Raw genomic sequence first — 144,179 nt, 5'->3', positions numbered from 1 at the left:
CTGGTACATACATACAATAGAGTATTACGCATCCCTAAAAAGCAATGATGAACGCATGAAACACATCACCACATGGGAAGAACTGGAGGAAAGATGCTAAGTGAAGTAAGCCAAGCGCAAAAGGACAAGTACTACATGAGTCCACTGAGGTAAGCTTAAAAAAAAATTCCAAAAGGGCATAGGGAAGAAGATGCTGTATACAGACGTCCCTGGGGTGAGGCCCAGGTAATAATGGCAGGGGCTAGACTAAATTCAGGGATACATATGGAATACATATGTTAGCCCATTAAAAGGGAGGATGGAAAAAAGTATGGGTAGTCGGGGGAACAGGGCACTAACCCACACAGGGTGAGGGTGTTGACTGTGTTTCCACAGGGAAAGAGAGACAAGACTTCAACTCGGAACCCCAAGACAAGAATGCAACACACTGACATGAAGCAGGGAACCAATAGAGAGGCTTGAGGGGCCGGCCCCATTACCAACTAAATGTACAGCACCACCCTCCCCCTAAGAAGAATTCACTTCAGAAGACAGCACTGATGCTACAGCTCAAGAAGATGGGAAGAGGGACTGGTCTGGTCAGAGCACACAGGAGCCAACGAGGGAAAAAAAAAAAAAAAGAAAAGAAAAGAGTGAAGCACATCCTGGTGCACCAAGCCCTGAGGAAAATGTTCCTGCTCAGAAAAGCAATGCACAGAGAGGACCACAGGGCTGGCCCCACCATGGGACACAGGGTTTCTCATTGACCCATAGCACCATTGGGGACAACACTAGAGACACAGTGGGAATTGTGCCTGCCATGAGCCCACCACACCGAAGCCAGCCTCTGGGGGGCATACAACAGAGCAGCGGGAGAAGCAGAGCAATGAATTCCCCAGGGATAGAGGCGGTCCCAGAATATGGCACCCTATCAGACTTGACTGAAAAGCACCCGTGAAGGAAAACAAACAGACCCTGAACTATTCATACTTTATGTGTGTATGTGTGTGTGTGTGTGTTGTTGTTGTTATTGTTGTAGCTATTGTTTTACTTACTGTTGTTGCTTCGTGGTACTCAATCTTGTGATAGTACATAGCATGTCTACCTGGAAGGGATAGGCGGAATAAACAAGCCAGAAGAGAAAACAACAAGATGACAGTTCTGGGGGGACACAGGGGTAGGAGTGGCGAGGGAAAGGAAGAGGGTATTAACAAGCCCAGGGACAAGGGGATAACAAGTGATCCAAAATCAGTCTCAAGGTGGGTGTGGGAGGTCTGGCAGGGCTGGATCAAGGGTAATGTAACCGAGAGGAATTCCTAAAACCCAAATGAAGGCAGAACATGATAGTGGGCAAGAGGAAAGTAAAAGAAATAGAGGAAAGAACTAGGAGGCAAAGAGTAGTCATAGAGATTTAAATACATATAAAGATTAAATATATTTATATATGATGAGGGGGGAATAGATCTATGTACATATATTTATAGGTTTAGTATTAAGGAAACAGATGGACAATGGGCCCCTACTCAAGTACTCCCTCAACACAAGAACACTTTGTTCTAACAATTCAGCAGTCTGAGATGCCTGGCACGATCGCTGACGACAATGGGTGCACAAGCAAATGTGGTGAAGAAAGCTGATAGTGCCCAGCTACCAAAAGATATAGCACCTGAAGTCTTAAAGACCTGAAGGTCACCAAGCAGTCATCTAGCTGAGAGTCAACAAAACCCATATGGAAGAAGCACACTGGCCTGTCCCGACTAGATCGCTGAGGACAAAGTGGGTGCATAAGCAATAGTTGCGAACAAAGCTGATGGTGCCCGGCTATCAAATGATATAGCATCAGGGGTCTTAAAGGCTTGAAGACAATCAGGCGGCCATCTAGCTAAGAAACAACAAAGCCCACAAGGAAGAAGAAAACCTGCCTACCCCGAAGTGAACACTGAAGACAAAGCGGGTGCATGGGCAAGTGCGGTGAAGAAAGCTGATGGTGCCCAGTTGTCAAAATATATAGAATCTGGGGTCCCATAGGCTGGAAGATTAACAAGGGGCCATCTAACTGAAAAATGACAAAGTCCACATGGAAAATGCACACCAGCCTGTGAGATGACAAGGCATTGAAGGGATCAGGTATCAGGCATCAAAGACAAAAAATAAATCAATCATAGCATTGTGAATGAGGGGGAGTGCAGAGTGGGGACCCAGGGCCCATCTGGGGGAAATTGGACATCTCCTTGCAAAAGGGCTGTGGGGAAGTGACAAAACGGTCAGATTTCAGTGTAGCAACAATGAAACATACAATTTTCCTCTAGTTTTTGAATGCTTCCTCCCCCCACTGTCATAATCCCAATTCTACATTAAATAACTGGCTGGACCGGAAGATGTACACTGGCATGGATGGAAACTGGAAATATGGGGAATGAAGGACAGATGAGCCCCTCAGGAACAGTGGTGAGAGTGGCGATATCAGGAAGGTGGAGGGAGGGTGAGGGAGAAAGGGGAAACAGATTAAAAGGTCTACATGTAACCTACCCCCTGGAGGATGGACAGCGGGGAACTGGGTGAGGAAGACGTCGGATGGTGTAAGATATGGTAAAATAATAATTATTTATAAATTATCAAGGGTGAGCGGGAGGGGGAGCAGGGAGGGAGGGGAAAAATGAGGAGCTGATACCAAGGTCTCAAGTCGAAAACAGGTGTTTCGAGAATGATGATGGTAACATATGTACAAATGTGCTGGACACAAATGATGTATGTAGGGATTGTAAAAGTTTTATAAAGCCCTAATAAAATGATTTTTTTAATTAGTAAATAATTTTATGATTGGGGGGTCATCACAACATGAGGAACTGTATTAAAGGGTCACAGCATTAGGGAGGTTGAGAACCACTGCACTAGGGTATAATCTTCATTACTTATTGATCTAGAAACTTAGAACAAATAACATTAAGCAGTTAAAATAGTCACCTTGAAGAAAGCTGATGGTGCCCGGCTATCAAAAGAGATAGTGTCTGGGGTCTTAAAGGCTTGAAGGTGAACAAGCGACCATCTAGTTCAGAAGCAACAAAGCCCACATGGAAGAAGCACACCAGCCTGTGAGATCACGAGGTGTCGAAGTGTCGAAGAGATCAGGTATAAGGCATCATCAGAAAAAATAAATCTTACCATAGGGAATGAAGGGGGAAGTGAATAGTGGAGACCCAAAGCCCATTTGTCAGCCCCTGGAGACACCCTCACAGAGGGATCTAGGGGAGGAGATGAGTCAGTCAGGGTGCAATGTAGCACCGATGAAGAACAGAGCTTTCCTCCAGTTTCTAAATGCTTCCCCACCCCCACCCCCAACTACCATCATCCGAATTCCAACTTGCAAGTCTGGATACAGCAGAAGATGTACACTGGTGCAGATAGGAGCTGGAGGCACAGGGAATCCAGGGCGGATGATACCTTCAGGACCAGAGGTGTGAGGGGTGATTTGGGAGGGTAGAGGGTGAGTGAGTTGGAAAGAAGGAACCGATTACAAGGATCTACATGTGACCTCCTCCCTGGGGGATGGACAACAGAAAATGGGGTGAAGGGAGATGCAGGACAGGGCAAGATAAGAGAAAATAATTGATAAATTATCAAGGGCTCATGAGGGAGTGGGGAGTGGGGAGTGGGGAGAGAGGGGAAAAAAAGAGGACTTGATGCAATGGGTTTAAGTGGAGAGCAAATGCTTTGAAAATGATTAGGGCAAAGAATGTACAGATGTGCTTTATACAATTGATATATGTATGGATTGTGATAAGAGTTGTATGAATCCCTAATAAAATGTTTTTAAAAATGTAGATAAATAAAAAAATTGTTTTAGAATGACGAGGGCAACGGATGTATAAGTGTGCTTTACTCAATTGATGTATGTATGGATTGTGATAAGAGTTGTATGAGCCCCAATAAAATGATGTATTAAAAAATAATTTTTTAAAAGACAAAAATAAATAAATAAAATAGCCACCATAATTGTTAATTAATTCAACAAATATTTGTTGATGCCAAGTTCATGCAAGGTACTATTTTAAGTATTGAGGGATGCGAAAGGACAGAGGAAAAAAAGACAAACATCCATGCCAGAATTGTTTTTATTCCTACTAAGATGTTTACATGTAGCAGGTACAGTGCTTAATACATTGTCGTTGTTGTTGTGATCCATAGGAAGCATTTAGCATCATAGTAACAGGTAAGCCTCCCACTGATAGACAGGCAGTGGCTGCACGTTAAAGTGCATTAGCCAGGACTTGAACCCGTCTCCTGCATAGAAGGCAAGAATTCTACCAGTTAGGCTAGAAAACAAGCCATCTAATTCCAAAGTTATTGCAATTCCACTGTGTCCATCATTCATGGTAAATCAAAGTCGTATCCCCTGTCCTTGTGAAGCTCAAACTCTAAGCCTATAAGGATACACATGGAGCAATGTGAAGGAATTTTACAATAGTTAGAATGAGGAGTGGAAAGTGGGCACAGGCTAGACACTGCTGCTGTCAAAAACACAATTGTTTCGCATTGAGTTTATTTTTAGGTCTTCAGATTTTTCTTCATTTGGGGATTGGAAAAACAGGGATTAGTGAGAGAGGAAAAGAACCGCTTTTAAAAATGGGCAGATGAAAGGCTACCTGGGGAAATGGAAAGAAGTCATAAAGCTGGCAATGTCCTAGATCTGTTTTATTTTCACATTTATTTTGTATATATCAAGTATTACATGATAAAAATGGACACAGGGGAACGGATTTTTTTTTAAATCATTTTGTTGGGGGCTTACAACTCTTTTAACATTCCATACATCAATTTTATCAAGCATAGTTGTACATAGGTTGCCATTATCATTTTCTAAACATTTACTTTCTTTTTGAGTCCTTGGTAGCAGCTCCTCACTCAGGACCCCTGGATAAATTATAAATAATTGTTATTTTCATATCTTAAACTGTCCTGTCTCCCTTCGCCGATGTTTCTGTTGTTCATCCTTGGGGGTGGGGGTAGGTGGTTATGTGTCAATCATTGTGATTGGTTCCCACTTCCTCCTCCCACCTTCCACTTACCCTCCTGGTATTGCTACTCCCATTTCTGTTCCAGAGGGATTTATCTGACCTGGATTCCATGTGTCCTGAGCTCTTATCTATACCAGTGTACACGCTCCGGTCTAGCCGGAACTGAAAGGCAGGACTGGGGTCATGATAGTGGGGGGGTGAGAAAACCTCAAAGAACCAGAGGAATATTGTGTGTTTAATCAGTGCTGTACTGTGCCCTTAGTTTACTCATCCCTTCCTTATGACCCTTCTGTGAGAGGATGTCCAATTATCTACAAATGGGTTTTGGCTCTCTGCTCCAATCCCCCTCATTCTCAACATTGTGAGGGAAACTGATTCTGTTATAAGTAGATGCAACAATGGGAAGACAGAAAATTTAGTGCATTAATGAATGAAAAACTTAGTTGATGTTAATGAAAGTGATTTAATGAAGATATGACCCAAAGGAGATCACCAGTCTTTGACAGAAAAACTAGTTAAACTTGAAATAATACGCTATTTACCTTATCCCTACCTCACATACTTGAGCTCAAAAGGGTCGGAAAATGAATAGCATGAACAGTGCTGCTCCCTGAAAAAACTATGATCTGGAGCATGTCTGATCTGGGTGCTTTGGGGAGGGGCAGGTAGTGGAGCAGTTATTTCTCTGCACTCTATTCTCCCACCTCAATTGTCATTTTGGGGGGCTCCACTGGGTGGGGGGAAGTGTGTGTGTAGAGGGTGAGGGAAGCTGAGGGTGCGGCAGGCCAAGCTTTATTGCTTTACATTAGCTGATAGATTTCACTTTTTGGTTTCTCCATGCAGGTTACCCACTCATTCAACCTGCCTATTGTGGTGAGGATAGAGGCCCTGGTGACCTAGTGGGCTGCGTGGTAGTCAGATATCTTGTGTCAACTGGACACTCCTGGTTAGGAGTGGAGTCAAACCTATCAATCAGGTCATAGCCTAATGGTGCTTCCTGAGGGATGTGGTCTTCTCATAAAGATGGCCCTGGGAGAGAAAAGGGCCCCCTTCCTGTCTCTCCTCCTTCACTTTCCTGCTTGCCGGCCACCCTGAGAGCTGCCAAGCCCCATCACGTTCCCACCCACACTGTATCCACATGGCTCTGCATCCACCAACCTGTGATATTCTTGCATTATGAACCATTGATTGCATGGGTGAGTGTGGAGAGGGACTTGTGGACTAGTATCAGACTTAAAAGATTTGAGTTGGACTGGGCTAGAATGCTTTCTTGATCTATAATTACTTCTTGATAAACAGCTCTTTATTATACACGAGTGTCACCGGCTTTGTTTTGCTAGTCAACCCCACCTAACACAGGCTGCTAACCACAAGGTCAGTAGTTTGAAACCACTAGCTGCTCCACAGAAGAAAGACAAGACTTTCTACCCTACCCTGCCCTATGGCGGGTGGGGTTTGCTGAGTCAGAATTGACTTCAAGGACTACGAATTATTAGGGGGAGAACGAGGTATGCAAACAACAGGATCTGACATAAACAGTAGCCCAATGCCAATCACTTCTCCCCATTGCCATGCATATTTCCTCACCAATGTCTATACCTGTACCAGAAATCAAAGCTGTGCCTTAAATACTGTGAGCCAGTGAGAGTTGTTTCTGTCTAATCACCACTTAAACTATTAAAATTTAATTCCCCCCAGGAACCAGCCTGAAGCAAACCCTTCCCTAGGGCACCCATGAGTGGGCAGTAAGGAAGTGTTTTGGATGACTCAGTCACCTGTTTCCAAATACTAGCTAACTAGCTTCTCCCCCTTGCCTCCCAGTCGGCTGCAGTGACTGGAGGGCCCTGAGACCTTCGTGTGGGCCCATTTGCCAAATGGCATTTGGGCCTACACACTCGGGCAACCCACTAATTTCGTCCTTTGCGCGGGGCACACTGCGTCAAAAGGAACACAGTCCAGAAAGGTGGGCAAAGGGAGGGAGGAGGTAAAGGAAGGGGCAGAGCTCGGGCCCGGAGGACAAAGCCGCTTAAGTGGAGCTCAGAGATCCCGCGTCTGGCCCCAGGTTCTTCCCGATCTTGAAAGCGGATCTTCGTCCTGCGAAGGACACCACATCTCGGCACCGGCGCACACCGAGGGGAACAGGTCTGGCCAAGTTCCCTCGTCGCACTTCTGCTAACCCACAAGACTAAAAGCATTATGAGCCCAAGTAGCGAGCGCCGCGCGACCAAAGCCAGCCCGGACGGCGCGATGGTCCGGAAGCGGACGGAGAGGGGCGGGGCCAGCAGCGCCTGACCCCGCCCTCTCCTGCCTGAGCCCGGCGCAGCCGACCGGGACTTCCGGGCGAGGCCGCGCCTCTCCTCCTCTCGGCCGCCGTAGTAGAAAACCAAACAAAAGTAACGGTTACCCAGCAACGAGAAAAAACAACCGGAACCAGCGGCACCAGCTCGGAGAGAAACCCGAGGTGAGGCGGCTTCCGCAGTGTCTCCCAAACCAAGGCCTCTCCTTTGCCCCTTCGCACCCCGTCGCGTGTCAGGGTCCCTTCGTGCTGTGCGAAGGAAGCCCGTCCGCGGGCAGAGGTTCCGAGGGGTGGGCCGCGTCCGCCCTCTCAGGCCTCCCCGAACCGCCCAGGCCCCACCCGTCCTTCTGTTCACAAACCGAGGCGGACTCAGCACCTGAGTGCTTCCCTTCGAAAAGGAAAAGCCCCACCTTGGGCTTCCACTTCTTTTCCTCATTGACATTCTCAAAATCAGACGAGTTCTGTACTTAGTCAGGGGCCTCCCCGGGGCTTCTCAGTTCCCTTGAATCTAGTCTGTAGATTGCGAGAAAGACAGAAGGCTTGTTGAGGACGAGATAGAAGGAGATGAGGCTTTCCAAATTAGACCTTGCCACCTGCTGCCTTTCTGAGTAAATTATGTCACGCTTCAGGAATGAATTTAAGGAACAGATTCAACAAATTGAGAGAAAGTTCTAGAGCCAGGATTAGTTACTGGGTTTTAAAATGCTGTTTGTCTCTTTTAGACGTAACCATTAGCCTAATTTTCTAAACAAGGCTTGCTTTCTTAGCAATTTATGATTAATTATAATGTAGGGTTTTATTTTCTTTTTTTCAGTATTTATCTCTGTTGTTTTTAATTCTTGCAATCCTTCCAGTTTTTCTTTAAATCATTTTACTGTGGGCTCGTCGTATAACTCGTCACAATCCATACATACATCTATTGTGTCATAAAATAGGTTTTTAATCATTCTTTCTAAATGTCTTTGAGATAGCAAAAATTACCCTCACCTCTAATAGAATAGTGACCAGAAGAGTCTCATAATGAAAAATCTATGAGTTTTCTACTTTTAAAAGTATTTTAGCCTGTTTATAGTGCTCTAATTAATAACAGATAATTTTTAATAAATGGATGAAATTGTGTTCGAAAAGTTGAACTGTAAAAAAAATTGAGTTTCTCAACTAATAGTTGTAATTATAAAAGTAAAACCATACGTAATTAAAGACAGCACTCTTTAATGAATCCTAGGTACAATAGGCAGTTCCTTCCAAGGAGATGTCGATTCCATTCTCCAACACCCACTACCGAATTCCACAAGGATTTGGAAATCTTCTTGAAGGACTGACACGAGAGATTCTGAGAGAGCAACCAGACAATATACCAGCTTTTGCAGCAGCATACTTTGAGAACCTCCTAGAGAAAAGAGAGAGTAAGCTTTTTTAATCTAGGCATCTTTTAAAAATAGTTGAGTAAGCATTTGGTTATGGTACAAGACGATCATCCTTCTACAAAAAATCATTTTTCTAGCAGTTGACTTCAAATAACAGTATTTGGTGGGGTGGGGGGGGGCACAAAATAGCATGTGTCTTGTTGACAGGTTCTCTTGAATACTTTTCACATTATTGAAATTACTCAGACATTATTCACTTTTTTTCTCATAAGCACAGTGAGTGGAAGCAGACAGCAAGAAAACAAAGTCTACTCATCCAGGTTTTAGCAGACCATTGCCTACACCTTCCAGGGAGTTGACTGACAATTCTTCCCCAAAGGAGACTGGTTTTCTTTAAATGATGTGCAATAAAGGCACATAGACAAACTGAGAATTGAACTTCCTTGTTTGTGAAGGTACTTCACATTCTTTTTCTATGCCCTAGGTTCCCAAACTTGACTAATTGTTGGAATCATCTGGGGAAATTACAGATCCCTGGAGATTCAGATTCATTGGGTGGCAAATGGGACCCAGGATCTGTAGTTTCACCAGATCCCTGGGTAATTCTGATGATCAGCCAAGTTTTGGAACCTAGGCTCTATACTGTCAAAATTCTATCCTGCTTAAAGTCTAAGACACATGCTGAACTGACTCTTTAGTTAAAAGAAAGTTAACTTCAGTCCATGAATAACATTTCAAAATCTCCCACCTTAAAGGTTCATGGATAGCAAGACGTGCCCCATTTCTTAGGATGGGAATTATAAGAGCTATAAATGTACACAGAGAAATGATTCTTGGTTTAAACCAGTGGTTTTCAGCCTTCCTAGTGCCGCGGCCCTTTAATACAGTTCCTCATGTTGTGGTGATCCCCAACCATAAAATTATTTTTGTTGCTACTTTTATAACTATAATTGTACTACTGTTATGAATCAGGTGACCCCTGTGAAAGGGTCACTTGACCCCCAAAGGGGTTGGGACCCACAGATTGAGAACCGCTGGTTTAAATGATTGTGGGGTTTTTTTGTCATTTATTCTAGTCAGGAATATACTGCCAGTATGAATAATTTTTATCATAGTATTCCAGCATAGTGGTCAAGGTGGTTGAACATGTCCACAAGCAGATAAACATTCCATTTAGAATTGTTGCACAAGGGGAACCACCCACATGGGGCTCTAATCCACACAGCTCTCATGTGTACTGCACAGCTCCCTCCTCTATTCCTTGCCTCTCTGTTACCAGCATTCAATTTCCTAAATGTTGGTGGCCTTTTTTATCTCAGTATGAATATATATTGTATAATTTGAAGCTTAAATACCTGCCACTGCAGATATTTTGATATATTATCTCCAGGTGGAAAAAAAATTTTAGAGAAATCCTTTGGGGTAAGGCATAAAATATAATGAGCATTAATTTTATCATAACACCGATTTTATAGAGTCTTGCAATGAAAAGTATTTAATTTTGGAACTCAGAAATATCCTATTACAACAATATTTAGAAACACTACCGTTTCTGCCCATGTCAACTAAATACAACTTACCTAACTAATATAGTGTTGATTTATTCTCTACAAAAAAAATCTTCAAGGTTCTTTAACCCACACAATGTAAGAATTCTCATGCCAGTATTCCTCTGCATTCTGCGTAAGCAGTTACTAGTCTTAACTTTGATTTTTGTGACAGGAAACATGTTAATATCTGGTATAAGTAATATCTCAATGGGGTAGCCAGGAACTTTTTAGCAAATGATGTTGAAATAAAGGTCGAACCAGATCAATTCTATCAATTATTTGAATCATTTCTTGTTGTTGTTAGCTGCCATTTAATCTATTCCAATTCAAAACTAGCATAGTTAAGTTTATAACATAAGGGCACACCAAGGAATTTTTTCAAGTGATTTTATAACAGTAATTTGAATATGCTAAATCTCACTGCCATCCAGTCAATTCCAACGAATAGTGATGGCAGAACTACCTCTGTGGGTTTCTGAGTATGTAACAGTTTACAGGATTAGAAAGCCTCATCTTTCTCCCTTAATTATACAAGGTAAGTAAAAAAAATGTCTAAAAAATCATAGAAACTTTTATTAAACAAAGATATCAAAATAGGAAGCTGTTGTTTGTTAACCCTCTAGGTTTACATGTTTCTAAAGGAAGTGTTCTCATCTCTCTAATTCTGTGCTCTTCTACTTAAACCACAGTGAAGTGATAGGTTTGACATTCTTCAAATTGTGTTCCTTTTAAAAGTTCTTTGAGTCTTGAGAAAAAGTCTGAAAGATAAAGGTAAGAGATGTAGAGTTGGATTGGAGAAAGTTTCCTCTATGCTGCCTTTGTAGAATGAACATATGCAGTGTCATGATGGAGCAGTTTCTTCAGCTTGACTGTACTAGAATTTTCTTAAACTTTTTCATAATAAACCTTTTGATAATCCTCTGTTCTATGAGAAATCTGTTAAAAATAACCCCTTCTAAATTAAACATGCATACATAAACCCTGCAGCACAGGGGTTGAAAAAGATGCAGCCCATATACAGGATTACTGTCAGACAGGAATTATTTAATTGACCATGGGCCCTGTTCTGGCATTGAGCTCCAGCAAAGATGACTCTGTGGGGCCAGCAGAGTCTTATGGATATTGTTTCTTTATAAAACATCTTCCACCTTTGTAAAAATTGTTTAGATCATTAGCCCATACTTCCTGGCAACCACAGAGACCAAACTCGATTGTGACCTTGATGGAGATTCTGATCAATTTTTAACTGTCATCAATCTGTGTTCAAAATAAGCTTTTGACTCATGACCCAGCAACCCTTGAACTTACAACATCTATAACTAGTGCACAGAGAATATTACTCATTCCAATGCCATATGACCAACAAACAAGTATAAAGACAACATCGTGTCTCAGAAAAAACAGGCAATTTCAGTGCACAGAAAAAATAAGGTGTAGCACAAATGAGTGGCCTATGCACAGAACATGTCAATTTTCCTGGTGAAAATAAGACACTAGCTCTTCTCATGAGGGAGTTCAGAAGAATGATGTTCCGCTGCTTTAAACAAATGGAGGAAAGAAGAAAGAAGAACCTAGGAAAGCACCTCACGAACAATATGAAAAAACAAAGGAAACATTAGGAATATTTCAAAAACCAATAGAAATCTGGAAGACAAACTGTAAGGAATAGAAATGGTTAACACTGAAAGAAAGACCTGGAGGATCAAAGTGATAGAAGCAAAAATCAGTTAACACCAAGATAAATCTCTTAAGTCCAAACAATATTTTTTTAAAAGTGAATGAAAAAAAAACCTAGGGATACTGTCCAAAGGAATAATTTGTGTTTTATAAACACATCAGAACAGAAGAAATGAAAAAAATAAACAAAATAGCCCAAGAAATACTGGAAGAAAAATTTCCTGACATGACAGAACAGAAAATAACTAAGACTCCAAAAAAAAACTAAATAAAATTGATACCAGAAGAAAATCACCAAGATATATAGTCAAACTTTCTAACCTCAAAGAATAGGAAAGAATTCTGAGAGTATCTCCCAGAGGGAGGGGCAGGAGTTGAGGAAAATCATCTATAAAGGTGAACCAGTAAGAATAAACTCTGACTTTTCCATAGAAAGCAATATAGGCAAGAAAGCAATAGAACAATATATACAAAATCTTGAAAGAAAACAATTGCTAACCAAGAAGTCTGTAGCAAGCAAAATATCCCTCAAATAGAGAGAAATAAGGACATTTTGAAACAAAGAAAAAAATTAAGGAATTTATAAAACAACATCAACCTTGCAGAAAATGCTAAAGGGAGTTCTTTGGACAAAAAAAATCAACAGGAGCAAATAGCAACCTATAATTAATAAACAAGACATCATTGAAAAACCAACCCTGCTAAGAATTGTACAAATTAAACAAAACTTTAAGATTCAAAATAGGAAACAAGAGATAGCATTCCACAATGAGGACAAAAATTAAGTAATAGAGGCAATAGAAATGTATATAAAAGTTGAACAGAGAAGAAACTGGGTAGTTCATGTAAGTGGACAAATTGCTTTAAACTTGCAAAGAAAATAATAAGAGGAAATTAAATCCTCATAATTTGTTCCTCATTAAAGAAGAGCAAAACTGCAAATATCTACTAAACAGAATAACAAAAAACGATAAAACCCATAAAATGAAACAATAGGTACAAAGGAAACAAACATTTTTAAAAGTACAGCAAAATAGTACAATAAAATCACACCTATCAATTGAGTATAATTGGAATAAACTCACCAGTTAAGAGACTATCAGAGTTTATAAAAAAAACATGAGCCATCAATATGTTGCTTACAGGAAACACACTAAAGACACAAAGACAAAAGCAGACTAATGATCAAAGGATTGGTGGAAGGGGAGTGACGGTGTGTGAAGCTAACAGTAGTTGTAAAACAAAAATAGGAATATTAATTTCTGATAAAATAATACAGCAAAGTAAAAGCCATCAGTCAACTGGACATCCCCTTACAGAAGGGTCACGGGGAGGAGATGAGCCAGTCAGAGTACATACAGTATAGCACCGATGAAACATACAGTTTTTCTCTAGTTCTTTAATGCTTCCTCCCATCAACCTTCACTATCATGAATCCAATTCTGCTTTATGAATCCAGCTAGACTAGAGGATGTACACTGGTACAGATAAGAGCTGAAAACAGGGAATTCAGGACAGATAAACTCAGGATCAATAATGAGAGTAGCGAAGGGGAAGGTGGGGGAGAGAGAAGGAACCAATTACAATGATCTACATATAATCCCCGCCCTAGGGAATGGACAACAGAAAAGAAGTGAGTGAAGGGAGACTTCGGACAATGTAAGACATAAACAAATAAGTTATAAATTATCAAGGATTTGTGAGGGAAGGAGTGGGGAAATGAGCTGATACCAAGGGCTCAAGTCGAAAGCAAATGTTTTGAGAATGATGATGTGCTTGACAAAATGCATATATGCATGGGTTGTGATAAGAGTTGTACAAGCCCCCAATAAAATGTTTTTTCAAAAAGAAGGAGAAAGAAAGGTTTTCCTAACCAGGAATAAAACCTGGACTGTGGTGGTTAGAGCACTGAATCCTAACCACTACACTCCCAGGGTCAGCTATAGGGATAGTAACTGAATTTAATGGTTCTTTGAGGACATGGCAGAGAACATTAGAGTGGCGGGGGGCGGCTGGGGGGTGGATGCGGAATGGGGAGCTAATAATGAGTACAAGAAGGAAGAAAATGTTCTAAAATTGATTTGTAGTGATGATTGTGTAATATTTCTTAAAATGACTGAACTATTTGAATTGCATTATGTCAACTATATGCCAGTAAAGCTTAATGTTTGAGAAAAGAGATAGAAGGCCATTATATAATGATTAAGGCCACAATTGGACAAGATGCCATGACGATAATAAACATTTATGCTCTATTTTGAGGTTCTTTTATAGACTTTCAAAATACATCAATTAAACTCTGTTTATAGCGACAAATAGACAATACCACAATAGTAGGAGACTCCAATACACCTCTCTTGAGTAAAACAGATCAATAGGGAAAAAATGAAAAAGATATAGAAGAACTAAGCAACATAATCAAATTGATTTTTTTAGAGATATACCGAATACTTCACTCCACACCAACCAGTACAGTTACATTCTTCTCTAGTGTGCATGGGAAATACTCCAGAACAGATCATAGGTTAGGCTTAAATGGAAGCATAAATAAAATTTAAAATATACAGCTACTATAAATTATCTTTTCAGATCACAGTGCTATAAAATTATAAATAAATAGTAAGATCCAAAATAAGTTCACTGCCATCAATTGACTCAGATTCATAATGACCCTATAGGAGACGCAAGAACTGCTCCTGTGTGCTTCCAAGACTGTAATTCTTTATGGGATTAGAAAGTCTCATCTTTTTTCACAGAGCAGCTGGTGGTTTAAAACTACTGACCTTTGAGTTAGCAGCATATAATGTAACCCAGTACACAACTAGGGATGCAATAATAGGAAGATCAAGCAAAAAATTAAAAGTAATTACATGGAAAGTAAATACTTAAAAATCATTGGGTAATTGAAAAAATTAAAATGTCCTTTCAACAAATTACAATGGAAATACAGCATACCCAAATATTTTGGAAATAGCAAAAACAGTGCTTAGAGGGGTATTTATAGCAATAAGTGCTTACATCAAAAAAGTAAAAAATAAAGTTAGCATCTTAATAGTAACAATAAGAACATAAGAACAGAAAAATAAACCCTTAGCCAACAGAAGAAAAGAAAAAATAACTATGAGAGCAAATAAAAATCAGATATAAATGAATGAGAAAATTTAAAAAGTCAGCAAGGCATAAGAAATTGGTTCTTTGAAATGATAAAATTGATAAGCCAGTGACAAAGTTAACAAAAGAAAAGAAGAAACAGACATAAAGTTCACAAGGTGCCCGAGGTGCCCAAGGGACCAGATATAAGGCATCATGCAAAAAAAAAAGATATAAGTGTGTGTATGTATGTGTATATATGTGTATATGTATATATGTATGTGTATATATATATTATATTAAATGAAGGGGGAAGTGCAGAGTGGAGACCCAAGGCCCAAGTGTCGGCCAATGGAGATCCCCTCATAGAGGGGCTTAGGAGAGGAGATGGGTTAATTAGGGTGTGAGGTAGTATCGATGAAGAACACAGCTTTCCCCCAGATCCTGGATGCTTCCTCCCCCCAACTACCATGATCCGAATTCTACCTTGCAGGGCTGGATAGGACAGAGGCTGTACACTGGTACATATGAGGGTTGGAGGTACAGGGAATCCAGGGTGGATGATACCTTCAGGACCAAGGGCGTGAGGGACAATGCTGGGAGAGTGGAGGGTGAGTGGGTTGGAAAGGGGGAACTGATTACAAGGAGCCACATGTGACCTCTTCCCTGGGAGAGGGACAGCAGAGAAGGGGGGAAGGGAGACCCCGAATAGGGCAAGATATGACAAAATAACGAGGTATAAATTACCAAGGGCATATGAGGGAGGGGGGAAAGGGGAGGGAGGGGGGGGAAAAAAGAGGACCTGATGCAAGGGGCTTAAGTGGAGAGCAAATGCCTTGAGAATGATTGGGGCAGGGAATGTATGGATGTGCTTTATACAATTGATGTATGTATATGCATGGATTGTGGTAAGAGTTGTTGGAGTCCCTAATAAAATGTAAAAGAAGAAAAGAGAAAAAAATAATTAGGGCAAAGACTGTACAGATGTGCTTTATACAATTGATGTATGTATATGTATGAACTGTGAAAAGAATTGTATCAGCCCCAATAAATTGTTAAAAAAAAAAAAAGAAGAAATGAAAAGGGTGACATCGCAACAGAACCAGCCAAAATTTTAAAAGATAATTGCACAATATAATGAAAAACTGCAACAAATCAAAAGCCTTGAAGTGGACAAATTTCTTTAATTATCTACGTATATTATGTACCTAAATTAACAGTAATTGATACAGAAAAACTTAACAGACCTAAAATTCAACAAGAAATAGATGCAGTCATTAAATTTCCAGCAATGAAAAGCCCATAACGAGATGGTTTTACTAGGGAATTGTCCCAAGCATTTAGAGAACTGTTAAAAAATCTACATTATTCCAGAGCATAGAGAATGATAATGCATTACTAAACTGATTTTATGAATCTTAGTATATCCCTAATGCCCAAACCAAATAAAGACATTACCAGAAGAGAAAACTACAGTTCAGTATCCTTTAGGAACATAGAATCTCCCAACAAAATTCTAGCTAATAGAATTCAACAGAACATTTAAAGATACATTGAGGTCAAGTGGGACCATATACAAGGTATGCAAGGATAATTCAATATTAGAAAAAAAAGCGATCAATGTAATATTCCAAATAAATTAAAGAGAATCATATAATTGTATAACTTGCACAGAAAAGGCACTTATAGAATCCATCTATTTTCTATACACACAATAATATATGAATGGAAAGGAAATTCCTCAACATAATAAAGGCAATATATACTTAACTAACAGCCAGGATTTTACTCAGTGGCGATAAACAAAGCGTACTCTCTACTAATACGAATAGATAGGATTGCCCTTCATCATCAGGCTTATTTAATTTAGTCCTAGAAATATTAGCCAGAGCTACTAGACATCAAAAAGAAACAATTAAAATAGTAAATATATGGTAGTCCTGGGCCATCTTCATTGGGCATCCTCAAAGCAAGAGATGTGAACCAAAGTTGAATGACCTACAATATCATAATCTTGGAATAGCAGTCATCTACTTCTTCTCATAATAAGACATTTTCCCTTAAGTGCAAGGGAGTGTGTAAGTTCCTTAAATTTACTACAGGGGAGTTTGAAGGTCAAGCCAAGCTCACTTAGTTTTCCACATCAAGTTCTTCTGGTGGGACTTAGCAAAGGATGTTGTGTGCCTTTAAAGGACAAAGTCTAAAGTTCCAGTAGTCTATAGCACACGGCCTGGGTCACCAAAGGCTGGATAGAAACTAGGTAAAAAGTGTCCAATGAGGAATATAGTACTGGGGGTATTCTTTCTTTGGGTTCTATATAAGTTGTGTATGTGTATGTCCTGATGGAAGATTGCTCCACCAAGTTACCCACCAATAAAGTGTAATCACCTCTGAGACATACATCTCCTTTCCTTCCATCTTGACTTGAATTTCCAGTAAGGTTCACTTAACACTCTGGTAGGAGTGTCTTTTGATTTGGGATGACTTTAGCACAATATTGTATGGCAGCAACTGAATGGTCTTCTTCCTCTCCTCCCATCTTGAGAAACTGACATTAACTGAGGTGAGATCGCATTTGTCAAAGTAGTTTTTAAGATGTACATATAAAGGGGTTAGTATATGGTTCGTGACATTGTTAAGTCCATCATGGCAGATGTAGTTAGGTAAAAATGTAATACTTTATCATTTAATATATCTTTTAACCCACTTTAAAAGTTGTTCAGTTTTTAATATTTTCTTTTTTTTTAATTTTATCATTTTATTGTGGGGTTGTACAATTCTTATCACAATCCATGCATACATCCATTGTGTCAAGAACATATGTACATTTGTTGCCATCATCATTCTCAAAACATTTGCCCTCTACTTGAGCCCTTAATATCTGCTGCTCATTTCCCCCCGCCCTTCCCACTGCCCCTATCTCATGTACCCTTCATAATTCATAAATTATTATTTTGTCATATATTACACTGTCCAATGTCTCCCCTCACCACCTCCGCTGTCCCTCCCCCAGGGAGGAGGCTATACCTAGATTCTTGTAATCAGTTTCCCCTTTCTACCCCACATTCTTTCCACCCTCCAGGCATCGCCACTCTCACCACTGGTCCTGAAGGAGTCATCTGTCCTGGATTCCCTGTGTTTCCAGTTGTTCTCTGTACCAATGTACATCCTCTGGTCTAGCCAGATTTGTAAGGTAGAATTGGGGTCATGATAGTGGGGGGGGAGCATTTAAGAACTAGAGGAGAGTTATATGTTTCATCATTGCTACCCTGCACCCTGACTGGTTCATCTCCTCCCCACAACCCTTCAGTAAGGGGTGTCCGTTTGGCTACCAATGGGCTTTGAGTCTCCACTCTGCACTATAGAGACAGTGACTGGATTTATAATTGCCTAGGACATGGTAGGGGGCAGAATGGGGGGAAAATGAGGGCAAGCAAACAATGAATACAAAGAGAAAATGTTCTAAAATTGTGGTGATGATTGCAAAACTTCATAATGTGATTGAATAATTAATTTGTATATGTGAACTATACACCCATAAAATTATTTTTAAAAAGAAATCAAAGGCATCCAAATTGGCAGAGAAATAAAACTCACTCTGTTTGCAGCTGATATGTTTTATATATAGAAAACCCTAACGATTCAATTAAAAATCGTTAGAACTAATTGGAAATTCTGGCAGTGTGACAGGCTATAAAATCAACATACAGGAATCAATAGGATTCTTGTATATTAAGAGAACTCTGAAAAGTAAATTTAAAAACAATATAATTTATGATAACCACCTAAAAGGTAAGTACTTAGGAATAAACCTAACCAAATAAAAGATTTATTTAAAGAAAACTATAAAACACTAATAAAAGACTTCAAAAGAGACTTTCATAAATGGAAGAACATTCCATGCCTATAGATAGGAAGGGTTTATATAGTAAAAATTTAAGTATTACTGGAAGAAGTAATATTTAAATACAATACAATTCCAATCTAAATACCAACATAATTCTAAAAGATGAAAAAATTAAATCACCAACTTTATATGAAAAGGAAAGAAACCCAGGATGAACTAAACACTACTTAAAAATCTAATCAAAATGGAAGGCCTCTCACTCCTTGATTTTAAAGCCTATTATACAGCCACAGCAATCAAAACTGCTTGGTATTGGTACAAAAATAGAGATTATAGATCAATGAATCAGAACAGAGAACCTAGAAATAAAACCAAGACCAATAGACACCTGATTTTTTAAATAAAAGACTAAAACATTAAATGGGGGAAAGATGGTCTTTTCAACAAATCGTGTTGGAAAAAAATGGATCTCCATCTGTAAAAGAATGAAACAGTACCCATACTTCATATCATATACAAAAACAAAAAATGAATTCAAGATAAAAACTTAAATATAAACCCTAAGTATAAAGACCATCAATGAAAAAAATAGGGACAGATTTAAGGACCATAATACCAGGTATTACCAAACAAAATGAAAAATATTCACAATACAGAAGACAAAAGAGGGGATTGGGACCTCCTAAAAATATAACATTTACATAATTACATACAAAGTCTTGAAAAAAAAGTTGTAGGGGAGGTTGGTATATTGGTTAAAGGGCTAATCTCAATAATCTATAGAAAACTTCACTACCTCAATAAGAAAAGCACATATAATCTTATTTTAAAATAAGCAAAGACAATTCACCAAAAATGATATTTTGTGGTAGTTAAAGTCTATGTAAAAAAAAAAGTCTATGTCAACTAGACACTCCTGGATGAAGGTAGAGGTGGAAACCCACCTGTCACTCAGATCAAAGCTGATGACACCTCCTTATGGGTGTGTCATTTTGTATAAAAGAGAAATCCTAAGCAGAACCAAGTTCTCTTTGGCTAGATCGTGTGTCTGGTTCATTGAATTCCTGTTGTGCTGCCTGTCAATCCCAAGAGCCATCAGCAGACTATTGACGGATTCATTTGGCCAATTTCAGATTCATTTACCTCTGCATCCACCAGCCTCCCACCCACCCCACTTGCTTGTCAACCTGCTTCGTGTTCTTCTGCTTCCACAGCTACATGAATCAGAAGGCTGCCTTGAAATGGAGTGGACAGAACTGCTACAACTGTGTAGCTATTTCTTGATAAAAATTTATTTATATTTACAAACACATGCAAACATCACTGACTTTGCTTCTCTCGAAAACCGATTCTAACCCATTTGGTACCAGGAATGATTCTAGAGGAACAAAATTGTACAGATGAATGTCAGAATTGATTCTCAGATCTAAATAGGACTGAAGGCACTGATAACTCCTGTCTCTGTAAGTATGGATCAATCTGTCACTATTAATTTTTCTAAAGATGGAGTACCAATTGAAATGTTTCACCAAGCTAATGAAGTACTGAAAGCACTCATTCATCTATGCCAGGAATTTTGGAAACAGTTACTTGGCCAAATGACTGGAAGAGATCTATATTTGTACCCATTCCAAATAAAGGTGACCCAACAGAATGTTCAAACTATAGATAAATATCATTGCTCTTGCATGCAAGTAAGATTTTGCTGTAGATCATCCAACAACGGTTAGGGCAAATTCAGAAGAGGACTTGGATCAAAGAACATCATTGTTGATGTCAGATGGATCTTAGTTCAAAGTGGTGAAAGATGTTTATTTGTGTTTTATTGACATGACAAGGCATTCAACTCTGTGTACCATAATAAACTATGTATATCCTTGAGAAGAATGGGAATTCCAGAACACTTTATTGTATTCATGCAAAACTTGTACACAGATCAAGAGGCAGATGTGTGAACAGAACAAGGGAATACTGTAGGGCTTAAAATCAGGAAAGGTATGTGTCAAAATTGTATCCTCTCACCATACTTATTCAGTCTGTATGCTGAGATAATCAGCAGAGAAACTGGCTTATATGAAGAAGAATATGGCACCAGATTTATAGGAAGGCTTATTAACATGGAGGAAAGCTTATTAACCTGTGATATGCAAATGACACAACCTTGTTTGCTGAAAGTGAGGAAGACTTGAGGCATTTGATGCAAATCAAAGACTACATATAGCCTTCAGTGTGGATTGCAACTCAATGTAAAGAAGAGAAGATTGCTCACAATGGAACCCTTACGTAACATCATGATAAGTAGAGATAAGGTTGAAGTCAAGGATTTTGTCTTCCTTCGATCCACAAATCAAAACTCATGGAAGCAACAGTCAAGATATCAAAAGATGTGTTATGTTTGGTAAATATGATGCACAAGGCCTCTTTAGAGTGTTGAAAAGTAAGGATGTTACATTAAGGATTAAGGTGCACCTGACTGAAGCCCTGGTATGGTATTTTACATTGCCTCATATGCATGTGAAAGCTGGACACTGAATACGAAAGACTGAAGAATAAATTTATGCATTTGGATTGTAGTGCTAGAGGAAATTATTGAAATTGCCATGGACTGTTAAAAGGACAAATGAATCTTTCTTGGAAGAAGTACAGCTAGAGTACTCTGTAGAAGCAAGGATGGCAAGACTTCATTCTACATACTTTGGACATGTAGTCAGGAGAGACCAGTCCCTGGAAAGGTACATCATGCTTGGTAAAGTGTAGGGGTATCAAAAAAGAGGACGGCCTTTAGTGAGATGAATGAACACAATGCCTGTAAGAGTGGGCCCAGCCATGGGATCAATTAGGTATTAGCCGCACAGGAGAGTACCATGTATTATTTTCATTCTGTTGTGTATATGATCCCTTTGGATCATAAATAACTTGATAGCACCTAAGAGCAACAACAATAACATTAATAAAGAAGGCATTGTTAATCAATGGGGTGAAGTGACAAAGTAATATTTAAAATAACACCACTGGTAGATGAAGTTTTAGCTCTGGGTGAGAAGAATTTGTACTTAGTGGGTCTATATAAATAAACTCAGACTGATCCAAGCATGTTTCCTGAACCATTATCCCGTACCCTTAATAACCATTCCTACACATATTCTCCATTTTTATGTCTATACATATTAGAAACCTCTGAGTTCTTTAGAAGTATAGCATACTTCTACTTGGGTCATCATCTGGACCTTTGGGGACCCACTGTGACTTAAGTATTTATACATCTCGAGGCAATGAGAACCTGCAGCAGTATCTTGTAAGATATCTGCCTCAAACTATGCTCCAGATACAACCCTAGGTGCCATATCAGCATGCATTAAATGATTAATATCATTATACTTCTGAGTGTGTAATACATAGAAATCAAATTGACTACATTTGTGGGAAGACACAACAGAGAAGCTCAATATCAGCAGCTAAATCCAGGCCAGGGACTGGCAGTGGAACAGACCATCAGTTGCACGTATGCAAGTTCAGATTGAAGCTGAAGAAAATTGAAACAATCCCACAAGAGCCAAAATATAAGCTTAAGTCTATCCCACCTGAAACTGGAGAACATCTCAAGAACAGTTTTGATGCATTGTACACTAATTACAGATCTAGTGAACTGTGGGAGGACATCAAGAACATCATTTATGAAGAAACAAAAGGTCATTAAGAAGACATGAAAGGAAGAAAAGATCAAAGTGAATGTTAAAAGAAATTCTGAAACTTGCTCTTAATAATAGTAGAGTAGCTAAGGCATGGGAAAAGGATGAAGTCAAAGAGCTGCACAGAAAGGGCAGTTTAAGAAGACAAAGTAAAATAGTATAATGATACATTATATCAGCACAGCTCTCGTGTTTGAAAACCACACATGAAGGAAGAACATGCTTACCTTACAAACTTTGAACATGGAAGACGTCAATGAGAGATTGATCACAGTAGCTGCAACAATGGGCTCAAGTATAAGAACAATTGTGAAGATGGTTCAGGACCTGGAAGTGTTTCATCCTGTTGTGCAGAGAGTTACTGTGAGTTGAAATTGGCTTGATGGTGCCTAACAACAACAGCAACATGACTGTGTAAGACATTTTAAAATATAAATCTCTTTATGCAAACACAAATGCATATAAGTGATCACCAGTGGTTTTGCTTCTCTAGAAAATCCAAGATAACACAACATCCCAGTGGCCAGTAGTCATATGAAGAAATTCTTATGATTATCAGTGATAGTTGAAATCAAAATCAAAATAATGATGCAACATTAATGATTATAATCAATGGCACTGAATTATACATGTAGCAGTTCAATTGGAAAAGGTTTTGTGTATATTTTTGTCACAAAAATAATCACACACAGGTATCAAGCATCAAGGAACAAAAATGCATATCATTTGAAAATGTGGGTGAGTGCAGAGTGGAGACTCAAAGCCCATTGATAGCCAAATGGACACCCCTTATTGAAGGGTCGTGGGGAGGAGATGAGCTAGTGAGGGTGCAGGGTAGCAACGATGAAACATAAAACTTTCCTCTTTCTTAAATGCTGCCCCCCCCACTATTATGATCCAAATTCTACCTTACAAATCTGGCTAGACCAGAGGATGTTCATTGGTACAGAGAACAACTGGAAACACAGGGAATCCAGGACAGATGACTTCTTCAAGACCAGTGGTGAGAGTGGCGATGCCTGGAGGGTGGAAAGAATGTGGGGTAGAAAGGGGGAACTGATTACAAGAATCTAGGTATAGCCTCCTCCCTGAGGGAGGAACAGCAGAGAAGAAGGCGGGGAGAGATGTTGGACAGTGTAATATATGACAAAATAATAATTTATGAATGATGAAGGGTTTATGAGGGAGGGAGCAGTGGGGAGGGCAGGGCAAAATGAGCAGCAGATATGAAGGGCTTAAGTAGAAGGCATATGTTTTGAGAATGATGATGGTAACAAATATACATATGTTCTTGACACAGTAGATGTATGTATGGATTGTGATAAGAATTGTACAACCCCCCAATAAAATGATTCAAACTAATGATAACCACACAAATAACAATGAATATAAGGAATAAAATGTTCAAAAATTGATTTTGGTAATGATTGTCCAACTCTTCTTGTTATAATAGAATTATGGAATTGTATGACATGTGGATGAAATGCCAATAAAACTTTAAAAATAAATAAATTTAAATGGCGAAACAAAACAAAGGATTTAATACCTCATGCACTAGCACTAATAGTAAAATTCAAGTAAACAGAAAATAACAAATCCTTTAGAGGATGTGGAGAGATTGGTACAATCATACACTGTCGGTGAGATTTCAGAATTGTGCAACCACATGGAAAACAGTATGCTGCTTCCTTAAACAAATGCGAATAGAAATACCTTATTACCCAGCAATTTCTCTACTTGGTATATAACCCAAAGAAATAAAGAATAAAACATAATAATAAGTAAGACTACTCATGCTAGCTTTAAAAAATTTATACCCATGTTATGCACAATAGCTTAAAGAAACCAACAAAATGCTCATCTGTAGAGGAATATATACTACTCTGGTATAAATATACAATGGACTATTATACATCCCTAAAAAACAATTATGAAGGTATAAAACCTCTCATGACATGAGCAAATTTGGAAGACTTTATGCTCAAGTAAGTAAATCATAAAGACACATGCGCTGTGACATCACTTTATAAAATATTAAAATACAAATGTTTTTTACACCAACAAAAAATAAAAACAGACTTTGAAGGCTTCATGGATATCTGGGGTAGGGGAGAAGGAAATGGGTGAAAAAGGGGAAAAGGAAAATATGTTTTCATTTCAAAATCATCAATTAAAAAGAAGTAAATACTAGAGAAGAGTAAATACATGAGGGTAGGTGGTTTGAATTTGTTAGAAACAGAAGCCTGAATCCCTCATAACCAACAAGTGTTGAGAGCAAATTTAACCCTGTCATTGATTGGCCAGTCTATATCAGCTTAGCTCTCACTATTCATCTGTTTCTCCCCATCCATGGAAGTGAACTCCCTGGTCTGGAGAAAGGTTGATTGTTGAACACGATCTGAGAAACCCAACCCCTGCTCACTAAGAATAGGAACATTTGGCCCACCTCTCATATTTCCCTTCTCTCTTTCACACTCCATTCACATTTTGGCTAGAGGCACTGACCTGCTGTATGTGACAGTTCAACATCTTTTTTTTTTTTTACCCTCATGCCCAGGAATAGGTTCCTCATTAGGTGATTGTGTCCTGAAAGAACTAGCTCTTTCTTAGATTTGCCATTCCTCAAACTCTCACCATCCTGTCCCATGAAAACTCCCTAAAACCATTGTTGATAGAACGGGACATAAGCATTGGGACTTTTTGGCAGGAAGTTCAGTCACACAGTGTGTGTGCAATTTTTGGCCTATGGTAGGGCTAAGGTAAATCAGTGTTGTTTTAGTCTTGGGAGAAATGGATACTGGGTCCTTGTGTTAGACAGGTTTCTCTAGAGAAATAAAACAAGAATGCTAATAATTTTATATATATTTATACAGCTATATAGATAACATAAGAAATAAAAAGTTAATTATAAAGCAGTACAAATGACTCAGTGCAACTCACTCACGTAAGACAACTGTGAGACACTGGAAGTTCTTCAAGTCTTGAGGGTCTCCACGTAGTACTCTGTAGAGCAATTCAGGCTACCTGGGCACAGGCAGCTAACAGCAAGGCAGGTCACCAACAGTCCGCCTGATGAGGGTCCCTCAGTCACTAGCTCAAGAGATGTAAATTCCAATTGTGTGGCGAAACAGGTCTTGAAGAAACCTCAAATTACAGCAACACAGTCCACTGGTTAGGTGTCCCACTGGTGTGTAGCTTGCAAATTGAGGCAAAGAACAAGCAAGGCAGCAGCACACTGGTCCAATGATCAAAGAGCAAGAGACAAAAAAGGAAAGGTTTGCAAAGCCATTTATCCACCATTCAATTAATCCCACATGTGTTTACCGGTCAGGTTGGCACAATAAACTACCTCAGTCGTTGAGGGGAACACCTGACTCTCTTCTTGCAGCACCCAACCAAATCTGAACAAATAACAGAATGTGGACTAGAGCCCCAGCTCAGGTAAACCGATATTTCTGCTTTTTTGTAAGGCCCCTGTAGTAAAACCAGAGCTCCACTCCATGAAATCATATAAGTATAGTGTAATTCCTCAGGAATATCTGCTGCTGAATCCTTGATTCTTATTAAATAACCTAGTTAAACCTATATATATAATAACAGTAAAGAGACAATGCACAGACTAGGAAAAAGTCTTTGGGAACAATATAATTGGTGAATCTAATATCCAAAAAGCAATGAAGCCTACAAAAGTTGAAAACTGTAAGGCAAAAATCTTTCGGAGAAGTAAAACTAAAATATTTTCCACTAGTATAAAGAAAAAAAAGAGTGGTAAGAGTGTACCTTAACATAGGCTTTCATAGGCTGATCCTGCTCCCCGTACAAAAAAGGCAGTCTCAACAAGTCCCAGCACTATGTATAGAAAAATATTCTATAACTTAAATAGACGACAACTCAGTAAAAAAACTGGACAAAGAAAGTAGACAAACACTTCACCCAAGAGGATAGTCAAATAGCCAATCAAGCAAAAACAAACCAAACTCAATGCCATCGAGTTGACTCCAACTGAGAGCAACCCTATAGAACAGGGTAAAAACTGCTCATGGGTTTCCTGGTCTGTAACTCATTATGCTAGTAGAAAATTACTACTTTCTCTCAAATTAGCCAACAGACACATAAAAAGATAATGTATTAGCCATCAGAGAAATGCAGATTGAAATCACAATGAGATATTTCACTCTGACTAGGATGGCCAAGATTTTTTAAATGGAGAATAACAAATATGGAAGGGGATATGGAGAACTTGGAACCCTCATTCATTGTTGGTGGGAATACAAAATGGAGTGTCATGGAAAGTAGTCTGGCAGTTTTTCAAAAAACAAGAGGTAAAACTGTCTCATAACTCAGCAATATTTTATTGAGTTATAATTCACCTCATAGAACTCGATAGTTTGATCATATCAAGAAGGGTTGTGAAATCATTACCACAATCAACTTTGGAAACTTTTCTTCCTTCTTGTACCCATGGAGGTTGACTCCCCCATTTCCCCCACACTCCTCTTCCATGTCCCCAGTCAATCATTAATGCTGGTATTGTCTTCATACATCCACTCTTCCCAGTTTCCCTGGACAGATAAACATACACAACAAGGGCAATCAACCAGCAAAGACCTAGCAACAAATGACCATATAGAACAAAGAAAGGCCTCAATCTGAAAGAAAGCAGAGAATTTTAAATTTTTAGATTAAATTTACAATGGTCCAGAGAGAGAATGATGAGATGCAATATTCCAGCCTAAGTACAGTTGCTAAAATTCACTTTACAATGTTCTTTGCCTGACATTAGGCCTGTTAACAGTCCTAGTCTCTGTGTATTAGGGGATTCAGTGAGGACTCACTCCATGTAGGGATCCTGCAAATGGATTTGGGGCCACCACTATAATTTATAGCTTTCCACAAACCAATAGCTAGCAATTCTATTATGTATGATACCCTAGGAATCTTATAGAAATAATACAAACAATTCACTTATGTTTATTGCAGCACTATTTACAATAGCAAAAATAAGGAAACAGCCTGAGTGTCAGTAAACAGATACATGAATAAGTAAAATGTGATACATATGTACAGTGGAATTCTACTCAGTGATTACAAAAAACATGAGTGGACTTAAGGAAAATTCATTGAGATAAATCATGAAATTACATGAACAACTAAATATATAGAAAATAAAAGGGTTTAAGGTTGGGGTTAGAGGGTATTCACTCTCTAAATAGTAGATGCTTGTTATTTTTGGTAATGGGAAATGTAGCAATAAACAATTGAAGTATGTACAACTTAATAAAGTAAATGATGTCACTAAGAATTATACAGGTAAAAAGCTCAGAGGTAATTGCTCTGGCATATGTAATTTTGAAATAATAGCAAAAGCACCATATATATGTATGTGTATATGTATATATGCAGTATATATGTGAGATAGTTAAAGTTTATTGTGCCAACCTGGCTGATAAACACGTGTAGGGTTAATTGGAGGCTGGAGGGATAAATGGCTCAGTGAGCCTCGCCTGTCTAGTTCTTCGGTTTCTTGCATTCTGATGGTACAACCAGGGTGCAGCTGCCTTATCCAGTTCCCTGCTTCAGCTGGCAAGGCTCATTTCCTGCAAGAGATCCCTGAGGAGAAGCCTCATGGACCTACCCCAGTACAGCCCTGTGTGTGGACACTCTTGCCCGCGCTGAGATGCTTACACGTTCACTGATTCAGCTTTCCTTCTACAGTTGGCATCACATGTGTTTTGTGAGATGGAGGAGAACTTTGTGGATTGGTGTTGCTTTTCTGAGCTAATGTTAGACTTGTGGGCTTGGGAAGCACTGGGTTGGGATGTTTTCTTGATGTGCACTTACCCTTTATAAAACTGTCTCTTATACACATGAGTTTCTGTTGATTTCTTTCTCTAATGTACCCAGATTAACACAATATGTATATATTTAAGTATATGAAGGGAACTAAATTTTTTTCTTTATATATTTCTGAAAACCTATTTCAGAAACCCACATGAGTCAGCATTGACCTAATGGCAGTGACTTTGAAGTTTGGATGTCTATATGCCGCCATTCTTCTCGTGGTGGATTGTATGTTATTTTGATACTGAAAGCTATGCTACCACTGTTTCAGATCCCTGAAGAATCACTCATGATGGACAGGTTTAAGTAGAGCTTCCAGACTAAGACAGACTGGGGGGAAAGACCTGGCCATCTATGTCTAAACACACTAGCCAGTGAAAACTTTATTTGGTTGATATAGTGCCATGAGATGAGAGTCTAAGGTTGAAAGTTATTCAAAATACGAGAGTAACAACAATAACAAAGCATTCCTACAAATCATAGAAATCTTTCTTAAACACAAATATCAAAATGGGAAGCTGTTTCTTTACACATCTGCCAAGTATATTTTCCTAAAGATAGTGGTATTTCCATCTCTAACCTTTCCCCAAGGAGCCCTGGTAGTGTAGAGGTTATGTGTTGAGCTGCTAACCACAAGGTCAGCAGTTTGAAACCAATATCTGTTCTAGTGGGGAAAGATGAGGCTTTCTACTCCCCTAAAGGGTTACCAAAAAAGGTTACAACCGTCTCAAAAACCTACAGGAGCAGTTTTTACTGTGCTGTGGGGTCATTATGAGTTAGAATCAACCCAATGGCAGTATGTTTTGTTTGGTTTTTTAGAACCTTTCCCTGCAGAATTCTCTTTTCTGTTTACATCAATGAAATTGACTGTTTTTGATATCCTCAAGGGACTCAAGTCGTGTTTCTTTTAAACATTCTTTGAGTTTAGGGAATGAGAAAAATATGTCTGATAGGCTAAGATCAGAGGGTGAATGAAGAGATTCCCAAGGAAAGTCTTGTGGGATAGCAAGGAAAGTTTTGTGGGATAAGCCTTGCTACCCTAAATAATGAGCAGGTGCATTGTGCCGCCCATCCCAAACAAAAACAGAACAGCAAGTTTTCAGCTCATCCTTTCTGGCCTTTCTCTCACAAATGCAATTTTATCTTTTCTTAGAACATCTTCATGACAAACTCTTTTGATCGTCTATGTCCTTTAAGTCAATATATCAAGATTATCACTTGAGAACCATAAAAGGCAGTCACCGTGACCTGCTCTGACCTTTCTGCCTTGGATTTAACTGATCCAGCAGTCCCCTTAGAAGTCAATGGTTTAATTGGATGGTTGGGGTTTTTTTTGAAGTCATTTGTGTTAGTTTGGATAGGCTATAGAAACAAATTAATAGACTCATATGTATGTAAGAGAGAACTTAATTTTTTTAGATTGTTTTATTGGAGGTTTATATAATTCTTATTACATTCCATACTTGCATCCATTGTGTCAAGCACATATGTACATTTGTTGCCATCATCATTCTCAAAACATTCGCCTTCTACTTGAACCCTTAATATCGGCTCCTCATTTTCCCCTCTTCCTTCCCCCTCCCCCCTCCCTCATGAACTTTTCATCATTCATAAATTATTATTTTGTCATATGTTACACTGTCCGATGTCTCCCCCCAACCCTCTTCTCTGCTTTCCATCCCCCATGGAGGAGGCAATACATAGATTCTTGTAATCAGTTTCCCCTTTCTACCCCACATTCCCTCCACCCTTCAGGCATCGCCATTCTCTCCACTGGTCCCGAAGGAGTCATGTGTTCTGGATTCCCTGTGTTTCCAGTTGCTATCTGTACCAATGTACATCCTCTGGTCTAGCCAGATTTGTAAGGTAGAATTGGGATCATGACTGGCTCATCTCCTCCCGACAACCCTTCAGTAAGGGGGTGTCCATTTGCCTACCAATGGGATTTGAGTCTCCACTCTGCACTCACCCACATTTACAGTGATATGATTTTTTGTTCTTTGATTCCTGCTATCTGATCCCTGTGACAGCTCGTAGTCACACAGGCTTGTGTGCTTCTTCCATGTGGGCTTTTGTTACTTCTGAGCTAGATGGTTACTTGTTTATCTTCAAGCCTTTAAGACCCCAGATGCTATATCTTTTGATAGCCAGGCACCATCAGCTTTCTTCACCACATTTTCTTATGCGCACGTTTGTCTTCAGTCATCGTATTGGGAAGATGGGTACCTACTGATATGATTTTTTTATTCTTTGATATCTGATAACAGGTCCCTTCTACACCTCGTGGTCAGACAGGCTGGTGTGCTTCTTCCATGTGGGCTTTGATGCTTCTCAGCTAGATGGCTGCTTGTTTATTTTCAAGCCTTTAAGACCCCAGATGCTATATCTTTTGATAGCCGGCTACCATCAGCTTTCTTCACCACATTTGCTTATGCACACATTTTTCTTCAGCAATCGTGTCAGGAAGGTGTGCATCATGGAATGCCAATTTAATAGAACAAAGTGTTCTTGTATTAAGTACTTAAGGGGAGCCCCAATGTCCATCTGCTGCCTTAATATTAAACCTATAAATAAATGCACATAGATCTATTTCCCTACCCTCTTATATAAATATATTTACATATGTACATTCCAGTTTTTAGACATCTATAAATACCCTCTGTCTCCTAGTTCTTTCCTCTATTTCCTTTTACTTTCCTCTTGTCCCACTATCATGCTCAGCCTTCATTTGGGTTTCAGTAATTTCTCAGTTACATTGCCCTTGCTGAATCCCTACCAGGCCTCTCACAGCCTCCTTGCCACTAATTTTGGATCACTTGATGCTCCCCTGTCCCTGGGTTGGTCAGCACCACCTCCTTACCCCCAGCTACCACTCTCCCATGTCCCCCTGGAATCATTGGTCCCGTTGTTTTCTCCTCCAGACTATTCATCCAGCCTATCTTACCTAGCTAGATCTGTAGAGATAATAATCACCAAAACTCAAGCCATAACAAGATAGTTGATGAATGGAAACACAGTGATGACAACAAAAAAGAAAACCAATGACCCATAAAAGAATAAATTAATTAAAAGAAGAAAAATTTTAAAAAGAAAGAAAAACCTGTAAATAGATCAAGTTCTGATTTTTTATCTCTAGGCGTGTCCTTCAGTCAGGTCCAATGGGGTGTCATGTTCTGGCCCCAGAGTCTTTCCTTTGTACTCCCTGATCTATTCCCATGGTTGCTCTGCCACACACCTTTAGTGGTTTGCCTCTGTGTCACAGGGTCAGTCCGGGCCAGTCCCAACACTGAGTCTCCAGTATTGTCTTCCTTAGGGCCTTAGTCCAGCAAGGGATCGTGTATCTTCTAGAGAACTTTATATCAAAGAGTAATTCTATCTTAAGAAAACATCCCAGTACAATCCAGATGAAATCCATAGGTTCAATATTAGCCCATATGTCTGATACTATTCTATGAATTCCTCTTCAGACTCATGCAGCACATGCAACAATGGCCAGTGTAGGAAGATCACAGGCCAGTTAATGGAAAGTCTTGTGGATGCAGTGGCAGGGGAAGCATCTCAGCACTGGCGTGGGTCTCCGTGTGGCTCCTCCAGCTCCAGGGCTCTGGTTACATCAGGAGTCTCCACGTGGCTTGTCAGCAGGAAGACAAGTAGAGTGTATAAAATTCGCTATTACACACATATGAATGCCTATGAATTTGTTTCTCTAGTCTACCCAAACTAACATAGCATTCTAACAATTCTAAGACAAATGTACTTCTGAAAAGACATGTCTGCAACCATCTGTTGATCACAGAGACATATTTAAGCATGTTTTGTTTGGAATAAACTCATGTATATCTGAACTAGAACCCTAGCAACAGTATTTTTTTTTTACTTTGTACAATTGAGGAAAAGCAGCCTTCCCAGTCAGCCTTACTAACTTGGACAGACTAAAGCAACAAGATGCTGATGTGGCATGATTCAAAATGAGAAGAAAGCACTCATTAATAATTGGAACAATGAATTATGAAGTATATCTAGGAAAATTGAAAATCATCAAAAATGAAATAGAATGCAATAAGATTGATATCCTAGACATTAGTGAGATATGGACTGGCATTGGGCAGTTTGCCTTGAGCAGTCATACAGTCTACTTTGCCATGGGTGACAAATTGAAGAGAATTGGCATAAAATAATCAAAAGGACATTTCAGAATCACATTAAGTACAACACTCTCCATAATAGGATAATATCAAATGACTACAAGGAAGATCAGTTAATACAACATTACTCAAATTTACATAACAGCCACTACTCCCAAAGATGAATAAATTGACAAGTTGTACCAACTTTTGCAGTCAGAAATTGATCAAATATGCCCTCGAGATTCATTGATAATCCCCAGTGATTAGAAACTAAAATCAAGGATCCATAGCTGGAAAATATGACCTTGGTGACAGAAATGACTCCACATACCACATGATAGAAATTTACAAGACTAATGACTTATTTATTGCAAATGCCTTCATATTAGGTCAGGTTGATAAGAGAAACAAATTCAGGGACATTCATATATGAATAAGAAAGAGCTTTATATAAAAGAGTAATTGTATATTGACAAAACATCCCAGCCCAGTCCAGATCAAGTCCATAAGTCAGATAGTAGTTTGATAATAGTCTATGAATTCCTGTTCATACTCATGTAGCACATGCAACAATAGTCAATGCAGGAAGATCACAAGTCAGTGGGTGAAAAGTCTTGTGGATGCAGTGGCAGTGGAAGCATCTCAGCACTGGCATGGTTCTCCACGTGGCTCCTCCAGCTCTCTACGTGTTTCAATAGCAGGAAAATGAATCAGAGAGAGGGGAGCCTCTCTGATGGCAGAATTAAGACAGAGGAAGTTCCTGAAATCCTCATGAGAATGCCACGCCCACAAGGAGGTATCATCAGACTGTGACCTGATTGACAGGCTAGATTCCACCCTTAGACTTAATTATCAAGTTGATATGAAATTATGTAGCTACCACACCTTTTTTCAGCAACATAAATGACTGTATACTTAGATCTCACCAGATGTAATACACAAGAATCAAAGTGTGTGTAGAAAAAAAGGAAATCAATAATTACCAGTCAGACAAGACTGGGGTCAAGTACAGAACACACCCTCAATTGCTCATATTTGAATTGAAGTTGAAGCTGAATAAAATTTTAAAAGTCTGTGAGACCCAAAGTACAAACTTGAGTAATTCCCACTCATGTTAAAAGACCATTGTAGACATAGCTTTAATGTCACCAGGACCCCTGCAAAAAACATAAAAGGTTCCAAGAACTGATAGAATACCAAATAAATTGTTTCAACAGATGAGGGCAATGCTGGAAGCATCTCTGACAAGAAATTTGAAAGACAGCTACCAGCTGAAAGAGGTCCATATTTGTGTCCAACCCAAAGAAAGGTGAATCAGCACAATGTGGAGCTTAACCAAAATATCATTAATATCACCTGCAGATTAAATTTTGCTGAAGATATTTTTTGAAAAGCTTGTCAAATAATAGACAAATACATATGCCAGAAAATTCAAGCCAGATTTAAGGTATGAAATTGCTATTAGATGGGTCTTGACTTAAAGCAAAGAATACCATAAGATGTTTACTTGTATTTTATTGACTCCAAAGGCAATTGCCTGTATGGATGACAACAAATTTTGATTATTATTGCAAAGAATGGGAATTCCAGAACACTTAATGATGCTCCCGTGAAGCCTGTACATAGGACAAGAAGCATTTACTTGAGCAGAATAAGGACACATTACATTGTTTAAAATGTGGAAAGATGTGCATCAAATTTATATCTCTTCACCATTCTTATATGTACTGTGTACTGCGTAAATAATCATATAGCTTAACTACATAAGAAGAACATAGAATCCGGAATGAAAGATGACTCAATAACAACCTGCAAAATACAAATGACACAATCTTGCTTGCTACGACGAAGACTGAAGCACTTACAGATGAAGATCAGAAAGCACAGCCTCCAATATGGATTCCATCTCAGTGTAAGCAAGCCAATTCCTCTAGACTAGTAGTAGGAAGCATAATTATAAATGGAAAATATTGAATTCATCAAGAATTTAATTTTCAACACTCATCGAAGCAGAAGTCAAGAAATCAAGCAGCATATTTCTTTGGACAGATCTGCTCCACAAGACTTCTTTAAAGTGTTAGAGAAAAGATGTCACTTTGAAGAGCTAAGGAGTGACAGACCTAAGCCTTGGGTGTTTTTTCCCCCCAGTCTCATCATATAAAAGCTGGACAATAAAGAAGATCAAAAAAGAATTGATGCATTTGAATTATATTGTTGGCAAAGGATATTAAATTGACTGTGAACTTCCAGAAAAACAAGCCTGTCTTGCAAAAAGTACAGTGTGTTAGTCCAGGTTGACTAGAAAAACAAATCCTGTGACATAAGTGTAAGAAAGAGCATTATTTCTTACAAGAAGTAATTATATATCAAGAACACATCACAGACAGCTTCATTTTTCTCCTTGGAAGCAGCAGTATAGGTTTGAACTGTCAATCTTGCAGTTGACTGCCCAATACCTAATCAACCATGCCACTAGGGCTCCTCGGGTATACTTTGTAGTCCTAGCTGAACACTTTTCGAGATTGGATTTCTTTGTCTAAAGAATTAGGGCAGCCTGATCAAAATAATTAATGAAGTTATATTTTACACCCTATTGTGGTAAAAAAAACTGTGTAGGGTAATAAAGCTTATGAATGGCCTTCTAAGATGTTGGTCAGTAAGTACTCTGAACCAAAAGAGAAAGAAGGAAACCAAAGACACAAAAGATTTTAGACAGCAAGACAAATAGTCTACTTGAACCATGCCTCATCTACCCTGAGCAGAAGAACTAAATGGTATTACTACTGACCATTCTAATTTGCTCCATAATAGATGGACCCTAATAGAATGAGAAAAAATATATGGAACAGAACCCAAAATTCCTAAAGGCAAAAACAAGCCGGGTAGATTGGTTGAGATTGGACAACTTCGGAGACTATTGCCCTCAGATATTCTCCAAAATTTTAATGGAAATTATCTCCTGAGGTCACTATGTACCTAAGTAATTAATTCCTGGTATATATGTATCAGTCACAATACTGTGCTTCTTTTTAAAATCCTCTATATGAGATCAAATGGTCAACAATTATTTTAAAACAAAACAAGGATATAAGCAACCAGGGAAGCCAGTTCAATGGAAATCAAACAACTAAAATGGAAATAATGAGAGTGTTCATAGATTGTGAAGTATTTAATGTCACTGATAACTAATATAGTATTTATTGATGGGGAATATAAACTGCTAGGTAAACTTTCACTGAAAATACATTAAAATGATATTTATTAAATGATTTATCTTAGTGATGTATACTGAAATAAATATTTGTGGATAAAATAATATGATGCCTGGAGTTTGAACATAATGAGAGGAAAGGGTAGGAAAGTGAGCAGGGTTACATATAAAACAGATACATCATATGTTGATAATTATTTAATCTAGGTAATATGCACTATATACTATTTTTTTTACTTTGTAAGTTTGAGATTTTCCATAATGGAAAGTAGTTTAAAATTTTTCTGCTTAGCTATCTATACCTTTTCCTTTGTTTATAGATGCATGTGTTCAGATTACATCCTTCTATTGGTGTTTTGTTTCTTCCCACATTTTTATAAATTCTGTAAAGACACAAATTATGGCTTTTACCACTGTTCTAAAATGTTCCAAGGGCTTATTGAATATTTAATTAATTATGATTTCTTTTAAATGAAATGATTGTTAGTTATATCTTCAGTATGAAGCTATGTCAATAAAATTTAATACTGACAGTAAAGAGCTTATTATTTGGAATAGAAAACTGTGTCATTTCTCTATTTATATTTTTTAAAACTCTAAGTCTGAAATTATTATATCTTTTTATTATTTAGAAACGAATTTTGATCCAGCAGAATGGGGAGCTAAGGTAGATGACCGCTTCTATAACAACCATGCATTCAAGGTATTGTGAAGCTATTGTATTTGACATTTCTTCTCCATAATATAAAATAATGAAAATTTTGAGAAACATTACAAATTTTTATTAATTTATTTTAATTGCTGGATTTTTTCTCTTTTTTTAAAACATTTTATTAGGGGCGCATACAACTCTTATCACAATCCATACATATACATACATCAATTGTATAAAGCACATCTGTAAATTCTTTGCCCTAATCATTTTCTTTTTTTTTTCCTTTTCTTTTTTTACATTTTATTAGGGGCTCATACAACTCTTATCACAATCCATTCATATACATACATCAATTGTATAAAGCACATCTGCACCTTCCCGCTGGATTTTTTTCTAATAAGAAATTCTTTCATAAAGTATTTGACTCATGTGCAGATTCTTAGCTCCAAGTTTAAATATGATCAACAAAAAAAAAGGTATAGAATCTTGACTCGGTGATTTATTCATCAAAATATTTATTGAGTACATAGCAGATAGTACATGAATATTTTGGTTAACAAATGATAATTCATTAAATATATTATACAAGACTGACTAGAATTAAAGATGGTCATTGCACCAAGTTTTATCTGTAAAGCTAGTCTCTTCAGGGACTAAACCAATCTTTATTTTTGCTAGCATTCTCTGAGCTAATCGTTCTCAGCCAGAGTTCCTCAAAATAATTAAGCCTTCAGCCACAGGTACGCATTGCTTGCAAGGAATCAAATCCTCTCCTTTGTCAAGGGTGCTAATTACATACTCTCTTTGATATACTTGAGGAAACAGTGACTCAAGCACCTTTTGTGTTCTAGAACTGAGATAAGGAACCCTGGTAAAGAATGGCTATGTGAGATCAGCATCACTGCCATCTCCTGGGATCTTGATAAAAGTGCAAAATCCTAGGCTCTATTTAGGTTAGTGAAAACAAAATGGATTGATGCTATTTACCAGAAGACTTTGGAAAATTCCTGGAGAAGTAGTTGCTACTTTTGGAAGTTGTTATATGTTCATTCTTTTGTGTCTCCCAAATATTGTTATTTCCATTTAACTGGGTTCCCTATGTTTATGCTTTATTTATGTTCACATTTTAACAAAATCAGTTATGTTGGAAACATTCAAGTCCTTATTTCACATAGCAGTTCAGGTTTCTCCACTCTTGAATTTTAACAGTTGTATTAGATAAGATTAAATGTCCTTAAATTTCTGTTGGATGGGTTAAAGAAGCTCTTCTAATTGGTAGTGACAGCATTGCCTCTAATTTGGGCTTCAATAACCATATCAAAATAGAGGTTTTTCCATTAAAATTATTCCCCACAACAAATTTTACTTTTTTGACTGAGTTTTTACTCCTCAAACATTAAAAGTGAGTTTACCTCATATTAAGGACTCCAATGGTATTTATGTTTGTCTTATTTTAGAAACTATTATGCTACTTTTTGATATTTTGTTCAGGATTCATTATAGCATCATGCCAACTTTTAGCGTAAAACAGTAGTTTAGTGATTTCTAGTTAGTGTAAAGGAGAAGAAAATTGTTCCTTGATGGAACAAAGCACACACATCCCCAAAGCAAAATATCAAACCTTTTTACTAGTTTCTTTGGTCTTTAATATTTATTTACTCGTATTTCCTGAAGAGTTTTCATTTTTTCTTCTTCTTTCAGCTTACATTCCTTGTTAAAGATCAATATGTATTTCTGCTTACTTCTCAAAAACTTTAAGTACGATTTGCCTTAAGTATTTATGTTTTATTATTGAGAGGTGGAAAACAGAGATGCAGAACAGAGATAGAATTCAGCCAGGAATGTGAAGTTGAGAAAGGCTTTATTGAGGCAGGGAAAGAACTCCCGGGAGGAAGGGGAGAACAGAGAAAGGGACAGGAGCATCTTGAACTCCTGAGAAGGTTCCTCGACCCAACAAATTAGGTCAGGGAAGTCGCACCTGGCAGTGAGGCAGTGGAACATATTCAGGGCTTGAGCCAAGGCCATATGTACTAATAAGGGTAAGGAAGGTCTTCTGGTGCTGCAGTTGCAGAGTCTGAGTCACGATGTGGTCTGTGAGTAAATCATGTTGTTTTTCACAGACCCACTTCCTGGAACACTGAGGGAAGGGACTGTACAGTCCAGATCTGGCCTTGTGAGGTGTGGGGAAGGGGCCACACAGTCCAGCAGGATTACCTTTCAGGAGAGTTGGAGGAAGTAGTTGCATGATCCGGAACGGACTCAAACAATTATAATTTGGGTCAAAGTTTACAGAGTAGACCATCGGTTTTACATTTAACAATTCATATACATCATATTTCATCTCATTGATTGCAATCCTAGCTGTGTACCATCACTTATCCCACTTCCTCCTTATTCCTTCTTCTTTTCTTTCTTTTTTAAAAATTCTTTTATTGGGAGCTCTTACAGACATCATAACATTCCTTAGTTTAATCACATCAAGCAATAAGGTACAATTGCTACCACAATCAGTTTCAGAATATTTTCTTTCTTCTTGAACTCCTTGATATCAGTTCCCCTGTATCCCTCCCTCTTTCCTTCTTTTCTACCCCTTTTAAGCTTTGTCATAAATACTGCCTTTTGATCTTGAATGGTTGCTTACTTGAAAATGTTTGTATCTCAAAAAAAAGAAAATGTTTATATCTCAGTAGTGTTATTGTTCCTCTTACAGGCCTGTCTATTGTTAATTGCCTTTAAGTATTTTATCTAAGACTTTGCTATTTTGAAACCATGTCTTATTTGGCTGTCTCTTTTCACTCTAGGAGCAAGAACCACCTGAGAAAGATGTGCCTGAAAAAGAAAAATCTCAGGAATCTGTGAATGAAGAAGAGACACCAGTCACAGTCTTAGTAAGTAATATTTTCCCATGATTGTGCTCAACTTAAAAGTTTTGTTTCAGATATGAGTCCAGCCTGTATTTTATTATTGTGATTTTTGCTTTATGCATACTTAATATCAGTGATGAACTGGTAGATCATGTCAGCCATGCCACTTGTAAAGGAAAGTTCATCCTTTCCCTTAAAAACAGGTCTTATTTTCCAAGATTGTTAATGGAGGGAAAATCTTTCCACAAGGAAGGGCTTACAAAACTTACATCCAGTCATGTTTTACCAAGCAATGCTGTCACCACCACACAATGGTAAATGTTTAGAGATAACAACAAAAATAAATAAGATAAAATGTCTTTACACACTGTACCTTATTCAACTTCCATGCATGTTTCTCTACAAAAATTATTTCCTGTCCAAGAGTACATCCAACTTGAGAAGCGTCTACCTTCAAAGTACTTAGAGTTAGTGTTATGCTAGAGTTAGCCTCCAAGTAATGATTGTACATGGCTTTACCCAATTTTATGTGCAGTGATATCATTTTCATAACTTGAAGTAAGGAATAGGACTAATAGGGAGTATCACACCATGGAAAACACTACAAAAAAGTGCTTTGATTCCATAGGCAGAGTTACATACTGAACAATAACATCAAAAAAGAGAACTCAGATAAATTACTACTTGCAAAAGTAATTTCAGAATCTTATGATTAGCAAATATCTCATTTTCAAAAATGAAAGCATATGTATATATATAAGATAAAATGTCTTTACACACTGTACCTTACTCAACTACCATGCATGTTTCTCTACAAAAATTTTATATATAAATATATATATATAAATTATATATATATATACACACACACACAAGGAGGCTTCAAAAAGTTCAGGGGAAAGCAACTGTGGCATTTAACATACTCTCCTGTTCACTTGAGCGAAGGGGTGGAGTCTACTAGCCAGTCAATCCGGTCATAGCCAAAGATAACTGTATGTGGACATAGCCTTCTGAGGATTCTGGTAACCTCCTGTCTTCCTCCCTGGAGGTGGGACACACACTCTTTCTGCTTGACCTTCCTGTTGACAAGCTACATGGAGCCACACTGATGCCAGCCAGAGCTCTAGAGATGCTTCCACCTCCAGTAGATCCACAGGACTTTCCGCCCACAGGCCTATGATCCTCCTGCATTCAGCATCATCACTTGTGTTGCATGGGTCTGCAGAGGAATTTATAGACTGGTATCAGACATATGGGCTAATAGACTTATGGACTTGATCTGGGCTGGACCTGGATGTTTTCTTAATATACAATTACTCTTTAATATAAAACTCTCTTTCACACATATAAAGGTCTCTGGATTTCTTTCTCTAGTCAACCTAGACTAACCGGTTTCCATTATAGTTTATTTTATTTTTTCAGGATGTAATTTTCTTTTTTTTATCCTGTTTTAGGGGCTCATACAACTCTTATCACAATCCATACGTACTGTAAGGTTTATTTGGGCGCAAAACAGAACCAGAGATCCAATTAACGAAGTTTTAGAAGCAGGCTTTATTGAGAAGCTTGCGGGCGGGTTCAGCAACTCAGGGTATTGAGCTATTTAAGCCGCGTCATGGGAAATTTTTGCTGTGGTTTTTATACCCCCTGTTGGTAGGCACAGCTGAGGGTAGGGGGGCATGCTTACAGAAGGGTTCTAAAAAGGGGAAACAGTCGTTAAACTTTTTCTGGGAATTGGGTAGGAGTTGCGCAAACAAGCTGAGTAAGCATCTTTTCAGTGAGAATATGCACTTTTGGACATTTGTGGTTTACCAAAGGGAGGGGGAAGCAGAAGGGAGGGGGAGGCCAGTGAGGGGTAAGTTTCAAGAACTAAAATGGAAGCACCTGATTCAAAATGGAGTTTCTTGTGCCAAGGCCAGACATTCTAGACTCCACCTTACAGGGAAAAGGGATGACAATAAGTCTTTTCTGTAACTGCTTCCTGCTGGTAGTAGGTGAAGAGCAGGGGAGTGGGGGTTTTCAGGCAGAGTACTGGGAGTCTGGGCCCGGCACGGGACGGTGGGATTCATATCGAGGTTCCCGGAGAGATTCATATTGAGGGTCCCAGAAAAATTCATGTTGAGGTTCATATAATTGTAACATCATTTGGTGAACTACAGCTTGGGTGATGTCGCGGAGCCGGCTTTGCAGGAGCTGGATAAGACAAGGGGCGATTAAAAGCAAAATTATAACTAAAATTATGGGTCCACGTATGGGGGCTAAGAAGGAGTACAGGAAAGTGTTCCACCAGGAAGAGGTCCCATCTGTTTGGGGTCTGGTGCTTTGTAGCTCACAGCTTAGTTTATTGAGGGTCTGGATATTGGTTTCCACAACTCCTGACTCATTGATGTAGTAATAGCATTCCTCCTGGAGGAAGAGGCAGTTCCTCTCTTCTCTGCTGTGATGAGGTCTAGAGCACGGCGGTTCTGTAAGGCAACTTGAGCAATAGAGGTTATTTGTCTTTGCAAAGAGGCTAAGGATTCTGCAGAGGTATCAAGTGCCAATTGAAAGCGTTCGGCTAACTGATTGGTTGTGGTAACGAAGTGTCCCAGGGTGCCACCACTCATTCCCACCGCAACTGCGGACGAAGCTAGGGAAAGGCCTACCATGACTGGGAGAAAAACTGCTCCTTTGTTATGGTGACTATGTGTCTGGGTGTATTTGGTCCGGAATTCAGCTGGGGTGTAGACAGTAAGCTGCGGAACTAAGGTGACGGGTAAGCTCAGGAGGGTAGAAGTGGAACTGATGTTTGGTGAGTGTATAATTGCACCAGAAGAAAAACCCTGTTGGTGCTGTTACTGGCTGGGAAGGTGGCATTGTGGTGTTGCATAGCTGAGTGGATGCATTAAGTAACAAACTGGCACCTGTGCATACCCTGGTGTGAAGTACACAGCGACATTGGGAATAGTTACGGGTTGCGTGGTGGAGACCGTAAGTGAAGATGACCAGGTGGGAACTGGGACTGCTGCTAGAGGAGGGCGTTCCAGGGCTGCACACATGAAGCAAGTGGAAAGGTTGCCTAATCCACCAAGGTTGGCGATGGCCAGTCCCTGCTGTAGCAGGGTGAGCCTGGAGAAGGGAGACTCAAAAGGTTTAGAAATTTTGTTAGTAAGTTGATGTTCTTGGATCTAAATATTACAGTAGATGGTGAATTGGACCTGGACTAGCGACCTCCATATGAACAGTCTAGCATTAGGGTATGTGCTGTGGGAGTTAAAATACCAGATCCCTTGACTGGTTAAGGTGAATTGTGTTCCTGACCAATAGAACCGGTGGGATTTGGTTGTAGGGTAGGGGTGATCATGGTGAATATTACAGGACTTCCAGGGGCATCCTGTGTTTTCTTCTACCCATTTTTGTGCACAAGCGGGGTTAGAGGTTTGGTCATATAAAAAACAAACAATGGGGAAAGTTGGTTTGGGGAGAACGTGCGCATTTGGGGAGTTGGAACTGTGTTTGAATGAGGTGTAATTAAGGTAGACTTGACCGGAACAATTGGTGACCGGGCAATCGGCCATGGCTAGGAGATAACTTTCTCCTGTGAATAGGTGATGCTGGCGATATTGGGGGTTAGTTACATTGTCAGTGAGAAAAAATCTCCAGGTGAAAGGGGAAGTTATGCTAGGCTTAGCTGGCTGGCTTGGTGAGGCGAGTGAGGCAGAGACATAGGGCCAGTAGACTGAACAGACCACTTGGGGTCATGGTTAGTTTTGGTTGCTGGTTTGACTCTGGACAGGTGTATCCAAGAGTGTAGGCCCACTACCTTGACGGCCGAGGGAGTGGTGAGGATGACAGTGTACAGACCTTCCCACCGGGGTGCCCAAGGTTTGGGTGTTAAAGATTAAATTGACACAGCGTCTCCAGGGTGTACTGACCTTGGGAGGTTGGGAGAGGCTGGAGAAGGTTCAGGGATAGTGGAGTTAGTGTGTTGTCTAAGGAGGTTGCAGAGTAAAGACAGGTAGGGTATATATGAGGCTAATGGAGGGTTGTTGCCGGGAGGGAGAGGGGAGAAGAGGAAGGGTCGCCCATAGAGTATTTCAAATGGACTGAGGCCAGACGGCTCCCGGTGGGCCGCGTGCAAATGGGTAAGAACAAAGGGTAATAGCTGAGGCCAAGAAAGTCGCAGCTCTAGAGAGTTTGGTAAGCTGCTGCTTTATGAGACCATTGGCTCGCTTGACCTTACCCGAAGATTGGGGGTGATATGCTGTGTGGAGCTTCCAGCAGATGCCCAGTAAAGTGTTTACTGCCTGTTGTACCTTAGATATAAAGGCCGAGCCGTTGTCTGACTGGATTGAAGCAGGCCGGCCAAAGCAAGGAATTATGTCTTGAAGAAGGTGAGCGGCGACTATGTCTGCACTCTCAGAGGAGATGGGAAAGGCTTCAATCCATCCTGAAAATGTGTCAACCATAGTGAGGAGATATTTAAACTGCTTATGATTTGTCATGTGAGTGAAGTCTATCTGCCAGTCTTGTCCTGGCAGGTGCCCTTGCATCTGATGGAGCTGTTTACGAGGGTGTTGAGGTCCTTGGCTGTTGGAAAGAGCACAAACATTGCATTTTGCGTGGACTGTGTTGATGGTGCCCCATAACCCAGTGGGGTGAAAGATGGGGCTTAAAAATTTATATAAAGCTTTAGGCCCAATGTGTAAGGAATTATGTATGTCAGTGATTATAGTCTCTCACTGTAACTTTGGGAGGATGAGTAGGTGGTTTTTGTGTACCCACCCTTCCCATTGAGGAAGTTCACAATACTGTACATTTTCTTGGTCTGTGTAGGTCGGGGAGTAAGTGGAGGACAGAAAGCATGCTGGACTAGGGGCGGGAGAAGGAGCCTGTGTTAATGAGTGAACAGTACAGTCAGCGAAGGCATTACCTTTAGCTACAGAGTCACTAGAAGTTTGGTGTCCTCAGCAGTGGATAATGGCTAATTTGGGGGGTAAAAGGATGGCCTTTAATAGCTTAGCAATTAGCTGCCCGTTTATAATTGGGGTTCCTTTGGTGGTAAGAAAGCCTCGTTCCTTCCATACATGCAATGGGTGTGTGCGATCAAAAATGCATACCTGGAATCAGTGAATATGTTGCAACCTGTCCCTTGGTTAGCGTGAGGGCCCTGGTGAGGGTGACCAGTTCTGCCTGCTGGGAGGTGGTGCCTGTGGGAAGCGGGGCTGCCTCCATTATCTTTGAAGACGTTACCACCGCATAAGCTGCCTGTCGGCTTCCAGAGTCATTCAGTAGCGAACTTCCATCTACAAACAGGGTGAGCTCGGCATCTGACAGAGGCTAATCTGTGAGATCAGGTCTTGGAGATTGGAAAGTGTGAATAACTTCTACACATGAATGAGTTTGTATGGGGACCTGTTCTGGAGCAGGGAGGAGGGTAACTGGATTAAGCAATCCACAATGTGATAGAGTTATTGAGGGGTATTCTATAAAGAGTAAATGGTACAGTTGAATGCGGGAGGGTCCCAAGTGGGGAAGAGTTTGCTGAGACAAAAAGTCAGTGAGATGGTGGGTGGAAAATACAGTGAGGGGTTATAATAAATTAATTTTTCTAGCTTCAATGGTTAGTTCAGCAGCGGCTACGAGAGCTTGAAGGCATGGTGGCCACGTGCAGACAGTAGGGTCCAATTGTTTGGAGAGGTATGCAACTGGGATGGGAGAAGAACCCATAGGCTGCACTAGGACTCCCAGTGCTAGTTGCTGTTTATCATTTGTGTACAAAAGGAAAGGCCTAGAGGGGTTTGGTAAAGCAAGGGCTGGAGCAGAGCGGTGCAGATAGCTCTTTGTAGCAGAAGGAATGAACGATGTACAATTTGGGGGGAGGTAAGGGGGATTCTTTGGCTGCGTGGTACAAAGGTTTGGCTAAAAGTGAAAAGCTAGGGATCCACTGCCTGAAAAATCCCGCTAGACCCAAAAAGGATGAGATTTCTGACGCAGACTGGGGAGCAGGGAGAGCTTGTACAGCTTTGATCCAGACATATGTGATTGCCAGGTGGGTAGGGGTGATGGACAGGCCAAGGTACGTGACTTCAGTGAGCGCTATTTGAGCCTTCGAAGGAGACACCTTATACCCTTTGGAGTTTAGAAAGTTTAGCAGAGTAGTGGCAGCAGACACATTAGCAGATTCAGAGGGAGAACACAGCAACAAATCATCTACATACTGTCATACAACCTACAGAGGCAGGGGACATTGTATTAAATCTTTGGCGAGAGCTAGTCCAAAGAGATGGGGAGAATCTTGGAAACCTTGTGGGAGAATGGCCCAGGAAAGCTGTTGGGCTAAGTCAGTAACAGGATCATGCCCCGTGAATGCAAACAGAAACTGAGAATCTGAGTGAATAGGAATAGGTTTTATAAAAGCATCTTTGAGATCTAGGACAGTGAAATGAGTAGTGCCCGCTGGAATTTGTGAAAGGAGAGTTTAAGGGTTAGGGACTACAGGGGTGATGGGGACTACTGCAGCATTGATTAAGCAGAGGTCCTGCACAAGGCGGTATTGTCCATTGGGTTTCTTTACTGGTAAAATAGGAGTGTTGCAGGGTGAATTTACAGGGGTGAGCAAACCTTGCTCTAGTAACCTGTCTATTATGGGCTTGAGACCTAATCGGTGGGTTTTGGAAATAGGAAACTATGGTCAGTTGGGGTAAACTTCAGGATTTTTTAGTTTAATTAATACTGGGGTGTGGTGGGAAGCAATGGAGGGGGTACTTGTGTCCCATACCTCCGGTGACACTTCAGGCAAACGGGAGATATCACAGGGTAGTGGAGTGCAAGTGATGGGGTCCTGGCTGGTAAGCATGACCATCAGGAGGCTAAAGGAGGTTGAGGGGTTAGAAAAGGAAATAGTAGCCTTTAATTTAGACAAAATTTCTCTGCCTAGTAGGGGGACCAGGCAAGAGGGAATAACTAAAAAGGAGTGTGAAAATGGAGTGTTGTCAAATGTGCAAAACAGGGGGTGGGTTTGTCTGGGGGTTGAGGGGGACCTGTCAATTCCCACCACAGAGATCTGGGAAGGAAAGGTAGGGTCTGAGTGAGAGGGGATCACAGAATAGATAGCCCCCATATCCACCAAGAAAGAGATGGACTCACCCGCTACCTGGAGCATGACCCTGGGCTCGGCGAGGGTTACCAGAGTCGAGGAGCCAGGGACTCTTCAGTCCATGAACCCCAGCAACTCCATACCTTGCAGCTCTGTGTCTAGAGTTTCCGGGATCTTGGCGTCTTGGCTTTGTGGAACCAGGGGCAGAGGCAGGGTCGGGCAGTCCAACTTCCGGTGGCCCGGCTGTTTGCACAGCAGGCAGGGCTTGGTAGGAAGGAAGCTTGGGGTTGGGGCAAGCTTTTGCCCAGTGGCCGTCGTGGCCACATTTGAAGCAGGCTCCTGGTGGTAAGCGCTGGCTCCCCTGGGGAGCGTGGTGATGGACAGGATTACCTGCCGGCTTCAGGGCTGCTACCAGGGCTTGGGAATGGAGACTAAACATCTGTTGGACCCTCGCCTGGCGAGTGGCCTCAGCCGTCTCCTCCCGGGTGTTGAAAACTTTAAGCGCTACTTTTACCAGATCCTGTATAGGGGTTTCAGGGCCCTCCTCAGCCTTTTTCAGCTTCTTTCTGATGTCAGAGGCTGACTGAGAGATGAAGTGAGAGGCTAAGATAGAAGCCCCGCTCTTATACCCTGGGTCTAAATGAATATATTTTGTGAGTACCTCCTGGAGGCAGTTAAGAAAGAGAGCAGGGTTTTCATCTGCCTTTTGGGTGACTTCCCTTATTTATGTCATAGTTGACAACCTTGCAGGAAACTGTTTCTAAGCCCCCAATGAGACACCTGAGCATTAGGTTTCTGTGGGGAAGGTCGGACCCCCGGCCAGGCTGGTAATCCCAACCAGAGTCTTCTGCGGGAATGATGTTTGCTCCTAAGGGGACATTTGGGTTGATGGCGTGGTCCTTGTCTGCTAGCTGGCAACCTGCATCAGAGACTCGTGCATGCTCCTTAGCGGTAAGGGTAGAAGCAAGGATTACTTGCATGTCATGTCAGGTTAAATCATACGTTCTAGTAATGTAAGTAAATTCCTTAATAAACTTAGAGGGGTCTGCCGAGAAAGAGCCCAGGCGGGTTTCTATCTGTGACAGGTCCTGTAAGAAAAAAGGGACGTGGGCCTGAACAAGCCCCTCTGCTCCTGAAACCTCTCTTAGCGGACAAAGGGCAGCGGGAGGGATGTGGGAACGGGTATGAGAGGCAACTGGTGAGGACAGGGGAGAGCTATTGGGTGGGTGATCGGCCAGAGCAGTGGGCGGAGAGGACTGATAGGGCGGTGGGAGCGGCACGCTGAGGATCTCGGCTGGCTCTTCAGGAATTTGGATAACGGGGGGGGGGGGGTTTGCTGAGGGGACCGGGCTAATAATATTTGGCGGGTGGAACAATGGCTACAGAGGTCAGGCAGAAACGCAAGTCCCCAAAAGCCTGCAAATAGGGGACTTCAGAATTCTTATCAGTCCTCTTGCAGAAATTGTCCAGGTCCTGTAGAACGTTGAAATCGAAAGTGCCAGTCGGAGGCCAATATGACTGGTTGTCAAGGTGGTACTGGGGCCAGGCAACTTGGTAGAGAAAAACAAGTTTTTTTCTTTCACAAGGTCTGAGTGTACCCCAGGCCAGAAAAAAATTTTAAGAGACAACCCAGTGGAGTCGTGAAGTAAATTTTGGATTGTCCCGCACCCATGGTGAGAGTAAGGGAGGAGGAGATAAAGAGATTCAGCTTACAGACACTGCAGAAGTGTGAATAGGAAACACACAGTCAGGTGAAACATCCCTAGGCTAACCCTCTGAGGGTTAGTCCAGTCTGGGGGGACAGCTGCGACTAGACCTACTGCCAACAGTCCCGTTAGGGGTAGGAATGCCAGAAAATAACTGTCAAGGCAGGAGGTGACAGGTCACATAAGAAGGGAGACAAATATGGGAGAGATAGAGAGGGAGAGAGAGCAAAGACAAGGTTTTAGTTTCCGGGTGAGTGAGACCAGACAGGAGGCACCCGGGCGTCCCCAAGTGAGTCCTTCATGGGATGGCGGTGAAGGAAGGAGGGACAGATTGGCAAGACGTCTCAAGGACGATCACTCCCCCAAGACCCTTGGAGTCGGCAGAAGGAGAATTCCCGGCACGGCGGCGTCTTGAACGGGAAGACTCCAGCGGAGCTCAAGAAACCGAAACCAAGCTTGGAGAGGGAGAAAAGAAAAAAAAAGAAACTCACCAGGGCAGCTGCAGACTGTTTTTTTTTTTTTTTTTGAACGCGCCCGAGCACTGAAGGTAAGCGCCACGCCTAAAGGTCCTTGAGATTTAGGGGAGAGAGGGGGGCTCTCAGGAGACCCTTAAAAGAGGGGGGAGCCACACGCCTCTTCCGGTTTTCGGAACCAAATTATAAGGTTTATTTGGGCGCGAAACAGAACCAGAGATACAATTAACGAAGTTTTAGAATCAGGCTTTATTGCGAAGTTTGCAGGCGGGTTCAGCAACTAAGGGTATTGAGCTATTGAAGCCGCGTCGTGGGAAATTTTTGCTGTGGTTTTTATACCCCCTGTTGGTAGGCACAGCTGGGGGGGGGGGGCGCGTGCTTACAGAAGGGTTCTAAAAAGGAGAAACAGTCGTTAAACTTTTTCTGGGAATTGGGTAGGAGTTGAACAAACAAGCTGAGCAAGCATCCTTTGAGTGAAAACATGCACTTTTGGACATTTGTGGCTTACCAAAGAGAAGGGGAGGCCGAAGGGAGTGAGAGGCCAGTTAGGGGTAAGTTTCAAGAACTAAAATGGAAGCGCCTGATTCAAAATGGAGTTTCTTGTGCCAAGGCCAGACACATACATCAATTGTGCAAAGCACATTTGTACATTCATTACCCTCATCATTCTCCAAACATTTGCCCTCCACCTAAGTCCCTGGCATAAATTCCTCATTCCCCCTCCCTCCCTGAAGAACTCTTGATAATTCAAAAAATATTTTGTCATATCTTGCCCTGTCAGACATCTCCCTTCACCCACTCTTCTGTTGTCCGTCCACCAGGGAGGAGATCACATGTAGATCATTGTATTTGGTCCCCCCTTTCAAACCCACCCTCCCTCCACCCTCCCAGTATCACTAATTCCACTGGTCCTGAAGGGAGCATCCACTCTGGATTGCCTGTGTTTCCAGTTCCTATCTGAACCAGTTTCCAGTTCCTATCTGTACCAGTGTACATCCTCTGGTTTAGCCATATCCTTAAGGCAGAATTGGGATCATGATAGTGGGGGAGGAGGAAGCATTTAGGAACTAGAGGACGGTTGTATGTTTCATCGTTGCTACATCGCACCCTGATTGGCTCATCTCCTCCTCGAGATCCTTCTGTAAAGGGTTGTTCAGTGGCCTACAAATGGGCCCCCACTCTGCACTCCCCACCTCATTCACTATGGTTTTTAGTTCTGATGATCCCTTAGACATCTCATGATTGCACAGGTTGGTGTGTTTCTTCCATGTGGGTTTTGTTGCTTCTGAGCTAGATGGCCGCTTGTTTACCTTCAAGCTTTTAAGACCCCAGATGCTATATGTTTTGATAGCCAGGCACCATCAGCTTTCTTCACCACATTTACTTATTCACCTGCATTGTCTTCAGCAGTTGTGTAGGGAAGGTGAGCATAATAGAATGCCTATTTAATAGAAGAAAGTATTCTTCATTGAGGGAGTACTTGAGTGGAGGCCCAATGTCCATCTGCTACCTTAATACTAAAACTAAATATATGCACATAGATCTATTTCTCCATCCTCATACATAAATACATTTGCACATTTACATGCCTTTATTTAGACCTCTATAAATGCTCTTTGCCTCCTAGCTCTTTCCTCTATTTCCTTTGACTTTCCTCTAGTCCCACTATCATGCTCAGTCTTCACTTGAGTTTCAGTAATTCCTCTTGGTTACATTACCCCTGATCACGCCCTGCCAGGCCTCCTAAACCTACCTCACTCCCGATTTTGATCACTTGTTGTTCCCCTGTCCCTAGGTTTGTTGATACCACTACCTTTCCCCCAACCTCCTCCTCTCCCATGTCCCCCCGGAACTGTCGGTCCCATTGTTTTCTCCTCCAGGTTGTTCATCCACCCTATTTTAGACAGAGCTGTGGAGATAATAACATGCACAAAAACAAGAAAGAGCAAAAATAAGCAACAATCTACGACAAAACAACTACAACAACAAACTAATGACCAAAACAAAACACAATAAGAAAGAAAAACTTGTAGTTAGTTCAAGGACTGTTTGTTGGCCTTTAGGAGTGTTTTTCAGTCCTGTCTGTTGGGGCACCATGCCCTAGCCCAAAAGTCTACCTTCAGCATTCTCTGAAGACCTCACCGCTCCATTCCCTTTCTGTTCTGTTGCACCCCCTTAGTGTTATTCCTCGGTGTGGCGGGATCAGATTGGGTGTGATTCCCACACTGTGTCTCCAGTGTTGTCTCCTGTAGGGCTATGGGACAATGAGGGACATCATGTCACATAGTGGGGCCGGCCATGTGGTCCTCTCTGTGGACTGGCTGCTCTGATTAGGAATATTGTCCACAAGGCCTGGTGGGCCAGGATGTGCTCCACTCTCTTCTCGTCCCCCTTCATCTCCTCCTGTGTGCTCTGATCAGGTATGTTCCTCTCCCAGAGCCGCAGTTTCAATATCGTCCTTTGAAATAAATTCTTCTAGAGGGAGGGGCATGTATCCATGTAGTAGTTTGGATTGGGACTAGCCCCTCAGACCTCTCCACTGGTTCCCTACTCCATGCCGGCATGTTGCATTCACATCTTAGAGCACTGAGGTGAAGTTGTTTTCCTCTGGAAAACAATACCCTCTCCTTGGGTGGGTTAGTACCCTGTGCCTCTGCTACCCATTTCTTATTATATTTTTCCTTTCCCCGCCTCCTTTTTAGTTGTCTACCATATGTATCCCTTTATTTGGTCTGGTCCTTGCCATACTACCTAGCCCTCACTCCAGGACTGTTTTTATACAGTAGCTTTTCCCCTATTCCCTATTCGTATTTTTTTAAAAGCTTACCTCAGCGGACTCATGTTGTACTTGTCCTTTTGTGCTTGCCTTACTTCGCTTAGCATGATTTCTTCCAGTTCTTCCCGGCATCAATGTGCTTCAGACGTTCATCACTGCTTTTTAGCAATGTGTAGTTCTCTATTGTATGTCTATACTACAGCTTTTTAATCCACTCATCAGTTGATGAAATTTGGGTTGTTTCCAACTCCTTGCAATTGTGAGCTGTGCCTCAAAGAACACTGGAGCACAAATGAATGGCCTTGATTTGTTTCTTGCCTCTTCTGGGTATATGCCCAGTAGGGGGATTGCTGACCTTTAGGAGTTGTATGGTAACTCAATTTCCATCTGTTTTAGATATCGCCAGATTGATTTCCCTAGTGGCTGTACATACTTACAGGTACACCAGTAGTGAATGAGAGTTCCTGTCTCCCCACAGCCCCTCCAACACTTGTTGCTTTCTGATTTTTGAATTGGGCTATCTTTGAGGGTGTTTGGTGATACCTAATTGTTGTTTTAATTTTCATTTATTTTATGGCTAAAGATCAAAAACATTTTCTCATATGTTTGTTGGCCATTCCGATTTCTACCCCTGTGAACATTCTGTTCAGGTCCATTGCTCACCTCCTTAATGGAAAATAGGTTTTTTTTCTTTTTGGAAGCTAGCAGATAATTGTAGATTTTAGTAATAAGGCCTTTGTCTGATGTATCCTTGCTAAAGATGTTTTCCCAGTCAGTGGACTCTCTTATTACTCTCTTGGTGAATTCTTTGTATGTACACTGATATTTTATCTTCAGTATATCCCATTTGTCAATTTATGCCTCCTCTGTGTTTGTGTCCTTCCCTATTTCTGATAGCAAACTTCTCAATTTGGTCCCAATTCCCTCACTGATGGCCCTAATAATGTGGGGTTTAACTTCAAGGTCTGTACTCTACCTTGAGTTTAGTCTTGTGCATAGAGTAAGATAAAGGTCTTGCTTCATTTTTCTGCAGGTAAATAACCATTTTTCCCAGCACCACTTGTTAAAGAGGGCATCTGCTTCCCATTGGATATTTTTGAGGCCTTTATCAAAGATCAATTGTCTGTATGTTGATGACTTTACTTATGGGTTTTCAGTTCTTTTCCATTGATATGAATATCTGTCATTGTACCAATACCATGTGGTTTTGACAACTGGGGCTGTATAGTATGTGCTAAAGTCAGGTAAAGCAAGCCCTCTGACTGTGTCCTTCTTCTTGAGGAGTTCTCTGCTAATTCTGGGCTTCTTCCCTCTCCGTATGAAGTTGGTCATCAGTTTTTCCCTTTCTTTGAAGAAAGATTAGGGTAATTATATCGGGGTTACATTAAACTAATATAGTGCCTTAGGCAGAACTGATATCTTAACTATACTGAGTCTTCCAATCGACGAGCATGGGATAATCTTCCATTTGTTGAGGTCACTCTTGTTTTCTTGTAATAATGTTCTGAAGTTTTGGATTCTTTTAGTCAGGTATATCCCTAGATATTTCAGTTTGTGTTTGGTTACTGTAAAGAGTATCGCCTTTTTGATCTCCTCTTCTGTGGTTTTATCCAATGTGGACTGATGGACTTCTGTTTGTTGATCTTGTATCCTGCCACTCTGCCAAACTCCTCTATTGCTTCCAGTATGCCCCTTGTGGAGCTTTTGGGATTTTCCACATATAAAATCATATCATCTGCGAATAACGATAGTTTCACCTCTTCCTTCCCCAGATGAGTACTTTTGATGTCTTTTCTTTGCCTTATGCTATTAGCTAAAACCTCCAGCACGATATTAAATAACAGTGGGGACAAGGGCATCCTTCTCTGGTCCCCTTTTCAGTGGGATTGTGTTAGTCTTTTCTCCATTGACTACAACATTGGCTGTTGGTTTTTCATATATAGCTTGTATTGTCTTGAGGAATTTTCCTTCCATTCCTATCTTCTCAAGTGTCTTAAATAGGAACTGGTTTTGGATGTTGTCGAATGCTTTTTCTACATCTATTGATATTATCATGTGGTTCTTAACATTTTTCACATCAATGTGATGAATAATACTAATGATCTTTCGTATGTTCGACCATCCCTGTATACCTGGTATGAATCCCACTCGGTCATGGATTATTTTTTATATATACTTTTGTATACTCTTGACTAGTATTTTGTTCAGGATTTTTGCATCAGTGTTCATTAAGCAGATTGGTCTTTAGTTCTCAATTCTTTTGGACCCTTGCCTAGTATTGGTATCAGAGTCATACTAGATTTATAGAAGGAGTTGGGAGTTTTCCGTCTTTTTCTATGTTCTGGAAGAGTTTGTGTAGGATTGCTATTAGTTCTTTCCTAAATGCTTTGTAGAATTTTCCAGTGAAGCCATCTGATCCAGGGGACTTTTTTGTTGGCAATCCCTTGATAACCTTGTCTATTCTATTGCTGTGTGTCTGTTGAGATTCTTGAATTCCATTGGGGATAGTCTAGGAAGGGATTGTTTTTCCAAAAATGTCTTCCAACTTGTTGAATTCGTTAGCGTACAATCTTTTTTTTATACTGTGTAATTATTCTTTTGATTTCATTAAGGTCTGTTGTAATGACCCCTCTTTCATCCCTTATTCTTGCTATTGAAATTTGTTCACTCCTTTCTTTGGTTAGGTTTGCCAGCCATCTTTTGATTCTGTTTGTCTTTTCAAAGAACCAACTTTAACATGAATAATTTTTTCTATAGTTTTCCCTCTCCTGAATCTCAGCGCAGACTTTTATTATTCATTTTCTCTTGCTATTAGGATTGTCCTGCTTACTCTGCTCTAGTTGTTGTAAATTTTGTACCAACATATGAATCATAAGCCTCTCTTCTTTTCTCAGGTGTGCATGTATTGCTATGAAATTTCCTCTGATAATTGCCTTTGCTGTGTCCCATGAGTTTTGGTATATCATGTGCTCGTTCTCATTGGTTTCTAGAAATTTCCTAATTTCATATCTGATCTGTGCCACTATGAATTCCTTCTGCAGTAGAGAGTTATTCAACCTCCTATTGTTTGATCTTGTTTTCTTTGTTTTTCTTTTGTTGATTTCCAGCCTTATGGCACAGTGGTCAGAGAGTGAGGTCAGTATAATATCAATGTGCTTAAATTTATGTAGATTCACCTTCTGCCCCAGCATGTGGTCTTTCTTCGAACATCTGCCAGGCTGATTTGAAAAGAATATGAATTTTTTTGTATTTGGATGAAAAACTCATAAATGTCTATCAGGTCAAATTATATCATTGTAGTGTTTACATCTCTAGCCACCTTGTTGAATTTCTTTTCCAGTGATCTGTCTTTCTCAAAGAGCGTTATATTTAAGTCACCCATTATAATTTTTGAGGCTATGATTTCTTTTTTCATCTTTGGAATGTTTGGTTGCTGTATTCAGAGTGTCTCCTAATTGGGGAATATATGGTTGCAATGCTTAGTGATTCTTTGCCTACCATTCCCTTGAGCATTATATAGTGTCCCTCCTTATACCTCATTTTATGATTTGCACTTTGAGGTCAATGTTATCTGAGATTAGGATTGCAACCCTGCTTTTTTTTTTAATGGCTGTTTGCTTGGTATGCCTTTCACCAGCCTTTGATTTTCAGCTTATTTTTGTCTGTAGCCTTGAGAAGTATTTTCTGTGGGCAGCAGATTTATGGGTTGTGTTTAATAAGCCAGTCTGCTAGTCTCCGTCTTTTAATGCCCAAATTCAGGCTATTGATATTCAGGGTTATTATCTCCAACTGCAGACTCTGTGATGTCATCTTATACCTTTTGTTTTGGGTGTTTTCCTACCTTCCTTTCTCATTAGTGTGTTGTGCATGCAGGTGTGTATATCATTCTTGCCTTCTTTCCATCCTTAAGCCAATGCTATATTGGGGTCTGTTTTCTCTTTGTTTCCCTCTGAGTAAGATTGTTCTATTTGACGGTCTCTTATTTATGCTTGGTGATATGTTATTCTTCTGCCAATACTGGGTCAACAAGAATCTTTTGTAGGGCTGGATTCCTTCTAACGTATTCGTTGAGGTTTTCCTTTTCTGAGAAGACTAATTTTTCCATTTATCTTGATCAATAATTTGGCTGGGTAGAGTATTTTTGAGTTTGCATTGTTTTCCTTCAATATTTAGAATGTGTTGCTCCACTGTCTCCTCTTCTTCATAGTTTCTGCTGATGGGTCTTAGCATATTCTTATTTGGGAACCTTTATGTTATTGCTTATTTTTCCCTAGCTGCTCTTATGATTTTCTCCTTTCCTTCAAAGTTGGATAGTTTAACTATTATGTGACTTGGTGACTTCTTGAGATTCAGTCTAACTGGTGTTCTTTCAGCCTCATGAATGATTGCCTGGTTTTCAGTTATTAAGCTGGGGAAGTTTTCCTCCAAGAATTCTCTCACTATTGTTGCAGATGACTTCTTTGTTGTGTATTTTTCCGTTAATCCAATAATTCTAAACTTATTCCTATTCATAGTGTCAGACATAGCTCTTAGGTTTTCTTCAGATTCTCTGATGATATTATTAGACTTTTGTTCACGTTTTTTGAAGTCTGTATGGCTGTCCTCCAAGTAACTGATGCGGTTCTCTGCTTCCTCCAGTTGATTCTTGAAGTCCGTGTTTCTGCTACTGGTTTTTGTTATCTCCTCCCTAAGCTCCTGCATTTCCCTTTGGTGTGTGGCCTTTATCTCCTCTATCATTTCATCCTTTTTCTGTATTGTTTCCCTCATATCCTGTATGAATCCTAACAGCATTTTAAAAATTTCTTTCTTTGGCACCTCAGTGTCTGATTCTTCTCTGCATGTCGTTATGTTCAGGACATCTTCTGCCATTGCCTTTTTTCCTCCTGTTTTTTTATGTTGGGGCTGATGGCTGTTTGCATTGCACTGTTTTAGAGGAGCCAGGTGCCATTTTCCAGGGAGTCGAAGAGCACTGGCTCTCTCTGGGAGACCCTTATGAATGCTTCTTCGAACTGGCTACAGCTAAATTCACTATGGAATTACCCTACCACTTTATCATTCTGTGACTTCCCTCTCAGGGGAGTGACCCAGAGGCTGATGGGTTTCCTGCTTTGGTGTTGCAGAGGTTGGGCAGAGGTCCCTGCAGCAGCTTGGAACATTGAGGAATGTTGGCCGAGCTGTTTCAGTCCCCAGGTATGCATGCAGAAATTCCCCGGTAAGAATTTGGACAGAGTATCCCTTGGTGGATGTCAGTAGGGCTTTCCCCAGCCTCAGGCTAGCTGCCCAGTGTTGAGCTCACCTAGCTGAGTGTGGTGCAGGCATAATTTCCCTAGGCTAAGGAGAGTGTTCTGGAGGTCTTCAGTGGAGTGTGTAAGAACAGGAAAGAGACAATGAGGAGGGGGAAAAAATTAAAAGTAAGCCCACTGAGACTGTGGCGGTTATAGAGAAGAGAGGGAAACAAAAGTAGCAATTTAGCTGAGTCCCAGTCCCTGCCCGTGGAGCTGCAAGGGTGTAGTCCCCGCCCCGAGGGGCCACAAACTGTGGCTGTGTAGAAATTAAGCCCCCACCCGTGCAAACTCTAAATGGTCCCGGATCCGGCAGAGACAATGGTGGCGATAAGGTCAAGCTCTAGCTGGCCTCTACTGTGGTAAGCCAAAAGCCCCCACACCTCAAAACCATCTGGGTCTGTGGTTACATATCTTTATGATGCTCCTCTGGTGGTCCAGCAATGTTGAATTTCCCTCTGAGCAACTCCCCTGGACTGAATTCTGTGAAATCCCTCTGGTATATATTAATCCATTACTATCTTCCCAAAAGTCCTCCATATCTTTTAATTCCATGTCTTCATTAACTTTTTGAAACCCTGTGCTATTCGTAAATAGAAACCATCTGGAAGTATATATGTATGTGTATATGTATATATATGCACTAATAAACTTAACACACACATATATAGGAGGGGGTATCCAAAAAAACTGGAATTGTGTTGGGTGGAGTGGAGCTTTCATACTATGCGTTTTCCCTGCTTTCGTAATATACATTATCCCTGCTAGGTGAGCATCAAGCAACTTGCTCTGACTTAGTGCATCCAGTGACATCACCTGAGAAGGTTCTCTCTAGTCACAGTGAATATTTTCATGAGTAGTTTTGCTTGAACCTCATTTTTTTGATGGCTGATTTAAGAAAACAATGTGTGGCTGTGAAATTCTGTTTCCTGCTTTGGAAATATGCTGCAGAAATTATTGTGATGTTGAACACAGCTTACGAGGTCAGTGCTATGGTAAAAACTCAAGTGTACGAGTAGTTTTCTCATTTCAAAAAAGGTGAAATGTTCATTGATGAGAAAGCTCATTATGGACATCCATTAACTTCCTGAACAAAAATGTCAACTTGTAGTACATTTGGAGTTCATTCCATTAGGTCATCCTGTTAATCAAGCTTCCTATTGAGAGGCTCTGAAAGATAGTGTAATAGTGTGTGACAAAAATGTCCTTATTTGTGGCAGATGGGGGGATTGGTTTTGGCACCATGATAATGCACCAGCTCATGTAACCATCTCAGTGTGCCACTTTTTTGGTAAAAAACAGCATGCCTCTCATGCCACACACTCCATAATCACCTGACCTCACTCCATGCAACTTCTTTTTGTTTCCACTTATGAAGAGGGACATGAAAAGACAGAGATTTAATGATATAGAAAAGGTGAAGGAGGTGCTGTCAGCCATCCAAACAGATAAATTTGAAACATATTTCCAAGAATGGAATCAGAGATTTGACAAATGTATTAAGTGTAACGGAGAGTATTTTGAAGATGATAAGGTTGTTTTGTAAAAAAAAAATGAAATGCATAGCTTTGTAACAAAATATTCCGTGTGTGTGTTTATATATTCAATCCATAATAATCGTTACTTCTGAGAAGTATAAGTTTCTCAGTGATATTTAGGATTTTTACATTACCAGTATCACTTTTATAATTTAAAAACTTATACAGTAGTTCTCATTTTTCTGAGGTTTCATTTTCTGAAGTTTCAATTACTGGGCAATCAATGTCAGTCCAAAAATAGTAGCTGAGCAGGAAGTCACAATACCTAGTCATTCATCTCACATAACTTTTATTAGAGAACACTGTTATACTTATTCTACTTTATTGTTTCTTTTAAATCATTTTATTAGAATCTAATACAACTCTTGTCACAATCCATAAATACATCAATTGTGGAAAGCACATCCATATATTCATTGCCCTCATCATTCTCAAAACATTTGCTCTCCATTTAAGCCCCTGGCATCAGGTCCTCATTTTTCCCCTCCCTCCCCACTCCCCACTTCCTCATGAGCCCTTGACAATTTATAAATTATTATTTTGTCATATCTTGCCCTGTCCGATGTCTTCCTTCACCCATTTTTCTGTTATCCATTCCCCAAGGGAGGAGGTCACATGTAGATCCTTGTAATCAGTTCCTTCTTTACAACCCACTCTCCCTCTATGCTCCCAGTATCTCCATTCACACCACTGGTCCTGAAGGGATCATCCACCCTTGATTCCCTGTGCTTCCAGTACCTATCTGTACCAATGCACATCCTCTGGTCTAGCCAGACTTTCAAGGTAGAATTTGCATCATTATAGTGGGGGGGAGGGGGGGAACGCATTTAAGAACTAGAGGAAAGTTGTATTTTTCATCGTTGCTACATTGCACCTTGACTGGCTCATCTCCTTCCTGAGACTACTCCGCCAGGGGATCTCCAGTGGCCGACAAGTGGACTTTGGGTCTCCACTCTGCACTCCCCCCATTCACTATGGTAAGATTTTTTTTTTTTTTGCTCTGATGATGCCTAATACCTGATCCCTTCGACACCTCATGATCTCACAGGCTGGTGTGCTTCTTCCATGTGGGCTTTGTTGCTTCTGAGCTAGATGGCCACTTGTTTACCTTCAAGCCTTTAAGATCCCAGACACCATACCTTTTGATAGCTGTACACCATCAGCTTTCTTCGCCATATTTGCTTATGCACCCATTTGTCCTCAGCGATTATATCATGGAGGTGTGCACCCAATGATATGAATTTTTTGTTCTTTGATGCCTGATAACTGATCCCTTCGGCACCTCATGATCATGCAGGCTGGTGTGTACTTCCGTGTGGGCTTTGTTGCTTCTGAGCTAGGTGGCCGCTTGTTTACCCTCAAGCTTTTAAGACCCCAGGTGCTATATCTTTTGATAGCCGGGCACCATCAGCTTTCTTCATCACCACATTTGCTTATTCACCTGCTGTGTCTTCAGCGGTTATGTCGAGAAGGTGAGCATCATAGAATGTCTATTTAATAGAAGAAAGTATTCTTGCATTGAAGGAGAACTTGAGTGGAGGCCCAATGTCCGTCTGCCACCTTAATACTAAGCCCATAAATATAGGCACATAGATCTATTTCCCCATCATCATATATAAATATATTTGCATATGTACATGTTTTTATCTAGACCTCTATAAATGCCCTTTGCCACCCAGCTCTTTCCTCTATTTCCCTTGAATTTCCTCCTGTCCCACTATCATGTTCAGTCCTCACCTGGGTTTCATCAATTCCTCTTGGTTACATTACCCTTGATCATGCCCTACCAGGTTTCCCACACCCACTTCACCTCCAATTTGGATCACTTGTTGTTCCCTTGTCCCTGGGTTTGTTAACACCACTTCCTTTCCCCCCACCACTCCCTATCCCATGTCCCCCGGAACTGTTGGTCCTGTTGTTTTCTCCTCCACATTGTTCATCCAGCCTATCTTATTTAGACAGACCTGCGGAGATAATAGTATGCACAAAAACAAGACAGAGCAAAACCAAGCAACAATATACAACAACAACAAATCACTGACAAAGAACAAAACAAAATACAACAAGAAAGAAAAGCTTGTAGTTAGTTCAAGGATCATTTGTTGGCCTTTAGGAGTGTTTTCTAGTCCAGTCTGTTAGGGCACCACGCCCTGGCTCCAAAGTCTACCTTCAGCGTTCCCTGGGGACCTTGCTGCTCCATTCCCTTGCTGTTCCGCTGCACTCCCCCAGCGCTTTGCCTTGGTGTGGCGGAATCAGATTGGCTGCAATTCCTACACTGTGTCTCCGGTGTTGTCCTCCGTAGGGCCAAGCGTCAGTGAGGGGCGTCATGTTTATTCTACTTTATTGTTGTTGTTAATCTCTTATTGTGCCTAATTTAAACCTTAAACTTTTCATAAGTATCAATGTATGCAATCTGCAAGGTCAGTAGTTGGAAACCACCAGCCACTCCTTGGGAGAACGACTATGTGGTAGATATAAAATAGTTTGTCAGTTTCAGGATTAAGAGTATAGGGATGGAGTCTAGCTTGTCAATTAGATCATAGCCAATGAGGCTACTGTGTTGGCATGGCCTTCTGATATTTCTGGGAAATCTGGCATTTCCTCCTTGAAAGGGGGAGACTCTCTGCTCACACCCTGGGAGACATAGCAGCTTACAAGACACATGGACCCACCCTGATGCAGAGACCCCTGCCAGTGCTGAGATGTTTCCAATGACACTGGATCCAAAGACTTTCTACCCACTTGCCTGCGTTCTTCTATATTTGGCATCATTACATGTGTTCATGAGTTTATAGAGGACTTTATAGATTGGTATCGGACATATGGGTTAATATTGGGCTGATGGACTTGATCTGGACTGGGCTTGAATGTTTCCTCAATATACAATTGCTCTTGTATATAAATCTCTTTCTTATACACATATGTGTGTCCATGGATTTTTTTCTCTGGTCTACCCAGACTAACACATTATGGTACCAGGATTGGGGTACTAGAGAGACAAATCATAAAGATGTAGAATAGATATGTGTTTAACATCTGCCTCATTGTAGTAGTAGTTCTTTGGCTAGCCAGAAGTCAGATATATCCTTGCAGCTTACTGAGTTGTTTTCTAGAAAGAATATGGGAAGTTAAGGCTTTGATTATTTGGTTTGGTTGTAGTCTTTGGTTATTCCTGTGTGAAATGGTAAAAATAAATGTTAATAGTTACAGTCTCAAAAACTCACAGTAGTTCTACCCTGTGTGGTCGGGTCACTATGAGTTGACATCAACTCAATGCCAGTGAATTTTCATTTTTTACAAGGCTTAGTATTATCCATGGTTCCAGGTATCCACTGAGGACCTTATGGGTCACCTAAGACGACTATTAGAAACTATGTATGTGTTGAATTCTGCAGTTAAGACCCATGAATTTCACTGCTTGTAAATTATACCTACATTTTTCAAAAATGAAAAAAGCTATATACCAAAGAACAACCAATCATGTTACAACTGACATCATTAGACTGAGAAAATGAAATTTTATTTTATATGTATGATTTTGATTAGCTATTTATTGAAAAAGTGTCCTGGCAGTGCAGTGGGTATAAGCTTTCTAGCCAAAAGTTTGGCAGTTTCGAACCACCAAATGGTCTGTTACAGAACACTTAGGCAATTTGTTTCCATAAAAAAATGTACAGCCTTGGAAACCTTGGAAAAATTCTACTTCGTCCTATAGGCTCACTGTGAATCAGAATAGAGTTGATTGCATTGGTTTGGTTTGGTTAATCATTGAGAAATTATGAATTTGACCTCCTAATCTTCTTATGCAATTATGAATATTTTAAGACAGCACATTTACTATTCTGCTTGACATTTTTACCAGTTTCAAGGATTCTTTCATATTTCTCCCCAAAATGTTATTGCTCAGGAAACTGTTAAATAGGAGCTATTTTGACAAAAAGGAAAAAAAGAGCTGGCAGTGATGTTTTATTGCAGAGAAATATTAAAAAGTGACAAAACAAAATGCCTGCTATTTTGGCATTCACCATTTGGTTCATATACAATGTGACAGTATATAAAACTCCTTTAGGAAGTCACAGATCTCAGATTGCTTAATCCCTAAATTGACAAAATGTATGCATTTATTATGGGATCAAAAATAGGAGCATTTAACGATCTTGTAATTTTTCTTTTTTCAAAGGAATCCTCAGAGGAAGAAAAGGAAAAAGAGGAGCTTGCTGCCCTCAAAATTCAATCAGTCTATCGGGGACATTTAGCCAAAGAAAAAGTGAAGAAGATGAAATCAGGTGAAGGGGAAAAAGAGGAAGAAGAGGAAGAAGAGGAAAAGGCAGAAGAGGAAACAGCTTGAAGAGACTGCTTTCATTCCAGGAAACATGAAAAAAAAATCATCAACCTGTGTGAGATTGTCATTTTTTTTTTTTTGCCTTAGTAAGGGAGATTAGATGTAGTCAGAAAACATTTGTTGCTGTTGTGAAAATCTGTCGTGAGCATTTGTCTAATAAATATGCCACTTGAAGATTTTTCTGAGATTATAAATATCATTACTCTTTCTCCCAAACTTAACATATAGAGGTCCATTGATTAATAGAAGACTTCAAAAAATTATGTTTCGATTCAAAATCCATGAACATTTTGGAGGTCCCTTATAGAATTGAGTGCCTGAATTTTACGGATCACAAAGATTATATAGCACTTACCATTATCCAGTGAATAAATACTTTCCATAACATCCTGGAAAATATGATTCGGTAGCTATTTGACTCCAAGCAATAGACAATCTTTTAAGAGTAGTCCACTTAAATTTTTGATATCTTAAATTAATAGAAAGATAAGCCCAGTCTAAAATTTACCTCCCTTAAAGTTTCAACCATTGTTTTTTGCGTGTCATTCATGCATTCACTTATTTATTTAAAGCATGTTAGATACTGTTCATATGCTTGAATATAGTACTGAATAGTTGTTCTTATATGCATGCAGCTTAGTCTTCCATTTTTCTTGCTCTTCAGAGCGCCATACAACAAGACTTAATATATAATCATTGAATAAAAACAAAATCTATCATAACTCCCAAGGGAAAAAGTTGAGGCTTTCTACTCTCATAAAGATGAACAGATTCAGAAACCCACAAGAAGAAATTCTAACCTGCCCTATAGGGTTGCTATGGGTCTGTATGAATTTGATGGCAGTAAGTTTAGTTCCCAATATTTTTAAAATCATAACTCTAGTACTCTCAATGTCAGCTAAAACATTGCAAGTTTCTTTAATGCCTAAATAGTATGCCTGTTTCACAAACTCGGAACATTCCAGCCCCAGTGCCTATTTTTAGAAAATACAAACCCTCTTTCATGAAGCTTTTACATCCTTTATTAAATAACAAACTAGGAGTTCACATCTTAGACCAAACAGCCCAGTCCCTTCCCAATACAAAACGGAGAGAATGAGCCGAGCCAGGTAGTTTCAAAATGTTTAGGTGATGTGCTGGCTTGTTCTGATTCCTGCCTGCATCTTTGATTTCTGTGGTAGAGCTCACAATCATACACTAACCACTGTTCCCCAAAGCTCAGCTACATCCCTCAATGACTAAGACATGAGAAGCTTCTAAAACCAGGCATATGCTTTATCTTTACAAGTGTTCTCCTTATGAACACTTAGGCCCTTTCCTTGGACTAGGATGTATACTTTCTGCAAAGTGTTTTATTTCAGATACATTATTGCCCTTCCTTGTCTCTGAGCCTTTATTAGGCTTTACAACAGAGATGTTCCCAAAAGATCTTTTCCACTCAATGATAGATGGTTATGTCAATATTTACAAGGTCATGGCATTCATTTTCTAATTTGGGCAGTTATCCCAGACTATTGCTCTATGTCTTTCTCTCTCACTTTAAGTCCATTACAGGAAAGAGAAGAATTAGAACCAATATTTCAGTATATTAAAACCACCCTAAATGATCTATATTCTACTGTTTCCCCATTTCAACATAGCAACCAGATTATACTTTAAGTCATATCATGTCAACCCTCTTCATAAGACCCGCAACCCCCAACAACTTCTCATTTCACTCAGAATATAAGCTAAAGTCTTCCTATAACTTTGCAAACCTTTATGCAGATCTTAACTCCTATTACCTCTATGACCTGATCTCACCCATCCAGCTCCAACCACCCTGGCCACAAAGTTCTTCCACATATAGTTAGGCATTTCCCACCCCAAGAATTTCGCAGATATTTTTCTCTCTGCCTCTAACAGTTTTCCACTTATATGTCCACATGTTTCCTCATCTCCTTCATATCTTTGTTGTTGTTGTTTTTAACTTTAAAAAATATTTTATTAGTAGAAAGGACCAAATTATAATGAAAACAAACAATAGCAATATAAAAAGCAAGATTACTTTTTAAGAAATAAATTTTATAATTTCTTTCTTCTCTCTGTGTATCACCAATGGTGTCCATTCGGAATCTTTATTCACTAATGCCGTTGGGAACTAATGAAATCACTTTTTTTTAAGAGTTCAAGTAGATTTTATTTTTGTATTATTTTTTAAAAATAATTTTACTGGGGGTTTGTATAACTCTTAGCAGAATCCATACATGCATCCATTGTGTCAAGCACATTTTGACATTTGTTGCCCTCATCATTCTCAAAATATTTGCTCTCTATTTGAGCCCTCATCTCCTTCATGTCTTTATTCAATGAGTAAGTCAATGATTCCAATCCTATGCCCTCCTACCTAAATAGACTTTAAAAATACACCCCGGTCTCTGCTGCTCTGCATGTGATAGGTAGCTGCGTCTTCTCATTTCCATGTAGCCCGTCACATCCCAGAAACATGATGGTGAAAGTCAGAGTAAATGGATTTGGCCACGTTGGGCACCAGGGCTGCTTTCAACTCTGTCAAAGTGGATATTGTTGCCATCAATCACTCCTTCATAAACCTGAACTACATGGTCTATATTCCACCCACAGCAAGTTCATTTCCTGGTATGACAATTAATTTGGCTACAGCAACAGAGTAGTGTACCTTATGGTCCACATGGCCTCCAAGGAGTAAGAGCACCCCTGGACCACCAGCCCCAGAAACAGTATTAGAGGAATAGAGAGACCCTCAGATGCTAGAGAATCTTTGTCTCAACTCAGTCACCCCAAACTCTGAGAATATCTTTTTTTTTTTTTGAGAATATCTTATCTCAAGTTTCCATCCACAGCCCCTGAAGGAAGCATGTGAGGGGCTTAGAGCCCAACCTTATTATGTGCCATCAATAAAATATACTGTACCCAGCTTCCCCTCCAAAGTACACTCCTTTTTCTCTTCTTCATATTTCTCCTTAGTGCTGAAGCCATCTAATAGATCTTATTTTTCCCTACTAGAATGTATGCTGTAGACAGGTGAAGATTTGTTCTTTTGTTCACTCCTTAGGATCCTTTTTACATGCAGTAGGAAAGTGGCTCACACAAAAGTACAGACTACAAAGGAGGAATCAGCTATCCACTTCTGAGGAAGCAGCCACTGAAAGCCTTCTGCATAGCTTACAAACACTTTCAGATACTGAAGGCCTAATGAATGGAAGTAGTACATTGCTGGAGATAGTTTTGGAAGATGGGCCCCTCAGGTCTGAAGGCACTTGAAATGTGATTTAGGATGAGCTGCTTTCTCAAAACAGAGTCAACCATGATGATGCGAATGTAGGAAAGCCTGTAGGAATAAAGTCTTCAGGATCTCCATTTGTTGATGGAAATGAAAAGCAACAGTTGTAAAAATATCTGAATAATCAAGTTGGAATGTATAAAGTATTAATGTAGGAAAATTCAAAGTAGTCAAAATGAAATGGAACACATAAAGATCCATAAATAAGCTGCAATGGGCTGGTATTGGCCATTTTAATAAGAAAATAATATGGCTTATTATGCTTGGAATCAAGCAATCAAGAGTAGTGGCATTATGATGAATTCATCATCAGTAAGGACATTTTGTGATCTGTCTTGAAGTACAATGCTGTCTGTTATAGGATTGTATCTATTCACATTCAAGGAAACCCAATCAATGCAAGTTATTCAGATTATTCAGTTTTATGCTGAGCTATGAGATGACATTAAGAACACCATAGAAGAAGAAAGCAGAAGGTCATCAAAGACAAGGAGAGGGGGGGGGGGAAGCAGGTAAGTAAGGAAGGAAGGAAAAAGACAAGTTCAAAGTGGATTTCAGAAGAGACTCTGAAACTTTCCCTTAATTGTAGGGTAGCTAAGGCCCATGGAAGAAATGGTGAAGAATTGAACAGAAAAATTCAAAGGACAGCTGCAGAAGACAAATATTATTATGAAACACACATAACCCTAGAGTTAGAAAACCAAAAAGGAAGAACACATACCTCATATCCTATACTGAAAGGACTCAAGAAAAAATTCAAGTCTTGAGTTGCAATATTGATATTTTCTATGGACAAAATATAGAATGATGCAGAAAGCATCCAAAGACGTTAGAAAGAATACACGGAGTCACTGTAACCCCTCCACCCCACAAAAAGCCCACCTCCCACCATTTCAGGAGGTAGCATATGGGCAAGGACCAATGGTGCTGAAGGAAGGTGTCCAACCTGCACTGGAAGCATTAGCCAAAACCAGGACTCCAGGAATTGATGGAACACCAGCTGAGATGGTTCAACAAGCTGATGAAGCCATGGAAGCACTCTCATCTATGCCAGGACATTTGGCAAACAGCTACTTTACAACTGATTGGAAGAGATTCATACTTGTACCCATTTGAAAGAAAGGGGACCCAACAGAGCTTAAATTATAGAATAATATCATTGATATCACATGCAAGTAGAATGTTTCTGAAGATTATCCAACAATAATTATAGCAGTACATTGCCAGTGAGCTGCCAGATTTTCAGGCCAGATTCAGAAGAGAACTTAGAACAATGATACCATTACTGATATCAGATGAATATTGTCTGAAAGCAGAGAATACCAGAAAGATGTTTGTGTTTTATTGACTGTGCTAAAATATTTGACTCTGTAGATCAAAGCAAACTATGGATAGCCTTGAATGGGAATCCCAGAACACTTCATTGTGCTCATGGATCAAGAGGAAGCAGTGAGAAAATGCGTGGTTTAAAATTAGAAAAATGTGTGTATTAGAGTTGTATCCTTTTACCATATTTATTCAGTCTGCATGCTCTCACTGGAGCAAATAATCATAGAAAATGAATTATATGAAGAAGAATGGGATATCATGATTGCAGGAAAGTTTATTAAAACCTGATATGCAGTTGATACAACCTGGCTTGCTGAAAATGAGAACTCAAAACACTTGCTGATGAAGTTCAATGATTGCAGCTTTTAGTATGAATTTCAACTTAATGTAAAGAAAACCAAAATCCTCACTACTGGATCTATAGGTAACATCTTGGTAAATGGAGAAAAGATTGAAGTCAAGTATTTCATTTCGCTTGGATTCACAATCAATGTTCCTGGAAGCTGTTATTCAAGAGATCAAACAACCCAGTGCATTGGGGAAACCTGTTGCATAAGACCTCTTTAGAGTGTTGAAAAGTAAGGATGTCACTTTCAGGACTAATTTGTGCCTTACACATGTCATGCTATTTTCAATATCCTCATATGCATATGAAAGTTGGACATTGAATAAGGAAGACTGAAGAAGAATTGAAGTATTTGAATCATGATGGTAGAAAAAGAATACTGAAAGTTCCATGGACTGCCAACAGAACAAATAAATCTGTCTTGTAATAAGTACAGCCAGAGTGCTTCTTGAAGGCAAGTATGGCGAGACTTCATCTCACATACTTTCAACACGTTTTTAGCACAGACCAGCCCCTGGAGAATGACAGCATGCCTGTTAAACTAGAAGGGCAACATAAAAAGATGGCTTTTAACAAGATGGATTCACACAGTAAATGCAACACAGTGCTCAAGCATATGTACAGTTGGAAGGATGGTGCAGAATCAGGTTGCTCTGTTGTACACAGAGTGGCTATGGATTGGAACGAACTATATGACACCTAACAGCATCAACAGTGTCACATGGTCATGAGTCATTCCCTACCTGCCTTAATCAGAGGGCTCTGAACCAATCTCCTAAGTTTTTGCATTTAAAGTAGCATATGTGTCTCTCTCATGGTCTCTTTCCCAATTCTGTAGTCCCACTTGCAGTTGTGATGAATTGATATGCTGCCATTCATTATTTCGTGATGGTTTCCTTTGTATTCCAGGTCCTATTTAAGAGGCCAAGTTTCTGCAAAACATTGGGCAGCATTTGGCTTCATTCTAATGGTCTCCTTCACCTAGGTGAATTGTCTTTGTCCTGTTTAAGACTTAGTAAATGCGCCTTTTTAATGTACATTTGAATTTAGGGCCTCTTTTGTTTCCTTGAGCTCCTACAGTTTTCACAGCTGGATCAAAGTGTCTCTGGCCTTGGACACATTAGGAGGTAGTTCCACTCTAGTATTCAGGCACACTATGAGTCAGTGCATCAGCTCCACAACATGTTTGATTTGGGTTTAAACAAAGAGTTTTTTCTTAATATTCTTCTAAACCAGTGGTTCTCAACCTTCCTAATGCCACATGACCCTTTAATATAGTTCCTCATGTTGTAATGACACCCCCAACCATAAAATTATTTTCGGTGCTACTTCATAACTGTAATTTTGCTACTGTTATGAATTGGGCGACCCCTGTGAAAGGATCATTCAACCCCCAAAGGGGCTGCAATCCACAGGTTGAGTGAGAACCGCTGTTTTAAACCCATAGTTCTGAATCAAACGAATAGAAGATATGTAGGTATGAACAAAAAGAAAGCGGAAAGATCATAAGATGGTTATTAAGGGAACAAGAGCTAGAGTTGGCTATGCAACGAAAAATAATCTGCTCTTGATCAACTTTGTCTTTTCAATGTACCAGCTAGGAGTCACTGGCATGACTTGCTGAAGATGAAGGAGATATGTAAATCATGGTTCTTTCCTTAAGGGAACAAAGACATTCACCACGAATATAAGACAGAAATTCATAAAAGGTATACAGGAAATACAGAAAACTGATTTTAAAAGTAGCAGAGAATCATAAAAGAAAAACATGATAAAAATGATCACATTAAAATGTAAAACATTCATATAGCAAAAAACACCCACCATCAGTAAAGTGAAAAACAGCACAGAATGAGAGAAGCTATCTGCAATTCAAATTGCATAAAACTAACAAAAGATTAATATACAATTCTGTATGTAAATTTCTACTCAGAAAAAAAATTGCATGGGAATGGTGAACATTAAATTCAAAACAATGGTTATTTTTGGGAAGGAAGGGAGAATAAGATTAGGGAAAGGAGCTCAAATGATCTCAGATATGTTTTCTTTTTTTAACAGTTTTATTAGCACTTCATCCACAAGTCATACAATTCAATAGTTCAATCATATCAAGAAGAGTTGTACAGTCATCACCACAATTTTGGGACATTTTCTTCTTTCTGGTACCCATTGTTATTTATGTAATTTTTAAAATTGTGACAAAAATATACAAAACAAAATATTCTCCAATCCATCGACTTCTACATGCATAATTCAGTGCCACTGATTAGAATTTTCATGTTGTACAACCAATATTGATATCCCTCTCCAAATTGTTCCACTACCACTAAAATAAACTCAATGCTCCTAAGCAAAACCTCTTCTTCCTTCACCCATGGTAACCATAGGTCAAGTTTGATTTCTTTTTTAAAGAATTTTCTTGATATTATATTCCCCTATCATTCACTTCTATAGTTAAATCGTTATTCCCACCCTCGTTGCTTGAGTTATTGTCTCTATGCATCCACTCCTCCTGTGCTTCATAAACTGGAAGACTTACCGAAAACATTTTTTAAATGGCAAGAATAAAATAATAAAAAGATAAAAATAACAAGAAAGAAAAGACCATCATCAATATTTTTAAAAGCCAGAGAAAAAATTTCTGTCATGGAACAAGTGAGAAATACTTGAGCCTAGAGCAGCAGTTCTCAACCTGTAGGTCGCGACCCCTTTAGGGGGTGGAACAATCCTTTCACCAGGGTCGCCCAATTCATACAAGTAGCAAAATTAAAATTATGAAGTAGCAATGAAAAATTTTTTAAACATTTTATTAGGGGCTCATACAACTCTTATCACAATCCATACATATACATACATCAATTGTATAAAGCACATATGTACATTCTTTGCCCTAATCATTTTCTTTTTTTTTTCCTCCCCTTTTGCAATGAAAATTTTATGGGTGGGGGTCACCACAACATGAGAAACTGTATTAAAGGGTTGCAGCATTAGGAAGGTTGAGAACCACTGGCCTAGAGCAAATTCAGGGTGGGTCAAGAGGGAGGTTAACTGACCAAGTATATTATACCATGGCTTGATCCATCATAATCAAGTTTACAATAATCTGTCTGATAGTGAAGTTGTTGGAGTCCTTCACCAGGAGCTAGAGGGGATCTGCCAGAGGCTTGATCTGACTAGATACTCAGCTTATAGATTTTGGTTTCCCACTGCCTTGCATAGCCTTCTACAAATTGGGTGTTCAGAATTCAAACTATGATACCTTTCCCTTCATCATATTTGGATTTTATTATTTTCATCTTTGGAGTATATAGGCTGGTGTGCTTCTTCTGTGTGGATTTAGTTGGTGCCTCACTTAGATAGCTGCTTGTTTGAATACAAGCCTTTAAGACCCCAGACACTATTCCTATATTCAGATTGCTGGGAACCATCTGCTTTTTCACCACATTTTACTGCAGCACTCTTATCTTCAGTGATCTCTTCATGAAGGAGAATATTGAGCCAGGCCATGTTATAAGAACTGACTTCTTAGATTGAAGCTAGAATTTAGTGGGAAGCCAGAATTCATCTGCTTGTTCCTGAGTTATGGAAGACTGTAGCTTACTTTGGTGGTCACAGTATGACAAAAGTCAAAACCAACAAGAACAGCAACAACCAAAATAAACAAAAGAGAAAAACGTCATTTTATTTCTTTTAAAAAAAGATCTGAAGCAAATAAATAATATGTTTAGGGGATTTAATGAAAGTGGGTGATTGGACTATAAATATAAATGTTTTTATATTCTCTAGTCTATAAATTTTGAATATTTCACAAAAACAATTTTACTAATTCATGTAAATCAAAAAAGGGAAAAAATATATAGAACTGTGAGCAGAAGAGGAAATTAAGTTCAATAAGAAAATGCAACTATTTAATTTATTCAATGCTCCAGTAATAAGGAAAATATGTTAAACAATGTTGTTAAACAATATTCTCATTAAGGTATTACTGAGTCTGTTCCAACCCATTTTGTTCATGAAATGTGAGTCTTGATTAAGCCAACTCATGAGACAAAGACAAAAGGGATATCAAGAATACTTATTGAATACCAGTACCCAAGGAGACTGAGTGGACCTTGTTCAACAAAATCTACGTCCCCAAGCAATAGATTAAGGGCTACTTGATTGGCAAAGCATCTGGGAGATGATCTTCTAGAATCTAGAGCAATCTGGCTTGAGATAGACCCAAGGCCATCTGGTTCTTAGATTGTTCTCTTTGGAAGGGCACATCCACATTCCAACTTCTGGTGTTCTTAGGGAGTTTAGTCCTTCACACCAAGGTGGGTTAATTTCTACTTATTAAAGAGAAATAGTAATGGTTTGTTAATTTATCATAAATTGTAATAGAATTGCAAGATGGAAACAAAGGACAGCAAAGTACATGAGGTGAGACACCCGAGGTCTGTGCAGCATCAGCATAAACCCGGTGTACCACAGAATGAAAAGAGTCCTGTGCCTCCTCACAATTAATAATGAGATATAATATTCCATTCAAAGATTGGCAACTTTTTAAAAATCCAACAGTATTAAATGGATAAGAATATCAAACAACTGGAACTCATTTAGTCTGCTCCAGGGAATATAGGTTATCACACATGTAATCATTGGTGCCATTTACCCTTTTGGTGACTGATGGGACATCTATCACCTACCAATATTTTCAGTTTGTTAGATTTCTCAGGACGCTTCTATTCCACTTGTAATACATGCTCCCATTGGTGGTGACCTTTATAACTGCATGACTATAAATAAGCATCACTCTACCAAAATACCACCAAAGTCATTTGGAATATATGGAGCTTTAAAAAGTTCATGAAGCATCTATGATAGGTTTATTGGTTTCGCCCTGTCTGGAGGAAAGAAAGATGATGAAAATTGAAAGACATATGAAAACAATTAGTCTAATGGACTAATGAACCACATAAGCATCAGTCTTTTCAACTTTGAGACCAGAAGAATTAGATGGTGCCCAGCTACAACTCCTAACTAATCTGAATGGGATCCCATGAGCAAGTCTTTGATAGAGTGGTAGAAAAAAAGGAGATCAAAGCTCAAAAGTATACATCAGGCTTACTGGTCATATAGAAACTAATAGGGCCCCAGAGACCATGCCCCGTACGCATGGTTCAGTCCTAGAAATCAACTCACCCCCATGGCTCAATTTTTCACCAAAAAATAGATAGATCTATAAGGAGAATAATAACACTAATGAGATATGCACACCTTAGAATAATGAACCATTTAATATCAAAAGGGCAGCATTACCTCAAGGACAGACTTCAGAAGGGATAGGGGGAAAAGGCAGAAGGGAAACAAACAGGAAGGAAGTAGGATAAACAATGTTACATTGATGGATTTCAATGAATGAGATTAAACCAAATATTTATGAATTGTTGAATATAAAACTGGTGATCTGCTTTGTAATCTTTCACCTAATTTGTAATTAAATGTTCATGGATATGGAATTAAAAGACAATCGAATGTTGCCACATATCTTTTGAGGCCCTCTTCTGAGGCATCCCACATAACAGTATCAAAATCCATATTACCTACAGAATTTTTTTGTTTGTTTCCTTAACTTCAGCATTCCTTCCATTACTGAAAAGGGCCTCTCATTCTGTTATCAGGTCAGTTCCCATCCTGATCCTATAAAGAGTAGAACTGCCCCTGTGGGTTTCCAAGACTGTATATCCTGACAACAGTGGAAAGACTCATTCTTGTGGTATGGAGTGAGACAGGATTTCTGTAGTTCCTCTAAAAACACACAGTCTCAACGACAATTCAAAGCAGAAAGTAACTAGGCCATGAAAGGTTTAAAGCTAATCCTAGATATGGTAACTTTCCTGGAGCCAACAGTGCAACCCCTGGAAACTGTTTTGTGCAGATAATATTCTAACAATTTCTTTTATTCCCCACTCACTTCTATCACCAAATATAATCAGAAGCAATTTGACTTTACATGACAGGGACAATAGCATACTTTCAGTTTTACTTCAAGCCATGTCAGTACTACTGCTCTTTGTCATACTCCAGAGAGAGAATGTTTTTATATCTTACAGAGCAACATATGGGCTCATAACATTACACTAATTGTACCTGGTAAGCAAGAATAGTCATAGATCCATAGAATGACATATGTATACTAAAGAATAGGAGATAAATCCCTTAGACATTCAAGGACCTACACCATTAGTCAAGTTCCAAGGGTCTAAGGAGCCCTAGTGACACCGTGGGCTAGGCATTGGGCTACTAACGACAAGGTTGGTGGTTCAAACCCACCATGCGTTCCATGGGATAAAGATGAGGCTAGCTGTGCCTCTGAAGATTTGTAAGCTCATAAATTCTGTATAGGGTGTCTGTGAGTTGGTATCACCTCAATGACAATAGGTCAATGATGTGGTTCTTGTAAATATAGCTTTTCTAAAGTGAAAGGCAATGATTGTGTTTGTATCTCCTCTCCAATGATGACTTTGTAACTTTTAGTTCCTGCTCTAACTATATAAAAATGTGTTTTTTCTCCTTGTCCAGCAGAGCAGTCATTTTCACCCTTTGAATTTCCATCCCTTCTCTGTCCAAACCATCTCTCTCCATTAATAAGCCTCTATTGCCTTTCCTTTCAGACTCTGTAATGTTGCTCAACGACATGGCCACACAGTCAAAGGAATGACTCCTTCCTGGCACAAGCTGTGTCTACCCAAGGGTGGCTACTCTCTGGAACTCTTTCCTAATGACCCCAAGTTGGCATAGTGGGAAGACTAGGAAACAGTTCCCTCTTGCTTCTGCCTTATTTTTCTCCTGCCCACACCGCAACAAAATGTTACCATGAACCATCTTTTTGACAGGCACGAAAAGTCAGGAGTCAGGGAAGTTGTGAGAGAATGCTCAGACCATCAGAAAGAAATGCTAAGATTGTGGTCCATCCAAAAACACCTCTCCATTTCTTCCATCTCTGATGGTGAGAAATTGCTTCCAAAGTAAGTATTTCTCACCCAGAGACTGTGATGGCTGAAGAGGCTGTGCAAAGAGCATAGTAAATATTTGGTGAAGTGTGTTGCCAGGAATGGGTGTGGAGAAGGGAATATGCAGAAAGCAAGATAGAGGCCTGGGAAGCTGGAGCATTCTATTTGTTGAATTACTTGTGCCAAAGGAGCAAGCTGTCAAATAGCTGCCCGTGGAAAACACGGTTATGTTGGTCCCATTGTGAGGGTTCCAGGTTCCCCTGGAGAAGTCAGCACACTTGGGGAGCAAGGAGGGAGGGTGGCTGCAGCATGTCAGCAGTCAGCACTAGGGGAGGGGAGGTGACAGCGCCTGCCCACACGTGTGGCGGTGCCCTTTATGTGGGGAGCTGTTCTGGGACAGAGATGTTGCAGTGGGTTGTCAGAGGCAGCATAATGATTGGTAGCTCCTTAACCACACAGTTATCAGTGTTGTTGTTATTGTGGTTTAGAACTTGGCAGTTCTCCCCTCCCTCCACTGTGCTGCTCCCTGGTTGCTGGCTCCAGACAGCTCTCCTGCTAGTCCTTCTACTGAAGCTTCCCCCAGGACCAAACCCCTTCCGGCACGCCTCCTTCACTGTCTCCCTGCCCCCCTCCATGTCTCAGGGAAGGTGCACTAGGGAGAGAGCAGGGGACATTCTAAGCTACTAATTGTATTAATGAAAACAGCAAACACATCCTTTCCATCTGGCAGCACAAAAGGAGAGGTTGTTGGGGATGCAATTGCCCACTACAGGAGAAAGTAACATTTGTTGGGCTTAGCAATAAAATATCACAAACGACAAGAACCTCACAACTGAGACGAATTTGCCTGTCCTGGTGTCAAGAAGGAGAGCCTGTCACATAAAACCCAAAGTAACAGTTTGTTTACCACAGAAACCTCTGCCACTTTGGTGTTTTTCCTGCCTAAAGATTCAGGGAAATGATGCTGGATATGCTGTCCTGATTCTTGGAGATGTGCACACACTAACATTGAATGCTGGGGCTGTGTGTGTGGGGAATGTCCATCTGCTTTACTGGCAGGATTCTAGAGAGCTCTGGACAGTTCTCATATGTAAAAGATCTAGTCCCTTCTCCCATTCCATGAGACCAGCCTTCCAGGCCACTAGAAGCGGTTATACCCCACTTACAGACTGGTGTTTCTGCAGATTCTGACATTTCATTCCTTCATGAAATTTGTATATAGCAAAAGCTTGGTTTGCTTTAAGCACAGCATATGCTTCATATTTATTGGACTAAGTTTTTCATTTCCTTAACATTCTGTTCACTGATCCATAGGTTAAAAATAGCTCTGCTTTCCTCCCTGATACTCGGTAGTAGGCAGCCACACTTCTCCTCTGTAGTTTTTCTGGGTGGAAATCAGTGCATGTTTTCCACAGCCTGGGGGAGTATGTTATATCTTTTGAGACAATGACCTGATTACCCACTTGTAGTGCAGTAAATCATGTGATGTCGCCCTAACAGTTATTATCTTTGAAAATCCTGCCCCACCATGAATCCATCAGTTTGTGTACTATAGTGACACATGTGTTGTGATGTTGGAAGCTAGGTCAATGGTATCTTAAATGCCAGTAGGGTCACCGAAAGTGAACAGGTTCCAGCAGAGCTTACAGATAAAGAACAGACTACAAGGAAGGAATCAGCTGTCCAATTTGTAGAAAATAAATCTTATGCATAGAATCGAAACATTATCAAATACTGAAGGTCTAATGAACAGAAGAAGAACATTGTCAGAGATAGTGCCAGAAGATGAACCCCTCAGGTCAGAAGGCACTCAAAATATGACTGAGGAAGAGCTGCCTTCTCAAAGTAAACTTAACCATAATGACATGAATGGAGTGAAGCTTGTGGAGGTAAAGCCTTTGAAAGCCTTCATTTATCAATGGGACATGACTCAAACTGAGAAGAAACCACTAGGAAGAAATAATCCCACGAAATACTGGAACATGGAATGCACAAAGTAAAAATTTAGGAAAATTATAAGCCATCAAAAATGAAATGGAGCTCATAAAGATTGACATTCGAGCGGGGCGGCTGGCAGGCGGGCGGGAAAAAAAAAAAAGATTGACATTCGAGGTATTATAAGCTGAAACGAACTGGTATTGGCTATTTTGAATTAGAAAATCATAAGGTTTACTATGCTGGGAATGAAACAATAAAAAAGAGTAGCCTTACATTCATATTCCAAAATGACATTTCAAGATCTATCTTTAAGGACAATGCTGTTTGTGATAGAAAGATATCGATCCCCCTTCAAGGAAATCCAATCAGTACAACTATTACTCAGATTTATGCACCACTCCTAAAGCTAGTGATGCAGAAATTGACCAAATGTGACAACATTTTCAGCCTGAAATTGATCAAACCTGCAATCAAGATACATTGATAATTATTGGTGATTGGAATGCAAAAGTTGGAAACAATGGAATAGTAGTTGGAAAATATGGACTTGGTGAGAGAAACAAAGCTGGAGATTGTATGATAGAATTTTTCAAGACCAGATCATAGCAAATACCTTTTTTCAACAACACATAAATGTCTCCAGAGGGAATACACAAAAATCTAAATGAATACATCTGTCAAAACAAATGGAATCCTGGTGGTGTAGTGGTTATACATTGGGCTGCTATGCACAAGGTCAGCAGTTCGAAACTACCATAATCTTGGTAGTTTTATGTGGTACTGACTTTATTGTACCAACCTGGCCAATCAACACATGTGCAGTTAATTGAAGAGCAGAGGGATAAATGGCACAATGAGCCTCGCCTTTCTAGTTCTTGGGCCTCTTGCTTCCTGATGGTCAGACCAGGGTGCAGCTTCCTTAGCCATTTCCCTGCTTTAGCTGGCAATGCTCACTTCCTGAAAGACAGCCTACGGAGAAGCCACATATAATGTGTTAGTCTGGGTATTTTAGAGAAACAAATCTACAGAAACTCATGTATAAGAGAGAGTTTTATATAAAGGTTAAGTGCATATCAAGAAAACATCCCAACCCAGTACTTCCCAAGCCCACAAGTCCAACATTAACCCATATGTCTGACACCAATCCACAAAGTCCTCCTCCATCTCACAAAACACACACGATGACACCAACTGCAGGAGGAAAGCCAAGTCAGTGAATGAGTAAGCATCTCAGTGCTGCCAGGGGTCTCCACACGGCTGCTACAGCACCCAGGGCTGCATCAGAGTAGGTCCATGTGGTTTCTCAGGAATGTCTTGCAGGAAGTGAGCCTTGCCAGCTAAAGCAAGGAACTGGCTAAGGCAGCTGCACCCTGGAACTGGCTAAGGTAGCTGCACCCTGGTCTGACCATCAGAAAGCAAGAGACTCGAAAGAGACTAGAAAGGCAAGACTCACTGAGCCATTTATCCCTCAGCCCTTCAATTAACTCACATGTGTTTATCAGCCAGGTTGGCACAATAAACTAACTACCTCATTTGATGAGGCTTTCTGCATGGAAATGAAGAGAAAAAAGAAAAGAACACTAGCAGAAAAAGGCAGACATCATGGGTAAAGTGTTTTAGGGTGAGAAACTTGAGGGCATGTGTGGCCAACAGGGAAACTATGCAATAGGTAGAGATAAAGGAAAAGATAGAATAACTGATCACTTTAAGCGCCTATTGGAGCTGTCATTGAATAGGACATAGTACACATGTATTAGTTTTAGACAGAAGAGTAAACTCTTCTGAGATAGGAGTGAAAAGGGTTACGAATAGACATTATCAGGGGTAATAACAGAGATGAATGGAAAGTAAAGCGAAGCATGCTAGCAGAGACCAGGTCTGAATGTTGTTTTATTTGTTAAATGTGCCACACAGCTATTGGTTATAAGGGAAATGTATGGAAGTGGAGTGGGAGCAGAAATAGGGCCAGGGCAATAAGGCAAACTTTGTATGCTTAAAAAAAAAAAAAAGAGGCCTTCTACTCCCATGAAGACGTACAGCTTTAGAAACCCACAGGGACAGTTCTGTTGGGTCCTATCAAGTCACTGTGAATTGGAATCAATTCAATGGATGGGCATTTTTTGTTTTGCCAGGGGAAGAAGCAATGGGGAAGCTAAATATCAGCAGTTACAACCATAGCAGGGGCTGACTGTGGAACAGACCATCAATTACTCATATGTAAGTTCAGGTTGAAGCTGAAGAAAATTAAAACAAGTCCATGATAGTCAAAATAGATTTGCTGCGTTGAATGCTGATAACAGAAGACGTGGTGAGCTGGGCAATGACATCAGTAACATCATTTACGATGAAAGCAAAAAGACAGCAAAGAAAGGAAAGATCAAATGAATGTGAAAACAGACTCTGAAATTTATTCTTAAACAGAGAGTAGATAAGACAAATGGGAAAAAAATTCAAGTCAAAGCTGAATAGAAAATATCAAAGGGCATCTCAAAAAGACAAAGTAAAATATTATCATGAAATGTGCACAGTCCTTGAATTAGAAAACAAAACAGAAAAATATATGTTCAACATGTCTTAAAGTGAAAGAAATCAATAAAACCCCAAACCTAAATTGTAATATTGAAAGATTTTTACAGACAAAATTTTGAATAATGCAGGAGGAATACACAGAATCATGATACCAAAACTAATTAGTCCACATTCCACCATTTCAGGAGGTAGCATATGAGCAAGAACCAATGGTACTGAAAGAATAAGTTCAAGCTGCACTGAAAACATTAGCCAAAACCAAGGATCAATGCAGTGTTGGAATAGGATTCAAAATGTTTCAACAACCTGATGAAGGCTTGGGAAGCACTCACTAACTTATGCTAGAAAAATTGGCAGACAGTTACTTGATCAACTGACTGGAAGAGATCCATATTTGTACTCATTCCAAAGAAAAATGACCCAAACAGAATGCTCAAATTATAGAACAATATCATTGATATTATATGCAAGTAAAATTTTTCGGAAGATCATCCAAAATCGATTGCAGCAGTACATTGCCAGAGAGCTGCCAGAGTTTCAGGCCAGATTCAGAAGAGGACTTAGAACAAGGAATATCAGTGCTAATGTCAGATGGATCTTGGCTGAAAGCACAAAACACCAGAAAGATGTTTATTTGCATTTTATTGACTATGTCAGAGCCGTCTACTGTGTGGATCATAACAAACTATGGATAACCTTGAGGTGAATGGTAATTCCAGAACCTTACTGTGTTCATGCAGAACCTGTACACTGATCAGGAAAGGTGTACGTCAGGTCAATACGTTTATCATACTTATTCAATCTGTATGCTGAGCAAATAATCTAAGAAGCTGGATTATATTAAGAAGACTGGGGCATCAGGATTGGAAGAAGGCTTATTACCAGCATGCGATATACAGATGACACAACCTTGCTTGCTGAAAGTCAGGAAGATTTTAAGCCCTTGCTGATAATGGTCATGTATTGTGGTCTTCAGTATGAATGGCAACTCAATGTACAGACCAGAATCCTCACAATTGGATCAATAGGAAACATTATGATAAATGGAGAAAAGATTGAAGTTGTAATGAATTTCATCTTGCTTATGGAAGCAGCAGTCAAGAGATCAAACTAAAATGTGCCTGTCCTAAGCCTCATATGCATGTGAAACTTGGACATTGAATAAGGAAGACTGAGGAAGTGTCAATGCATTTGAATTACGGTATTAGTGAAGAATATTGAAAGTATCATGGACTGACAAAAGAGCAAACAAATCTGCTTTGGAAGGACAGCCAGAATACTCCTTGGAGAAGGATATAATACTTGGTAAAATAGAAGATTAAAGGGAAAGAAAATAACCCGTAATTAGATAGATTGACACAGTGGCTACAACAATGGGCTTAAAATTAACAAAAATGTAAGGATGGTTCAGGACTGGACAGTGTTTCCTGCTGTTGTACATTGGGTCACTATGGAACCAATGGTAGGATGGCCCCTAAGAACAGAACCTCAATCATGCTATGTATCTTTTCACATTATTAGAAACGATCTTGTCACATTTTTGGCAAATATACACTTCTCATTTGTATAGTCATACCCAGTAATTTGGTGAGAGTTGTTCTTATTGTTGGGTGACACGGACAGAGTTCCAAATCATAGTGACCCTATATCCAACACTGTCCAGGCTTGTGTCATCTTTACAATTGTTCTTATGTTGGAGCCTATTGTTTCAGCCAATGTGTCAATCCATCTTGTCAAGCGCCTTCTTTTTTTTTTTCCTACCCCTCTGCTTTACCAAGCATGATGGCCTTCTCCAGGAACTGGTCTCTCCTGAAAACATGTCCTAAGTATATGAGACAAAATTTCCCCATCCCTTCCTGTAAGGCAGTGGTCCTCAACCTTCCTGATACTGTGACCCTTTAATACAGTTCCTCATGGTGTGGTGACCCCCCAACCATAAAATTATTTTCATTGCTACTTCATAACTATAATTTTGCTACTGTTATGAATCGGACAACCCCTGTAAAAGGGTCATTCAACCTCCAAAAGGGTTGTGACCCATAGATTGAGAACCACTACTCTAAGAAGTATTCTGGCTGTCCTTATTCCAAAACAGAATTGTTTGTTCTTTTGTCAGTCCATGGTATTTTCAATATTTTTCAATAACATAAGAGTTCAAATACATTGATTCTTCCTCAGTGTTCCTTATTCAGTATCCAAATTTCAATGTGTATGAGGCAATTAAAAATACCATGGCTTAGGTGAGACACATCTTTGTTTAATCTCTTGACTGAAAGAACTAAAGAAATAATCCAAGCCTTGAGTTGCAATACTGAAAGATATAGGCATGTAAATATGTAAATATATTTGTATATAATGATAGGGAAATATATCTGTGTACATATATTACATATATTTATACATCAAGTATTAAGACGGCAGACAGACATTGGGCCTCTACTCAAGTACTCCCTCAATGCAAGAACACTTTGTTCTTATAACCCACCATTCTGTAATAATTGCTGAAGACAAAATGGATACATAAGTAAATGCGAAGAAAGCTGATGGTACCCAGGCTTTCAAAATATATAGTGTCTGGAGTCTTAAAGGCTTGAAGATAAAAAAGCAGCCATCTAGCTGAGAAGTAGCAAAGCCCACATGGAAGAAGCACACCAGCCTGTGTGATCATGAGGTGTCAATGGGATTAGGTATCAGGCATCAAAGACCGAGTAAAAAAATTCATATCAATGTGAATGAGGGGGAGGGTTGAGTGGAGACATAAAATCCATCTGTAGATAATTGGACATCCCCTTACAGAAGGGTCACAATGAAGAGATGAGCCAGTCAGGGTGCAGTATAGCACCGATGAAACATATAACTTTTCTCTAGTTCTTTAATGCTTCCTACCCCCTGCTAACATGACCCCAAATCTACCTTACAAATCCAGCTAGATCAGAGCTTGAAACACAGGAATCCACAACAGATAAGCCCCGCAGAGCTAATAATGAGAGCAGTGATACCAGGAGGGAAAGAGAAAGGTGGGGGGAGAAAGAGGGAACCGATCGCACTGATCTACATATAACCACCTCCTAGGGGAATGGACAACAGAAAAGTGGGTGAAAGGAGACAGTGGTCAGTGTAAGATATGAAAAAATAATAATTGATAAATTATCAAGGGTTCAGGGGTGAGGAAGGGTGGGGGGGGGGGAATGAGCTGATACCAAGGGCTCAAGTAGAAAGAAACTGTATTGGAAAATGATGGCAACATATGTACAAATGCACTTGATACAATGGATGGATGTAGGGATTGTGATAAGAGCTGTAAGAGCCCCCAGTAATGATTTATTAAAAGGAAGAAGAATCATCCTTGAGCTGATGCTGAAAATGCTTCTCATCTCTGCTTGTGAAGTTAGAAGAGGTCACATGGCCTCCACATCACTGTTAGATTACTGATGCTTTTTCTTACTCTCCACCAGTTTCATGGAGAGTAATATCGGGCAACCTAATTCCAGGAGCCCAAATCCTTACTTTAGAAATGAAAAAAGCCGTGGCCACTTTGTTTCTTTCTAAAGGAGTCTGGTGTTCTGATTCCTGTTGAAAGCCTGTAATGTGCTCAGTGTGGGAGAGGATCTGAACACTTCAGTGGTTGCCAAAAAGTTGGGCAGGCACAATCTTCCCCAGAAGAATGAGGCAGTAATCACCTGGGACTGCACATTCTCGCTTGAGCTGTTTTACTGCCTCTGTGGTTTTCCAAAGATCTGATGTGGAGTCCATCCCTGTTTAACTCTCCGAGACATATAGGGAGCTTCTACATACCACAGCCATGGGAAATGGAGTTTTGCAACAACTCCAACCAGAGAACAATAAATAAATCAACCAACACTATCCACATTTGGGACATAATCCTGGTGGTATAGTGCTTATAGGTCAGGATACTAACCACAAGGTCCACAGTTCAAAACCACCAGCCACTCTGTGAGGGAAAGAACGGGGTTTTCTACTTGAGCAACCCACCGGGTCAGTTGTGCACTGTTCTAAAGAGTCATTATGAGTCAGTATCAACTCAATAACAGGGAGTTTGGTTTTTTGGTTTATCCACAATCGAAAAAGAGAATTTGGAATTAAAATGTCAGAACAGATACATATATACATATATGTGTGTGTATGTGTGGGGGCAGGGAACAGAGAGAAGGAGAGTCATTTACAGCTAAGAGGGAAGATCAAACAATTATTTGGTGGTGGCCTCGGGTGAATATATACTGCTGGACCCGTGAGCTAGAGGCTGGAGCTACAGAGCGCAAGCCTGCCAATCCACTTCCCTAATCCCAGCAGCTACTCAGAAACCTCCTCGGAAGACCCGCCTGCTTTATTATCTGCAGCAGGACTGACTGGAGCTTGTTATCTTGTCTGAGTCAGGAAGTTGCCTAGGAACTGGGAAATAGATCATGTCTTGATAGGCCTGTTGTCAGGTCAAATCTTGGGTCTCCTGATCTATCCTGACTGACCTCAAAAGTTTGTATAGATGAGCTCAGTTTATGACCGAATAATTTTTCAATATCCTCTTGCAGCTGTTTATGTATAGTTTAAAATGCCTTTTCACACATAAAACATTTGATAATTCACTCAACAAAATGCTTCTTGAGTGCCTTTTACACCAGGTGCTGAGGATGCAATGATACAAAACACACACAGAGGTTACTTTCCTAGATCATCTCATAAAACGTATTTAAGGCAGACTAATTTGTTTGTGTAGGAGACAGCATTCTGAGCTTCATTTTGGGCTATCTAGAAAATAGCATTCTCTGTCTTGGCAATAGCAGTGGAAACTCCTACCTGGTCCCTGAGCAACTGCAACCACAAAAAACCAATGTTAAAAGCCAGTATTTGTTGAATGACTACCATGTCTGACTATGTTAGCACTTTATATACACCTGTGAGATATAACTCTATTAAAGGGACGCCTTGACTCCATTTTACAAAAATAAATGCAATATTCAGAGCTAAGTACCGTATATACTCGAATATAAGCCAGCCTGAGTATAAGCCAAGGTACCTAGTTATTACCTGGGAAACCAGAAAAATTGATTGACTCGAGTATAAGCCTAGGGTGGGAAATGCAGGATGTGAATTAACACAGAGACCAGAGGGGAGAGACGGAGCGCAGCCACAGACACATCCTTACCAGTTCAGCTGCCATCGTAAGTGAATCACTACGGGTGCTTCTGCGAATTGGAGCCGTCCACGTCATAGTACGGCTCTGATTGGTTAGATGTGAGTAAACAAACATTCAAAGCCCTGCAGTGTCAGCGGGGTTTTGAATGAACAGCAGAGGAATGGCAATCACCCGTGAGATGTTGCACCTCACTGGGGTACCACTGACCCGTGTATAAGCCAAAACCAGTTTTTCAGCATTTTTTTGTGCTGAAAAACTCGGCTTATACACGAGTCTATATGGTAGGTTGCCTAAAGTCATACAATTAGTATTTGTCTTAGTTGCTTAGTGCTGCTTTGACAGCAATCCCACAAGTGGGTGGTAACAAAGAGAAATTTATTTCCTTGCCTTTTATGAGGTTAGAAGTTTGAATTCACAGTGTCAGATCTAGAAGAGGGTGTTCTTTCTTTATTGGCTCTGGAGGAAAGTCCTTGTTTCTTTGAACTTCTGTTCCTGAGCAATCTTCTGTGGCTTGACATTTCTCTTCTCCCATCTCTGCTTGCTTGTTTGTAATCTTTTATATTTCAAAACGGATGACTCAATATCTGAGACATAAATCCTGTCTCATTAACATAACAAAGACAATTCATTTCAAAATGGGATCATAATTACCAGCATCTCAATGCCATCATGTCGATGCTGACTCTAAGCAACCCTATAGGATGGGAAGAACTTCCCCTTGTGAGTTTCTGAGATTGTGGCTCTTTACAGAAGTAGAAATCTCTGTCTTTCTCCCAAATAGAAGCTGGTTGTTTCAAACTGTGGACCTTATGATTATCAGCTCAAGGTATAACCACTATGGCACCAGAACGCCTAACAATTGGCATAGAGGTTAAGTATTACAACACGTTTTTGGGAGGGACAAAATTCAGCTCGTAATGGTGAATAAGCTAGAATTTGAGATCAGGTTGCTTATACCAAAGCCTACATTCTTTGTTCTGTTTCACCAACTGACTTCTTAAGTTGAGGTCTTAGGAAGGGCAGACTAGGGCCCAGGACATGCTATATGACTCTGGTAACAGCCTGTCACGAGGTGATGGAGAAGTATAGCATATAGATATACAGGTCATTCATAGACTAAGGGTGCAGAAATCAAACACTAAGGACACTAGCCATTTCCTCAGTGTGCCTTCCTACCATTACCCACTTCACTAACTACCCTAGAACTCTAAGACCTGACCCCATACGCAAGCTGCCAAGATTCAGCTGGAACTAAGAATCCTTTTCTTCCAATGAGTCTTCCGATCAAGATGCTGTAGGAGTCTTGTAGAAGGGAGCCAGAGTGTGAGTAATGAAAGATTGCTTATGTAATAGGAAACCACACTGTCTAAGGCACATGGACTTCTCTGATATATAAGCAGCCAGAATTTCAGGGTCTAATTCAAATTCTACCACACAAGGGTTTGTCATATTGAGCAAGACACTACCCCCCCACTTTCTCCAGTTACAAATCTTTTATAACCTTGACAGAGTGATGTTCTCCCTCTTCTTTCCCACTGAGAGACCCCGAGGACGACCTTGGGGTCTTTGTAGCACTCGAGTGGCATCTGTCAAGACCTTCAGGTTCTTTCTGTCCCAGGCACTTTAATAGGGTTATGTCTCTCAAATGTTTCCAGCTTTACTTAACGTGTCTAACATAACAGATGCTTCCAAAAGGTCAGCCAAAGTTACCATGACCTCTAATTGTCCAGCTGTGTGCAGAGCACAGCTGACAGCAGCTTCGATTTAAAATAGACAGAGTCTCAGTTTAGACACCTGCTTTCTAGTTCACTTACTCCTTTGGATCCCAGTTTCTTCATTTCTTATAGAAGAGGAGGAAACCAAATGTCTCTAAGAATCTTTAAGTTTCCTGATTTTGATTTCCTTAATCAGCCCTGAAGGGACATTAGGCTACTCGTGCTACTAGCTACAAGGTCAGCAGTTCAAACTCATCAGCCACTCCTCAGGAGAAAGATGATTCCGTCCACTTCCACAAAGATTTATAACCTTGGACATCCAAAAAGATCATTCTACTCTGTCCTGTAGAGTTCCTATGAATCAGAATTGACTCAAAGGCAGTGAGTGAGTGTCAGAGGGACCTAGGAATCTGGTAACCAGAAGGTTGGTGGTTCAAATCTACATAAGAATTCTCCTTGAAGTTAGTTCAAGGATTGCCAAGGGCTTAAGTGGAGAGCAAATGTTTTGAGAATGATGAGGGTAATGAATAGACAGATGTGCTTTACATAATTGATGTATGTATGAATTGTGATAAAAGTTTTATGAACCCCTAATAAAATGATTAAAACAGAATTCTCTTTGATATGATTACATGATTGAACTATTGTAAAAAAGAAGTAATGCAGATCACAGGAAACGTGATCTAGAACCCAAACTGGCAATGCATATGAAGTTTAACATGAATGTAACATAAAGTAAACACAAAGCAAATGGAGAGTCCATTCTGATGGGAATTATGTCTATGCCCCATGTAACCTAGAAGTGTCTACACAGCTCCAGACAATTTTTGTCACAGGGGAATGATGGTATAATGTCTCATCAATAACCATAAATGTATTTAAGTGTAATATTCAATCTAAAATAATGATAAGTTTTAAAAGTCCATAGTCAGGCTAAAATAAACCTCTCTGCATGTTGAATATGAAAAAAAAAGAAAGGCTTGGTGATATACCTCTGAAAATTAGCCATTGAAAATCCTAGGAAGCATAGTTTTACTCTGACACGTATGGTGTTGTCATGAGTTAGAATCAGTTAGTTGACCTGGTAACCTGAGCCACCTTACATGTCATTTCATATCCCCAGGAATGACAAGGCTACATAGATTTATTAAACTAGACATGTACAAATGTGAACTCCCCAATCACACATCTCTAGTGTGCCAGGTCCTTGGAAAGGTACCATGCCAACCATTGCAGTCAAGAAATGCCATAAATGAGGACGGTGGCTACAATAGCCCCACCTCTGTTTCCACCACCTCCTCAGCATATGGTCCTTTGCCTCAGGCCAGTTTAAGGGCGTTTCCTCTACATAGCAGGTACTTACCTATTGAACCTACCACACCTTCTATGGTATTTGGATTTTATGTCAGCTTGCACTTGTATAAGGGTAGAATCCAATGTGTGAATCTGGTCCCAGCCTAATGGAGAGACTGAAAGGTGTAGCCTTTTTACAAGAGAGAGAGTTGGGACCTCTCTCTTCTTTCTGTCCCTTCACCTCAATGTTTTCTGGGACTCTGTCTGCCTCCTGTGAGCCACTGACCCTGGAAGCCAACCTGGGAGCTAGCTGCAGGCACTCTACTATGTTCCCAACAATCGTGGATCCACATGACTCATCACCCACTGACCTGTGATCTTCCTGCATTCTGATTCACCTTTCTGCGTCATCAGCCTTTGGCTATGTGAGTCTGAAGAGGCTAAGATCAGACCCATGGAGTTGAGTTGAATAGGGCTGTAATTCTTTCTTATAAAATTACTCCTTGATATAATGCTCTTATTGATACATATATGAGTGTCACTAGTCCCAGACACACCATCCCTCTATAAAACCAAAGGGGAGAAAATATAAGAGGAAAGTGGTTTATCACCCCAGCCACCAGCGTGTCAGTCTGAGGACAGTTTTTCTCTGCTCCACATGCCCTGAGTGGGTTGGCTTCTGTTGCTAGGAGAACCTGACCATTTGCATTTCCTGCTGTTTTTAGTTTAGATTAGCAAGCACACTGCTGTAGGAGCACGGGGTATTTTAAGAAAGACAAAAAAGAGAAGAACGAGGGAAGAACCTAGCATGGGACCTCTTTCCCATAGGCCTCCAAAATACTGACTAAGATGACAACCATTCCAGACCCCCAACGCTCCCTATGGCTGTTGCCTTCTCTTTCCTGAACAGCAAGCAGGATCTCTCAGTCCTGACACCTTCACAAGCACCTACGAGCCATAAAAGAACTAAATCTAAATAGTACAAAGGCCAGCTGTCAACTCAGCTTAACATACACACAGCATTGGTACCCCCATTAAAAAAACCAAAAAACAGAAACCAGATTCTCCTATGGGTTCTCCAAGGCTGCCAAAACAGCAGATCCCCAAAGTCGGTTATGTTTTCTCCTTTCTTCTCTTTCCTTCTTTTCCAGCCATTGTCCTAAAGATGGAGACTGCGTGATCCAAGAATTGTAAATAATGAACTCCAGAGGAGGGAATGGTATCAGAACTTAAGTTCTGAATACTGGTTTGCAGTGGAAGCCCAAAATCCGTTTGCAGGGTCCCCATGTAGATTAAGTCTCCAGTGAACCCCTTCTGACCAGTGTCCGGGATGTGAATAATATTGTTATCAGAGAGCATTAAAAAGTCAATTATGGTACATGTAGTTAAGGTTAAAATATAACACCTTATCATTTGATCTTTCTTTTGACCCATTTTAAAGTCGTTTCCATTTTGAAATAATTTCTGATTTTCTATTGAAATTTATCTTTGTTTTATCTTGTCATTGTTGGTTTTTCAATTATTTGCTTCTTGTTTTTGTTTTGTATACTTCTACATATATGAAATCCAAAATAGGTAGATCTATAGAGACAATAACTAGAGTACGGAGCTAACAACAATGACTACAAGAAAGAAGAAAATGTTCTAAAATTGATTATAGTGATGATTACACAACTCTTCTGTAATATGATTAAACTATTAAATTGTATTATATGTTAATGATATGCCAATAAAATCTTTATGAAAAAAGGATGGGGGTGTGACATTTTCATCGACACCAAGCACAAAACAGTGTTTCCTTGCCAGATTTCTCTCAGCTCAATTATTCTCTCCCTTCCCTGATCTAAAGATATTTGTACCTTATCTTTTATTACCACCATTACCTTTTATCAAAGGAATAATCTATTCTCATATCTCCGCTACTAGCTTATGAATTCCTAGAAGGTATTTGTGTCATTTCAGTTTTTAATCCTCTGATGTTGGGGGTATTTTTGACAGTTTTATTGACATATATAGTTCACATGTCATACAATTCTATAGTTCAATTGTATTAAAAAGAGTTACACACTTATCACTACAATCAATTTTAGAACATGTTCTTTCTTGTATTTATTGTTATTAGCTCCCATTTCCCCCAGGCCTCTCTGTCATACCATCAAGAAACCATGAATCCAATTACTGTCTTATAGATTTAATTATCCTGAATTTCATATACAGAGAAACATACAAATGAAAACAACAACAATAACAAATAAAACAGGGAAAACCTCAATTGAAAAGAAAGCAGAAAATATTAAAAACTAGGATAAATTAAAATGATCAAATGCTACACTGTTAAATTTTAATGTCTTCAGCTGCTAACTGGAAGGTCAGCAGTTTGAAATCACCAGTTGCTCTGTGAGAGAACATGATCACATCTACCCTGCCCTATAGGGTTACTCTGAGTCGGCATCTACTCAATGGCAGTGAGTTAGAATCTGCTATAATCCACTTTCCACTACACACTACAAGGCTAGTTACATCCCTGAGCTATGATCAGAGGGAATTCACTGGAGGCTTACTCTAAATGTATTTTCCCATCACTTTCTTTCTTTCTTATTTCTAATCATTTTATTGGGGGCTTGTACGGCTCTTATCACAATCTATGCACACATCCATTGTGTCAAGCACATTTGTACATATGTTGCCATCATTTTCAAAACATTTTCTTGCTACTTGAGCCCTTGGTATCAGCTCATTTCTCCCCTCCCCTCTATTCCCTCCCTCATGAACCCTTGATAATTTATAATTTTTTTTCTATGTCTTACACTGACCGATGTCTCCCTTCACCCATTTTCTGTTTTCCATCCCCCTGGGAGGAGATTATAGATAGATCATTGTTATCAGTTCCCCCTTTCTCTGCCCACTTTCCCCTTATCCTACTGGTATCGCTACTCTTATTATTGGTCCTGAGGGGTTTTACAGGTCCTGAAATCCTTGTGTTTCCAGCTCTTTTCTGTACCAGTGTACACGCTCTGGTCTAACTTGATTTGCAAGGTAGAACCTGTCAGGGGCCCAAGAACTCCAGGGAGGATCTCCCTCCGAATATCCAAGTCGGTCCTTCAAACCTCACCACCAGCTTGTGAGGACTATGATGATGAAGTGTTTGTGAAGGACCTGCAACTCAATGCCACTTCTAGCCCCACACTTGAAGCTCTTCTCCCACCCCCACCTCCTCCTCCTCCTCAGCGCCTGGGAAGCCCAGTGAATGTCTTGGATGACTTTCCTCCACCCCCTCCTCAAGCTCTGTATGAGGCACAGCTGGACAGCAAGACTATTGAGGATCCCCAAGCCAGCTCTAGCAAATTTCCCAAGGTACTGACTGTGAGAGAAAGAGCAGTGCCTGACACAGCCCCTTTGGTGAGTAGTCACATACTGGCTTCCAGAGCCCATTCTTCTATCAAAGCTTCAGAAGCCCAAGAGGCCAGCCTGCCCTCCTTCATGAGTGACCAGCTCTAACTGGCTGGATCTCTTGACAAGCAGCCAAGCCCAGGGCAGTCACCTCCCACTCAGACCCCATGCCTGGTCCACGATCCAGTCACTGGAACTCAGGGCTTAGAAGAGAAGGTCAGTGATGGTCCTCAGAAGTCAGAAGACATCAGGACAGAGGCTCTACCAAGGAGATTGTGCACCAGGACAAATCTCTGGCAGACATTTTGGACCCCGACTCCAGAATGAAGACGACTATGGACCTGATGGAAGGCTTATTCCCCTGGGATGTTCACCTGGTGAAGGACAACAGCATAAGAAGGAAGGCTATACAGAGAGCTGTCAGCTACCCAGGAGGCGACTGCAAACGGAGTGAAGAAAAGGAAATGGCGGGCATGTTGGCCAACAGTTTGGCTTACTACAGTGTGTCTGCTCCCAAGGCTGAGCTTTTGAACAAATCAAAGATATGCCGGAGGAAGTAAATGAGGAAGATGAACAGGCAGATGTCAATGAAATGAAGGCGGAACTCATTGGGAGCCTTACTCAGAAGCTTGAGACCCTTGAGGAAGCCAAGGGGAGTGTGCTGATGGACATCAAGTTGAATAACGCCTTGGGAGAAGAAGTAGAGACTTTGATCTGCAAGCTTTGCAAGCCCAGTGAATTTGACAAATACAAGATGTTCATCGGGGACTTGGACAAAGTGGTCAACCTGCTGCCCTCCCTCCCAGGATGCCTGGCCCGTGTTGAGAACGTCCTTAGTGGCCTTGGGGAAGATGCCAGTAATGAAGAACGGAGCTCTCTCAACGAGAAGAGGAAGATCCTATCGGGGCAGCACGAGGACGCCTGTGAGCTCAAGGAGAACATGGATCACCGAGAGCGAGTGGTGCTGGACATCCTGGCCCACTACCTCTTGGAGGAGCAGCTCCAGGACTAACAGTATTTTGTGAAGACGAAGTCAACCCTCCTCATTGAGCAGTGCAAGCTGGATGACAATAGCAAGCTGGGCCAGGAGCAGGTCAAGTGCCTGCTGGAGAGCCTCACCCCACCCCTGGCCTTGCCCCCGCACCTGATGGGGGAGACTCCACCTCCTGCTGGAGGGTGTACTTTCAGTAGGATTTCCCCAGCATTCATCTCTCCACTTTAATCTCTCCTAAAACATTCAACCCAAAAATCAGCTTTTCTCTCAACACTATTTAATTTTGAAAAGGTTCCCATACAAACCACTGTTTTAAAAGATTGGGGCTACTGGGGGGGTGGAGGGGGCGCCTGGTTAGGGTTTGTTTGGTTGTGTTTAGATTTTTCCTTCTCTCCTTTCATGATTGATCCTCTGAGAGGTGGAATGCGGCTGGGAATATCCCCCCTCCTGCTTTTCCTCGGCAGCAGAAAGAACAGTCATGAGACTGACAACTACTTGGAGGATGTTTGACGGATCATCAGGTGTGTGCCTGATGTGCGTGCCACCGCAGGAATGTATGCACCGTGGCCTGCCCTTCTTATGGGCAGAGTAGTCTGAAGGCGGGTTATGTTCAAACCCTCATTAACGAAGGGGCTAAACCTTAAAAAGACAGTCACACACACCCTGCGAGAAAAAGATTATAAAAATCTTGAACGTTGTTATTTATATTTTCTGAAAATGTAAAGAAAGATCTGTGTGTGCTAATCGCTCATTTGATTCTGTTTTGTGGTGGGCGTAGACAATGACATTTGAACTTTGTATTTTTTGTGAAAACCTTAATGAAAATGAAGAATTCCAAGGAGAAAAATAAAAAAGAAAGGTAGAATTGGGATCATGATAGTTGGGGGAGGAAGTATTAAAGAACTAGAGGAAAGTTATAAGTTTCATCGGTGGTAAACTGCACCCTGACTGGCTCATCTCTTCCTTGTGACCCTTCTGTAAGGGAATGTCCAATTATCTACAGATGGATTTTATGTCTCCACTCAACCTTCCCCCTCATTCACATTGATATGAATTTTTGTACTGGGTCTTTGATGCCTGATACCTAATCCCATTGACACCTCGTGATCACACAGGCTGGTGTGCTTCTTCCATGTGGGCTTTGTTGCTTCTCAGCTAAATGGTCGCTTGTTTATCTTCAAACCTTTAAGACCCCAGACACTATATCTTTTGACAGCTGGGCACCATCAGTTTTCTTCACCACATTTGCTTATGCACCCATTTTGTCTTCAGCAGCCATCACAGAATGGTGAGTTATTAGAACAAAGTGTTCTTGCATTGAGTACTTGAGTAGAGACCCAATGTCCATCTGTTACCTTAACATATAAATATGTATACACAGATCTATTTCCCTATCATTATATAAAAATGTATGTTCATGCCTATATTTAGACCTCTATAAATGTCCTTTGCCTCCTAGTTCTTTCCTCTATTTCCTTTTACTTTCCTCTTGTCCCACTATCATGTTCAGCATTCATTTGGGTTTCAGTAATTCCTCTCTGCTACATTGCCCTCGATAAAGCCTCAGCAGGCCTCCTACACCCTTCTTGCCATTGATTTTAGATCACTTATTGCTCCCTTGTCCCTGGGTTGGTTGACACGCTGTTCCTTTCCCCTGTCCTCCCCTTTCCCCCTCAGAACCGTCGGTCCCGTTGTTTTCTCCTCTGGATTGTTTATCCCACCTATCTTATCTAGATACACATGCAGAGACCATAATAAACACAAAAACAAGACAGAACAAAACTAAACAATAAAAGAAAAGGAAACAAAATAACAACAACAAACCAAGGACAAAAAAGAAAAACCTATAAATGGTTCTAGGTCTGTTTGTTGAGCTTTAGGATTGTTTTCCAGTTAAGTCTGATGAGGTGTTGTCTCTGGCACCAAAGACTATTTTTTATATTACCGGGAGACTTCATTGCTTTGCTTCCCTTGCTGCTCTGTTGTACATCCTTAGCCATCACTTTCTTTTTTTAAAACTGAAACAACTTTAAAATTAGTCAGAAAGGAGACCAAATGATAAGATATTACATTTTAACATAACTACATCTGTCATAATCACTTTATAATGCTCTCTATCTCATAACATGGTTATTCACATTCCTCAACTACAGTCAGCGGGGATTCACTGGAAGTTGAAACCATGTGTGGTCCCGGCAAATGGATTGGGGCTTCTACTGTCATCCATAGCCTTCTGTACACTGAGTGTTCAGTATTTAGCCTCTGATGTCCTTCTTCCCTTTGTATTTGAATTTCATTGTTTATAATACTTGGATCACACAGGCTGGTGGGCTTCTCCGATGTGGACCTAGTTGGTGCCTCACTTAGATGGCTGCCTGTTTAAAGACAAGCCTTTAAGACCTCAGACACTGCTTTCTGATAGGCTGGCACCATCTGCTTTCTTCACCATACTTTACTATAGCCCATATCTTCAGCGATCTCTCCATGAGTGCAAGCAACAAACAGAAACTATGTCATAAAAACTAATTGTATTGAGATTAGGGCTAGAATGAAGTGCAAGACCCAAATCCTTTCACACATCTATGATTTATGTCAGGAGATCAAATGATACATTGCACTGCATAAATCTGCTGAACAAGACCTCTTTAAAATGTTGAAAAGCTAGGATGTTACTTTGAGGACTACAGTGTGCAAAACTATGGTGTTTTAATTGCCTCATGTGTTCATATGTGTGTGAAAGCTGGACAATGAATAAGGAAGACCAAAGAAAAATTGATGCATAAGAATTATGGTGCTATTGAAGAATATAGAAAGCCATGAACTGTCAAAGGAACCAACCAATCTGTGCTGGAAGCAGTAGAGTTCATTAGAGGCCAGGATGGCAAGACTTCATCTCCCATACTTTAGACATGTTGTCAGAAAGGGTAGTTCCTGGAGAATGACATCATGCTTGCTAAAGTAGAGGGGAGGGAAAAAGAGCAAGACCCTGGACAAGATGGAATGACATAGTGGCTGTGAACATAAGACCAATTGTGAAGCTGACGCAGGACTGGGGAGTGTCTTGTTCTGTTTTACATAGGGTTGCGATGAGTCAGAAGAGAATGGATGGCACCTAACCACAACAGCAACCTTGGGGATGTAGGGAGAGTCAGTTCTTCTGAGCTTCTTGGGTCAATATTATTAAAGATACACTGAGCCTAGAGGTATATTGTGACCACGTCCTCTGTAACCTGGTGAATCTCTTCTTCCCCCTTAGATCCCAGCAGCAATACTTCTTGTTTCATTTTTAGAAATAATGCTAATGAAGCTCCTCCTCCCTCCCCCGCCTTCCCTCCCCTCCCCTGTCTTCTCCACTCCTCTCATTCCCCCTCCTCAGCTATTTTCTCTGGGCTGCCAATCCCACTTCAAAATCACTTTATATCAGGAAGGAAATTTGCATTTGTGTTGGGACAGAAAGTGACACTGCTCCACTCTCACTGTCATTCTGCTCTTAATTAATATTTAACCTCAGAGAGATTGTGTAGCAGACAAAAGTGGCTGATGGGAGAACAAAGCCCTGGCGGATTCTCTTTTTCAGTACTGTCACCCTCTGAGTTGAAATGGCCTCCATGGCAGTGAGTTGGGTTTTTTATTCCCCCACATCCAGATTTGCTCCCTGCATTTTCTGTCCCTGCCAGACTCAGCAGGCCCAATGAAAAATGGGGGAGAAGTAGCAGGAACACCTCTCAAGATCCTCATAGATTCCATTCGCTTAGACTTCTTGGTTAGGAATTCCTACTGCAACAAAATGAGCGCTTCTGGAGCTCAGAACAGGGTTTCCAGTGCCCAGCGCTAGACCCAGACCCGGCCTACCAAGAGGAGAGAAGAGAAAGGAGAGGGAGAAAGGGAAGCAATGCAAATGTGCTTCTCAACAGATTATATTTAATGCACTATTTTTAGTTGCCTTCAATCCCTTGGGGCTGTCAGGGCGGTTGCAGCCCCACTCCCTGAGGAGAGGAAATGACAGGCATTATTACCCAGCCCAGGAATACTGGTGCAGTGTGTGGGGACTTGGGGGAGGTACCACCTTGCCAGCTCCAAAATTTGGTAATTTAACTTTCAACAGGAAATTGAGGACACTTAGAATGATCAGGCTAAGGAAGGAGCACAGGGCTTCTCCCACCCCATAAATAACCAGGTTTCCAGCTTATCCCCAAGAAGGTGTCCACTGGGCCCAGACAAGGAGTGTGGGAGTCTCCTCTGTCCCCAAACTGTCTATAAAAATTGTCTCTAAAAAGAGGTTGTACAACATCCTGGCTTATCCACTCTCACTGCCAAGTTCTTCCTTCTCTCTAATCTTAGCCCTACAGGCTTTGGTCTTAGCCCAGTTCCCTTAATCTACAGGCAGAGGCAAAGAGGGACAGCTGGTCACCACCCCCCAGCAAGAGAGTTTTTCTGTCTTAGAGAAATTTACTTTGTTTCCTCTCAACCTTCTCTTCTCCAACTTGAGTCATGCCAGTTTCTTTAGGCTTTTCACATATATCATTTTTCCCCAACTAGTCACCTTGTCACTCTTCTAATTCTGCTCTGAATATGTCCCCAAGTTTCCCCTAGGACTCTGACTAGGCACTGGACTTAAACCCAGGAATACTTGAATGTCTAATTGGATGGAAGAATGTATTGTGTTCTGTCATGGAGAGGTTCTTCCATAATCTCCATGATCTTTCCTCTTCACAAGACCAGATGCTGCCTAAAATCTACACCCTCAGCGTTAGTAAATTCCCTAATCCACCTCTACACCTAGTAATGTGAAAAGTGTATAAGTAGCATAGATGAGTTTTCATGGATTCAAACTCTGTTTAGCTTTAAGTGAGGTATATGTCAACAACAAGGTACTTACAATGGTATCTCAGAGGTACGGTTTATGATTGTGGTACATGCCATACACCTAGAGAATGCTTGTGTTTAAGCAAAGCATTGTATAATATTCATTCGATAAATATATACTGAACTATGGCTATATGTCCAACACCATGCTACATGCTGGGGATATAAAAATGAAAATCCAAATCCTGGTTGTACACACATTGGCAACCTATTGAGGAAGAAAAGATTTAAACCACTGTCAGTGTAATAACTGCTAATAAGATACACACAAAGTGCTAGAGAAATTTAGAGATAACCAACCACAACTATTTACTCTGTAATTATTCTACCTCATTAGACATTGATGTGAGCATGCATATGTCTACCAACATCTCTTATTTAGGTTGGTCCACTCCTCCCCCGTCCATGTGCTGTTGGAGTCCCCAGTCAGCAGTGGTGAGCGTATACCTGCGAAGGGCTGTTCATAGTCCTTATGTGAATTTTGGTATACGAATACTTGGAGAAGAATGATCTCTCTATTTTGTAGGTTTGCTACTATCAGTGGTTTTCTTTCCTACACCATGAAAATGCCTAACTGAGGCTAGACCCCCCCACAGAGAGGTTCCAAGTTGACCCAGTCTGTGGTGTTAGAGTTGTATGGTGGGCTGCTAACTTCAAGGTCAGCAGTATTAAAAAAAACTCAGAAAATCACTGTCATTGAGTAGATATTGACTCACAGTTGCACAATAGAACAGGTTAGAATTTCCCTTATGGGTTTCTGAGACTGTAACTGTTTAGAGGAGTAGAAAGCCTGCCTTTCTCCTACAGAGAAGCTGGTGGTTTCAAACTGCTGACCTTGTGGTTAGCAGCTCAACTCATAATACCAGGGCTCCTGAGTCAATTATAGTATGGATAATTTGGTGGTTCCCGAACCCCCCAGTGGGATGTAGGGACCGATATGTGGTCTATAATCAAAAAAACATATATCAATGCTCTTAATACAGAGCCAGGGGCACACAATAAAATGCTCATAGTACATATTTAGCCCAAAAAGTGCACCCAGGAAAATTATCTGAGATCTTACAGAGTAAGGAAACTCCATTTTAATTTGGGGCAAAATTAAAAGCCTTTTTGTGTATCTATTCGTTTTTAAGTGCTTATAGGTAGACACCATTCCATCCAATGTTTAAAACTAATTCCCATTTCAAAAGATATACACCTATATTGGCCAAAGCTCATAGAAATTCTTTGTTCTAAAGGTATCTAATTCATCCTACAGAGGTTAAGAATAATTAGATTTGCCCTTACATATGGACTATTAACCACTGTCTTCAGGAGTGCTGGAGTAGAGGTTCCATCCCTTGATGAAGTTCTAAAGGTTGTGTAAACTAGGGCCTCTAGATAAATGCCTTTAACTTATCTCCTTCCAATGTTAACCTTAGAGGATTTTATTTTTATTAAAAAATAATGAAAAGCTCCTCCTTTCGTTAGGTGTTCTGACATCACAATTCCTTTGAGTACACTCATTTATTAATAACTTCTGTCCTAGGCCAAACTAATGATCAGGTGAAGACAAACGGGTCACTGCCTTTTATAAGGAGTGCTTTCAAGTAAGCATTGGATTACTAACCACAGGTTGACTGTCCAAATCCACTATCAGCTACAAGAGAGAATGATGAAGCTATCTGCTGATACGAAGATTTATAGCCTTGGAAATCTACATAGAGTTGCTATGAGTTCCAATAATAGTTGTCTTGATTATAGAAATGAAGCCAGAGATTACATGATAGAATTTTACAAGACAAATGACGTGTTCATAGAAAATACCTGTTTTCAACAACACAAACGGTGACTATACACATGGACTTCTCCAGAATGAATTCACAGAAACCAAATTTACTACATCTGTAGAAAGAGATGATGGAGAAGCTCAATATCAGCAGCTAAAATCAGATGTGGGTCATGGGACCAACTGTGAAGAGACCATCAATTGCTCATGTGTAAGTTCAGGTTGAAGCTGAAGAAAAGTAAAATAAGTCCACAAGAGTCAAGATATGACCTTGAGTCTATCTCACCTGAATTTCAAGAACATCTCAAGAACAGATTTGACACATTGAACACTAATGACACAAGACCTGATGAACCATGAAAGGACTGAGTTCGTTTATTATGCCAACCTGGCCAGTGAACACATGTGGGGTTAATTGAATGACGTAGAGATAAATGGCTTGGTCAGCCTCCCCTTCTGATTTTTCGGGTCTCTTGCTTTGTGATGGTTGGACCAGGGTGCAGCTGCCTTAGACAGTTCCCTGCTTCAACTGGCAAGGCTGACTTCCTGCAAGACATTACTGAGGAGAAGCCCCATGGACCTACCCCGATGCAGCCTTGGGTGCTGGAGCAGCTGTGTGGAGACCCCTGCCAGTGCTGAGATGCTTACACGTTTACTGATTCGGCTTTCCTCCTGCAGTTGGTGCCATAGTGTGTTTTTGTGAGATGGAGGAGGAATTTGTGGATTGGTGTTGGACATGGGTTAATGTTGGACTTGTGGTCTTGGACAGCACTGGGTTGGTATATTTTCCTGATGTGCACTTACCTTTCATATAAAACTCTCTCTTATACATGAGTTTCTTTGGATTTGTTTCTCTAAAGAACCCAGACTAACACAAGGACATCAAGAGCATCATTCACGAAGAAAGCAATAGGACATGAAAAAAAGAAAACCGGAAAAAAAAGAAAAGCTCAAAATGGGTATCAGAAGATACTCTGAAACTTGTTATTAATCATAGAGTAGCTAAGGCAAATGGACGAAATGATGAAATCAAAGAGCTAAATAAAAAAAATTTAAAGGGTAGTTCCAGAAGACAAAGCAAAATATTATAATGAAATGTGTGCAGCCCCACAGTTTGAAATCAAAAGGGAAGAAAATGTTCATATCTTAAACTGAAAGAACACAAAGAGAAACCTTGAGATTCTGTGGGCAAAATATTGAATGATGCAGGAAGCACAAAAAAAGATGGAAAGAACGCACAGAGTCAGTGTACCAGAATGAACTAGTCTACATCCCACCATTTCAGGAGGCAGCATCTGAGCAAGAACCAACAGAGCTGAAGGAAGAAATTAAAAGTGCACTGAACGCATTAGCCAAAAACGAGATTCCAAGAATGGGTGGTACACCAATTGAACTGTTTTAATATTTGATGAAGCACAAGAAACACTTAATTCTTCTATGTCAGGAAATTTAGAGGATAGCTACTTGGCCTACTAACTGGAAGAGATTCATATTTGTACCCATTCCAAAGAAAAATGACCCAACACCATTAATATCACATGTAAAGAAAATTTTGCTGAAGATCATCCAATAACAGTTACAACAGTACATTGCCTGGGAGCTGCCAGAGATCTAGGCTGGGTTTGGGAGAGGATGTGGAACACAAGATCTCATTACTAATGTTTTCGCTGAAAGCAGAGAATGCCAGAAAGACATTTACTTGTGTTTTATTGACTATGCTAAGGCATTTGACTATGTGGATCATAACAACTTGGTAATAAAGGGCTCCATTGGGTTCATGGGCATCTTGTACATGGGTCCAGAGGCAGCTGTGGTAACAGAACAAGGGAATGCTAATGGTTTACAATCAAGAATGGTGTGTGTCAGGGTTGTATCCTGTCACCATTCAATAATCACAGAAGCTGGATTATCTGAAGAAGAATGGGCCATCAGGATTGGAGGAAGACTTATTATCAACTTGATATGCAGATGCCACAAACTTGCTTATGGAAAATGAAGACTTGAAACTTGCTGTGGAAGCTCAAGGATTGCAGCCTGCAGTCTGGATTACAACCCAATGTCAAGAAGACCAAAATCCTCAGCACTGGACCAATGAGCATCATGATAAATGGAGGAAATCCTTGAGTTGTCAAGGACTTCATCTTTTGTGGATCCACAATCAATGTTCATGGAAGTAACCGTCAGCAGTTAAAATAACATTGCATTAGGTAAATCTGCTGAAAGTCCCATCCTTGCTGATGATTATAGTGCACCTGACCCAGCCTTGGTATGTTCGATCACCTCACATGCATGTGAGAATTGGACATTCAATAAGGAAGATGGGAGAAGAATCGATTCATTTGAATTACAGTGCTGGTGAGGAATATTGAAAGTACCAGAAACTGCCAAAAGAATAAACAATTCTGTCTTGGAAGAAGTACAGTCTGAGTGCTCCTTGGAGGCAAGGCTGGTGAGACTTCATCTCAAGTACTTTGGACATGTTGTCATGAAAAAGCCATCCCTGGAGACGGATGTCATATTTGGGAAAGTAGAAAGGCAGTGAAAGAAAGAAGACCCTCAACTAGTTGGATTGGCATAGGGGTTGCAACAATGAGATCAAACATAAGAACAATTGTGAGGATGGCATAAGGCAGTGTTGGCTCTATTGCCATTAGGTTTTACTATGGGTCCGAACCAACTCAGCGGCTCCTAACAACAATAACAATATGAGTTAGAGTTGATTTGATGGCAGTGGGTTTGGAGATTTTTGTTCTACCTATAATATCTACCTATCTATCACCTTTTTAAAATCCAAAATATATCAGCTGGAGATAAAAACTCATGCAATCCTCATCTAGCTCTAGGTTTTCTTCTCTCTCAAGAGAATTTTCCCTAATTACCAGTCATTCTAACTATAGAAAACCCACTCATAAGACCTGGAACAACCGGGAGAGATAAATGTGATAGAAATTCTGAGAGATACCAGGAGACAAAGGCTTTCAGTGCGACTTTAGAAGCCGAAACAATCACTTAGAATTCTACATTGATTCCTCCAATTCAGCAGAGTCAACCTAGGAGAATCAATTAGACTGTCAAGGTTGAAAAAGACTGCATAAACTTATGTCTGGAGTACTAGATATTCCTATTTAGAATTTTCAGGGTCTGTCAACAAAGAAAAAAAGGAGCCCTGGTGGCACAGTGGGTTAAGCTGTGGACAGTTAAGCAGCTGTTCCAGTGGAGAAATATAAGGCAATCCATTTCCAATGGAGCAGTTCTACTCTGTCCTATACAGTGTTGCTATGACTTGATGATGATGGGTTTGACTTTTTCATTGTTGTTTTGGTCATTGTGTCAGTCTGGGTGCTTTAGAGAAACAAATCCACAGAAACTCATGTGTATAAGAGAGAGTTTTATGTAAAGGGTACGTGCACATCAAGAAACCATCCCAATCCAGTGCTGCCCAAACCCACAAGTCCAACATTAACCCATATCTCCAACAACAATCCACAAAGTTCTCCTCCATCTCACAAAACACACACTATGACACCGACTGCAAGAGGAAAGCCGAGTCAGTGAATGTGCAAGCACCTCAGCGCTGGCAGGGGTCTCCACAAGGCTGCTCCCGTACCCAGGGCTGCATCAGAGTTGGTCCATGGGGCTTCTCCTTGGGAATGTCTTGCAGGAAGTGAGCCTTGCCAGCTAAAGCAGGGAACTGGCTAAGGCAGCTGCATCCTGGTCCGACCATCAGAAAGCAAGAGACCTGAGAATTCTGAAAGGCGAGGCTCACCGAGCCATTTATCCCTCTGCCCTTCAATAAACCCCACGTGTATTTATTGGTCAAGTTGGCACAATATACTAACTACCTCAGTCATCAAAGAATCACAGAGAACAACTTGCACACATTGTCCTCATTTTTTGAAGCATTAATATGATGCAGTTGAATATTTCCCATATTATAGTGATCTCTTCACTAGTAATTTAAAGACATTGTTTGTTTATGTTTTCCCCCCATAGAATGACTTATTGCTTCGTGGTAAAAAATATGGCTGACACATGAAAAAAATGCACTGCCCCACTCTCGATTATTGTAGCCATGTGCTAAACTATGAAAAGGAATGTGAGTGCTCCAATTTTTTCTTCTTTTTCAGCATTATTTTTGGCTATTCTTCATCTCTTACATTCCCTTATGAATTATAGAATCAGTTTTTCGATTACTGTAACAAAGTATCTGAGATTTTGTCAGAGATTATGTTGAATCTGAAGATCGATTGGGGGATATTGTCATACTGATGATGTCAAATATTTTATCCATGTTTTTAAAAAGAAAACAATGTGTTGGTGAGAATGTGAAAAAATTGACACCCTCATGCATTGCTCATGGGATAGTGCAATCTTTGTGGAAAATGGTTTGGCAGTTCACCAATAAGTTAAAAATAGCATTGCATCTGGGGTCTTAAAGGCTTGAAGATAAACAAGCGGCCATCTAGCTCAGAAGCAACCAAGCCCACATGGAAAAGCACACCAGCCTGTGTGATCACGTGGTTCTGAAGGAATCAGTAATCAGGCATCAAAGAACAAAAAAAAATCATATAATTGAGTACACACCTCCATGATACGATAGCTGAGGACAAACGGGTGCATAAGCAAATGTGGTGAAGAAAGCTGATGGTGCCCGGCTATCAAAAGAGATAGTGTCTGGGGTCTTAAAGGCTTGAAGGTAAACAAGCGGCCATCTAGCTCAGACGCAACAAAGCCCACATGGAAGAAGCACTGTGCGATCACGAGGTGTCGAAGGGATCAATTATAAGGCATCATCATAAAAAAAAAAAATCTTACCACAGTGAATGAAGGAGGAAGTGCAGAGTGGAGACCCAAAGCCCATTTGTCGGCTACTGGAGATCCCCTCACAGAGGGATCTAGAGGAGGAGATGAGTCAGTCAGGGTGCGATGTAGCACCGATGAAGAATACAGCTTTCCTCCAGTTCCTAAATGCTTCCTCCACCCCCACCACCATGATCTGAATTCTACCTTGCAAGTCTGGATAGAGCAGAGGTTGTACACTGGTGCAGATAGGAGCTGGAGGCACAGGGAATCCAGGGCGATGATACCTTCAGGACCAGGAGTGTGAGGGGAGATACTGGGAGGGTAGATGGTGAGTGGGTTGGAAAGAGGGAACCGATTACAAGGATCTACATGTGACCTCCTCCCTGGGGGACGGACAACAGAAAAGGGGGGTGAAGGGAGACACCAGATAGGGCAAGATATGAGAAAATAATAATTTATAAATTATCAAGGGCTCATGAGGGATGGGGGAGCGGGGAGATAGGGGAAAAAAGAGGACTTGATGCAAAGGGTTTAATTGGAGAGCAAATGCTTTGAAAATGATTAGGACAATGAATGTACAGATGTGCTTTATACAATTGATGTATGTATGGATTGTGATAAGAGTTGTATGAGTCCCTAATAAAATGTTTTTAAAAAGTTACTATAAAAAATAGCATTGCAATATGATCCATAAATTCTACTCCTTGATAGGAGAACTCAAATTTAAAGATGTATCCCGTATTCACAGCAGCATAATTCACAATAGCCAAAGGGTGGAAACAATCCAAGTGTCCATCCACAGTTAAGTGTATAAGCAAGATGAAATATTACTCAGCTACAATAAGGATGAAGTTGTTATGCATGCTTTAACAAGAACTTTGAAAACATTATGCCAAGCGAAAAAAGTCAGACACAAAAGGACAGATATTGTCTGAGTTCACTTGCATGAGATAATTAGAGTAAACAAAGCCTATAGGTCAAAGTTTATTAGTAATTATCTAATGTTTCGCAGGCAGGCACAACAGAGGTGGCTTAAACCTTTCAAGTCTCAATTTTTTAAAAAAAGCAGTTTTATTAGCACTTTATCCATGTGTCTTACAATTCACCAATTTAATCCTATCGATAAGAGTTGTACAATTATCATCATATTCAGTTCTAGTACATTTTCTTCTTCCTTCTAATCACTGCTATTCATGTAATTATTTCTTTTTCTAATTGTGACAAAAATACAACAGAACATTCTCCACAACTTCTACTTGCATAGTTCAGTGCCATTGACTATACTCATTATACTATACAGCCACTATTGATATCCTTTTCCAAATTATTCTGCCACCATTGACATAAACTCAATGCCCCTACACAACAACTTCTTCCCCTTCATCTATGATAACCATTGGTCAAGTTTAATTTCTTTTTTCATGGCTTTCTTGATATAGTATTCACATGTCATATTCTTGTTTTATAATTTAGCCATACATTCATCCATGTGTCAAGCACATTTGCACATATGCGGCCATCATCATTTTCAAAGCATTTTCTTTCTACTTGAGCCCTTGATATCAGCTCCTCCTTTTCCCCCTCCCACTCCTGCCCGCCCTCCTTAATGAATGCTTGATAAATTATAGATTATTATTTCCATATCTTACATCGTCCTCTGTCACCCTTCACCCACTTTTCCACTGTTCGTCCCCCTGGGAGGGGGTTATATGCTGATCCTTGTGATTGATTCCTCCATTCTCTCCCCACCCTCCCCTAATCCTCCTGGTATCTCTATTCTCATTTTTGGCCCTGAGGGATTTATCTATCCTGGATTCCCTGTGTTTTGGGCTCTTATCTGTAGTAATCTGCATGTTCTGGTCTAATCTGATTTGTAAGGTAGAATTGAGGTCATGATAGTGGGGGTACATGTCATATTCTTCCATGATTAAATCACTTTTAAAATGAGTTGTATAATCACAATCAGTTCTAATGCTCCCTTCCCCCTCCTGCATTCATTGTTTGTTCCCCAAATCCCCTCACCCTTCCAGCTACCATCCCCTACCTCTAAATTCCTTATAAGCCCTTGTATCAGTTATTATCTGTATGCATCTACTCCATCTGCGCCTCACAAACTGGGAAACCCAACAGAAACAATAAAAAACAACAGCAAAATAAAGTGGTAAGGATAAAATAATAATAATGTAAAGATTAAAAATATAAAGAGTGAGAAAGAAAAGACCACATCCGTATGTTAAAAGTCAGGGAAGACATTTGTGTCATGGAAAAAGCAAGAAATACTTTTGCTTAGAACAAATTCAGGTTGGGTCAAGAGGGAGGTCAACTGACTAATTATCAAGTTCAATCCAGTAAAATCAAGTTTATAATGATCTCTATCTGATAGTAACGCTGTTTAAGACCCTCACCTTTGTCTAGATGGGATCTGCCAGCATCTTAATCTGACTAGATATTCTGCAGATTGATTTTGGGCTCCCATTGTCCTCCATAGTCTTCTACAAATTTGTTGTTTACAATTTAAACTCTGATACTTTTCCCTTTGTCATATTTTGATTTTGTCATCTTTGGTGTGCTTCTTCCATGTGCATGTAGTTGATTCCTCACTTCGATGGTTGCCTGTTTTAATTCAAGCCTGTAAGACCTCAGATACTATTCCAATTGATAGCTGGGCACCATCTGTTTTCTTCACCACACTTTGCTGTAACACTCTTACCTTCAGTGATCTTTTCATGAAGGTCAGTTTCAAGCAGAGCCATGTTATCAGAACTAATTTTTCTTGGATTGGGGATAGAATTAAGTGAGAGCCCAGAATTCATCTGCTGATTCACAGGATATGCATGATTCAGGTTTACTTTTTCAGTCACATTATGACAAAATCAAAACCCCATAAGAACAACTACACCAACAACAGCAACAAACTAACCGGTACACAAGTAAACCAAAAAATCAAAAACCAAAGCAAACAAAGAAAAGGCAGGAAAACAAAACCCCATAGAAACCAAAAAGTAAAACACTGTCAATCATTCCCCTGGGGGTATGAGGCGATTGCACTGATGACATCAACAATGTTTTCAATGGCACAGCACTTCGGACACCATCAGCATGAGGAGTCTACGCGAGCCCATTTCCAACCCATGAGTTGTTGCCCTGCGCATTTTGATCTGTTTACCCTAAGCATGGGGATTGGTGCCAGGGGAAACTTCCTGGATCAATTCTCTCAAGAGCAGATCCCTACCCAACAGATCAAAACCTGTCATATCATTGCAAAGGACGCATAATATATGGTGATTCTGAGTCCCTTTCCATTGGACACCCACCACTTCCACAGCCCTGGGACAGCTACTGTCTGGTTCTTCTCCCAAACACGTACCCCAGTCCTCAGTCCAAGATTGCAGGCAGCTTTGAGGAGGGACTCAGTTCATTCAGCAGTGCCTCTATGTTAAGTCCTTCTGGTAGAGCCTCTGAAGACCCAATTATTTTTTGTTTTGAATTTTGTTGTCATTGTTGAATCCATGTGTTTCCAGTAATGTAAGGAATTTTGGATGAAACGGAAAATGTTTTTCATTAAATAGAATTTAATAAATTTAGTGGGCACCTATTACCAATAGGTCTCTAGAGCTGGAGTTGGCTCCCATCAGATGGCAGCACACACTAATGTGGGATAGGAGACGCCCATCAGAGCCCTGAGGCAGAAAATGTTGTATGTCCCATGAGTCACAAAAGGGTGCTGAGTCTGTTCAGGTGGTTAAAAACTGGAAATAGATAGCAATGATGATTATACAACATTATGAATATAATCAATGCACTGAATTGTACATGTACAAAATGGTTAAGATTGCAAACTTTTTCTTGTATGTGTTTTATCACAATACAAGTGTTTTTGAAAAATGGCTAATGAAGCACCCAACCTCAGGTCTGCATTCAAAACAAAGGGGAAGAAAAGAGCATGGTGGTGTCAGTTACCTTTCTATCTGTAAAGCAAATGCTTTCCCAGAAGATTTGCCGTTAGAAATCTGCTTGTACGTCACTGGCCATGCTTGGGTCTTGTGACCAACTGTCTGTAGGAAAGCGGTAAACTTGTAGATAGATTGTCATCCACTATCTGACCTCATGACTGTATCCACAACATTGCAAGGAAAAGGAGGAAATCCATAAGCATTGAGTCGGTAACCAATAATGCTTGCCACAATGGTTTCATTAAGATCTGTAGCCCCACCCACGCCACATCCCGCTCGCTCCGCAGGAGGCAGAACAATCCAGGTTGACTCTCCAGACGGACTGCATCAGCAAGGACAGACAAGGCATCAGCAAGCTGCCTAACCAGCAGTGTGTGCTCTGCGCAACGCCTCCCTCCGAGCAAAGAGAGAGCGCGTGACTCCACCCCACCGTGTGCGGCCTTTGGGCCCTCTTTGGCAGTGACGAGGGCCTCTCTGTTTAGTGTCTGAGCGCCATAAAGACTGAACACACAGGTCCAGGTGCCTTTCACTTTGAGAACGTCAATGGACACACCAACTGTTGCTTTGGATTTCATCGGTTGGAGGTGGTTGATCCACTGTTTGGAATGCAGCCAATTCGACTGAAGACATTTCCGTACTCGTGGCTCTGTTACAATGGTGAAATCTACAACCACGAGAAGCTGCGTCACCACTTTGGATTTGATTATCAGACCAAAGTGGACGGTGAGATCATCCTTCATCTTTATGACAAAGGCGGAATTGAGCAAACCGCCTCTCCGCTGGGTGGGGTGTTTGCGTTCATTTTACTGGATACTGCCAATAAGAAGTTGTTCCTGGACAGAGATACCTATGGAGCCAGACCTTTGTTTAAAGCCATGACTGAAGATGGATTCTTGGCTGTGTGTTCAGAAGCTAAAGGCCTTGTTAACTTGCAGCATGCCGTGACGCCCTTTTTAAAAGTGGAGCTTTTTCTTCCGGGACACTATGAAACTCTGGACCTAAAGCCCAGTGGCAAAGTCGTGTCTGTGGAAATGGTCAAATTCCATCATTGTCGGGATGTGCCTCAGCACTCCATGTAGGACAATGTGGAGAAACTATTCCCAGGTTTTGAGATAGAGACTGTCAAGAACAACATCGGGATCCTCTAACAATGCTGTGAAGAAGCGTTTGATGACGGACAGAGGATAGGATGTCTTTTATCAGGGTGTTTGGATTCCAGCCTCTTCGCTGCCACCCTGATGAAGCAGCTTAAAGAGGCCCACGTTCAGTATCCCTTCCAGACGTTTGCTGTTGGGATGGAGGACGGTCCTGATTTACAGGCTGCCAGAAAAGTAGCAAATCACATTGGAAGTGAGCACCATGAGGTCCTCTTTAATTCTGAGGAAGGAATTCAGGCCCTGGATGAAGTCATATTTTCCTTGGAAACTTATGACATTACAACAATTGGTGCTTCCGTGGGTATGTATTTAATTTCCAAATACATCCGGAAGAACACAGATAGCGTAGTGATCTTCTCTGGAGAAGATTCAGATGAACTTACACAAGGTTACATATATTTTCACAAGGCTCCGTCTGCTGAGAAACTGAGAAAGAGAGTGAGTGGCTCCTGAAAGAACTCTACTTATTTGATGTTCTCCGTGCAGATCGAACTACTGCTGCCCATGGCCTTGAACTGAGAGTCCCATTCCTGGATCACCGATTCTCTTCCTACTGCTTGTCTCTCCCACCCGAAATGAGGATGCCCAAGCATGAGACAGAGAAACATCTCTTGCGAGAGGCCTTTGAGGACCCTAACCTGTTACCTAAAGAGATTCTTTGGCGACCGAAAGAAGCTTTCAGCGACGAGATCACCTTGGTGAAGAATTCGTGGTTTAAGATTTTACAGGACTTTGTTGAACATCAGGTTGATGACACAATGATGGCAACTGCCTCGGAGAAGGTTCCCTTCCACACTCCCAAAACGAAAGAAGCTTACTGCTACCGCCAGATCTTTGAACGCCACTACCCTGGTCGGGCTGGCTGGCTGACCCATTACTGGATGCCTAAGTGGATCAATGCCACTGACCCTTCTGCCCGTACGCTCACCCATTACAAGTCAGCCGCCAAAGCTTAAGTGCTCTCTAAGCAGAATAGTCAACGGGAATACTGTTTGTTTGGCATTGTATGGTACTATAGCTGGGTCCTGGGAACAAGGAGCCAACTACTCAAGTGTACTTGAGTTAAATAAAATAAAAGTTATATGTGAAAAAAAAAAGAAAAAATATCTGTAGCCCCACATATTATCACAAATTTGTCACAAAATTTAGCATAATTACATCACCTTATTCCCAGTGAAATAGACATGTTATCTCTTTTTCAACAACCAAGCTTTATATACTATCACTTCTCATAAACATCTATTACATAAACTATATCTAGAGTACAGTTCTTTGACTCTGTCTGCTTGATATATAAAAACAATAGACACCTGTAAAAAGACTATTGAAATATATTAAGGCCTCAGGGTCAAAGGACTGTGTGGTTTTTACCTAAGGTGACTTCTCTCTTAACAATACAATCATTTCCACTAAAAACTCAATCCCAAAATAGCTCATGTTCCAGCACTCCCCACCCTTACCCCCTCCAACACACAATCCCACAGCAGGCAAAGCAAAAATAACACAGGCATATCAACCCAAATAACTCTAAGTACTTACCTCATTAAACTGCTAATGCTCTACCTAATCTGCAGAATCAAAAAAGTTCACAGTTCATAATCCTTCAATTTTCAGGCCTTTGGTCTGACAACAAAATTAAGAGTCAAATAAAACAAGTGTCACTATCAAAGTTTAGAGACAAGGGCTACCTGGTTAGAATTAGTAACATTTTTACATAGATTTCAAATATCTTTTTTATTTAAAGACAAATGACCAAATACTTATATAAGGACCCAATGTCTTTTATGTTGAATGGTGTTCTTGAGGGTGTGTTATTTGGAGATCAGCTGCCCTCCAGATCCTATATTAGTTATACATTAGGTGACAACCCACTGGGATAATTCTGTCAATGTCTCCTTCCTTTTGAAGTCTGAGGGCAAGAGGTCTTTTCATACTAACACCCAGTGCCCTCACACAATGCGATATGATGAAAACTCAATAGATGATCTTTGACAACACCATTGCCAGTCATATGACTGATCTGTATTGGTTTTTGGTTTTCTGTTTTTAATATTATACGTGGTAGGCCCTTAGTGCCTGTAAAAAACAGCACAGAAGCCCTATCTGATGTTCTCTGACTATACAGAGAGGAGAATCCGTCTCCATAACTGCCCAAGTCAGAGATCAGACACACCTACACCTTCCATCTTTTTTTCACTTACGAGGACACCAACTGTTCCTTCCACAACACCCTTCTTCCTGTTAGTTTTGATAGTTCACTGCAAGGGCCACCCAGAACTCACAGACAGAACTCATGCAGATGACATAATCTCATGGGGAGGATGTAAAGCTTTTGCTGATGAAGATCCAAGGTTGCAGTCTTCAATATAGATTACACCTCAATGTAAAGAAAACCAAAATTTACACAACTTGACCAGAAAAAAAAATCAAATTGTTAATGATTTTATCTTGCTGAATTCACAATCAATGCTCATGGAAGCAGCTGTCAAGAGCTCAAAGGATGCAATGCATTGGGTAAATCTGCTGCACGAGACCCCTTAAAGTGTTGACGAGCAGTGATGTCACTAAGGACTAAGGTGTGCCTAGTGCTGTGGATCATCTCACATGTATGTGACAGTTGGACTGAACGGAGAATCCTCAAGTAGGGCAAGGCGTCCGGACCTGAATGTTACCTTCCTTTCAAGTGTCCGTACTAATTATTGCCACCAAATTAGCAGCTCCGCCTTAGTTTCTGGCCCAAGACAGAGAAAATAACTCTCCCTTAGATTCCCCTATTTGCAGAAAAGCAAAACTGAAATGTTTAGGCAAGCTAAATACAGGAAATTATAAAGTGGAACTAAATAGAAGACATTAAACTGAGCTCAATGGTGGTAAAATGATCTCCTTCATGCAGGAGAGCCAAGTTTGATGCCCAGCTAATGCCCCACATATGCAGCCACCATCCATCTGCATTGGTGTCTGTATGTTGCAATGATGGTAAATAACTCTGAGGGGAGCATCCACAATAAGACAGACTAGAGAGAAAGGCCTGGTGATCTACTGCTAAAAGTATACTGATGAAACCCTGTGTTAGTCTGGGTAGACTAGAGAAATGAATCCAGGGAGACTCTCATGTATGTATAAGAAAGAGTTTTATATAACGAGTAATTTTACATTAAGCAAACATCTCAGTCCACTCCAGGTCAAGTCCATAAGTCCGATGTTAACCCATATGTCCATAACCAATCTATAAAGTCCTCTTCAGACTCAGGAGACACATACAATGATGCCGAATGCAGAAAGATCACAGGTCAGTTGGTGCAAAGTATTGTGGATCCAGTGATGATAGAAGCATCTCAGTGCTGGCAGAGTTCTCCACGAGGCTCCTCCGGTTCCCAGGAAGAGAGAGAAAGATAGATAGATAGATAGATAGATAGATAGATAGATAGATAGATAGATAGATAGATAGATAGGTAGATAGATGATAGATAGAGAGACCCTAGTTTCCAGTCTCACAGAGGCCTTATTAGATATCAGCTGATTGGCAGACTAGACTCCACGCCTTCACTTTTAATCCCTAAAATTGACAAATGATTATATAACTACCACAAACCCCTTTTAGTATGCAAACTATCTTAGGGACAGTACAGGACAGAACAGCATTTTATTCTGTGGTGCAAGCAGTTGCCATGACTTTTGAAACTACTTGATAGCCTCTAATACCAACATTGAAATCAGAGATTTGTGTGAGCCAAAGCTGAGTGATGAATGTGTCGTTACCTAGTAACTAAAATAGTTGTGCTGGTCTAATATTTATACGTAGGATATGTAGGCCCAGCAGGCCTGTGTATGGCTTAGCCACTGCTGGCCTTGACTCAGGGAGTTGTTCCATCAGACTATAAGAGCCAGGGGAAAAGAGGTTGAATTTTTTTTTAACCTCTATATTCTAAACTTTGAGCTCAGTGCAAATGCAGCCTGGGAGTTATATAAAACAGTATAGTGGTGAAAATATACATAAAGAGAAGTAAAAGTGGAGCTCCTGTGCTTTTAGCCCTAATTCTACACTTTACTAGAGATCTTGCACCCAAAACAACCCAAACTCGTTGCTATTGAGGCAATGCTGACTCCGAGCCTGTAGCTGTTTACAGGAATAGAAATCTCAGTCTTTTTCTTACGGAGCTGCTCGTAGTTTCGAACAGCCCACCCTGTGGATCGCAGCCCAACTTGTAACCACTACACCACCAGTGTAATATTACATAGTAATATTAATAATAAACATAGTAATATTTTCTCACATAATCCTCGAGGATTAATAATTAAATAAAGGGTGTGAAGGCTCTTTGTAAAGCACTGTTCAGTTTTAATAAGATGTTATTATTCTGCTCTGAGTTTTAATCCAGACTCTTCTATATAAAGACCATGTTAACTTGGTTAAATTATTCAACCTCTTTAGATTCTTTCCCTTCTTCATTTATAAAATGCAACACAAAATGACTAGGTCATAGGATTATGGTGAGAATTAAGTGAACTGACATATATGAAGTGTCTAGCACAGCACACAATACCTGCTATTCAGTCAGTGAGTGTTGGGTTCTGTCCCCTGTCTTATCAAAACTTCTAAAATTAGGATCGGACTTTAGCAATGCAGTAGGTTCAGCATCAGGCTGTTAACCAAAAGGCTGGTGGCTCACCCTGGAGCAAGATGAGCGGTTTGCTCCCATAGAGATGTGCAGCCTAAGAAATTGTATACAGCAGCTCTGTTCTGTCCTGTTGGATCGCTTTGAGTTAGCATCAGCTCTGTGAGACTGGGAAAGAGAAGGATCACGTATTTCTGTGTACCTGGTGACAGTCTCTGTGGCAGAAGTGCAAAAAATATTTACCCTTCTTGACCAGACTACTGATAAAAATTATGCTGGTGGTGACTGATAATGCCATGAAGATGACTTAATGGTAATAAAACCTCTCAGAAAGAACTAGACTGCCCAGGACTAGCTAGTGCCCAAAAAACCTGGTTTCCCACTCAGAATATGCTCCTTGAGCCCTGTGCTTTTCCCCTCTCCTTTATGACACGTGGGGTGAGGGTGGGAGGAGATCTCCAGTCTGGCAGAGGCCCCTTTAAAAATGTACCCAAACTCCTCCTCTGTCAACTGAGTTGCTAAAAATAACACTACAGGAAAAGCTGAAATATTTGCAGAGAAAGCTGAATTTCCTGCTACCTCCACTCCCTCCACTCAAATGGATAAAATTCTGACCAACAAACCCCCAGATCAGTTCCACCAGTGGAAGAGACTTACTTTGCAGCCCCCTTCTTAGTATAGTTATTCTGTGAGCTTGAGCTGATGCTGTGCTAAGAGGGTACAGGAAAGGGCAGACACAAATATTGAGAAATGGATTGTAAAGTGCCTTGGCTTTGCTTCAGAAATTTCTTAGTAATTCAGCTTGTATCCTCACTTTTAGCTAACAATCTCCTTTCCAGTGCGTCTTGCCTTCTCTTCCATGACCCTCCACCCCCTTGCTTAATGCTGGATCTAGCCCAGAGCACAGCCATAGACCACTCTTGCTCCGCAGGAACTCCTATTCAAGTCTGATCGCTCTTCTCAGCCAGCAGAGTAGAGCAGACTTGTTCAAAAGCAGTGTCATATGTAAATATATCTATATATGAGGATGGGGATATAGATCTATGTGCATATATTTATAGGTTTAGTATTAATGTCACAGATGGACATTTGGCCTCCACTCAAGTACTCCCTCAATGCAAGAATATGTTTTTTCTAGTAAACTGGCATTCCATGATGCTCACCTTCCCAACACGATCGTTGAAGACAGAGCAGGTGCATAAACAAATGTGGTAAAGAAAGCTGATGGTGCCTGTCTATCAGAAGACAGCGTCTAGGGTCTTAAAGATTTGAAGGTAAACAAGCGGCCATCTAGCTCAGAAGCAACAAAGCCCACATAGAAGAAGCACACCAGCCTGTGTGATCATGAGGTGCTGAAGGGATCAGGGGTCAGGGATCATGCATCAAAGAACAAAAAAGTCAAATCATTGTGAATAAGGGGGAGTACAGATTGGGGACTGAAGACCCATCTGTAGGCAACGGCACATCCCCTTACAGAACGGTCATGGGGAGGAGACAAGCCAGTTAGGGTACAGTATAGCAACGATGAAACATACAACTTTCCTCTAGTCCCTAAATACTTCTTCCTCCTCCTCCCCCCATTATCATGATCCCAATTCTACCTTAAAAATCTGGCTAGACCAGAGGATGTACACTGGTACTGATAGGAACTGGAAACACAGGGAATCCAGGACAGATGATCCCTTCAGGACCAATGTTGAGAGTGGCAATACTGGGTGGGGTGGGCTGGAAAGGGGGAACCAATTAGAAGGATCTACATATAACCACTTCCCTGGGGGATGGATAACAGAAAAGTGGGTGAAGGGAGACATTGGACATTATAAGATATGACAAAATAATAATAATTTATGAATTATCAAGGGTCCATGAGGGATTGGGGAATGGGGAGGAAGGAAAAAAAATGAAGAGCTGATACCAAGGGCTCAAGTAGAAAGCAAATGTTTTGAGAATGGTTATGGCAACAAATGTACAAATGTGCTTGACACAATGGGTGTATGTATGGATTGTGATATGAGTCGTAGGAGTCCCCAATAAAATGATTTAAAAAAGAAAAAGACAACTACTTTGTCCAAACTGGTGGCTGTGTTACACTCTAAGAGTTGGCCTATGGGACCAAGGCCCTAGACCAGGCAGTATAACATGGCCTTAGACCCGACAATCTCATCTGGTCTTACTCCGCCAAGGACCAGACCCTCCCAGAGTGAGGCCGTCTGCTCCTCACGGTACTCAAACGTAGGATATTCTGTACTGCATCTGTTCCTTTTCCTAGTTCTGGTATTTAAGGATCTGTGGCTCCGAGTCCCATCCAGTCCTCTTGATGATAAACCTCAGCAACCTGGGAAACATGTGACTTTGATATGCTGTGTTAAAGAATCCACTTCTGTGCACATCTTTGTGGCTGTCATGTACAACCGCATGCTCTCAGTGTGTCTGTGGTTGTAGAATAGGGAGAATGGCTGTGCTTTTGAATCTATATGGACTTGCCAGTTACAGGAGGCCTAGGGTAGATGAGTTTGTGTCTGTCTTTTCATTCAGGTCTCCGCCTTCCTCTCTGTCTTTTTCTTACCTCAGAGTCTCCCGCCCATCCCCCAGGGCCAGCATTGTGGCTGATCTTGCGTGGGCGCCTCAAGTGGGCTGGTACTGAAATGGTTGTTTTGAGGATGGACCTGCCAGCTGCCATCTCTGGTCTCCCATGGGCCTGCCAGTGTTCAGAGACACCCTCACTGAACATACAGGTGTTTTTCATGAAGAGAGAAGGACTGTGCTGCCTGGGTTGGAGTCAGGGAAGGGAGTGGGAAGGAGGGGGCTGTAAAGATTTTCCCCTTTCAGCTCTGACCAGCAGGAAGAAGGGCCCAGAAGCAGCACAGGCTGCAGAGGGATGTTGCCTAGCAACTTGGGAGACTTTATTGCAAACTCACCCAATCCAGAAATCCTCAGCTCTAATTTGGGAAGAGAAAAAGGACACAGTCCAGGTCTAACATCCTCTCTGCCCCCATTTTTCTTCCTCCCCAAGTCTCTGAATTCTAGAGTTGAGTCCAGTGCGAGCCGGCAGGACCTTCATCCCCAGATGTCCAAGGACTCAAGTCCTCAGGACACTGTGCCATTTGGTGGAGGTTGAGGGTAGAGGATATGCCAGAGACAGATGGGGGAACAGATTTTCAGTTACAAGGGTGGGTGGGTTCCAAACATGCTGGGAAAGACATCCCTACACCTCAAGCCCTGGAATTCCAGCCAACATGCAATTCAACTTAACTGCTTCCATCATGGCTGGACATCAGAATCTTCCTCCCACTCGCTTTCCCTTTCACAGGCAAATCCTCTGGCTAAACCGCCTGGTAGGGAGGAGGCCTGAAACAGCCAGGCTAGGACTGGGCTGGCCTGGGACTGATTGCACTGTTGTTTCAGAGTGGCCTGTACCACCCAAATCCATTAGTCCTTGTCCAGCCCCTTCCTCTTCTACTTCAGTCAACAGGAGCTCGGCAGCAGCTGTTGTTTTCTCAAACATGCCCGCCTCTCTCACACGTCATGCTACCAGTTCTGGGGTCCTGACAAGTTGAGGGAGATTGGCGATCAAAAGAGTGACACACTATCCCTCCTAGATGATCCCCCAAACTCTTCCCAGCTAATTACAAAGCCCACACTCTTCCTCCGCCGTGAATTCAAGCAACCAGTTACTCTGGAAATTCTCTTATTTGTGTTTAGGGTATGTTTCTTCTTCCCAGGGACATTGGGGACAGTAGCCACTTGTTGTCCTAGCTTGAAACAAGCAATGGAAAGTTTAGGGAGAGTCCGTTATAAAGGAGGAGTCAGAGGGAAGTTTCTCCCAAGTCTGTAGATAAATGCATTACATATGGGTGTTGTTCAAATATGTTGTCTGTTTCGTGCAGGATGACAAGCTATACCCATAGGCAGGCAGACAGAGATGTAATGTGGGCATCTTGGTTAGAGTAATGGCCTCTGTGTGTGTGCCCATAGCACACGACCTCTGCATTTCCCTGCTCAGGTTGTTGATAAAGTCTGTGTGATTATTTCCACTCATTGTATCTGCTGATTAAGGGTGTCTGCATGTTGAGAGAAATGCACGTTTCAGTGACACTGGGCTAAATCCTATCTGGATGTGTGGGGCCTGGGAGTTTTTGTGTTTACAAGTCCATCTTGGCTTGTGTTGTGTACCCAGGGGTGCTACAACAGGAGTGGTGAGGGGACTTTTCTTTAACTCATCTCATGAAGCAGGTCTTGGCTGACTGAGGGGGGGAAGTTAGAGGGAGCCATATTTGCGACTCTACCTAGACTGTGGAAGTGTGGAGAGGTGGGTGCGGGGTAAGTGGTTTTCTATACTAACTAGTCTCTGGGTGGGAAAGGGTGGCATGCCACATGTGTAATGAGGATGTTCGGGGCTTCCTTCTGCCTGCTACAGCAGGCAGACTCTGACTAGCAGCCTGCTGTTTAGCAAGGCAAGGGGATTGAGTTTGGGAGGTTGGGGTGTGTAGGAGGGAGGGATGGAAGTGTGTAGGCGGCCTGGATGCGGTACACGGAAGAGGGAGACGAACGGAGCCTAAAGAAGGAGTGGTCCTCCATGAAGTTTTCCACGCCCACCTGGGCAAAGGCTTCTCCTGATTGGGTCCTGGGTCGTGGGGCTCTGGTAACATTCTTGAGAGAGAGCTGAGCGCGGGAGAGAGGACCCCGGAGGAGAGCTGCTGGATCGGCGCAAGTCGGCTGGAGTCCCAGAACCACAGAGTCCCCACCCAGCCTCAAACAGACCCCACCCCACCCTGCTCAGACCTTCGCCCCAGCCAAGGACCCCCCAACACCAGCATGGACTGCTGCACCGTAAGTTAGAGGGCCGGGAATGGACACTCAGCTTGATGTGGGGCAAAGGGCACCCGAGGTGCTCCCGGAGGGCAAGTGAGGGATGGAAGTGGGTATAGAAGCCTAGGAGCGAGGAGGGTCCCTGCAGAGACGTGGGTGGTCAGTGGTGGAAGGCGCCGCCTACCTAGGAAGCCCCAGGGGGAAAGCCGCCCCCACCGCTCACCCCCTCCCCCAGACTCGGTTGGGCTGACAACCTGCTACATAATCCAGGGTCTCTTCCAAAAGGTTCTAACTCCAGCAGTAAAGCTGCAGGTTAGAGGAGAAGAGAACTTCCCTCAGCAGAAGATGCAAAAGGTCGTGTAGAGAAGCTGGGGCAATTCGCTTCCCCTAGCTTTCAGCCCCCACCCCAATTCCCCATCTCACAGCTGCCACTGTCGGTGGGCGGGCAGATTGAGCTCACCACCCTCTGACAATTGCCTGTACAACGCGGAATGGGACAATCAGTTCATATTGGCTAGCTTAGTCGTGATGCTTGGCAGCAAGCAGTAGTCCATATGGTCCTGGGAAGGTGTAGCCCCACCACCGACCCCACCCATGCCTTCTTGCTCTGTAGTGGACTGGGTGAAGTGACCTGGGAGAGCCCTGCTGGTGAGAGAAGGAAGTGACATTAATTTGTCACCCCCACAGGGGAACTTGGAGGCAGCAAGTACCTCACTGGAAAGTAGGTTGCTCCTTCAGTGACTTGCTATGAAAGCGCCTGACACAAGAGCTGGGTATGGTGACGAGTACAATAAATACATATTTGTATATGTATAAATAGATATGTGAATAATAAAGTACATATTAAAGCAAGTGTTTATAAACATAATTGCATTATTTAAGTATCTTTACTTTTAACTCCAAAGTATGGAACATAAAACAGAGTAGAACTGCCCCCTGTGTGTTTCTGAAACTGTAACTCTCTATGGCAAAAGAAAGCCTCATCTTTCTTCCACTGAATACATGGTGGTTTGGAACTGCTGACCTTGCTGTTACCAGTCAAAAGTGTTGAGTCAGAATCAACTAGAAGACAGTGAGTTTGGAGTTGTTTTACAAGTATGGGAGGGAGGAGGCCTGGCGGCATTGTGGGATAAACTTTGGGTTGCAAACTGAAATGTCGGTGGTTCAAATCCACCAGTCGCCTCCAGGAAGAAAGATGAGGCTGTCTGCTTCTGTAAAGATCTACAGTTTTCAAATCTCAGAAACCCTAGGATTGTTATGAATCTGAATTGACTTAATGGCAGTGCTTTCTGGTTTATGTTTGTTTGTTTTAAATATGGAAAACATGGCTTGAAATCCCATATTTCCAGTCATTCAGTCAACTTAGCTAATAAGCTAATAATATATGTTATATAATATATTATAACATATATATATCCAAATTCGTCAGCTTCCCACCCTCCACCTATTTGTGCACTAAAGAAAACCAAACAAAAGTGTTGGGTTGACGGAAGGACACCCTAGTAAAAAAAAATTTTTTTTAAAGGAAGGATACCCTAGTATAACAGTTTATAATTCGTGAATGCTTGCCATGGGATTAAAAAAAACAAAAACCCAACAGTGATCTCATAGAACTCACACACACTCCATGTATAAGAGTAGAACTGTGTTGTTCAGAGCTGTTAAATGCTAATTTTCCAAAGTAGATCACCAGGCCTTTCTTCTGAGGCACCTCTGGGTTGACTTGAACCACCAACCTTTTGGTTGACAGCTGAGCACATTAATCATTTGCATCACCTAGTACTTTATATGTATTATTTCCTCATGTTACCAATGTGCAAACTGATTATTTGTCCAAGGAAGCAGAATTTAAACTTGCCCTATCTGATTCAAATAGTTGTACTTTAAACTCTGGTCTAAATGTTTATTGATTTTCTCTCATAAAGCAAGTATTATGCTCATACCAACTGGAAGAGAAATAATGAGAATGCCAATATATTGTGAAAAGTATAACTAATGTCATTGAGTAATTTACGTAGAACTTGTTAAATGGGAAACTTTTACCCAAAACAAAATATTCTTTAAAAATATGCTCATAATAGAAAACGTTTTAATTAGGCAGACTTATAAAAAAGAAAATTGGCAGCCATGTACTATCCTACCGTCTGTAGAAAAGCCTCTGTGGCATATCACCTTCCATCTTTTCCTTCTGTGTTACACATCTGGAAGGAACTGGTTGTTCAATGAAGAATGGGCTCTTAAGGTGTCTGGGCTCCACTGAGGAGGAGGCTCTCCTCCTCTGCAGTGTTTCATAACGCAGAGAAAATAAAAGGATCATGGTTTCTGGAATTTGGGTGAGGCAGTGCGGATGATGGAGAAGAGAAGGCAGGAACCGTAGTCAATGGAAAGACTGGAGAGAACCCAGAAGCCCAGGAAGGGATGTTACACGGCACCTCTAGTGCTGGGTCAGATTTTTCTCTTACAAGCCCAGGAAGCATATTAAGAGGCCGGTAGATAGAGTTGAGATAAGTGTTGTCTGAAGAAAGGGGAGGCTGCCCATGTAAATGGTACATAGGAGTCTAATGACACAATTATTCCTAGGGCCCATGCTACAGTGTGCCCTGCACGTGAGCACGTTCTCCTTTCATCTTGTCTCAGGTCTGAAGGGCTTAATGACTTAGCAGAAGAGACACCCATTGTGAGACTGAACAATAGGTGAGGGGTGACAGGACACAGAGGGAACCATCAATTCTGTAAGACAGTGGTTCTCAACCTTCCTCATCTTGCGACCCTTTAATACAGATCCTCATGTTGCTGTGACCCTCCAACCATATAATTATTTTTGTTGCAACTTCCTAACTGCCATTTTGTTGTAATTTCACGTTGAGAACCTCTGCTATAAGGGTTGTGCTCAAGGATACCCTCAGTGCTGTAAAGTAGCGAAGATGATAAGCATGCGTTGGAGGCTGAAGGCAGGTCCCTCTTCGTACTTCATTCTGGAACTCTCCTCCCTGACCAAATGGCCTAAAAATAGCTTTAAAAACAATAAAAAATTTATGGCCATGGAGTCTGTTCCAACTCATAAATGACCCATTAGATCAGAGTAAAACTGCCCAATAAGATTTCTAAGGCTGTAATTCTTTAAAAAACAAAACAAAAACAACAGCCTCATCGTTCTCCCACAGAACAGCTGGAGGGTTTGAACTGCCTATCTTTTGGGTAACAGCACAGTGTCTCATCACTGCCCCACCAGGACTCCTGATTTACACAGCCACATATTGATTGATATGACTTCGCTGCATTCACCTAATAGGAAAAGACAAAGAAAGCCTTTGGGAGCGTTTTCTTTGCAAGGTCTAGTTGGCTTTGTCCAAATGAATTCACAGACTAATGATCTTCCACGAGGCAGTGAATAATAACACAAACTTCTTTACAAAATGTCCTTGAGGTTCAGTTTCCTGATTTTTTAAACGGGGATTATATGAGATTATTGTCAACACAGGGCCTAATATATAAAATGGTTATTGGTAGCTATTAGGATTTGTGAGCTGAAGGAGACCTTATTCATCTATGCCAAATTCTAGTAGTTGCTAAAGAAATTGAGACTCTTAGAGATGAAGTGACATGCCCCACTGAGAACAGAATCCAAGTTTCCTACCTTGTCAACCAGTTTGTTTTCCACCACCACTCCATTTCCCAAATGCCTCCCTGTTAATAAAAAACCTCACATGTAACATCAAATCTTGACTTTGGAAATCATCAACCCCAAGCCCAGCCCATGACCAAGGAGCCCCTTCAGGCTTCCTTTTACTCCCCCTCCTGCTCTGTCTATAAACAGGCCACCGACCAACACTGCCTTGAGAATTAAACCAGAGAGAGAGATCTAGTTCCAGGGAAGTGTAGCAAGTTAGGGGTAGGTAGCTTTGCCTATTGTTAGGAATTTTGGAAGTGTAATGGGTTACTAGCTGGGCTACTAACCATAAGGTGCAAAACCAATGAGAGAAAGATTGGACTTTCTGCTTCCACACAGAGTTACAGCCTCAGAAACACACACGGGCAGTTCTACTCTACTCTATAAGGTCACTATGAGTCAGGATCTAGGTGCTAGTCCAGGTAGACTAGAGAAACAAATTCATAGACACTCGTGTATTAGACAGAGCTTTGTACACAAGAGCAATTGAATATTGAGAAAACATCCCAGCCCAGTCCAGATGAAGTCCAGAAGTCTGGTATTATCCCATATGTCTGATACCAATCTATAAATTCTTCTTCAGACTCACACAACACGTACAATGATTCCAAATGCAGGATGATCCCAGGCCCGTAGGTGGAAAATCTTGTGGATCCACATGGTTTCTCCAACTCTGTGTCTCTGGCTGCCATCAGCCTGTCTCCACGTGGCTTGTCAACAAGAATGTCTCACAGAGTCTGCGCATGTGTCCCACCTCAAGTGAGCTATTTCTTAGCGCCTCCAAGTGAGGTCATCAAGCTGCCATCTGATTGACGGGTTAAACTCCACCCCTTCATTCTTAATCCTCTCAAATTGACAACAGTCATTCTGGATCCCCCTTGGGTGGGTGATGACACCAGGTTAGTATTATTATTTAAAAGAATCACAGTGTTCTTTTATTCTATTTATTAACTAGTTGTGTGAGAAAATACACATATTATTCGGTTTATTCTTTGCCATAACCCAAGGAGATCAGTATTGTGAAGAAGCTGAGACAGAAAGACATTGCAAAGCTAGCCAGTGGTGGAGCCTTGGTTCATTTTCTTGACTGCATTTTCTAATCCATTAGAGTGGTTCTGAGCTGCCCCTTAGTTGACCCAGCTCATGGTGACCCCATGCAAAGCTAGAGCCGACTGTTGTAATCCACAGATCAGCTGAGTTTTCAAACGTCAATTACCAGGTCTCTCTGCATAGTCTCATAGTCCGGAAGCTCTGCTGAAACTTACCATATATACTCGCGTATAAGCCCAGTTTTGTAGCACATTTTTAATGCAGCTCTTGTGGTAAAGTTAGGTGCTTCAGTTAATATTTGGGTTGGCTTATACTCGAGGTATGTACGGTATTCAACATCATAGCTGAAACCTTCCCTGGCAAACCAATGATGGCTGCACTGGGTTGCCTTAGCCCAGAATTAAGGACGGGACTCAAAGCCCACTCTTGCGTATGGAAAACAAGCATGCCGCCCCTGCACCACCAGTGCCCCTGATCCTATAGAGTTGTTGTTAGGTGTTGTCTCATTAGTTCCAGCTCACAGCAACCTGTGTACAACAAAACAAATCATTGCCTGGTGCTGTACCATCCTACAGTATAGAGTAAAGGTCAAAAATATACTTTGGGCTCAGACATACAAGGGTTTGAATCCTAAGTCTAGAACCAGGTAGGGTTCTAAACATTCTAAAGTTTAGAATGTAAACCTTAGTTTCATTATTGGTAAAGAAGAGTAACAATTAGCAATCACGCTGTAGCTTTATTGTGCAAATAAAATAATGCTTATAAAGGGCTGTGTTACTGAGAGTGGAGTAAGGTAAGTGCTGAAGAGCTGGCTATTGTCAGACTTCCTTTAATAATCTGGAAGGCGCATCATGCAAAGGGCCTCTTGTTCTGTCTTTAGCAAATGTTCCTTTGTCCTTCTTTAGAGGGAAATGTTTTCTCTGTCACTTCTCCCAGATTACCTCCTCTTTTCTGTTTTCCCTTCGTCTGGGAGATCAATGGAAAAGAGAGGCAGCCAAAAATTTGTTTTTAGGTTTCTATCCCCATAACTACCCTGATTCCAATGCAGGAAGGGACTGCCCTGCTAACTCTTCTCCACCACCTTCCAAGGAACCCCTGTCCATTCTTCAAACCCACCATCCAGTCAGCTCCAAAGTTCCCCTGAAGGGGGAGCCCATCGTTCACTCAGGACTATCTGGTGTGCTTGTGTCCCACCTACCCCATGGTGCACTTTCTTTCCTAACCTGGGAGTACACCTAGGAGTCCACCTGGCCCTGCCTGCCACCATCCAGAAATACTTAACATGCACTGCCCTTCGTGGGGACTGGTGCTCTTGTGTCTCCAGGGCCCCATCCCTATCTTAACTCTTGGTAGTCTCCTAGGGAATTTAGCTCAGTCACCCCAGAAGAACCTTCCTTCCCCGCCCCCAGGAAAGCGCCTGCTCCAAACCAGATGACATTCTAGACATCCCATTGGACGACCCAGGTGCTAATGCTGCAGCAGCGAAAATTCAAGCGAGCTTCCGGGGCCACATGGCGCGGAAGAAGATAAAGAGCGGAGAGCATGGCCGGAAGGGACCTGGCACCAGTTTGCCGGGAGGAGCAGGGGGCGCTCGGGGAGGAGCAGGCTGCGGTCCCAGCGGAGACTAAGCCAGGTAAGGTGCAGCCTGGAGGACGCAGCACCCAGCACCTGCTGACAGTGAACCTTAACCCCACCCCCAGGGAGCAGGGATGACTAAGGGCGGACTGGTGGGGGCAGAGGGGATGTGAGAGCAGCTAAGAGGGAGAGAGGTGGAAAACCCAAGGAGGTTAAGGTGGGTGATGGGTGGGGGCGGGTGGTGGTGATGGGGAGACTGCAGATCCGTTGGTTTCCCAGCGCGGCTCACCTGCTTTTCTCTCTAATTCTCCCTTTCTGCGTACCCGGACCCAAGAAGAACTGAGAATTTTCTAAGGTAAAATTATAACCCCGAAGTGGCAGGTTAGAACATTGCATGGGAGAAAAGGCTCCCAGCCCGCAGCCCGTTCCCTTGGCCTCCTTCCTCTCAGCTCTGGGAGGTTGGGGGTCGGTGGAATGTACCCCTGCGCCTGAAGGTTCCATAATGATCCTAATCACCCGAGGCAGGGACGGGGCATGACACTTGGCCTGACTCAGACACACCGCCATCCCCATCTGGCTGTACAAACCCAGCCGAAGGCCACACACACACACTGCGGTGTACACACGTACCTGCCACACAGCTGGGTGCAGCTCAGTGACTCTGGGTGGGGAGTTCTGGGTGACTTCCCCCCCCGCCCCCCCGCAGACACTCCCCTCTCTGGTATCCTGGCTCAAAAAGGGAAATGGGGGTGGAGGGGCAGAGGGGAACCAGAAGAGCACATACCGGAGAGGGCAGGTTCTCAAAGACCTTCTGTCTCCGCAGTTTCCAAGGAGAGATGGATGCAGTGCCCTGCCTGTTCGCAGTGACAAGACTTACCTGCAGTGTTTGTGATCCCCTCTTTCCCAGCAACCCGACAGCTTCAGGAGCTACCTGCGTCCTGACCAAGACTCTTTCCAGACAGGCTCCATCACGGAGTCGCCAAGTCGGAGCCCCTTTAGTTAGCTCTCCTGTCTAGTACCGCCCCTTTTGCCCTGGTTCCCTGCTCTGGGCCCTGCTCTCCATCGTCCCAAGCTGCCCTTGGCTCCTGCCCGCTCCCCCGCGGTCCAGCATGCAGCTCTGCCTTCACTGCCAGGGGCGCTTTCCCTGAGCAAGTGGTGTCCCAAGCACTCCCTTTCAAAGGGAGCAGCTCCCTTAACAAAAAGACCCCTTTGTTCAGTACGCCCCTAAAGGGGGCACCCATTTCTCCATGCTGTCTCTGCCCAAACCCAGCCTCAGGGATTTTTATCCAGGCCCAGGAGAGAAGAGAGTTTTTATGGTGTCCGAAACCCCCTGCACTGATTCAAAGAAGTCCCTGTTTCACACCCCAATTCCACTCCTGCCTGTAATCTGCCCTCCCTTCTACACAAAGCAACCTGAGCTGGCTCCACAGCTCTCTGTTTAAGCAAGGCCCAGGGGTGAGGGTGCGTGATGGGGGTGGGGAGAGGCTCACCCCTGGCTCCTGGGGCTGTGGCTGGAAGGTTTTTAATCTTGGTGTGTGCATGTAACCGTGCTGGGCTGGAATGTGAACAATAAAGAGGAATGCCCCAGTGTGCAGAGGGTGCCCAGTGGGAGGGAGTCTGGGTGCAAATAGCCAGTGCTTGGAGCTCAAAATTGTCACCTCTGTCTAGGCCAAAACGCTGGAGTGGGGGGGATGCTGGGGTGGGGGGTGGGGAGGAAGGGCCCAACCAGGTATAAATTCTGACTCAACCCCCATGCCTACAGTAACAGTTCTCACATTCCACGCCCTTTCCTTCACTTTCTGACTACAGGATTCTTAGAGACCTACAGAATGAAGAGGGAGGCCAAGGTACACAAAGGCTTTTATTATTAACATCCCACCTAATCTCTTCCCTCCTCCAAGCATTAGGAGGGAAGGGAATTCACACTGCCATAGAGAGCTTGGGCCTGGTGGTTAACACAGTGCTGGCAGATGTGGTCCTCTCCTGGAACCCACTGCTAGCATCTTCCTTCGAAGACGTCTGCTCAGAAATGCACGGAGCCATGGCATCCTCCCTGATGGACAGAAGCAAATTGTTAGTGAAGGTCAGCTCTGACTCCTCCCTCAGGAGGCGCTGGCCTTTCAGTGTTGCTGTGCTTGAAAATCATCCCTGCCCTTGGTTAGCATGAAGCGTTCAATGTCCCGTCACTCCCCAAAACCACACACACAGACCCAGATTCTGCTTTAGTCAGGATAGCATGCCAAAATGGAAGTCAGAATGTTTGCCAAGCTCCCAGTAATTTCTGCCTAGGCCACTTGAGGACCACACTTGGTGAGTCCATTTGGGTTCCTATATTGCACCCCAGAACTAAGAGCTAAAGTGGATAATGGAGGCTACTTCTATGTCTCCTTTCCATACTGCCACCCACAAAGGAATGAAATTCATTTGAGCTCAGGACAAATTCAGCTCCTTGCATCCATTGCCGGCTACCCGTCCCGGGTTAGCGATGTGTACAAAACAGCAAAGAAAATGGTCTTAAGTGTGAAGACGGACAGGCAGTCCTGAAGAGAGAGTCTAACGTGCCCCTGTCTGAGAACAAACCCTTTGCCCTTTTACCCTGCTCAACCTACCTTGCCTACATACTCCTGCTGCTGCTGCTGCAACCACACCATCAAATCCCAGGGTTGGGCAGTACTCACTTGCCCTAAACCTTCCTAAAGACCTCTATTTGAGGGTTGAAGGGACCTACTTAATGTGATCCTGTCCTCCCTTTCTGTCCCCCTAGTCCTCTACTTACCGAAGTTCACTACCCCCATATGTTTCCTTGGGTCTCTTCTTCCTTTCCTTCCAGAACCTGACCAGGCAAAATGCAGCAACTGACAGGAATAACACACTCAGGAGCACCCCAGTCAGAGCCCCAGCTACTCGGCCTTTGGAGATGTCTAAGGAAACACAAGACTCTCACTGGCAAGCCCTGCTTGGCCCTTCTTCAAACAGCCCCGCATAGCCCCCCGCCCTCCCCCAATCCAAGCCTGCCAGTTTGGCTTCTGCCCACACTTCCCTACCATTCACAGAGAGAGTCAGTTCACAGAATGCACTGCCCAGCTGGTTGGTGGCCACACAGCGATAGGTGCCAGAAGACGCCAGAGAAAGATTGGTGAGAATGAGCTGGCCAGTCACTTCATCTAGAAAGTGATGAACAAATAGCCCTTTGCTTACTCAGTGAACAAGGAACATCTACTATCTCTAAAGAATACTTCATTTAATTCTTTACAAACTCCTGCCACGAAGCTATTAACCTCATTTTCCTTGTGAGGAAATTTGCTCAGAGAGAGGAAATCATTTTTTGAGGTGACCCAGACACAAAGTGTCAAAGGCAGTGCAAACTCTGAGGTCAATCTCCCCTACCTGCACCACTGTATTTGGGGAGGGTGTGACTGCATTCACATGAAAGGTTAAGAAACTGACAGTGGAGTTGGGAGTGGAGGTGATGGGAGTAAAAGGCTTGAAGGCGAAAATCTGTACACACCCCCCCATGCACCCACCCCCCACACACTTGGGTAGTTCTAAACAGACCCAAATATTTCCTAAATCCTTACCTTTGCTTTAGTAGACAGAGCACAATACTGGGAGGAGGAGGGGGGAGATGAGTGGGGCCTGGGTGATAAAGGGGTGTCCTGTGACTGAGATGGGGTGGGGGGGGCGAGAAAGGGCAGCTGGAATGAGCATCAGCAAGATAAGAGTCAAGGCTAATCACACAAGTATGGTTCCTATAATGATTAAAAATGGCCCATGCTGCAGCCTCGGGTTCCATTCTGGAAAATCTGAAAAGGATTCAGGATCCTAAAAATATAAAACAGATTCCCAAAATCAAACAAGTGGGGATCATCTGAATGCTCCCTGCCCTCCACTCTCCAAGAATGTCCGGTATACATTTAGGCTGAGAAATACTCCCAGATCAACCAGCCACAGAGTGTACAGGAATACAAGACAGGAAAGAGCAAGAAGCCTCAGAAGAGGAAGGGAAAGGATAAAAATAGGCTGGCTCATATTCCAGACCATATCTCTGTGTTTGTGGACTAAAGGAACCTACTTAATCCAAAGCCTTTCTGTACCCTCTTGAAAACCTAAATGAGCACAGATTTACTCAGATACACATGGAATTTCGCTTAGGATGGCAATGTTAAGATTTGTTGTGGATGTTGTCTTCTAGAATACTCTCTATTTCAAGGAAGTGATTTCCACTTTTGGAAATTCTGATTGTTAGACAATCCTCGTGTTGAATGTGTGTTAATGTATTATCTGCCTATTGGTCCCCGTTCCTGTCCTCTTTGCCCATCAGAGGGGCTCTAATGGCAGAGTGGTTAGGTGCTGGGCTGCTAATCTCAAGGTCAGCAGTTCAAAACCATCAGCATAGGAGAAAGATGAGACTTTCTACTTCTACAAAGAAGTAGTCTATAGTCTTTGAATCCCAGAGGAGCAGTTCTGCCGTGTCCTACAGGGTCACTCTGAGTCAGAATTGACTCCATGGCAGAGAGTTGGTTTCTGACGCCACCAAGAGAGATGAAAATCGGTACTACACACCAGCCCTCCAAATATCTGAATATAGCTGGCATATTACACCTCCTTGCTCACCTCTAAGTAGGTTCTAGTTTGGGGGTTGATGGAAGTTTGAAACCCAAAGTCATACAGGTGATACCAACAAACAGATACGGGACTCATATTCCTTTATGGCCACACCCCTTTTCTACCATTTATCTTGGTGCTGGACAGAATCTGAGCTATGAATGGGAGGTTCCCTGTGACATGGATAGTTGGAACCCTTAGACGCAAGACTCTCTCTGAGCCATATTGTTCCTCAGGTCTGAGGGCAGAGGCACTCGGTGCAGGAGGTAACTAAATTATGACCAACTAGATTAGAACAGTTGGAAAGGGGGCATTGCCGTTCCAATGGAATCCCAAGGGGATTATAGGCTCAGACTTGGATTCAGGATGTGGGGATATATAAGTGGGCCAGAGAAACGTTTCAGAGTGCATGGGTAACTAGTGGGACCCCAGCTAGCCTTAATCAGCACAGTAAAGTTGATTAGCCCCAACCCATTGGTGTAGAAGTCTGGTGGGTTGTTAACTTGGCAGAAGCAGGTATGTGAGGGGTGGACCTCACTCAATTTCAGGGTGGCCACCCCTCCTGTGGGAGGTTGGTGGTTCTGAAGCAGGCTGGTCCGCTTTGCCTTAGAAGCAACTGGATATAGATGACCATTGGTGAAGTAAAGGATCTGTGAAGAGGCAGATAAAACACACTTGTACCTTCCTGTTTCTCAGGGCCAATGATTGGAAAGACACCACCTCTCACCTCACCCCCCACACACCACCCCCAAATCCAACCCCCAGTGCCATCTCGCACCCCTAGCCATTGCTCTGAGCTCACAGGATGAGAAAGAGAGATGGGAGTTGCAGGCGGCACAAAGCTCCACTCCAAGGCAAAGTTGTCTCCAACTGAATTGCTGCAACTGCAAGTCAACTCAGCAGTCATGCCGACTGGCGTGCTCAGTGGCTCAGCAGTCTCCTACACCTCTGCGGACAGCCCAGGAACTGGGGACACAGAAGTAGCTCTCAGAAGATGCGTGGAGAGGGACTGGGTGAGAGTGCAGGCCAGAACCTGATCTGAGTAATGTTGGGGATCTAATTCATTATGTGCCGTCCACAAAAGAGGTTGGGGGTCACACATGAAGAGTGTAAACCCCTGCATTGAATCGCCTCGCTCCAAACCAAAAATTTAAAGATGGAAGGAACTTGGCCAGGTAGTTCTGGGTGAAAGGACCTGAGCCAGGTGAGGGTGTGTTTGTAGGGCAAGGAAAATAACAGCACTGTGTGATTAAGCCAGGGGTCTGAGAGGCCACATTCTCTACCCTGCTCCCATGCCCTCCCCTCTGCACGCTCGTCTCCTGCTCCAAGGCCTCAGTGCTACAGAGGGGTGACTACGCTGGGCTGAAGTAGCTCAGAAAAATGGGGTCTCAGGTCACAACTCTCGGTGGTTCTGCCCCAACTCCTCTCCTTACCAATGATGGTGGTGAAGCCCAGCAGAGCACCACATAGGAAAGGCCCAGGGAACGCGGTCATGGCTCAGAGAGACCTGCTGTCCACTCGTCTGTTGTTCTGTCTGCTTGCAAAGGTCTGGGTCTAGGAAGGGACCGCCCAAAGGGCAGCAGCCTTTTGCTGGTCAGGAGTGAGATTGGCTATCTCAGAGCAAACAAGGGGAGAGGCCCGTCCTCTCAGGGAAGGAAACACTCCTCCTTCTGTGAAACCCACTCGGCCTCTGCTTCTTCCGTGCATCCTTTCTCTTCCCCGTCTCTGCAGCTGCCAGGTCCTGGACAGGGGGTTGAGCTTAGTGTGGGCACCCAGAGGGGAAAGGGTCAGAACTGGAGATCAGGAGAGAAAATCACACTGAGGCAGGAAGGAAGGAGCATCGTTGAGCTAGAGCAGAAAGGGCACCAATCATCCCTTCGCGTTTCAGAGTTGGCCCCAAAGACCAGGCACACAATCTCACTTCAGAAATCTCAAAACCCCAAGGAGACACACTTCTTTCAATCTCTCTCTGTGTCTCTCTGTATGTGTGTCTCCTTTTATTGATTTCTCTTGCCGCACTACTCTTAACACATGTTGGGTTGCCATGAGTTGAAATCACTGGATGGCAACTGAGAACAGAATACTGACTCTGTTCCTCCACCTCTCCCCTTAGTCCAGCCAATAATCCCTGTAAGGATGGGAGGAAAGCAATCCTGAGGTGGTGAGCACGGGTCAAGGCTGGGTGCCGGAGCCTTACGGGTAGACAGTCTAGGGAGTCGCCTGGGATGCATCTTCCTTCGTCTCCATTTCTGGAACCCCAAGCGTGAAAAGTCATTGGACTCTCACTTTTTATACATGCACAGCTCATCTTTATTGATGTTTACAAAATCAAAATCACATTTCAAGTTAGCTTTAAAAAGATCTTCCCTATCCCCTGCCGACAAAAGCCAAGCAAGGCAGCAGGACCATTTAGATGAATTAATGCAAGAATCTGGAGTGAGGGCAGAGGATGACATTAGGGAGGGATGCTGGACACAGAAGGGGAGTCTGGCGGAGCCACTGACTGGCAATCCCACGAAGGCCATGTGGAGCAGCCAGTCTTAGGAATGGGGAAGGAGGAGGGTCTTCCTAACACCAGGCCCACCGTCTCTGTTCCTTCTACTTCCTAGAAGTTAGCTTCTCATGAGTCTCAATTTTCCCACAAAGAAACATGAGAGCAGAGGATGGTTGGTCTCGAATGTGTCGCTCTCCCAGGATTGACCTCTGTCCTAGGAGAGACCCTCTAGAAAGGAGAGAAACAGAAAGTCAATGAGTGGGTGGGCCATCACACCAGAGATCCAGCCTGATTCCGGGCAGGCATGACAGCCACAGGCCCCATGCGACCCAGAGCAGAGGAAGAAAGTCGGCCGGGGCTTGGTGACCCTGGCTGAAGATGGGCTTCATCCGTTCTAGGCAGCCTTGGTGAGGGTAGGGCCTGCGTAGACAGACTGGGCGTGGGAGTTAATGTGCCCGGCCTGGGAGGGCCGTGGGGTGGTCGAAGGGCTCGTGCTGAGGTGACAGAGGAAAGGGTTCCGTTCTTGGAGAGTGTATCTGAACCCTTGGGCCAGGGCAGGGTCTTGGGTACGATGGCATCCTCCCTAAATATAAATAAGTAAGAGATCAGAAAGTGCATGGCTTTGACAGACAGATATGTTTTGTCTTATCCATCCCACCCCAACCCAACCCACTTCAACCCTCCCCTCCCTCTCCCTCCAAGTCTGCCCAGAGGAATGAAACAGAAACCTTCCCATTAGATGGCAGCTGCCTGAACTCCTAGGCTCTGTAAGAGGAGCTAGGAATGCCCTCATTGTGGTGAAGACCAGGGACACTTACTTGATATCATTAGCTGGCTCCTCTAGGCCATTATTCCGGCGTAGATACAAAACGACCAATGCAGCCAGCAGGCCTAATCCAATCAGCGTGCCCACAACAGCTCCAGCAACCACTGCAGGCTCAGGCCCTGCAAAAGCCTTGGTATCTGTGAGGAGAGCCAGCGGATCCCATCTGTCTCCATCCAATCCCAACACTCTCTCTACTGCCATCATCTCTCCATTTCCATGTTAACATGGAGGCAGCTGATCATTCAGAACATGGTTAGTGCCCATTTGTACCCAACATTTATATAAACTCTGTCCTGTGAGAACCAGGGGAGCCAGGAAACAGATTACCCCCATTCTCCTGTAGCACCACCCCCACCACCATTGAACACTATCTTATCCACACTTGCCCCTCACTGACCTGTGCTCAATTCCAGCACGACATTGCACTCGGCACTGCCAGCAATATTGTGGGCTTTGCAGACGTAGAGGCCGGACATGAAGGGGGACAGGTTTGTCAGTCTTAAGGACCCATGACTGGGATCTGTGGACATAATTTACATAACTTAGCTCTCAGACCAGAAATCATATTTGCCACATGCTCCCCTCATGTCCTCTCCTTCACCACCCGGCCCCTGGCCACTGCACAAAAAATCCTGCCCCTCCTCCAGAATGTCATCTTTTAACCGCTGGGGCGTTGTTTGATGTGGGGAATGAGTGTAAAAACTTCTACTTCCAATTGCAAGATGCTAGCTCAGTATCCCCCTCTATGTCCACTCCGTGGTCCCTGCCAGCTGGTGTCTGAAAGGAGGCTAAAGAAATGGTGCATAGAAAAATGAGAACACGAATTCTTAAAACTTTCATTCATGGTGACAGTGCGGTGATAAGAAAGAAGATGGGATGGGTTGCAGAAAGACCTTGTGAATTTCAGCAGTTGACCTGAGAGCTGGAGCTCTCCATTCCGTCGTGCATATAGGGGAGGTAGTAAGTAAGATGACCTATCTGATGGTATTGGAAGGATGGCGTGAAATCATGAGTATGACAGTTGACATTTATTGAATGCTCACTCTATGCAAAAACTGTTCCAGCTCCTTTTTACTAACTTACTCAAGAGGAGTGCTGGTGGCATAGTGGGTTAAACATTGAGGTCCTTGCCACAAGGTTGGGAATTCGTACCTTTCAGCTACTCTGTGGGAGAACGGTGAGGCTGTTCTCATAAAGACGGAGTCTCAGAAACCCGATGGGGAAGTTTGGAATGGAAGGCAGAGGCTTTAGTGAGAACTAGGTTTCTCAACAAACATACGAGGTAAGTATGGGTCCCCGCAGAAGAATGTATCCTAAAACTGCCCGAAGGAAATGCAGAAAAATGAAAATGATATGGATATCACTTGCACTCAACAACTGTGAACTTTTTGCCACGGGAGGTCAGTCTCAGAGTGAAATTTAAAGATACAAGAATATTGCCCCATAAAGCACATTACCATTGCTAATTACTGACAAATTAATAACAATTCTGTAAAAGCATCTAATTCTCCCACCATATTTAAGTGGTGCAGCTTTGCACTGAATGTCTTCTTAAAGCTGGTGTGTTCAAAGCAGGGTTATTAAGATGTTGCACCGTGAGTAGCAAACCTGCAATGTGAATGTAGTGATCTAGAGCCATTAGGTCAGAGGGAGATAACTGCTCCTTTTAGGGCTCTTTCTCCATGCCTGCCACACCCTCCCCCATCATCCTCCCTCTCCTTAGCCCCATAGTTTTCAGTATTGCCTCCCCTTTCCATCCTGGTTCCTCTGGAAAACCTCATCTTTCCCCTTCCTCAGTCATAGTCTTAGTTGTTTCAAGAGGTTCTCTCACCTAAAACTGGTGTATAGAAGACCTGGGAGGATGGAAGCAGCCTCTCCCACTGGTATTTGGCAGCAGGCTTACTTCTTGGGGACTGGCAGCTCAGGGTCACATTGTTCCCCACACGGGGCACGCCCTGGAGATGGCAGGATGGAGAAGCAGGAGGAACTGGGGGAAGAGACACAATAAAAACTCCACTAAAGGGACCCCTAGGTCAATCCCTGCCCCTTGTCCCTCCTACCACCACCCCCACCAGCATGCCTTCCCCCCAACCCCCCATCACCACCACTGTACATACTCCCTTTTGTGGGTCCATTTGCCTGTCTTTCCCCCCAGTCCATTTGGAAGAAAGACCTGCCTGGTCTTCCCTGAAGAGAGGAGTTGGAATTACAACCTCTGTGCTTCTCACTTACCCAGCACATTCAGATCCAAGCTTTTGGAGCTATTGCCCTTAGTTTTGTGTTGACTGTCAACCAGAATCACAGAACAACGGTAAGACCCAGCGTCTTCCTCTTGGACGTCCTGCAGCCGAAGTGACAAGTTCCGGGAGGGTATGGAGTAGACTAGAGACACTCTGTGATTGCTGGACAAATTTTCTTTGTAGTAATACAACACCTGGTATGGGACACAAACCTCCCCATTATTACCCATATCCACTGTGTCCACAGACTTTCAGAAACTGCCATGCTGCAGATAACCCTCACCTGCAGCAATTCCTTCTCATCTGCCCCAGAACCCACTCTCGCCACCCTCTAATACCCCAGAATCTCCTGCACCTGAATAGTTAGAATTCTTCTCTACATGGTTTCTTCATCTCCCACTTGAGGCATTTAGAAGGTGACATGATGGGGGAGTAGAGATCTTATCAACAGGAGGCTAGATTTCAGGGAGAAACCCAGGTTTTATAGGGCCTGAAATGTACAGGAAGAGGAAGGGAGGTGTCTTTAAAAAAGACAAGAAAATGTTTTCATTTTTAATAGAAGAAAAAATGACTCCATGCTGATGCTTTCTAGGACCTTAGAAGTAGTAGCCTCTGCAAGTGAGAGGTGGTAAAAATGAAGTTTCATTCACTTTGGCTCAATCAGCCTGGGCATGTCTGCTGTGATGGCAGATAGCAGGTGGCAGATCATGGGAAGAGGTGTCGGCTCCTGGCCTCCTGTGATAGTTAGAATTGTGTGCCAACATGGCTCCCCTAGGAAGATGGACACAGAGTTTATCCTGTCAATCAGGTTGCTACTTGGTTGGAGGACCACCTAGATAAACGGCTTTATGAGGCTGGCTTCTCTTGCTCTTTCTCCCTGGAGGCAGGCCACACACACTCTGCTTCACCTTCCTGTTGACAAGCCACGCTGATGGCAGCCAGAGCCCTAGAAATGCAGCCACGAACATTGGATGTGAGGGACTTTTCATCCACTGGCCTGTGATCTTCCTGCATTTGGCATCATTGCATGTGGCTGCGTGATTGAGAAGAGGGATTTATGGACTCGTATCCGACTTATGGAGTAGGATCAGACTTACACACTTGATCTGGACTGGGCTGGGATGTTTTCTTCATATACAATTACTCTTTGATATAGAGCTCTTTCTTGTACCTATCTGCGTGTCTCTGGATTTGTTTCTCTAATCCACCCAGTCTAACACAGATCCCAGGGAGACACAGTAAGGGCAGGGGAACAGGTGACCATCATCTGAGAAGTGGCCTGTGACTGACACTCACTGGTAGGTACCCAGAAGCAAGGCAAATGTGGGTGGTTTGTGCTTTTTCAGTTTGCAAAATATGGGGAATTTTTATGGACTTTTCTCTTTTTTCTGTCATCGGTTTTTTTTATTGTTGTTGTTTTGTTTTGCTCTGTCCTTTTGTGTGCGCTTATCATTGTCTCTGCATGTCTCTCTAGATAACATAGGTGGGATAAAGCATCCGGATGAGAAAGCAAAAGGACCAACAGTTGTGAGGTGGACACAGAGAAGGGCAGGTGGGGAAAGGAGGCGAGTGTTAACAAACCAAGGTACAAGTGAGCAAGTGATCTAAAATCGATTGCTAGGAGGGCATAGAATGTGTGGTAGGACTTGTTCATGGGTCATGTAACCTAGTGGAATTACTGAAACCCGAATGAAGGCCTAATATGATAGTGGGAGAAGGGGAACGTAAAAGGAAATAGAGGAAAGAACTAGGAAGCAAAGGGCATTTATAGAAGTCTAAAAACAGATACATACTTATGCGAATATATTCATAAATAATGATAGAAAAATAAATTTATGTACATATATTTATAGATTTAGTTTCAAGGTAGTAGTAGACGGAGATTTGTCCCCTAGTCAGTACTCCCTCAATGCAAGAAAAATTTGTTCTAATAACCTGGCATGCCGTGATGCTTACTTTCCCCCAAAAAATCACTGAAGACAAAATGGGTACATAAGCAAATGTGTTGACAAAAATTGATAGAAACCATCAATTAAATGATACAGCATCTGGGATCTTCAAGTCTTGAAGATAAAACAAGTGGCCATTAAGCTGAGAAAAACAAAGTGCACATGGAAGAAGCACACCAGCCTGTGTGATCATGAGGAGTCGATTGGATCAGGGATCAAGCATCAAAGCCCCAGAACAAAAAAAATGATATTACTGTGAATGAGAAACTGTGCAGTTGAGACCCAAAGCCCATCTAGAGACAGTTGGACATCCCCTTACAGAAGGGTCACAAGGAAGAGACGAGCAGCCAGTCGCTGTACAGCACTGAGGAAGCACACGACTTTCCTCTAGTTCCTTAATGCCCCCCCACCAAACACTAGCATGACCCCAATTCTACCACACCAATCTGGCTAGACCAGAGCGTGTACCCAAGTACAGATAAGACACAGGGAATCCAGGTCCTATAAACCCCTCAGGACCCATATTGAGAGTAGTGGTAAAAGGAGGGGAACAGGTAGGTAGAGGGAGCAAGGAGAACCAATCACAATGATCTAAAAATAACCCCCTCCTAAGGGGATGGTCAACAGAAAAGTGGGTGAATGGTGACAGTGATCAGTGTAAGACATGAAATAACAGTAATAATTTACAAATTATCAAGGGTTCTGAGGGAGGGAGAGGGAAAAGGGAGGGGAAAATGAGGAGCTGATGCCAAAGTTTCAAGAAGAAGGAAAATATTTTGAAAATGATGAGGGCAACAAATGTACAAATGTGCTTAACACAATGGATGCATGTATGGATAGTGATAAGAGTTGTATGAGCCCCCAATAAAATGATTTTTAAAAATACAGAGCATATGAACACAGAATTTTGAATGTTGCCCTTTCCTCAACCTCCTAACTTCCACCACTCGATAATAAAGTAAAGCCTCTCCCTGCTTCCTCTGTGTTCGATGTGCTGGCTCTCTCCGGAGAGTTGGGGTAAAGAAAAATATTTTAGGAAGCCTGCAAGATCTGAATAGAAAGGGAAGCTTTGAGGACATTTGCTTTTCCCTGAAAGTCTTCCCTCCCAGTCTTTGCTCTGGCTCAGTTGCTAGCTCTTCCCCCACAGCCTCTATGGGATGCAGTTTGGCCACTCACCGGGTGCATTTCCTTCCCCTTCGGAAGCAAGAACCAGATAAACCAAAGAATATCCCCAGGCTGAGATGACAACTCCTCATTCAGGGTATACCACATGGGCAGCACCACCTCCGATCCCTCCACTGCTTGCACCCGGGACAGGCCTGCAGGCACATGCAGCTCCAGTTGGGCTCTTGAGGGTGATGCTAGGGGAAAGATGTAGGAAATTTGAGTGAGGAAGGCTGGCTCCTAGTTCCACCTGTGAGCCCAAACCCCACCACCCACAGACTGAGGAGAGGGTCAACACAGTCGCAGAACAAGAACGAACCGCCCCAGGTCCCAAAAAGGAGGCCTCAGGGATTGCCCAGGGCCCACGGCCCAGGGTTTTACTTTGCATCACTGTGGGATCATTTATTTTTCTCCCCAGATTCCTGGGTACTAAAACGAGTGTGTGCGCAGACTTCTAGAGAGCAGGGGAAGAAAGCCAGCTGCCATGCTCAGTCCTGATGGGCACGATTCTGGAAGACAGGAGATTCGCCCCCAGAAAGCTCCTCAATTTCATTGTGAAGTCTAAGAGATCTGGGCAGGGCCTCTCTGGATAAATCTTGGGCAGAGCTGAGACAAAAGTCTCCTAAGGATCAATGACAAAGCTTTCTCTGTGAGTGTCAGTTTTTTTTTGGTGGGGGGGGGGATTCAGGTGGGGGCTATTGAATCAGTGTTTGTACCTTTAAATCCAAGAACATTCCCGTGTTATTGTTTATACAAGTAATAGGGTTTAAAGGCTTCTGGGGGATAACCTTAGGGATGGACCCTGGCAGGCCTGAAGGATGCTGGGCCCCTACTCAGTCCTAGGCTAACAAAGGCCACCACTCCAGAGGCCTAGCTCTCCACCCTCTTGGGCAGCAGCTGAAGACCTCCTTGGACCAGGAAGTTTATCCTACCAGAATCCACTTCACCTCCACCAATTTCCAGGTATGCATCATAAGAGTCCCTATCCCCATTCTTTGGCCTATGCAGCACCTCTTTCCCATTTCCTGGTGGGTCCCTGTGGGCAGGGCAGGAAATTGTGTCCAGTGATAAGCCAGAAGACAATGGGAGGAGGGGCGAGCTGGACCTGAGGCTTTCTCAGGGAGGTGGGGGAGGAGACAGCACTGCCTTGAGGAGCCCATGAGATGCAGAGGTTTGAGAGGCCAGCTTTGCCTGTTTGCCTGCCCTGTGGGCTCTCCAGCTCCTCTCTGCAGCATTCCACCCCAATGGCGAGAACGTGTTCTGGACTGAGAAACCAGTTTGGGGCCAGGGAAGGGTACACGCTTCCTTCGCCATAGGCAATCCCCAGGCCCTACATTTATAAGTGCACTTTGCAAAGCCTAGAACCCCAGACCAAGGGCACTGCCTTCCTGGGGATACTGACTCAGCAACCCTACAAAACAGACTAGCACTGCTCCACAGGTTCCCCAGGACACCAGTCTTTAGGGCAGCACGTAGCCTCCACCGTCCCTGAGGATCTCTGGTGAGTGTGAACCCAACAAGTGGTTAGCTGCCCCACGCTTAATCCTCCCGGGCACTAGGACTCCTTGCCAAGCACGTAGGGTGGGTTAAAATCGGCAGTAATGGGGTGGTTACAGGGATCTGGGCAAATGTTTCCTGCCCCAAACCTCAGCTGGAAACTAGGAGCAGTGGAGGGCCCGATTCTTTCCCACTCCGGGAGGGTCTGTGGGAGGTCCCCACAACTTGTCAGCGCTTTCCATTCTCGGGGGCCCTTTTGCCACTGAGAGAGGAAAAGTGGGTAGACGGGTCTGAGTGAAGGGGACAAGAGCAGCCAAGAAAGGGAGGTTTCTGGCCAGCGAGCCTCAGTGTCGGTGTGTTAGACAAGGTTCTCTAGAGAGACAAAACCAAACTGCTAATAATTTTATACAGATATCTAGGTATATAACACAAGAAATGAACAGTTAAATTATATGCAGATAGACGGATATATAATACAAGAAATGAACAGTTACATTATAAGGCAGGACAAACAGCTCAGTGCAACTCACTCCCATGAGAGAGCTGTGAGGCATTGCCAGTTCTTCAAGTCTTGAGGACCTCCAGGTAGTCCTCTGTAGATATTTGTAGGCTATTCCAGCACAGGCAGCAAACAGCAAGGCAGGTCACCAACAGTCAGTCCCCAGCTCAAGAGAGGTACATTCTAATTTTGTGCCAAAGCAGGTCTTAAAGGGACCTCAAATTACAGCGACACCGTCCACAGATTAGGTGTCCCATAGGTAGTGTTGTGTGCAAATTGAGGCACAGAACAAGCAAGGCAGTTGCACACTGCTCCCATAATCAAAGAGCAAGAGAAAAGAAAGGCGAGGTTCGCCGAGTCATTTTTCTCTCCGCTCTTCAATTAACCCCACATGTGTTTATCAGCCAGGCTGGCACAATAAACTAAATATCTCAGTCGGGCAGCAGGCAAGGCCTAAAGGAGAAATTCCCTGCTCCCCAGGGCTCCTATTTTTAGTCTCCCTTTCTCTGAGAAACTTCCCTAGCAGGCTTCTCACGCCCCAGGGGCAGCTCAGAAACTCACAGGCTTGTACACCAATGTTCCCTGGGGCACTATTCACACCAGCCAAAAGGTAGAAACCACCTATATGTCCATCAGAGGGGAAGCAGGAGCCTGCCTTCTCTATAACTGATGTATCCTGCAGGTATGCAGCAACACCCACATCCCTTACCCATTGGACCCGGACAACTTAATAGCTGTGAGAGGGAAATAAGGGAGCAAATTAGCTTCTAGATGGTGTCCAGGATGCCAGACAGCAACCCAGATGTACTCCCTTGCTTTAGAGACCTCCTGCCCCAGCAGGAAGTGAGGAGGGAGTTGGAAATAGAGTGATCAGGGCAGAAGGGAAAGGGGAACTGAACACTGATGTTGGAAAAACAGAACTGTGAAATCGAAGGATCCGGGAGCAATTTCACCAATCCTACAGGCTGTCTTGAGCCTCACGTTGTCTTGGCATCCTAATGCCTCATCTCTCTCTCCTTTGGGAAGAGATAGGCTAAAGGGGGCAGGGGTACGAGGGAGCTAAGTGCTCCCCATCTCTGTCTTTCTCATTGTAACTGAATTGCACTCCAAGTCTTTGCAGAGTTTACTCCCTTGGTGGTCTTCAACCTAAGGACTCTTCCAAAAGTACCAATCATCCTCATTTCGATCCTTAGTTGGGAAAAAAGTCCAGGATGGGTAAAGGTGTGGGGGGAGGTCAGAGGCTTACAGACATCCTCCCTGAGGGCAGTTAGTCACCAGACTACAGGGTAGGTCTGCTCCCTGCTGCTGGGGACAATAAACTATTTCTCCTTGAGGCCTATGACCAAGCGTTCACACCCTACAAATAATGGTCTCTATCCATTGAGCCAGGTAACAGGCCAAACTGGGTCTGTGACATCCAAAGTTAAGTTGTCATTCTATATCTAGGATCCGCCCATCTTGTCACATGGATGCCCCCAATCCCTGCTCTCCCTATTGCATGTATGTCCCTAGACCACCCCCTCTCATTACTGTATTACCTATAGCACAACCCCTTTCTGTGACATTTGTAAGCACCTGTAATTAGGGGGCTTGCTTGTCCCCAGATAATATAAAAAGCCTGCGCTAGCATTAATGATCACGCTCTACCTCCACGTGGACCAGCAAGCGGGGCTGAGGGGAGTCTGCTACTGTGAACTGTGTCTGACTCCATTTATTTCAATACTTCTCTTCTATCTCTCATGTTCTCTATAACTTTACTATGATCTTTACTTATTATCGCTGTACAATTGTGCCTACCGGTCCCGTAATGATGTGTTAGGGCTGGCTTCCCCTAACATAAAGGAAACAGTGTATAATGGAGTTGGTTCCTGCTGGGTCCTTCCCATCCAAAAAAAGAGAAAAGGTAAGGATGCATTGACCTATGCCCTAACAGTGTTTCCCACACTTGCTTCTAGAAAGTTTCCTTCCCCTCTGACCCATCCTGGTGCTTTCGGTTGTGATAACCCATAGGAAAATGGATCTCCTGGGAGAGGGCACAAGTCTCCTCTGAGTATCTGAACCCCTCCCCCACTTCCTGTGTCCCAAGTGACTTCAAGATCACACTTCTGGAGCTCCCCCTGGATTCACAGGGCAGGAAGAGGGTAGGGTAAGAGGGAGCATTTGGCCTAGGGAATTAACTTGAACAGCAGTGCCCATAGTGAGTCTGGAGACTAGGGAATAATTCCTCTAGGTTTTGTGTTGGGAGTGGAACTGGGGCAGGTTCAGAGTTAAGTCATTTACCCCTTTGTAGCTAGCATTTCATCCAGCAGTTCACCTCATCCAGGCCCACTAGGACAGAGTGGGACAAATGTGTCCTTGTGTTTGTAGGGAGAGGAGGAGGTTGGCGGAGAAGAGGAAAATCGTTGGACAACTTGATCAAACATAATCTCTCCCCTAAGCCAGCACCCTCACTTTCCCCTACCACACATTGTGCTCCATTGGGAAGCCCATTCTGAGAGAGATCTCTACTAGTCATTGATGCCCTGAGGGGTTGCGGAAGAGGTAAAGGTGAGAGGTAGGAGCACCCAAAGACACCGCCCTTAGGGTCCGATTGTTCCCACACCCAGCCCAAGTCCTCCCCTGGTCCCAAGTTCCACTCACCGAGCGCACTCAGCCCCAGGAACAAAAACTGCAGGAAGGTGGCCACAGAGGGCCCAGGCAGGAGAGTCCTGGCCCAGCCAGACCGGGATGTAGTCATGGGAACTGGCTGCAGAGTGCAGGGACCAACAGGTATGGAGGCAGCAGCTTGGGCAGTACAGGAGCCAGCCAGGCCACTAAAGACTCCAGGGAGGACTCCAGCTAAAATCCCTGAGTGTATGCAGAGGTTAGGGTGGGACCAGACAAGGAAAAGGGGGTGGGTCATTCAAAGGGGCGGAGAGGTTGCTGTCCTCCCAGGCAGGGAGAAGCAAAGAAGCTCCAGTGGCCTGACCACTAGGGAAAGGAAAGGGAGGCGGGGAAAGGTGTGTGCATACGTTCCAATCATCAGAATTCCAGTTTCTACTTGGAGGAAGGAGGGTGGGGAGTGGTTAGTTGTGTCTTCTAGAGCTGGTCTGCAGGACAGTAAGATAAATGGACCCTTGAAGAGCCACTGGAAGCCAGTAAAACGAGGGCCAGGACGGGAGGGGAGTGTGGGGATTATCTGAAGATCAAGAAGCATCCACCTTGACATTGCTAAAGGCCAGGGCTCTGCCCCAATTAATCAGCTGGGAACTTGGAGCCATGTCACCTTTAGCCTATGCCGGGTGGCCTCCCTGAGGGTGGAGGGGTGGTGGTGGTCAGGAGTTGCTGTGTTCTCCATGAGCACTGCGCCTAGGCAGTGTGTGGGACAATGCATCCAGAAGGGTCCCAAGTGCCTTCTAGAACAACCCATTCTTCTAGAACAACCCATTCTCCTGCCCCATCAACCACTTTCCCAGAGCCAGGTGTGAGGGAGATGATGGGAAGTTTGGGAGAAAGTGTCTGCTGGTCCAGATTCTTGTCTGTCAAGAAAAGGTGCGACCACACCTGCTGACGCCCAGCCTCACAGCATCTAGACCAGCGGTGGTTCTCAACCTGTGGGTCGAACGACGACCGTTTCACAGGGGTCGCCAGATTCATAACAGAAGCAAAATGGCAGTTATGAAGTAGTACCTAAAATAATTTTATGCTTGGCGGGAGTGAGGGGAGGTTCACTACAATACGAGGAACTGTATTAAAGGGTACCGGCATTTGGAAGGTTGAGAACCACTGATCTAGACTAAACATTTGAACATAACAGGGATGGTCCCTTGAACAAGGGCCATGTCCTCCTGTGGGTAGGTGTTCTCTTTCTAGTTCTCTGCATCCCCTCCCATCTATTCCAATCCTTAGGTTAGAACAGAACTCCCCACAGCGTGTTCAAGGTTGTAAGTCTTCACAGAGGCGGGCTCCTCCACACCCTGCCTAGCAACTGGTGGGTTGCTTCACCAAAGCAGCCATGGCTTCCCAGGGCTCTCTCTGTGGTTCTCCTAAAGCCCAAACCAAGGATTGCCCTGGCCTTGGTGCTTATTTCCACAAGCAGGAAACAAGAATGGCCAAGGAATGGAGCAGAAACTAAAGTAAGGTTCCTGGCTCTGCCCTTCAGGGGAAAAAACAAATGGCTTAGAGGAGCGGTGTGGGGAAGGACAGACTGGTCAGTTTCTCAATTTCTTCTTTATCCACAGAATCTTCGCTGCCTGTCATCCCAGCAATGAACCTCAAACCTGCTTTTATCCATTAAGCCCAGAATTAGACCCTGTCTTGAGGGCCTCCATTTAATTTAATGGCCTCGAATTTAATTTAACCACACCCTGCCCACCGGTCACTCTGTTAAAAGGCATGTCTGTGCCCCCTGGTGGCCACTGTCCTTTAAAAAACTTCACGTCAGTGCTCTTGTTTCTTTGCACTCTCCACTCCCTTCCACCCCCACCCCGCACATCAAAAAACAAACAAACAAAAAAACCCAACGCCCTATGCTGTACTAGAGATCCTGGCATAGATTAAGATCCGAGCTAAGGACAAAGAACAACAAATTCGTGCCGCTCCCCTGCCATGGCTTGCAGCTTAGCCCAGGAAAGGAAGCCTGGCCTCCTGGGTTCCACTTCATCCCCATGGCTCTGCTCTCCTCACTATGGTCGTTTGCCACAGAGTCCCATAGACCCTCTCAGTCGAGGGTCTTTTGTGTGACTGGTGACTTGCCAGGATACTCTTCAAATACCCGTCATGCAGTGGTTCTGAGCAACGCCTATGCCAGTACTAGACCCCTCAAATAACTCCTGGAACCTATGCCTTGACAGCTCAGCACCAGCAAAGGCAACAAGCAGAAACAATAGCCAGACCCTACCAGTCTGGAATTCCCAAGTAGACTGGCGATATGGGAGGATGGCAGTTGTTTTACTTTAACTGCTCTATCACATTCTGATTTTTCTTAGCTTTGGTTATAATGTAAACCTCCGCTTGTAAACAGCCTTTTGCACCTAGACTACCGGTAGTTCTGAAAACCAAACTCACTTCCATCGAATAGATTCTGACCCACAGTGACCCTAAAGGCAGACTAGAACTGCTCCTGTGGGTGTCAGAGACTGTAATTCTTTACAGGACTGGAAAAGCCTCATTTTCCTCCTGTGGGGCAGCTGATAGTTGCACACTGTTGAGCTTGAGGTTAGCAGAGTAACACATACTCACTACACTACCAGGGGTGCTCTGTAGGCTCCTTAA

At 42.1% G+C, this 144,179-nt stretch overlaps 3 protein-coding genes and 2 pseudogenes across 4 annotated transcripts; 4 read left to right on the top strand and 1 right to left on the bottom strand.

Moving 5' to 3' along the window:
* Nucleotides 1–7,112: 7,112 nt before the first annotated feature.
* SPA17 (sperm autoantigenic protein 17) lies at nucleotides 7,113–62,863 on the top strand. Of its 2 annotated transcripts, none has more exons than XM_075527906.1 (5): nucleotides 7,113–7,455; nucleotides 8,516–8,696; nucleotides 36,322–36,392; nucleotides 39,146–39,232; nucleotides 40,257–40,487. In XM_075527906.1, the coding sequence occupies exons 2-5, from the start codon at nucleotides 8,543–8,545 to the stop codon at nucleotides 40,386–40,388; spliced, it is 444 nt and encodes a 147-aa protein (XP_075384021.1). In that variant the 5' UTR covers nucleotides 7,113–7,455; nucleotides 8,516–8,542; the 3' UTR covers nucleotides 40,389–40,487. The 2 variants fall into 2 exon arrangements, with proteins under 2 accessions (XP_075384021.1, XP_075384020.1); XM_075527905.1 differs by lacking the exon at nucleotides 40,257–40,487 and adding an exon at nucleotides 62,242–62,863 and having other exon boundaries at nucleotides 7,321–7,455.
* Nucleotides 62,864–67,839: 4,976 nt separating this feature from the next.
* Nucleotides 67,840–91,613, top strand: LOC142422715 (protein Shroom3 pseudogene; annotated as a pseudogene).
* A 15,590-nt stretch (nucleotides 91,614–107,203) lies between these two features.
* Nucleotides 107,204–108,888, top strand: LOC142422714 (asparagine synthetase [glutamine-hydrolyzing] pseudogene; annotated as a pseudogene).
* Nucleotides 108,889–117,070: 8,182 nt separating this feature from the next.
* On the top strand, nucleotides 117,071–125,214 carry NRGN (neurogranin). Its single transcript, XM_075528005.1, has 4 exons — nucleotides 117,071–117,190; nucleotides 123,487–123,710; nucleotides 123,990–124,007; nucleotides 124,476–125,214. The coding sequence occupies exons 1-2, from the start codon at nucleotides 117,071–117,073 to the stop codon at nucleotides 123,703–123,705; spliced, it is 339 nt and encodes a 112-aa protein (XP_075384120.1). The 3' UTR covers nucleotides 123,706–123,710; nucleotides 123,990–124,007; nucleotides 124,476–125,214.
* A 5,316-nt stretch (nucleotides 125,215–130,530) lies between these two features.
* Nucleotides 130,531–141,663, bottom strand: LOC142422712 (endothelial cell-selective adhesion molecule-like). The gene is made up of 7 exons (XM_075528004.1): nucleotides 141,567–141,663; nucleotides 136,943–137,127; nucleotides 133,810–134,011; nucleotides 133,409–133,564; nucleotides 131,975–132,097; nucleotides 131,570–131,696; nucleotides 130,531–131,334 (listed from the first exon to the last, which is right to left on the bottom strand). The coding sequence occupies exons 1-7, from the start codon at nucleotides 141,661–141,663 to the stop codon at nucleotides 131,022–131,024; spliced, it is 1,203 nt and encodes a 400-aa protein (XP_075384119.1). The 3' UTR covers nucleotides 130,531–131,021.
* Between the last annotated feature and the right edge of the window lie 2,516 nt (nucleotides 141,664–144,179).

This window comes from Tenrec ecaudatus, chromosome 12 (genome assembly GCF_050624435.1).
Source record: "Tenrec ecaudatus isolate mTenEca1 chromosome 12, mTenEca1.hap1, whole genome shotgun sequence".
NCBI classification, from domain to species: domain Eukaryota; kingdom Metazoa; phylum Chordata; class Mammalia; order Afrosoricida; family Tenrecidae; genus Tenrec; species Tenrec ecaudatus.
Note: the sequence above shows the minus strand (reverse complement) of the source record. Positions and strands in the feature narration are given on the sequence as shown.

Excerpts from the sequence above, each read along its gene's own strand:
- NRGN (XM_075528005.1), top strand. The coding sequence starts at position 117,071 with ATGCGGTACACGGAAGAGGGAGACGAACGGAGCCTAAAGAAGGAGTGG. Across the intron at positions 117,191-123,486 it reads TCCTGGGTCGTGGGGCTCTG|GAAAGCGCCTGCTCCAAACC; the intron begins GTAACATTCTTG and ends CCCCGCCCCCAG.
- SPA17 (XM_075527905.1), top strand. The coding sequence starts at position 8,543 with ATGTCGATTCCATTCTCCAACACCCACTACCGAATTCCACAAGGATTT. Across the intron at positions 8,697-36,321 it reads CCTCCTAGAGAAAAGAGAGA|AAACGAATTTTGATCCAGCA; the intron begins GTAAGCTTTTTT and ends TTTATTATTTAG. Across the intron at positions 39,233-62,241 it reads AGACACCAGTCACAGTCTTA|GAATCCTCAGAGGAAGAAAA; the intron begins GTAAGTAATATT and ends CTTTTTTCAAAG.
- LOC142422712 (XM_075528004.1), bottom strand. The coding sequence starts at position 141,663 with ATGACTACATCCCGGTCTGGCTGGGCCAGGACTCTCCTGCCTGGGCCC. Across the intron at positions 133,565-133,809 it reads CTTGGATCTGAATGTGCTGG|TTCCTCCTGCTTCTCCATCC; the intron begins GTAAGTGAGAAG and ends CTCTTCCCCCAG. Across the intron at positions 131,697-131,974 it reads CGTGCTGGAATTGAGCACAG|GGCCTGAGCCTGCAGTGGTT; the intron begins GTCAGTGAGGGG and ends AGGCTTTTGCAG.